Source organism: Thamnophis elegans, chromosome 14 (assembly GCF_009769535.1).
Source record: "Thamnophis elegans isolate rThaEle1 chromosome 14, rThaEle1.pri, whole genome shotgun sequence".
NCBI classification, from domain to species: Eukaryota; Metazoa; Chordata; class Lepidosauria; order Squamata; family Colubridae; genus Thamnophis; species Thamnophis elegans.
Genome location: NC_045554.1, coordinates 7,060,673 through 7,185,170, shown reverse-complemented (window position 1 = coordinate 7,185,170; position 124,498 = coordinate 7,060,673). Strand labels below are relative to the sequence as shown.

General features: G+C 45.2%; 5 protein-coding genes across 5 annotated transcripts; 3 read left to right on the top strand and 2 right to left on the bottom strand.

Annotated features, from left to right (window-relative positions):
* The first annotated feature begins 7,817 nt into the window (after positions 1-7,817).
* LOC116517294 (acyl-coenzyme A synthetase ACSM4, mitochondrial-like) lies at positions 7,818-31,896 on the top strand. Its single transcript, XM_032230150.1, is given in 20 exon segments — positions 7,818-8,018; positions 10,232-10,397; positions 10,400-10,441; positions 13,128-13,136; positions 13,139-13,212; positions 13,214-13,261; positions 13,263-13,330; positions 13,437-13,442; positions 15,933-16,076; positions 16,309-16,465; positions 18,883-18,962; positions 22,901-22,974; positions 22,977-23,023; positions 25,054-25,134; positions 26,055-26,091; positions 26,094-26,155; positions 28,119-28,246; positions 29,896-29,995; positions 30,990-31,109; positions 31,810-31,896. Coding segments are annotated over 20 exon segments (1,731 nt in total).
* Positions 31,897-34,482: 2,586 nt separating this feature from the next.
* On the bottom strand, positions 34,483-42,132 carry THUMPD1 (THUMP domain containing 1). Its single transcript, XM_032230151.1, is given in 6 exon segments — positions 34,483-34,815; positions 38,063-38,311; positions 39,877-39,957; positions 39,960-39,983; positions 39,986-40,046; positions 41,766-42,132. Coding segments are annotated over 6 exon segments (996 nt in total). The 5' UTR covers positions 42,051-42,132; the 3' UTR covers positions 34,483-34,519.
* A 379-nt stretch (positions 42,133-42,511) lies between these two features.
* On the top strand, positions 42,512-63,043 carry LOC116517296 (acyl-coenzyme A synthetase ACSM3, mitochondrial-like). Its single transcript, XM_032230152.1, is given in 18 exon segments — positions 42,512-43,398; positions 45,331-45,379; positions 47,355-47,621; positions 48,169-48,379; positions 49,874-50,081; positions 50,975-51,118; positions 52,322-52,478; positions 53,290-53,369; positions 54,885-55,012; positions 57,031-57,084; positions 57,087-57,109; positions 58,209-58,310; positions 59,768-59,798; positions 59,801-59,894; positions 60,362-60,461; positions 62,007-62,040; positions 62,043-62,125; positions 62,542-63,043. Coding segments are annotated over 16 exon segments (1,827 nt in total). The 5' UTR covers positions 42,512-43,398; positions 45,331-45,379; positions 47,355-47,399; the 3' UTR covers positions 62,698-63,043.
* A 3,598-nt stretch (positions 63,044-66,641) lies between these two features.
* Positions 66,642-75,931, bottom strand: ERI2 (ERI1 exoribonuclease family member 2). Its single transcript, XM_032230971.1, is given in 12 exon segments — positions 66,642-67,290; positions 67,292-67,471; positions 67,473-68,291; positions 68,437-68,525; positions 69,597-69,651; positions 69,653-69,679; positions 69,928-70,028; positions 71,871-72,015; positions 73,402-73,529; positions 73,898-73,975; positions 74,073-74,143; positions 75,901-75,931. Coding segments are annotated over 12 exon segments (1,950 nt in total). The 5' UTR covers positions 75,924-75,931; the 3' UTR covers positions 66,642-67,056.
* A 2,140-nt stretch (positions 75,932-78,071) lies between these two features.
* On the top strand, positions 78,072-113,910 carry REXO5 (RNA exonuclease 5). The gene is given in 20 exon segments (XM_032231009.1): positions 78,072-78,088; positions 78,762-78,983; positions 81,605-81,630; positions 81,633-81,730; positions 85,621-85,705; positions 87,227-87,334; positions 88,957-89,045; positions 90,349-90,464; positions 91,566-91,704; positions 93,167-93,261; positions 94,467-94,569; positions 96,244-96,359; positions 97,933-98,026; positions 100,400-100,510; positions 100,670-100,807; positions 101,830-101,922; positions 104,335-104,554; positions 106,060-106,238; positions 109,291-109,400; positions 113,694-113,910. Coding segments are annotated over 20 exon segments (2,223 nt in total). The 3' UTR covers positions 113,758-113,910.
* Positions 113,911-124,498: the final 10,588 nt, after the last annotated feature.

The following is a 124,498-nucleotide window of genomic DNA, read 5'->3' as shown; positions in this document are numbered from 1 at the left end:
AGGCTCTCCTCCGGGGAGCCGCCAGCCGACATTGTCTGGGATGGCATCTGAAGGAGGCCCACCCTGTGGGATCTCACCGGCTGTAGGGAGGTATGTGGCAGTAGGCGGTCCCGCAGGTTGCTGGCCCTAGCCATGTAGGGGTTTAAAGGTAATGACCAACACCTTGAATTGCATCTGGAGACCAATTGGTAGCCATGCAGCTCGCGAGGACAGTGTAACGTGGGTGTACCGTGGTGCACCCAATATCGCTCGCGCGGCTGCATTCTGGACTAGCTGCAGTCTCCGAACACTTTTCAAGGGTAGCCCCATAGAGCGCGTTGCAGTAATCCAGCCTAGAATACAGGTAGTCCCTCGGCTTATGACCACAATTGAGAGCAGAATTTAGGTTGCTAACGATGCGGGACTGCGGTTGGTCGGGCGCTGCTGCCGCAGTTCAGACCAGTTCAAGCAAATTGGAAGTTCCAACCAGAATGGGTACAAAAATTTTAGCAAGGGGGTATCTCCTGGTTGCTGGGTGGGCATTGCCATGGTGGGCATGGCGTAGTCGGCCTTCTGCGCACCACAGTGGGGATGGTGGCATGTTTTCGCTCTCCCGGGGCTCCAACTTTCCTTGAGCCTCCGGGAGGGCAAAACGGCCTCCCAGGTTCCGGAGGCCCTCTGAAGGCTGGAAACTGGCCCAGTCTTCCCGAACTTCCAGTAGCCCAGTTTTTCACCCTCCCTGAGCCTCCGGGCGCACCCTGCACTTACCGGCATCCAAAACGGGCGGTGTGAAGACCCCATAGACCGATTAGATCTCACAGGTTAGGTCTTCTCCGGATCCCATCTGCCAGCCAATGTCGGCTGGCGACTCCCCGGGGGAGAGCCTTCTCTGTTGCAGCTCCAGCCCTCTGGAACGACCTCCCGTGGAGATCCGGACCCTTACTACCCTCCTGGCCTTCCGCAAAGCCACCAAGTCCTGGCTGCTCCAGCAGGCCGGGGGCTTTCGAAATATCCAGCCCCACGGAAACTGTGACTGTTGTGTATTTTAAAGTGTTGTTTTGTTTATTTATCCCCTTCCCTTGTTTATGTAAGCCACCCGGAGTCCTTCGGGAGTGGGCGGATACAAGACCAATAAACTCAACTCAACTCCTGGGAGGGGAGGGGTGGGCATGGCCAGCCAAGAGTGGGATTTGGGGGTTCTCCAGACTGCACAGAATCTTAGCTAAAGGTTCTCCTGAATCCCTGCGAACCCCCAGCAGCCGACCCCTGGTTCTTACCACGGCTCGGCTCGCCACCTGCCCCGACGCTATCCTGTCCTATATATCTCAATCTCTGGCTCGCTCGCCCTGCCCTCGCAGCCCAGCTGATTTATGCGCCTCACCCCCTCTACTCACCGCGGCTGCCCGACAAGGTGCGCTGGAAGCTGCGCGCATGAAATCTCTGTGGGTTTGAAGCCGCACGCTCACATTTTCAGTTCACTAGGCGAAACCAATTCTTACATTATGTAAAGCTCTGAAAGGACCTGTGTTTACAACCATTTTACTGTGGTTGTTAAGTGAATCATGCAATCATTAAGTGAGCCAGAGACAATCCTGGAGTTAGGACCATAACTGAGGGCCACAATTTAAGTGACAGTAAGCGATGTGATCCTTAAAGGTCTCGTCCCATGACCGGACCCCAATTTGGTTGTTAAGCAAATCATGCAATTGTTAAAGTGAACCACGCGGCTGGGTAAGTAAACAGGTTTCCTCCGTCGATTTTGCTTGTTGCAAGCTGGCTGGGAAGTTGCAAATCAAGATCACAAGAATAACAATCTACGAGACCGTCTTTGCCACATACCTCCCAGCATCCGATAAGATCACACAGGATGGGCCTTCTCGGGTGCCGTCGACTAGACAATGTCGTCTGGCGGCTCCCCGGGGGAGGGCCTTCTCTATAGCTGCCCCGGCCCTATGGAACGATCTACCCCCAGAGATCCGGACCCTCCCCACTCTCGGCCTTCCGAAAGTCTACTAAGAACTGGCTATTCCGGCAGGCCTGGGGCTGTTGACCTCTTGAATGAGGTCCAGCCCCACTAAGGCTGAGTGCATGATGTGTCCTTTTAACTTGCTTTGTCTCTCTATTTTAAATTTTTTAGTATTCTTTAGAGTTGTTTTATGTAAGCCGCCCGGAGTCCTTCGGGATTGGGTGGCATATAAATTCATTAAACTTCGAAACTTTGAACAAAACACTACAGCTGTCATAAATGCCATCCGGTTGCCAAGTGCTCAAATCACAACCACGTGACCCAGGGGTGTTCGTGTCAGTTGTAACTTTGAGAACAGGTTCTAGGTCCCTTTTTTTTTATTTATTTATTATTTGAATTGAATTTGAATTGAATTTCCTTATTTGTATGCCGCCCTTTTCCCTGGGGGGACTCAGGGCGGCTCACAATTCAAAAAGGAGGGGGGGAAAGACAAACAGTATTCCAATATGGAAACAATACAACATATTAAAAGAGCACAACAGACACACAATTCGGGTGGGGTTGAAATCTTAACCCCAGGCCACCGGGACAGCCAGATCTTTAAAGCGGCGAAGGATTGAAGGGTGGTGAGGGTCCGAATCTCCACGGGAGTTCGTTCCAGAGGGGCGGAGCAGCCACCGAGAAGGCTCTCCTCCGGTAGTTGCCAGTTTGCACTGGCTAGTAGATGGAATTCGGAGGAGGCCTAATCGATGCGATCGTATCGTCTAGTGGAGGTAATTGGCAGTAGGCGGTCTCTCAAATACCCAGGCCCGCTACCATGAAGGGCTTTATAGGTGATAAGTAGCACCTTGAAGCGCATCCGGAGATCAACAGGCAGCCAGTGCAGCTCGCGGAGGATAGGTGTAACGTGGGTGAAGCGAGGTGCACCCACAATCGCTCGCGCGGCTGCATTCTGGACTAGCTGAAGTCGCCGAATGCTCTTCAAGGGCAGCCTCATGTAGAGCACATTTATTTATTTATTTATTTATTTATTTATTTATTATTTATTTATTTATTTATTTATTTATTTATTTGTCTTGTATGCCGCTCACTCCGGAGGACTCCGGGCGGCTCACAAAAGACAAGGGAAAGGGGGGAACGAGACAAAGACAACATATTAAAAACAAAACCAACATTCACAATTTCCGTGGAGGTAGATGCTTCTCAGCTCCCCCCAGCCTGCTGGAACAGCCAGGACTTGGTGGCTTTGCGGAAGGCCTGGAGGGTAGTAAGGGTCCAGATCTCAACAGGGAGCTCGTTCCAAGGGCCGGAGGGCCGTTCCAGAGGGCCGGAGCTGCAACAGTGTTTTTTTCCCTAGGTCCATCTCAGTGGTAACTCTGAACTCTCATTGAACAAAGGATTGTAAGTCAAGCACTATCAGTATAATAAGACCTCCCCGAAAATAAGGCCATGCGCTTATTTGGGGGGAGGTGTTTCAAAAGAAAATAAGACCCTGTCTTATTTTCGGGGAAACAGTACTTGGCTTTGCAGATTTGCTTCTTCCATCGTGTTGCAGGAAAGCGTGTAGTTCTTTGGCCACGGCAGAATTTGGAGAAAAAAGTGAGAGGCTTATAAAAGGAAACACTATTCCGAAGACCTAGTAATAATAATAAGATGCAATTTAATTTGCTGGAGGAACAAGGAGACATTATTCTGCCAGGATATGTCTACTCCGCACAAAATAGGAGCAAAAAAGGGGGGGAAAGGAGCAAGCCACCCCTTGGTGAAGGCCAATTTCATCGCAATGAGTCACCTCTAATGAGTTCCCCGGAGTGACTGCCTGTTTATCACACTTAATTGTGCTCTTTTCTGCTGAGGCTGTTTGAGAAACACACAAACATAAAGGAGATCTCAGCTGCCGCTTCGCAGCCTGCTGAGAACCAATTATTTCTCCGTCAGACACTGTTCATGACGGGGGATAGCTAAATTGAAGTTATGGGTCAATTGGAATGGTCATTTTTAGCTTCAGTGTTTTTCCCTAGGTCCGTCAAGACAAAACACCATAAAATCCAGTGAACTTCAGTGAGGGTATGACTTTTAATGGAGGATGTTAGGAGCATGTTCTTTGGTCCTCCTTATCTTACCCACAAAACAAGAGATCATCTAATCTTTAAGAACTAGAATAGAATAGAATAAATAGAATAGAATAGGAAAGAAGGAAGCAGAATAGAATAGAATAAGGAAAGAAGGAAGGAGAACAGAATAGTAGAATAGAATAGAATAGACAGAACAGAACAGAATGAAATTAGAAACAGAAATAATAGAAATAGAATGAAATTAGAATTAGAAATAATAGAAGTAGAGTAGAGTAGAATAAGGAAGGGAGAATAGAATAGAATAGGAAAGAAAGAAGGAGAATAGAATAGAATAGATAGAATAGAAATACAACAAATAGAATACAATAGAATAAAATAGAATAGAACAAAATTAGAAACAAAAATAGAAACAATAGAAATATAATAGAATGAAATTAGAAATAGAAATAAGTAGAGTAGAATAGAATGAAATTAGAAATAGAATAATAGAAGTAGAGTAGAATAGAAGAATAGAATAAGGAAAGGAAGAATACAATACAATAGAATAGAATAGAACAGAACAGAATAGAATAAAGAAAAAGGAAGGAGAATAGAATGAATTGAATGGAATGGAATGGAATGGATAGAAGAATAGAATGAAATTAGAAATAGAAAAATAGTAGAGTAGAATAGAATGAAATTAGAAATAGAAATAATAGAAGTAGAGTAGAGTAGAATAGAATAGAATAAGGAAAGGAAGAATACAATAGAATAGAAGAATAGAACAGAATAGAATAAGGAAGAAGGGGAATAGAATAGAATGGAATGGAATGGAATGAATGGAATGAATGGAATAGAATAGAATAGAATAATAGAATAGAATGAAATTAGAAATAAATAATAGAGTAGAATAGAATGAAATTAGAAATAGAATAATAGAAGTAGAGTAGAGTAGAATAGAATATAAGGAAAGGAAGAATACACAGAATAGAATAGAATAGAATAGAACAGAATAGAATAAGGAAAGAAGGAAGGGGAATAGAATAGAATGGAATGGAATAGAATAGAATGAAATTAGAAATAAAAATAATAGAAGTAGAGTAGAATAGAATAAAATAGAATAGAATGAAATTAGAAATAGAAATATAGTAGAGTAGAATAGAATGAAATTAGAAATAGAAATAATAGAAGTAGAGTAGAGTAGAATAGAATAGAATAAGGAAAGGAAGAACAATACAATAGAATAGAATAGAACAGAACAGAATAGAATAAGGAAAGAAGGAAGGAGAATAGAATGAATGGAATGGAATGGAATGGAATAGAATGAATAGAATAGAATGAATAGAAATAGAAATAATAGAATAGAGTAGAGTAGAATAGAATAGAATAAGGAAAGGAAGAATACAATACAATAGAATAGAATAGAACAGAACAGAACAGAATAGAATAAGAGAAAGAAAGGAAATAGAATGAATGGAATGGAATGGAATAGAATAGAATGAAATTAGAAATAGAAATAATAGTAGAGTAGAATAGAATGAAATTAGAAATAGAAATATAGAAGTAGAGTAGAGTAGAATAGAATAAGGAAAGGAAGAATAATAGAATAGAATAGAATAGAATAGAACAGAACAGAACAGAATAGAATAAGGAAAGAAGGAAGGGGAATAGAATGGAATGGAATGGAATAGAATAGAATGAAATTAGAAATAAAATAATAGAAGTAGAGTAGAATAGAATAAAATAGAATAGAATGAAATTAGAAATAGAAATATAGTAGAGTAGAATAGAATGAAATTAGAAATAGAAATAATAGAAGTAGTAGAGTAGAATAGAATAGAATAAGGAAAGGAAGAATACAATAGAATAGAATAGAACAGAACAGAATAGAATAAGGAAAGAAAGAAGGAGAATAGAATGAATGGAATGGAATGGAATAGAATAGAATAGAATGAAATTAGAAATAGAAATAATAGTAGAGTAGAATAGAATGAAATTAGAAATAGAAATAATAGAAGTAGAGTAGAATAGAATAAGGAAAGGAAGAATACAATAGAATAGAATAGAATAGAACAGAATAGATAAGGAAAGAAGGAAGGGGAATAGAATAGAATGGAATGGAATAGAATAGAATAGAATGAAATTAGAAATAAAATAATAGAAGTAGAGTAGAATAGAATAAAATAGAATAGAATGAAATTAGAAATAGAAATAATAGAAGTAGAATAGAGTAGAGTTGAATAGAATAGAATACCCTATACCATTTCAGACGAACTTGTCCAATCTCATCTTAATAACCCCACAACTTCTGGAGGTGAGACATGTGTCTGTGAAATGTCCCTCCGCCATGCCCCACCCCTCTTGGGGAGATTACATGACTGTCACCTGCACGGAATTAATCCTGGAGCAATGATACCCTTCTCTTCTCCTTTTCACTGTTTTGCCTTTAAAAAAAAAGAAGAAGAAACAAAGAAAAGGGAGGGGTGGAATTGGAGATTTTTTTTTTAAACCTTCCGTTCCCACAAATGCATAATTCTTTTCCATGAAAGCCACCTACTGCACAAAGATAAATCTTCTGGGCTTTTTTGAAAGCGTGTTTACAGGAGAGAAAGAGAGGTGACACTTCCATCCACCTGTAGAAGCGTCTGAATGGCAAGTTAAACAGAGCTTGTTCCCCCCGCCACCGCCCCCCTGATCACTTTCAGGTAAGGACAACTGTGTCATTTTTTACCCTTCATTGCCATTTCTAGCTGATGATTTGCCCCCCTGCTTTGCTACGGCTTCCGTAATTGCTCATCTGTCCTCGCAAGAGTGCAGTGAGGAACCTTGGAGAACATTGACTTTCTAAGGTCTCTTTCTCAGTTAGATATGAATTTGCAAGTGATGGGTGTTTTGGGAATAATTATATGGGAGAGGGATTTGAAGAGAGGCAAAGAAACAAGCAATGTTCAATGTTACTAACATGATGCTAGAACATCAGATTAACAGAGATGGAAGGAACACCTTGTAGGTCATCTAGCCCAAGCAGGAGACCTTACACCATTTCTGACAAATGGCAGTCCGGTCTCTTTTTGAAAGCCTCCAGTGATGAAGCTCCCACAACTTCCGAAGGCAACTTCTGTTCCAAGGGGGTTGCTTGTTATGACTGTCAGAAGATTTCTCCTTATTTCCCGCTTAACGCTCTCCTTGTTCAATTTCCATCAGTTATTAATTATTGATGGATTCGGTTTCCATCCATTACTGATCCCACGTTCAATCTCTTGTGTCTACTGAGGGGTACGCCAACCTCAAACTGCAAACGGGTGTAGAAAAGGCTCGACGAAGGTAGTCAACAGAACGTTTTTATTGACCCAAGATTGTGAAAGAGGTAAGGAACTGGAAGGGCTGGTTGCTGATGGAGCTTACAAATCATGACTCTGGCTTCCTTTCTCCTTACAAGAAGATACACCATGCATATTTCCTTTAAGAGATGGGGAGTCACAGTCCCACCAGATCGTGCTAAATTACAAATTTACTTGAAAACCTAAGAATAGTAGAGATTGTTACAGATTGCTAACCCAACCATACCTATGCCTTATCCCACCTCGTTCATCTCAATGGGTTTGGGCCACTAGTTTATAATTGCATTGGCCTTTTCTCTTGAGTAAAACTATTTTCTGGACCCTACCTGCTGCTAACAGACAGTTTAGAAGGAGAAGAATCAACACGCATCTCACCATCCAGCTTAGGTGTTCTTTGACCTGCTAACAATCCATGTCTAATCTCTTCCTTCCCTGAAGAACCAACTCTTAAGAAACTGCATGGTCTTCACCGCAGCCATGAAGATCTTATTCATCAACCACAAGTTGCTGAAGTCCATCTGGAGTAGCAGATTTGGTAGATCGGTGCCCCAAGCCGTGAGGCTGTTTACCTCTCTCAATCTTTCGGAGTTTGAAGCCATTAATCGCGGGGACAAAGAAGTGCCGAAGTACTTTAATTTTGCGAGTGATGTGCTGGATAAATGGTCTAAAATTGAAAAGGTAAGGTTCCTTCTGAAGAATTTTAAGGGAAGGAGGTTCCTGATTGATGTGCTTGTCCCCAAATCTCATTTTTTTCTTTAAACAGTTGAAGAGAAATGACAACATACCCGATTGAGATTTGATAATTTGTCAGTCCCAAATTTTAAGCAAACCAGGTAGTTTTTCAACAACAACAACAAAGTATTAAGAGTGGGGCACCATAAAAGAAAATATTATTTGGGACTTCACTCCCTTCTGCAGTTTACAAAGAGTGCCTGAACTTTGGCAAATGTAAATTTGGAAATTATAACCCTAATTCGCATCTCACCACTTATTAACCTCTTAACCTGCATATTTGCTTTTTATTTATTTCACTTATTTTTAATTATTAAATTGGTTTTCTGCACCTCTTCCCCCAAGGTGACTCTGTGCGGCTTACATTAAAATCAAATCATAAACATAGGTATAAAATGTATTAACATTGCGATCAATAAATACAACGTTTTCTTCTGTCCACGTGAGGTTTCTCTCCTTAGGATAGTTTATCGTAACTTTTTAAATTAAAAATGGTTTATTTGTTTTCATTTTTCTCTCTTTTGTATTCTTTTTTTTAATAGCATAAAGTAAATAAGAAATTTACAAGAATTATAAATTCAAAAATGCCAGAAGTAATATGAATATAGTTGCGTGTGTTACAATTCCATGCATCAATTTAGAACTTTAAAACATAACTAGAATAATTCGTTACTCCTTGCTCGCTATAATTTTTTTTACGTTCCTAAAATATTTATTTTATTTTAAACATTTATTAGCAGCTCATCTTCTAACGAACTGTGGGCGGCCGCCAAAATCATCAATTTAAAAAGCACATAAAGTTCTATTAAAACCAAACAGATTAAAAACATTAAACTATCCTTCCTCAATCTTCCCCAATCTTCCAGATGTGTGAATTTACAACATCCAGAACTCTGAAGCCAACGACAAGCAGATCTGGAGATGAAATCCACACATCTGGAAGACAAAAACCATTCTGATTTTTTTTATTAGGCCCAGCTTGCATTTCTCTATTTTCCTTTCTCATTCTACAAACTAAAGACATAACCCAAAAGCATTAAGAGTTGTTAACCTAATGTCGCGAAGCTTCTTCTCCGGTAACATTGTACTGCAAACTAAAGCATACAAAACCTTTGCCAGACCAATCCTCCAATACAGCTCGTCTGCCTGGAATCCACACTGTTGATCGGACATTAATACAATTGAGACAGTCCAGAGGTATTTCGTGAGAAGAGTCCTCCACTCCTCTGCTCACAATAGAATCCCTTATGCCACCAGGCTCAAAATTTTGGGCTTGGATAACCTGGAACTCGGCTGCTTACGTTCTGACCTAAGATTAGTACGCAAAATTGTCTGCTACAACATCCTACCTATCAATGACTACTTCAGCTTCAACCACAATAATATATGGGCAAACCATAGATACAAACTCAAGGTAAACCGCTCCAAATTTGATTGCAGAAATATGACTTCCATTTCCATTTCCATTTATTGAATTTATAGGCCGCCCAATCCCGGAGGACTCCGAGCGGCTTACAGAAATAAGAATAAGAAATATTAAAAAGGGTTAAAACAGATAGGACACAACAAATTAAAAAAAAAAACATAACATGCACCCAGTCTAAGCGGGGCTGGACCTCAATCAAGAGGTCAACAGCCCCAGGCCTGCCGGAAAAGCCAGGTTTTGATAGCTTTACGAAAGGCCATGAGAGTGGGAAGGGTCCAGATCTCTGGGGGTAGCTCGTTCCATAGGGCCGGAGCGGCAACAGAGAAGGCCCTACTCCGAGGCAACAGAGTGGTCAATGCCTGGAATGCTGTACCTGACTCCATTGTTACAGCCTCAAACCTCCACAACTTCAACCTTAAACTGTCTACCATGGACCTCACCCCATTCCTAAGAGGTCCGTAAAGGGGCGTGCATAAGTGCACCAGCGTGCCTTCCGTCCCTGTCCTAGTGTCCCCATTTATTCCTACCCATTTCCTTCGTTCATGTTTATACTTATATCTGTTATCTCGCACATGTTTGACAAACTAAACAAATAAATAAAATAAAATAAACTTTTGGTTGACCATCCCAATGGAGAAACCTTCTTCTATTGTCTGGTTGAACCTCCCCAGATCAGCTTCCTTAATACGGTGGAGGAAACTACGAGCATAGTCTCTTTCAATATTGTTTGCAGGACGGAGGGAGACCCTTCCACCCAGCTCTCTGGTGGATCGATGGAAAAGGAGGAGAAGTGAAATGGGACTTTGAAAAACTGGGCTTTGTCTCCAGGAAAGCGGCCAACGTACTCACGGGACCCTGTGGCCTGCAGAGAGGAGACCGAGTGATCCTCATTCTGCCTCGATCCCAGAGTGGTGGATGCTAACCGTGGCATGTATCAGAGCAGGTAAAAAAAACCAAACTCATCTATGATTGTTGTGGCCTCGGCTGGAGCCTTTAGAACAGTTATCAGACAGCGAGGGGCCCTATGAGTCATGCTTGGAAGAGGAGGAGGGCTCTGACAGGGGGTCTGACTCCGAGCAGGGCTCAGAGAGACTAGTTGGTCCCCAGGTAATGACTGAGCCTTTGGATCAGTGTGGAGGAGACAAGAGAGGCTGAGCAAGAACCCTCCTGTGAGTTATTTCGTAGGAGAAGAGCTGACCGACATAAGAAACTATTGAGGACTCATAGGAGGTGGTACACACAGCTCTTGCTCGTTAGAGTCGTCTCCTATGGATAAAAGGACTGATGTGCCACGGCCTGGTTGCAGAAGTCAACGTCGTTTGTTTGTTTGTGAGTTCAGTTCCGTTCCTGTCGAGTTAGTGTTCATGATTCAAAGAGGCACGTGATAAGTGATTTGCTTTCTGAAACCTGGTTTGCTGTAAGATTTTTGTTTTTGCATTTGCTGTGTAACTTTTTTGCCAGAGACGTTATCTATATTTATTTTGGCTCGCAGCCAGCTTGAGCCGGGACTGATAAAGACATTCTTTTGCAAGCTTCGTGTGGCTGTAGTTTTGGAATAGGCTAAGTGGGGGCCAGAACAAGGATATAGGAAGACCTGTTCAGATATCTCACAGGAATTGCTTCCATCCTTGAATAACAGAATAGTAGACCTGGAAGGGACCTTGAAGGTTTTCTAGTCCTGCCTTCTGGTGCTTTGGAAAATAGGTTGACCACCCTCCTCTTCGGGGAAGCTCCTTAGATATCGGAGCAACTGCTATCATCCCACCCATGTCCTTCTTTCAATTAAACCAGACATATCCAATTTAGGGTATGGGTTTTCCATCTCCAGAAGAAGACCATCTGTTAATACTCTTTTGCGGTAAGCAACTAGAGGGGAGAGCTGCGACCTTTGGCTTCTGGATTTTTCTAGAGAACGGATGGTCCACCACAGAGGGAAAATAGATGCACCAGATTTAGAAGCTGGGATTCTTTTTCCAAACAAAGTTGGTTTTTTATTTTATTTTATTTTGGTTGCATAATTAAAATTCTTTGCAAACAGAGTGTTGTCCGGTTTCCCCCTTTAACATGCATAATTCATTTTATATATTTCCATTCCATTCCCAATTTTAGGCGTATTTCTTTTCTTCTCATATCTTCCAACTTTTGATTTTTATTATATCCAGTACGTAAACAGTGTTCGTTTTTTTCTTCCTTTAGAGATAAACCAAATTTATCATTTCCTTCCCATCTATTGTCTATAAGTGACATGCATCTTCAAATTCAATCTTTTGTGTAAACTTTAACATCATTAATCTGCACATTAAAAGCATTAGGATAGTCCGTGTACATCTTAACTAGAGACATGCTATTCCCACGATTAATATATTTCATTTCATTTTACTATCCGCTGCTCCTAGATTATTTTCCTCTTTTCTTCTTTTTATATGTCTTAGTTCTTTTCTTCGGAATTTTTCTATCCCATTTCAATACCCTGTTTCCTGAAAATAAGACTTCCCCGGATAATAAGCCCAATCGGGCTTTTGATCGTAATGTGCTAAAATAATACCTCCCCCAAAATAAACCCTCCCCAAAATTTGCAAGACAGCAGCAGCCATGATGTGACCACACTCGCTGCCTCCTGCACCTCAAAAATAATAAGACCTCCTCCAAAATAAGCACATTTTGGGGGTCAAAAGAAAATAAGACCCTGTCCTTATTTTTGGGAACACGGTAGTTTGTTTGGATGGCTCTCCCCAAAATTTTTCTTTTCTACTCCCTATTGTTTCTCTCTTATTTTTGGCTAGTTTCATAAAGGGTAGGCTTCTTTGCATGGACAGGTGTATGACAATATCATCAAATATGTAGCCCTGTTGTACTGGGAAGGGAGGGAGGTATCCAGTGGTGGTTTCAAAAATTGGTTGAACCTATTCTGTGGGTGTGGCCTCCTTTGTGGGAGTGGCTTGCCGCCCATGTGACCGATGGGAGTGGCTTGCCGCCCATGTGACCGGATATGAAGATGCCGACGACACTTGTCAGAACCACCTTAAATGACCTCACACACAGCACTGGCATGCATAAGAATAGGATGCAAACTTGTTTTTTAAAAGGCACCTTTGGTTTGCGTTAAAACAACTTCAACACACGCAATGTTCTGATTGTACCACAAAACGCAGTAGTCATCCTTACCTTTCACAGAGGCACTCAGTTTTATAAACAGGAGCATGATAGTGTAGAATAATCATATCCAAGAACCAGTGGTGGGTTTTCAAAAAAAATTTGGAACCTCTTCTGTAGTGTGGCACTGCTTTCTGGGTCCACTGGTGGAAACTCTTCTAACCGGATTCAGTAGATTTGACAAACCGGTTCTACCGAATAGGTGCGAACTGGTAGGAACCCACTTCTGGAGGTATCCCAGTAGGATTTTAATCTGAGATGGATGAAGTTCTTCCTTACCTTAATCATTGCCTTCGGTGTTCTGAAGCCTCCAGGCTTCCCTGAAATCAAATGATGGATGCCGGAATGATGACCAGAACCTCATCTTCCATTCTTGCTTTTTGGGATGGAACAAGTTGACTTTCAAAGCGTCTTGCGAATAAGCAACGTTGTAAGGAAATCCTCAAAGTTCTTAATGCATTTATTGATCTTGCCAGGCATCGTCTTCATCCAGGGACCCCACAGCTGACAGCTAAAGATATCCAGCACAGGCTCCAGGTTTCCAAAGCGAAAGGCATCATCCACGAATGATTCGCTGGCCCCTGTGGTGGAGACCGTTTCTTCGTCTTGGTCCTTCTCTGCGAGCCAAGTTGTTGATTTCTTGAAAGCGGCGAGAAGGATGGCAGCATTTCAAGGAGTTGTTGAGTAAGGCACAATGAATACAGATGAAACAGAGTTGGAAGGGATCCTGGTAGGTCATCTAGTCAGCCCCCGCCCAAGCTGGAGACCCTACACCATTTCTGCAGGTGGCAGTCCAGTCTTTTCTTGAAAAGAATAGAATAGAATAGAATTTTATTATTTGTATGCCGCCCTTCTCCGGGAGGACTCAGGGCGGCGAACAATTCAAGGGGGAAAAAAAGGGGAACATAAAAAACGAAATACAAATAATAAAAGTAAGCAACAGTCGCACAATCATACATGTCAAGAGGGGAGGGAACTCATCACCCCCAGGCCTGCCGGCAAAGCCAGTTTTGACGGCTTTTCGGAAGGCCTGGAGAGAGGTGAGGGTCCGAATCCCTGCGGGGAGTTCATTCCAGAGGGCCGGAGCTGCCACAGAGAAGGCTCTCCTCCGGGTAGTCGCCAGTCGGCATTGGCCGGCGGATGGAATTCGGAGGAGGCCTAATCTGTGGGATCTGATCGGTCTAATGGAGGTAATTGGCAGCAGGCGGTCTCTCAAGTACCCAGATCCAATACCATGAAGGGCTTTATAAGTTACGACTAGCACCTTGAAGCGTATCCGGAGACTGATCGGTAACCAGTGCAGCTCGCGGAGGATAGGTGTAACGTGGGTGCACCTCGGTACACCCACGATCGCTCGCCGCGGCTGCATTCTGGACGAGTTGAAGTCTCCAAATACTCTTCAGGGCTGCCCCATGTAGAGCGCATTGCAGTAATGAAAGCCTCCAGTGATGAAGCTCCCACAACTTCTGAATAGCACACACACCATTGCATAGAATGGATAGGAAATATGTTAGGGTGGGAAGGCCAGTGGTAGGATTCAATTTTTTTACTACTGTTCTGTGGGCATGGCTTGGGGGATATGGCAGGGAAAGGATACTGCAAAAATCCCCAGGAAACAAAAGAGGAGTGAATGGGGAGTGGGCTTTTGCAGGAAACAATTCGTTCCTTCGGTCGTTTGAAGAGTGGAAAAGTTCTGTTTGTGACTATAAGAGACTCTGTGCCAAATGTTGCCTTGCCTTGAGTTTGGAAGTTAGTTATCTGGCAGCTCTCCAAGCGAGATAAGCTTTGTGTTGATAAATATTCCTCTGAAAAACTGTTGCTAAAGCCTGGCTGACTGTGAATGAAAGGAATTCACAGTTGTGCAACTAAAAGAGTTTTGTCGGGACCACACTCTGCTTCTTGCTTTTCAAGGAAGCCTGGGTCAAAACATGAGTTGGGTCTTCACATCATGTGTCCAAAGTAGGATCATTTGAACTTTGGGGGTATCTGAGAACCTGAGAAATGGGGAAATGGATCTGGCACGGATAGATAAGCTCTTAGAAGGGGCAGGTGAGAACGTTCCATGGGAGTCTATATCGTGCTCCAGAAATCCGTGAAGGTAACTGCTCAAAACCGTTTGGAAAGATTTGTCGTCTGCAGTTGTTGACGTCCCTTTGAGTTCAGCTTCTCCACGCAACAGCGAGCGATCGAAATGTAAATTGTGAACGAAATGCTAAAGGTAGCAATTTTGTCAAGCAATCATTCAGAAATCTACTTCCTGGAGGGGAGGAAAAAAAAGCTAGAACAGAGGTGGCTGTGCTTTTTAAATATTGTGAAAACAAAATAAGCAGGTGCTTAAACCAAATAACACAGACCCTTTGTATTTCCAAGTGCCACTTTCCATCGTCGTTGTAGGTCAGAGAGAGGTATTTAAGTCTGCAAATACAACACCTACCTGGGAATAATTCTCGGCACACTCAGAGAGCTTTCCTTTCCAGTCAACACACACGAGACCCCGCTCTGAATTTCTGGCAGATAATTACTTTATTCAGCCAGGGAAGGCAACAGGGATCCCTGAGATGATCAATACAGAAGATAAAACATCCCTCTAGGAGTGGGCAATCAGTTAACCTTGTTGATCAATTTTCAGCTTTTTAAGTGAGAAGGATGAAGTGTTCTGAGCTAGGCTTCCCCAAACCACGAAGAAGACTCCTGGTCCCGAGAAAAAAACCCTTTTTATTAAGTTACTGTGAATTCCACTCATTCATCTCCAGCAAAGTCTTTCAAGGGAGGATTTACAGTCACAGACCTTATCTGGCTTGGAGAGCTGCCAGGCCGATATCTGCAAAACTTGGCAAGGAGTCCTGGAGAGTCACGAACCAATTAAGCAAACTAATGGTCTCCTGCAAACTCCACTCCCCTTTCACTCCTCTTTTATTTCCTCTGGGAGGGCCATTCATCATCCACCTGTGGCCTTACTCCCAAGTCGACCCCTGTTCCTTAGCTGTTCCCTTTGTCGGGCCACTCTGCACATGCGCACACTGGGAACAGGTTCCAGCTGTTCTTCTGCCTCACTGCTGTCTGACTCTGAAGGCAGCTGATAACTGGCATACGGCTTTGGCCCCCTCTGCCTCCGACACAGAGCCCTCCTCAGAGCCTTCCCCAGACTCCAGCACTGGCCCAACTTCCTCCCCAACCTCCTCACTGTCCGACTCTGCTGCCAGCTCCGCTGGCCGCTGGCAGACCAGAACATGAAGTCTCTTTCTGATCCCGGCTGATGTCCTTCCTTTGGTCTCTTTCAGGGCAGCTCCTTCCAGCCACAACTGTGTTCAAACCCGGAGTGATGATCCAATGGTTACCTTCTTCACCAGTGGAACCACGGGTTCTCCAAAGATGGCTGAGCACTGTCAAACCAGCTTAACCTTGGGCTTAGCTTTAGTGGGAAGGTATCCTTCTTAATTTTCGTGTAGGTCTTGAACCTGACCCCCAATCAACCAGAATTCAGTGTATTCGACCTCTTGGGAGTTTCCTGCAAGGCCTCTGGAGAAGACAATTGCCAACGAAGAGCCGAGGACTTGTGGAACTCTGTAGAAAATTTAAGGCCACCTAAAAATGAGGTGAGATCTTGTTTGTTTGAAGGCAATCCAGCATCCCAGCTAAAATGTCCGTGTCTCGCAGGTATTGGCTGGACTTCAAACCTTCCGATGTCATATGGAACATGTCAGATACTGGTTGGGTGAAGGGCACTATGGGAAGTATCTTCGCCCCTTGGCTTCGTGGGACCAGTGTCTTCATACACAGCATGACACAGTTTGACCCAAAGGAGGTCCTAAAAGTAAGAACTATACATCCAATCATTGGGAGGGGGGGGGGAAAGGTATTATGACCTTTTGAAGCTGCAATTTCTTGATGTATCTTGTGAAATTCTTGGACATGGTACCATGTTGATGACAATGGGTACCACTGTTACATGTTTCATCCATAGCCATGTAGTTTCAATGGCCAGATTGCGGTATTTTGTGATTTTTGTTCACAAATTTTTGTTCTGGCATCTCCTGGTACAGCAATATCAATAAACTGTACTCTTTGGCCCTCGACAACCGTGATATCTGGCGTGTTGTGTTCCAAATGACGATCCATCTGTACTATTATTATTATAGACGTTATTCATTAAACATGAAACTCAGTCAACTGAACATTCAAAAACACATCAAAAATACCATTGACTGGTGCTAAGGGTTGATACGGGTTGCTGACAGCGTCCTAGGTATCAACCAAGGACCTTCTTAAAATATAAGATGTTCCAAGTAGGGCAGTTTTTTGCAGTTCCGCTGGTGTTATTGCAGGAAGCTGCAATTTCTTTATGTGTTTTGAAAAATTCTTGGATGGTGCCAAGTGCCCCAATGACAATGGGTATCGCTGTCACATATTTCACCCATAAACATGTAGTTTCGATAGCCAGGTTGCGATATTTCATATTACTATTATTATACTTTATTCATTAAACATGAAACTCAGCCAACTGAACATTCAAAAATGCATTATTATTATACAATTGTATCACAGCGGCCAGTTGTTTCGCCGAATTTGGCATTGGTTACTAGTCGGGCCCCACCCAGGGGCCTAGGACGTCGTAACGTATTTTCGTAATATACATGCGGATCCAAGCAGTGCGGCTTTTTGCATTTGACTGATGGTGATTTTGTCAATTTTTAACTGTTTTAAATGTAATTCCAGGGCTTTTGGAATAGCACCCAGTGTGCCAATTACCACTGGAATTACCACTGCTGGTTTGTGCCATAGTCGTTGAATTTCGATTTTTAAGTCCTGGTATCTTGCGATTTTTTCATGTTCCTTCTCGGCGACCCTGCTATCACCTGGTATTGCGATGTCTATGATTGTGACCTTATTTTTCTCAACCAGTGTGATGTCTGGTGTATTATGCGCCAGTATTTTGTCGGTTTGTATACGGAAATCCCACAAGATCTTGACCATCTGATTTTCGGTGACTTTTTCAGGCTGATGTTCCCACCAGTTTGTTGCTGTTTTAATATTATAATTTTTGCACAAATTCCAATGGATCATTTGTGCTACTGAATTGTGCCGCAATTTATAATCAGTCTGCGCGATTTTTTTTACAGCAGCTGAGTATGTGATCAACAGTTTCATCAGCTTCTTTGCAAAGTCTGCATTTGGCATCATCAGAGGATTTTTCGATTTTGGCCTTAATGGCATTTGTGCGGATAGCTTGTTCTTGCGCAGCCAGGATTAGTGACTCTGTTTCTTTCTTTAATGTACCTGTTGTTAACCATAACCAAGTTTGTTCACTGTCCACTTTATCTTTTATTTTTTCCAGAAATTGGCCATGCAGTGCTTTGTTCTGCCAACTCTCCATTCTTGATTTTATCACATCTTTTCTGTATTCTTGTTTCGTCTGTTGGGCCTTCAGTAGATTTTTGTTCTTTACTTCGATTAATAGATGTTCTTGACTTTCTTTTAAATAATCAACCACTGCATGTTTTTCTTCTTCAACTGTTTGCTTCACTTGTAATAATCCTCTGCCACCTGATTTTCGGGGCAGATATAGTCTATCATTATCAACACATGGATGTAAACTGTAGTGCATTGTCAGTAGTTTTCTGGTTTTTTGGTCCAAAATGTCCAAATCAGCTTGTGTCCAGTTAACTATACCAGCTGTGTATCTTATAACTGGTATTGCCCAGGTATTTATGGCCTTGATTGTATTTCCACCATTCAATTTAGATTTCAAAATTTTCCTAATTCTGTTGGTGTACTCTCGCCTGATAATAGTTTTTACTTCTCCATGCTTGATGTTATCCAACTGCAGAATGCCTAAGTATTTGTAGGCTTCATTTTCGTTGCATTTAATTAGTTGGCCATTGGGCATTTCAATTCCCTCACATGCATTGATTTTGCCCCTTTTTATGGATACAGTGGAGCATTTTTCCATGCCAAACTGCATTGAAATATCGGTGCTGAATACTCGGACTGTGTTTGTCAACAAATTTTGACTGTGTTTGTTGTTGTTGTTATTATTATTATTATTATTCATCGCCATCATTATCTTTACCATTATTAAATGTATTTGCCACTTATCTCTTCACGGGCTACGCCAGCAAAATCCAGAAGGTAATAGCTTTGCCAATCTTTAACTCAGGAAGAGCTTTAAAGAATGAGGACGATGCAACTCCATCATTTTCACATCCGTTTCTTCCTTTTTCCTCTTTTTAGACTCTTTCCACGTACCCAGTGACAACCTTGTGCACCGCTCCGACAGCCTACCGCATGCTGGTGCAGGAGGACCTCAGCAGGTAGCTGGTTATCAGTTAATCCATCTGTACGTTTGACTGATAGATTGATAGATTGGTGAGGCCAAAGGAATCTGCAAAACCAAAACCTTCAGAGAGTTGGCTGCCTACTGGAAGGGATCAACCCAGGACAGAGAGCTCAGCTTCCTCTCTTCTATGGGGCTGCTCTACATGGGGCTGCCCCTGAAAAGTGTTCAGAGACTACAGTGGGTCCAGAATGCAGCCGCGCGAGCGATATCGGGTGTACCCAGATACACCCATGTTACACCCATCCTCCACGAGCTGCACTGGCTTCCTATTGGTCTCCGAACGCGCTTCAAGGTGCTAGTCGTTACTTTTAAAGCCCTTCATGGCTTAGGACCTGGCTATCTGAGAGACCGCCTCCTGCCACATACCTCCCACCGACCAATAAAATCTCACAGGTTGGGCCTCCTCCGGGTGCCGGCGGCCACACAATGCTGGCCGGCGGCCCCTCGGGGGAGGGCCTTCTCTGTAGCTGCTCCGGCCCTGTGGAACGATCTACCCATAGAGATCCGGACCCTTCCCACCAGGGGTGGATTTCTCGCCCCGTTCCAACCGGTTCGGTTGGAACGGGGCCGGCTGCGTCCTCGTGCACGTGCGCGGTGCACGCATGCGTACTAGCATCTGCGCGATGCTCCAGCTGCTCCTGGACGATCACGCAGGTGCTGTATGCGTCCTGCGTATGCGTGGAAGCGCAGAACTCGTCAAAACCGGGTAAGGACCGCGGGCGGGCGGGCGCGCCCTTCGCCGTTCCCGGAAGTTACTTACTTCCGGGTTCGGCGACCAACCGGTTCGCAGGGACCACCGCGAACCGGTTGAAACCCACCCCTGCTTCCCACTCTCTCGGCCTTCCGAAAAGCCACTAAAACCTGGCGGTTCCGGCGGACCTGGGCTGTTGAACAAAGTCCAGCCCCACTAGACGGAATCTATGGTGTGTTGTTTTTAAAATTGTATCTTTCTTATTTTTAACTTTTAACTTTTACCTTGTTTCTGTAAGCTGCCCAGAATCCTACGGGATTGGGCAGCATACAAATTTATTAAATTACTAATTACTAATTACTATGTCAGTAGACTTTCTCAGCACGATTTTAGCCTGGAGCTCTTTATACAGGGGATCCTCAACGTTTAGTGACCGTTTGAAGTCGGCACTGATAAAAGTGAGTTAGGACTGCTTTTTACACTTACGACATTCCCCGAGTCATGAGATCAAAATTCAGATGCTTAGCAACTGATTCGTGTTCCTAGGTGATCCCCTTTCACGACCGCCTGACAAGCAAAGTCAACGGGGAAGCCAAGTTTCACTTAACAACGGTGTTGCTAACTTAACCACTACAGTGATTTGCTTAACAACTGCAGCGAGGAAGGTCATAAAACAGGGGCACAAGTCCCTTAACAAATGTCTGACTTAGCGACAGAAGCTTGGACCTCAATTGTGGTTGTAAGTCAGTGGTGGGTTTCAAAAAATTTCGAACCTACTCTGTGGGTGTGGCCTCCTTTGTAGGAGTGGCTTGCCAGCCATGTGACCTGGTAGGAGTGGCTTGCTGGCCATGTGTTTTCTTTCTCTCTCTCTCTCTCTCCTTCCTTCTGTCCCTTTTTCCTTTTTTTCTTCATCTCTCTCTTTTTCTTTCTTTTTTCTTTTTTATTTCTTTATTTCTTCCTTTCTTTCTCTTTCTGTTTGTGTGTGTGTGTGTGTGTGTGTGTGTGTGTGTGTGTGTGTGAGTGAGTGGTGGGTTTCAATAATTTTTGGAACCTCTTCAGTAGGTGTGGCCTGCTTTCCGGGTCCACTGGTGGAACCTCTTCTAACCGGTTCGGTAGATTTGAGGAACCGGTTCTACCGAACTGGTGCGAACTGGTAGGAACCCACCTCTGTTGTAAGTCGCGAACAACCTATTACAATGTTTAGGACAGCAATCTCTTGAGTCCTTTCCTTGTCTCTCTTCAGGAAAATGTTAAACTGCCATTTGTATAGTGCAGTGTTTCTCAACCTTGGCAACTTGAAGATGTCCGGACTTCAACTCCCAGAATTCTGGGAGTTGAAGTCTGGGCATCTTCAAGTTGCCAAGGTTGAGAAACACTGGTATAGTGGTTTATTTTCCCACTGCATTTTTTTTTAACTTTTATTTTTTTTAACGGAGTAAGATGAGTATCCCTTCTGGGTATAATCCAGTCTAAAAACAATCCCAAAATACTTTTTTTTTCTTTTTGTACCTCTCTTCCTCTCTCATTGACTTTCTTAATTTCTGTTTGCACTTTATTTTATAATCAACTTTAATTTTAAACAAATTAAAAGTGGAAAGTGAAATCTATCTAAACAGGCTCAGACAGAGGCAGAGGGGCCAACCAGCTAAAATTTGCAGAACAGACTCTTAGCACACACAGCTTGGACTAGCAACACCAACGCAAGGCTGTCTCTGTTGTAATTCTGATTAGAATTTGCAAGCAGCCATTACACTGTAATAAAGGAGAATCTTTGCAGCTTATCCAGTACTGATGACGTTACCTAGTTGGGTAAGGAAACGTCTTCAAGAAAACAATAGCAATAGCAGTTAGACATATATACCACTTCATAGGGCTTTCAGCCCTCTCTAAGCGGTTTACAGAGTCAGCATATTGCCCCCAACAATCCGGGTCCTCATTTTACCCACCTCGGAAGGATGGAAGACTGAGTCAACCTTGAGCCGGTGAGATTTGAACAGCCGAACTGCCGAACTAACAGTCAGCTGAAGTAGCCTGCAGTGCTGCACTCTAACCACTGCGCCACCTAGGCGCAAGCTCAAAGAACACCAAGGACCCCACAGTCCTCCTTTTCCTCCTCCTCCTCCCTCCCTCCGTCCTTCCTTCCTTCCTTCCTTCCCTCCTCCCTCCTCTGAAAACCCCACTCACTTCTAGCACTGATGATGTTACCTAGTTGGGTAATGAAACGTCTGCAAGAAAACAAGCAAGCTCAGAGAGCAGCAAGGACCCCACAGCCCTCCTTTTCCTCCTCCCTCCTCTTCCTCCTCCTCCTCCTCCCTCCTTCTTTCCTTCCCCCTCCCTCCTCTGAAAACCCACTCACTTCTAGCACTGATGATGTTACCTAGTTGGGTAATGAAACGTCTGCAAGAAAACAAGCAAGCTAAGAGAGCACTGTTCTGACCCCCCTCATCCCACACCAAAACACACTCCAAGCCAAAGATAAGTTACGGCATTTAATTAACAGACAGACAGGTCCTTGGCAGCAAACCAACACAGACAAGCTTGGGCAGCAATCCAGCACAGATAAGGCTTGGCAGCAATCCAGCCTGCCAAGCTCACAATAATGTTCATCAAACATTAGTTCCTGCGTTGACTTCTGCAAGAGGGGCGTGTGCACAAGCAGTCCTTATTATAGTCTGGAGAGGAGCCTAATGACCACCAGCTGAGTGCAATTACCTCCTGTAATTGCGCAACTGTTCTGATGCCTATTAGCTCTTCGATGGCGTGCATCCAGGAACAACTCACTGTTGGTTTCTGGATCACTCTCCCTGTCTCCTCCCCACTGGTCCAAGGTTCAGGCGCCTCCTGGTGGCCAACCAGCCTCTCTGCACCCTGCTCGGAGTCGGAACCCTGTCCAGGGTCCTCCACATCTTCCAGAGCCGACTCATAGGGCCCCTCGCTGTCGGAGTCTGGTGGCAGCTCCAACGGCTCCTGCTGGGCCACAACAGAGCGCTAAGGACCCCACAGTCCTTCTCCTCTTTCTCCTCCTCCCTCCCTCCTCTGAAAACCCCACTCCCTTCTAGCACTGATGACGTTTCCTAGTTGGGTAATGAAACATCTGCAAGAAAACCCCCACCAAGCTCAGAGAGCACAAAGCTCCCCCCAGCCATTACACCCTGCTTAATGGAAGAGGCTCTGAATAATTATAGAAAACCAATCTCTTTTCTTCTTTTCTCCACCTCAAGCTACACATTCAAGAGCCTGTCTCACTGTTTGACTGGAGGGGAGCCAATGACCCCGGAAGTGATTTCCCAATGGAAAAAGAAACCGGGATGCAAATCTACGAAGGATATGGACAAACGGAAGTGGTATGTGCATATTCCATAAAAGCTCCTTTCTCTTAACCAGGATAGTTAAGGACCCAGTAGATAAAGGAGCCGAGGTGGCGCAGTGGTTAGGGTGCAGTACTGCCAGCCACTTCAGCTGACTGTTATCTGCAGTTCGGCGGTTCAAATCTCACCGGCTCAAGGTTGACTCAGCCTTCCATCCTTCCGAGGTGGGTGAAATGAGGACCCAGACTGTGGGGGCGATATGCTGACTCTGTAAACCGCTTAGAGAGGGCTGAAAGCCCTATGAAGCGGTATATAAGTCTAACTGCTATTGCTATTGCTATTGCTAAAGGTGGTTAAATTTAGGACTGAGATTTTATTGATGTCATTGTTTTTTAACGGCTGCACGTGAATGCAACCCGTCTTTTTTTTTTAATTAAAAGTTTTAAGAAAGTTTTACAAATATATACCTCCCCCCCCCACCCGAACCCACCTGTCCCCCCAACCTTCCCTCCCCCAACCTCCCAGAGCAAATACAGGGTATAAACTTTTAACAACCATATTCTAAAATAATAACAGACTTTAGCATCATCCTTTAACTCCCCTTTTGTAAAGCTAACTTTAAACAAGTTGTATCATTCCTTGCTCATTCAGTCATAAGCTATCTGGAGTGTCTTAGTCCCATATTTATTTTGAATATAATCAATCCATCTTCTCCATTCCAGCTATATTTCTCGTCTGAATAATCCTTGAGATATGCTGATATTTTAGCCATCTCTGCTAAGTTTGTTACTTTTAACATCCATTCTTGAATAGTAGGCAAATCTTCCTTCTTCCAGTATTGCGCCACCAACAGTCTTGCTGCCATTGTTAAGTTCAGAATCAAATTAGTCTCTATAACTGTACAATCAGTAGTTTACCTAACAAGAATAACTGGGGAGTGAATGCAACCAGTCTTATTAATTCACAGTTCAGGGTATTGTCTGAACCAAGAAACTGGGTAAATTAATCAAGCAGGGACAGTGTGTGGTAAAGGTAATTCAACCACTGAATGCTGGCCTTTCTGATCGACAAGCTCAGCTTCTTAGCCCCTGAGCCACCGCGTCCCCAATTTGTGGTATGACCTCCCAACTATAGGGTAGGGGTATCAGCTGAAGGCCATGGAGCCGCGTGATAAAAAATATAATTTGGAAGCCCACTCAAGGTATCATACAAAGGATTGTGTTTTCTACCACAGAATGGTATTCAAAGACTGGGGATTGCTCATTGAAGGAACAGATAGCAATAGCAGTTACATAGGCTTATGAACCGCTTCACAGTCCTTTACAGCCCTCTCTAAGCGGTTTACAGAGGCAGCCTCCTGCCCCCCAACAATCTGGGTCCCCATTTTACCCACCTCAGAAGGATGATGTCAGCGTTCCAAGTATCATGTAGAATTAAATCAGAGTCCAAGGCAAAACGATCCTTAAAGTTCCAATTTAATAAAGCAGACATCTTAGCACATTGCTGTAGAAATCCCAATTCTGGAAATGACATCAGAATCCCACCCAGTTAAAAGTTCATGATCTTGTCCCCACACCCACAATCCATCACATGGTCCAATCGTCTTCTTCCACGCTGGCATCCACACCCAGCTGCTTCCGGTCAGGTGCAAAGGTACGGAGACAAAAGATGACCTTGAGCTTCTAGAAATGATTTTTTTATTTTCAAAACAACACCTACCCCTTGCTATTCCGCCCCCCCCCTTAATGAGAGTGTGGCAGGCCAAAGATTCTTAAAGGAACCGCTGCAGGCCTGATAGATGGAGGGCTGAGTCAACCTTGAGCCTGTTGAGAATCAAACTGCTGGCAGTTGGCAGAATTAGCCTGCAATATTGCATTCTAACCACTGTGCACTATGGATGGATGGAAGGAAGGAAGCTTCACAGAGCTTTATAACGCTCTCTAAGTGGCCTACAGAGTCAGCCTATTTGCCCCCAACCATCTGGGTCCTCATTTTACCGACCATGGAAGGATGGAAATGTCCAAAAGAAAGGCAATTCCAGGAGTCTTCAAAATTGTTTGCTGCAGGGGATGATAACAGCCAACGAGAAGGGGAAGCCAGTTAAACCAGGATCCATGGGGACCCCGGCTCCACCTTACGACGTCCAGGTAAGACCATTGACCTGGCTCAGGTGAGATCAAGATTGGAAGGTCTACTTTTTAGCAGGGGCAAACATGTGGGAGGGTGGATTTTCTTTTCAGCCTCCCCATCAACTTCAACTGATGGCAAGCAATGACAAGCAGGATCAGACTTGGATAGGACTGCGGAGCTGGCACCTGACTCAGACAATTCGGAGGTTGGGGAGGAACTTGAGCCAGTCCTGGAGTCTGGGAATGCTCTGATGAGGGCTCTGTGTCGGAGGCAGAGAGGGGGTCAGGGCCGTCTGACGGTTATCAGCTGTCTTCAGAGTCAGACATCAGTGAGGCAGAAGAACAGTGGAGCCTGTTCCCAGTGTGCATCTGTGCAGAGTTGCCAGATGAAGGGAACAGCTAAAGAACAGGGTCGACTTGGGAGTAAGGCCATAGGTGGACGATGAATGGCCCCTCCCAGAGGAAATAAAAGAGGAGCGAAAGGGGGGGAGTTTGCAGGAGACTATTAATTCATTCCTGCATTCTTGCCAAGTATTGTGGCGTCTGAAAGATATCGGCCTGGCCACTCTCCAAGCCTGATAAAGTTCGGCAATTGTGAACTACACCTTGAAAGACTGTGGGAGAGGAAAGAATTTGCTGGGGAGGAATTCACTGTCAATTAAATAAAAGGGGTTTATCGGGACGAGGACTTGGCTTCGTGCTGCTGGGGAAGCCTGGGTCAGGATAAAGGACTTGGATTTGGGAGCCCAGGAGATTCCCAGGGCCAATTTGAGATAAATAAATGAAAATATATATATACTTGCAATTAAGATGGGAAGCCTACTTCTCTCTTCTTGTCAAGAAATGACATGGACAGGCCCCCACCAACTCACCAGGAATTTTGCCCCATTGCTTTTCCTTAACCTTAACACTTCCTTCATCTTCCTCGCGTTTTCTAGATTGTCGATGAAGACGGCAAGATTTTGCCCCGTGGAGAAGAGGAGACATTGCTATCAGGATAAAACCCAAGCGTCCCTTTAGCTTCTTCTCCCACTACGTGGTAAGCAAGGAATCAGAAAGTTCAGTGGGAAGATTGTTTTGCTATTGGAGAGATACAGGTTGATAGATGGAAGAGCATAATTTAAAACTAGCTAAACTTAATTCAGTGACAATAGGTATAGTTAAATAAAATTGATAATGATAGTAATGTATACAATGTTGAGCTGTTATGATAAGTAATAATTGGATATGAATATTGAATGTTCCCCGTGAAGGGAAGGCTAGAAAATACTTTTGGACTATATATAAAGGTTATTATAACAATCGCAATAAAAAAGAACAAAATTAGACACAACTTAGTTTTAACTAATAGGAGGAAAAGGTTAGGATATAGGTATAGTTAAATAAAGAAAGGATAACGATAATGAACTATATACATGGGAGGATTAGAAAGTTTTGGTATTAAATATTATGGATGTTTAGCTAAAACAGGATATGAGGATATAATGTTAATGGAGGATTTTATAAATAAGTAAATGAAATGCCAGCAGAGGTGGGTTCCTACCAGTTCGCACCTATTCGATAGAACCGTTCGTCAAATCTACCGAACCGGTTAGAAGAGTTCCACCAGTGGACCGGAAGCAGGCCAACACCTACAGAAGAGGTTCCAAAATTTTTTTGAAACCCACCACTGGTCCTTGGATGTGATTATTCTACACTATCATGCTCCTATTTATAAAACTCAGTGCCTCTGTGAAAGGTAAGGATGACTACTGCGTTTGTGGTGCAATCAGAACATTGCGTGTGTTGAAGTTGTTTTAACGCAAACCAAGATGCCTTTTAAAAAACAAGTTTACATCCTATTCTTATGCATGCCAGTGCTGTGTGTTAGGTAATTTAAGGTGGTTCTGACAAGTGTCGTCGGCATCTTCATATCCGGTCACATGGGCGGCAAGCCACTCCCATCCGGTCACATGGGTGGTAAGCCACTCCCACAAAGGAGGCCACACCCACAGAGTAGGTTCAAACAATTTTTGAAACCCACCACTGAATGCCAGCATGTGGTTATGTATCAATTTTTGAAACCCACCTCTGTTATGTATGAAATCTTGGTATATTTTATGATGGATGTTTAAATAATTATAATCAAATAAAAGTGGAGGTATGATGATGGTAATATAATAAATATCTGAGTTAAAATATTAGAATTAATATGATTTATATTTGATGACGGTGGAAGAGATGCACAAAAGCCTTTCGTAACCAACTGATACACTTTCTACAGTATGTAAAGGAGGATTTGTATGTTTGTTTTGAAAATAAAAAATGTTTTATAAAAAAAAGAAAAAAGAAAGTTCAGTGAAGGAAGTGAGGTTGTTATGTGGGTCTTTCCACATTGCGCAGAAATGATCGGAATATCCCGGAGACCATCATAGGGAGGAGAGTTGCTGTCAACCCATGTAGCTAATGCTGCATGAAGGACCCTACTTTCCATTCATTCGTGATCAACATCTTGTGACAGGGTTCCTAAAATGCAGTGGCGTAATTTTTAGAGAGGGAGGGAAATTTTCTTTGTCAACATGAAGGTTGTAATTGAGTGGTGCAGTGGCCAATAGGTGGAGTCCTTGCCTCACAATCAGGAGGCTATGAGTTCAATCCTAGGTAGAAGCAGATATTTCTCTCTCTTGAGCACATTGAAAAAAAAGCCTCCTCGGTGGCAACAGGAAGGGCATCTGGTTCCATTCAGTTGCCCAGACTCCACCCCGCAAGGGATTATGGGTTGTTAAAAGAGGATGATGATGATGATGATGATGGTTGTAAATGGAAGGAGGAGGTCCCTGGTTAAAACTGCATTGCTTGAAGCCCCCTGGGAATTGCAGAACATAGTTTATTCTTTTTCCCTGAATTTTTAAATTGTTTTTTCCCCTCTACAACATCTTACAATCATCACATTAACATTGCAAAACTTAGTTTTAAATCGTGCCAGTAGAATCCAGCATCCGTGTCATTTCGTTAATGTCCAGGACAGCCCAGAAAAAAATGCAGCAGTTGTCCGGGGAAACTTCTACATCACTGGTGACCGAGGCTGGATGGATGAAGATGGCTACTTCTGGGTTATTGGAAGGTCCGATGATGTCATCATCTCCTCAGGGTTGGTCCATCTCAACATATGTTAGAAAAAGTCGGAGGGTGGGAAAGTGTTGTGGCCCAGCAGGAGCCGTTGGAGCTGCCACCAGCCTCTGACAGCGAGGGGCCCTCTGAGTCGGCTCTGGAGGATATGGAGGACCCTGGACAGGATTCCGACTCCAAGCAGGGCGCAGAAGGACTGGATGGCCACCAGGTGGCACCTGAGCCTTGGACCAGTGCGGAGGAGACAAGGGAGAGTCATCCAGAAGCCAGCAGTGAGTTGTTCCTGGATGCACGCCATCGAACAGCTACTAGGCATCAGAACAATTACGCAATTACAGAGGTAATTGAGCTCAGCTGGTGGTCATTAGGCTCCTCTCCAGACTATAAAAAAGACTGCTTGTGCACATGCCCCTTTTGCAGAAGTCAACTCATTGACTAAAGAGAACTGTTGTAACTAACTTGGCAGGCTGGATTGCTGCCAAGGTCCTTATCTGTTTGTTTGCTTGGCTTTCAGCCGCCAAGATTTTGGTCTTGCTATTAAAGTACATTCTAGTTAAGCTTGTCTCGGCTTTTGTTACTGGATGGAGGAGGGGGTCAGAACAGAAAGCATCCCAAAATCATTGTTAGCATCATCTGGATCAAAACCAGCTTGGTCTTGAAAGACTCTTCTGTTGATCTCTGGTTTCTTCCAGATGTCAACGTTGATCAAGTCCAACTCTAGTTGGGGTGACTGCTACACGCCACATAGCTGCTCAAAATCAGGGAACCCAGAATTAGTCAAAGATCCAGTAGAACTGAGGATAAATAAAGAATCTTGGAAAGGATACAGTAATTGCCAACCCCAAGTTATTATGGTTTCATTAAACTTCATTATTAACCTCATTATTAAACTATGGGGATGCGGTGGCTCAGTGGCTAAGATGCTGAGCATGTCGATCAGAAAGGTTGGCAGTTTGACGGTTCGAATCCCTAGCGCCGCGTAATGGAGTGAGCTCCCGTGACTCGTCCCAGCTTCTGCCAACCTAGCTGTTCGAAAGCACGTAAAAAATGCAAGTAGAAAAATAGGGACCACCTTTGATGGGAAGGTAACAGCATTCCGTGCGCCTTCGGCCATTGAGTCATGTCGGCCACATGACCACAAAGATGTCTTCGGACAGTGCTGGCTCTTCGGCTTTGAAACGGAGATGAGCACCGCCCCCTAGAGTCGGGAACGACTAGCTCATATGTGCGAGGGGAACCTTTACCTTATTAAAATATGAAAGATAGGAGAATAAATAATTAAAGTGGAGTCTTTTGGATGACGTGAAATATTTCTTTTCTGTTCCTAGTTGCCACCTAGATTGAGTTGCTAACAGCCTCCAATCTTTTGATTCTTTATTTCTAATATTCTTTCATTCCTTGTTCTTTTTTTTAATTCTTTTTTTTTCAATTTCCAATCCTGGTTGGGGGGATCTTGTTTTCCATTTAAGTAGATCCAATCTTGCTCAACTTTTTAAACTAAGGCCAGATCAGCTAAGAAGCAGCGTCCAAAAACCGGCAGTTGAATTGTAATTATATTTAAATGTAACAAATTTGGGGTTTTGTTCTGGGTCCCGTTTGCCAAATCCCACGCCTGCACCCAAAGTCCTACATTCCATTTAAGAGGTGATAATTTGGTTCCTTCTTCCCCAGATACCGCATTGGGCCTTTTGAAGTGGAAAGCGCCTTAATTGAACACCCAGCAGTGGTCGAAGCAGCTGTTGTCAGCAGTCCAGATATCGTCCGCAGGGAGGTAATGAAGCTTTTCTATAAACCTGCAAATTGGTTGCAGATTGAAGGAGGTTTTTAAGGAGGAGATGGCACTGTTTGTCTGAAATAGTATAGGGCAGTGCTTCTCAACCTTGGCAACTTGAAGATGCTCGGACTTAGCAATAGCAATAGCAGTTAGACTTATATACCGCTTCATAGGGCTTTCAGCCCTCTCTAAGCGGTTTACAGAGTCAGCATATCGCCCCCACAGTCTGGGTCCTCATTTCACCTACCTCGGAAGGATGGAAGGCTGAGTCAACCTTGAGCCGGTGAGATTAGAACCGCTGAACTGCAGATAACAGTCAGCTGTAGTGGCCTTCAGTACTGCACCCTAACCACTGCACCACCTCGGCTCCCTCGCTGGGGAATTCTGGGAGTTGAAGTCCATCCATCTTCACGTTTCCAAGGGTGAGAAACACTGGTATAGGGTTTCCTGCCTGAGCAGGGGGTTTGACTAGAAGACCTCCAAGGTCCCTTCCAACTCCGTTATTCTGTTCGGCCTGCTTAGGTGCTACTAAAAAAGGTTGGATGCAGACGTAGCCTTTCTCCTGGTTTATTGTAAAAGGTAAAAGTTAGGTTGCCCTGGCACATATGCGCTAGTCGTTCCTGACTCTAGGGGGCGGTGCTCATCTGTTTCAAAGCCGAAGAGCCAGCGCTGTCCGAAGACGTCTCCGTGGTCATGTGGCCGGCATGACTCAACACCAAAGGTGCACGGAAACACTGTTACCTTCCCACCAAAGGTGGTCCCTATTTTTCTACTTGCATTTTTTACGTGCTTTCGAACTGCTAGGTTGGCAGAAGCTGGGACAAGTCACAGGAGCTCACTCCGTTACGTGGCGGTAGGGGTACGAACCGCCAAACTGCCAACCTTTCTGATCAATAAGCTCAGCGTCTTAGCCACTGAGCCATCAACAAACTTCGCCTGCTTTTAGTCTGATCTCTTGATCAGTAGCTGCTATGGATGGTTTGTTTTCCAGGTGGTGAAAGCATTTGTGGTTTTGTCTCCTGAGTTCGCATCACACAACCCAGAGAGATTAATTCGGGAATTGCAAGATCATGTCAAGAAAGTGACAGCCCCATACAAGTATCCCAGAAAGGTGGGTGTTACAACAAGGTGCTGTTGAATCGTACAGAAGGCTGCTCTGAAGGGCGGTAACAGAATAGCAGAGCTGTAAGGGAGCTTGGAGGTCTTCTAGCCCAACCCCCTGCTCAAGCAGGAAACCCTATACCATTTCAGACAAATGGCTATCCAATATCTTCTTAAAGACTTCCAGTGTTGGGGCATTCACAACTTCTGGAGGCAAGTCCTTCCACTGAGTCATTGTTCTGTCAGGAAATTTCTCCTCAATTCTAAGTTGCTTCTCTCCTTGATTAGTTTCCACCCATTGCTTCTTGTTCTACACTCAGGTGCCTTGGAGAATATTTAGTTATTTAGTAGATTTATAGGCCACCCAATCCCGGAGGACTCCCGGGTTTGACTCCCTCTTCTTTGTGGCAGCCCCTGAGATATTGGAACATTGCTATCATGTCTCCCCTAGTCCATTGGGTGGGGGGGGTTGGACTAGATGACCTACAAGGTCCCTTCCAACTGTGTTAATCTGTATTCTAGTCCTTCTTTAGAATAGCGTTGTGGTGTTTGCGGCTTAACAAACTATGGCAAAAAAAAAAAAAGGGTGTGACTCGTTTAAAACAATGCTTAGAGGCGGAAATTCCGATCTCAGCTGGGGTCGTAATTCAGGAATTACTTCAATCTCCCCAAACTTAGGTGTTATGATTTATTTTCCTATTATTCATAAGGTGGAATTCGTTCAAGAACTGCCCAAGACCATCAGTGGCAAAATCCGAAGGAACGAACTGCGAAAACGCGAATGGGGACAAATTTAATTCCACCTTCTTTTTCTTTTTCTCTCTCCTCATCTTCTTTCTCTCATGTCTCTCTCATCTCTTTCTCATCTTTCTCTTTCATCTCTTTCTCTCATCTTTCTCACTCATCTCTTTCTCTGTCCCTCATCTTTCTCATCTTTCTCATTTCTCTCTCTCTCATCTTTCTCTCTCCTCTCCTCTTTCTCACATCTCTTCTCACTTTCTCATCTCTCTCTCTCATCTCTCTCATCTCTTTCTCTCATCTTTCTCATCTCTCTCTGTCTCATCTCTCATTCTCTCATCCCCTTGCCCCCGGGTCACCGTTTGCAGATCAACTGGCAGATCCAGATTCCATTTGCAAAGCCGAAAGCAGAGCAGCTTCCCGGGCCTGATGAAGTATGCAACTTACGGAACTTTCTGAAGAGCATTCCGCAATCAGTAAAATGGCTTCTACTGTACAGCGCAGTGGAGTTGCCATAGTAACGGCTTCACAGTACTCCACCAGGGGGCGTTAAGGGGGGAAAGCCAACATTAGAAATTATGTTTGGTCCAGACAATTTCCCCCTATACATAAATACCCGGGCAATGCCGGGTTATCGGCTAGTAGGTGAATAAATGAGCTAACGCTGAACTGGTCTGTTTGTATGCTGATTTTAAAAGGCAGAATTGCTTCCACCGGTCATTTATTTTCACACACCAAATCTGGGTGTTGTTGTTGTTGTTGTTGTTGTTTTTTAGAAAGAGAAGCGTAATTTTTTTTTTAAAGCTAAGAACGTGTGTTAGCCAATCTGTTCCAAATCAAAAGGAGGTCAATTTAATAGAAAACAACATACAAAAGAAAAGAGCACATACAAACTGGAAAATATTATACCCCTGCAAAGGCTTTCCACTGTGTGAAGGTTTTATTTTCAGACAAGAAATCCCACCCAGAGAACAGCTGGATTTTCTCCTCTCCTTTAACATCCCCGCAAGGAATTACGAGTTTGGAGGATTAACATGTCTTTCTAACAAGGTTAACTGCAAACAGAACATTTTTTTCAACAAAAGATGTATATTTTCCCCAAAGTCCCGTTCGGTTAATATCTTACAATTTGCTTAAGATAGTTAAGAAGGATCTCTACAAGCAAAGTTCCTCCAGCTGAATATTCACCTGATGAAGTGTTTACAAGAGAAACTTGAACCTGTTCCGAAATCAGAAAAAAAAAAAGAAACACACACCAAAACATTAAACTACCTATTCTTATAGACTGGGGGGAGGGTCTCCAAGTTGGCAACTTGAAGACTTGTGGACTTCAACTCCCAGAATTCATGCAGGGCTGGCTGAGGAATTCTGGGAGTTCGAAACCCAACCTGTCTCAAAGGGGCTAAGTTTCGGTCATCGACTGAATGAGAGATCTCAAGAGGTGCTGTTTTCTCCAGGGGGGAGGGGGGTGTCAGAATACGAGATGATCAGATCCACGGAGACGCCAGGCCAAGAGGTGGGGGGTGTCACTTCTGTTGACCTCCCTGCTCCCCAATAAGAAAAACTGGTCACGATAATAACAATAGCAATAGCAGTTAGACTTATATACCGCTTCATAGGGCTTTCAGCCCTCTCTAAGCGGTTTACAGAGTCAGCATATCGCCCCCAACAACAATCCGGGTCCTCATTTTACCCACCTCGGAAGGATGGAAGGCTGAGTCAACCCTGAGCCGGTGAGATTTGAACAGCCGAACTGCAGAACTGCAGTCAGCTGAAGTAGCCTGCAGTGCTGCATTTAACCACTGCGCCACCTCGGATAATAAGAAACAGAACGGGATCATTTAAAAAAACCTTTAATAAGTCCACTTTTCTAGTATCAGCTAATTCTACTTCCAACCTCAGGCATAATTTAGGAACGATCCACACCCATCCCGCACCTCCCGTTACCCAAAATCCTGGCTGCATTTTTGCAATTTTAACTTCAAAATGCCGGAACATGTCGCCATCTTTATTGGGGGGGGGGGGGAACCCAGCATGTTTGGCTGGCCAGCAGAGTGTCTTTCAGTCCTAAGGATAGGACTCATAAGTGGCTCTGGGTCAGGAAAGGGCTAGTCACGAGTTTGACCCAGCCTCTATTATCTGTTTTGCGTATGTAACACTCGGGCAGGGATGACCATCCTTAAAACCTATGGATTTCCAACTCCCAGAATGGCTGACTGGGGAATTCTGGGAGTTGGAAGTCCAGGGGTCTTGAAAGTTGCCGAGGGCTGGACGGCCATGAATTACAGGTGGTGAAAATTATGGCTTGCATCGTTCAGTTGGAAACACACCCACCCACCCACCCACCCCCAATCAGAATAACTAAACTACAACGAGGCAGGAATGGTGGGGGAGATGGTCTGAGACAAGCTGCGTCTTAACCAAGTCACCTAGAGCAGTGGTCTCCAACTTCGGCAACTTTAAGACTTGTGGACTTCAACTCCCAGAGTTCCTCAGCCAGCAAAGCTTTGCTGGCTGAGAACTCTGGGAGTTGAAGTCCACAAGTCTTAAAGTTGCCAAGGTTGGAGACCATTGACCTAGAGAACAGACATCAACCCCCAACATCATCAAACATCCTGCAGATGTCCCCCCCCCTTTTTTTCTTCTTCTTCTTCTCGGCTCTTTCGTTCAAGGTCCTAGTCCTCATGATTGTCGCTGGAGGCGGTCTCCGTCTGCCCTTGGCACTCGGTTTGGTTTTCCCTCCTGCGCTTCCGGTGTTTTCGGTCCGGGGTCGTCGTTCTCGTCGGGTGCTGTAGGAGCCTCCTCCGGCTGCTCCTCGGATTTGCTTTTCACCACCTCCTGGAGATTGTACTTCCGGAAGAGAATGTAGTCCTTCACCACACTCAAGCAGCAGACGTTCTTGATGATCTCCACCACGATGGTGTAATCGGGGTTGCTCAGGTCGACCTTGTTTTCTGGGTTGAAGTGGCCCACGACGCCTGCAAGGCAACGATGGAAAGGAGAAGGCAGGAACCGCTGCCTTAATTTCGTAACTACTGTATTTTTCAGAGTATAAGACGCCCCAAAGTATAAGACGCAACTAGCTTTTGAAGAGGAAAACGGGGAGGGGGGGAGAATTTGCCTCTGTCTCCCAACAATTTGCCTCCTTGCAGCAAACAGCACAAGCAAACAGCACAATGTACATGTCAGGCCTGCATTTATATTCCTTTTAGAATTTAGAAAGAGAGAAGGAGAGTTGAAAGGAAGGAAGAAAGGAGGGAGGAAAGGAGGGAGATTAAGAGAAAAGGAAGGAGGAGGGAAAGAGGCAGGGAAGGAGGAAAGGTATGTGAGAAGGAGGGGGGACCGAGGGAGGGAAAGGAGGGGGAAGGAAAGGAGGAAAGGAGAAAAGAAAGGAGGGAAGGCAGGGGAGAAGGAAGTAAGGGGGGGGAGGGAAGAAAAGGGTATGGAAAAGAAGAAATGAGGGAAGAAAAGAGGGAGGGAAAGATACCTAACCTTTGATGTTTATAATGATTTGATAGTATGGGAATATCTCGAAATGTAGTTGTATTGTTTTTTACAAGTTATGGATGTTGTATTTTCTTTTTACCAATAAAATCTTTTTTAAAAAATAAAAAAATAAAAAAAATAAAAAAAGAATTTTGGCCTGCCACACTTTCTCTTATTTCGTTATGCTGTTTCTTTAAGTATAGTCAATGGGAGGTTGGATTAGAAGGAGTAGGATTTTGGAATGTATTGTTTTTCATTCTTTGCTAGAAGTCAAGGTCATTCTTTGTCTCCGCACTTTCACACCTGACCGGAAGAAGCTGGGCGTGGACGCCAGCATGGAAGGAGAAGATTGGACCATGTGACGGACTGTAGGTGTGGGGACAAGATCATGAACTTTTAACTGGGTGGGATTCTTATGTAACTTCCAGAGTTGGGATCCCCACAGCTATGTGCCAACATGCCTGCTTTATTAAATTGGAACTTTAAGCATAGTTTTGCCTTCGATTCTGATTGGATTCTACATGGTATTTGGAACGCTGACAGTACACTGTTTGCGGCGTTACATTTGACTATAATTGTACAGATGCTGTTAAAATTGATGTGGCTTTCTGGAAGTGTAGTTATTCTCTGCTATTTAAAAGAAGATACAATAGCACTGGGCCTCTTCAGATCAAGCATTGATTTTAAAAGCTTCATTTTGTTAAGCTGTTTCGAACAATAATAAAGCAGTCTTTAAAAAATAAGACTAATGATTTGAACATTCTATAGGCATTGAGAGTAATTGACTTACCTCCTTGCAGCAAACAGCAAACAGCCTGATTAGCACATGGAAAAAAAAATCTGCCTCTGCCTCCCAGCAATTGGCCCCTTGCAGCAAACAGCAAAATTTCACTTTCAACTTCAGCCTGGGCCTCCCGATGATCAGTTGTTTCAGGCTGCAGGGATTGCCATAGTCTATTGCAGCCTCCGCCTGCCCCATTTTCTCTGTTTGCTGCAAGGAGGCAAATTGCTGGGAGGCAGAGGCCAAAGGGTGGGTGAGGCTACATTTGGTTTATAAGGCGCACCAAAATTTTCGGTTCCACCACAAAATCGCGGAGGACAAATCACGCTCGACGAAAGCGCGCATTTGACGTCATCACAGCGCGATGAAAACATCGCGCTGTGATCGAAAAATGTAAAAATAAAGCAAAAACCTTACCCTAACCCCCCCAAACCTAACCCTAAACCTAACCCTAAATCTAACCCTAAACGTAACCCTTAACCTAACGCTAAACCTAACGCTAACCCTTAACCTAATGCTAAACGTAACCCTAACGCTCTAAACCTAAACGTAACCCTAACGCTCTAAACCTAACCCTAACCCTTAACCTAACCCTAACCCTAACCCTTACCTTTATGTGAATCGGCTTGCTTTAATTTAATTTTAATTTGAATTTTTAATTGTTTCGTCGCGCTGTGATGACGCCAAATGCACGCTTTCGTCAAGCGCGATTTGTCCTCCGCGGTTTTGACGGGTCACGAAATTTTCACGCTCTTTGGGGGGGGGGGAGTGCATCGTATGTTCCAAAAAATGCAGTAGTTTAGTTTACTTTATTGTCATTGCACGTGGTACATCGAAATTAAATGCCGTCATCATTGTACATAAAAACACAAACATACATCCTTTGCTTTCTATAGAATTGAAAACGAAAACCCAATGTTGCACTCTACCGTAGAATTCAGTATGGTTACTGCCCTGGGATAGAAGCGAGTAACGGGAGCTCACTCTGTTACCCGACGCTAGGGATTCGAACTATTGAACTGCCAACCTCCTGATCGACAAGTCTTTTGCCCTTTTTGGAAATCCACTCGTAACACACACACAGACACACAGACACCAGTGGAAAAAAATCAAACAGAAAAAAGAAGCACCGGTATATGCTCACTTCTGGAAGTGGGGTTCCAGGCGCAACTTTTAGGGTGCCCGGTTTGAACCCCCGTTAGATTGGAGTTTGGAGTTTATTCAATTTGTAGGCCGCCCTATTCCCCGAAGGGACTCAGGGCGGCTGAACAAAAGCCAAGGGAGGGGAAATTACAAAAAGTAAGACAAAACAATCAGACAATACGAACAATTTAAAAGCACAACAGACACAGCAAATTCGAGTGGGGGGGGGGGGGGACTCAACCCCAGGTTTGCTGGGACAGCCAGGTCTTCACGGCCATCCGGAAGGCCTGAAGGGTGGAGAGGGTCCGAATCTCCACGGGGAGCTCGTTCCAAAGGGCCGGGGCAAGCCACAGAGAAGGCCCTCCTCCAAGTAGTCGCCAGCCGACATTGGCCGGCAGATGGAATACGGAGGAGGCCTAATCTGTGGGATCTAATGGGCCTTTGGGAGGTAATTGGCAGAAGGCGGTCTCTCAAGTACCCAGGTCCAATACCATGTAGGGCTTTATAAGTAATAACTAGCACCCTGAAGCGTATCCGGAGACCAATAGGTAGCCAGTGCAGCTCGCGGAGGATAGGTGTAACGTGGGTGTACCGGGGTGCACCCACAATCGCTTGCGTGGCTGCATTCTGGACCAGCTGGAGTCTCCGAACACTCTTCAAGGGCTGCCCCATGTAGAGCGCATTGCAGTAGATTGCAACATACCCACAGGAACAGAAAGCCTTAAACCCACATTCTTAAACCGCTGCAGCTCCGCCATGGATTGAGATCTACCCTAGGAGAGAAAAGCCATCATAGTTTGCCCTCGGTGTGTTACCTGCCAACTGTTTTATGACTTCTTCCCTGGTGAGGTGGTGGTTACTCCGCGCCTTGTAAACGATCTGGAAAGTGCTCCTCTGGGGGGTTTTGAACCAGGGTTCGAAAAGGGTCTCTGCATACCGCTTTATGTCCGCGATGAAGGCCTTGCAGGAGCCCGACACGGGCAGCATGCGCAGGATGACCCTGGTTTTCTTCTTCTTGGTGGCATGCATGTCCTTTAGAATGTAGTGGACCAACATCTCAGGGTCTGCAAGGACACACAAGGGTGAGGACTCGAAGCTGTTTCAAATGAGAAGCCCCGGCCTTCTTAGAAAGCACAGTCGGTTGAACATGAAAAAGAACGTCAGGTAAGTCCTCGATTCATGACCGTAATGGGAGCTACCCATCAGGGTCAGGAGTCATGGTGTTCGTAAAGCCGGGCGTCATGTTGAACGACGGACCTGATTTTACAACCTTATCTCATAGCAACAGCACTTAAGACTTATATATTGCTTTAGAGCGCTTCACAGCCCTCTCTAAGCGGTTTACAGAGTCAGCCTCTCTTGCCCCCAACAATCTTGGTCCTCAGTTGACCCATTTCGGATGGAAGGCTGAGTCAACCTTGAGACAGTGAGAAATGAACTGATAACAGTCAGCAGAGTCAGCCTGCAATACTGCATTCTAACCACTGCGCACCATGGATGGATGGATGGATGGATGGAAGGAAGGAAGGAAGGGCAACTCTTATATACCAGCTTCACAGGGCTTTCCAGCCCTCTCCAAGCGGTTTACAGAGTCAGCCTATTTGCCCCCAACAATCTTGGTCCTCAGTTTACCCACCTCAGAAGGATGGAAGGATGAGTCCAACCTTGAGCTGGTGAGAATTGAACTGCTGGCAGTCGGCAGAATTAGCCTGCAATATTGCATTCTAACCAATGTGCACCATGAAAGGATGGATGAATGGATGGAAGGAGAAAAGGAGAGCAAAAGCACTTAGATTTACAGTGTACACCACTTCACTGCTTCACAGGTCCTTTCTAAGTGGTTTACAGAGTCAGCCTCTTGCCCCCAACAATCTGGGTCCTCCTTTTACCCACCTCGGAAGGATGGAAGTCTGAGTCAACCTTGGAGGTAGGGACAGATTTTATTTTCCTGGGCTCCAAGATCACTGCAGATGGGGACTGCAGCCAAGAAACTAAAAGAGGCTTGCTCCTGGGGAGGAAAGCTATGGCAAATCGTGAGAGCATCCTAAAATGCAGAGACATCACCATGCCAATAAAAGTGGGTCTAGTCAAGGCGATGGTTTTCTCAGTTGAATGGATGGGTGTGAAGTTTGGACCATAAGGAAGGCTGAGCGCCAAAGAATGGAGGCCTTTGAACTCTGGTGCTGGAAAAGACTCCTGCATTGAGTCTCTTGGACTGCAAGGCCATCCAACCGGTCAGTCCTAGAGGAGATCAACCCTGACTGCTCTTTAGAAGGCCAGATTCCGAAGAGGAAACTCAAAGACTTTTGTCACCTAAGGAGAAGGAAGGACTCCCTAGAGAAGAGCCTCATGCTGGGAACGATGAAGGGCAGAAGAAGAAGGAGATGACAGAGAATGAGGTGGCTGGATGGAGTTACCAAAGCAGTCGGCGTGAGCTTAAATGGACTCCAGAGGACGGGAAGGCCTGGAGGAACGTTGTCCATGGGGTTGCGATGGGTCGGGCACGACTTCACAACTAACAACGACAACAGAGTCGTTTGGACTTTTTTTTAGGGAGGGTGATGTATAAATAAAATTAGGACTAAAACAAACTATAATCATTTCATTGGCAAACTCTATGCACACATACCAACACCCTGCGTTCGAATGAAAAACACATTGTTAGCTCCGCTCGGCAACGACTGGAATCGACGCCGCTTCTGTTCCGTGAGGTACGGATCTGATCCACTTCTTTTTCAAAGCTGCTTCGGCATCATCTTCCTCCTCTTCACCGAGCCTGACCACCTTTTGCTCTATAAACTTTGCACAGGCAAAAATACATAAATACAAATTACGTATTTTCGGACAGGAGCGCCCAAAATTTCCACTGCTAAGCAAGACAGTTGAGTGACATGTCAGTTTGCAGTAGAAATCACATCGCAAAAGCACCCACAGATAATCGATTCAGCAGGATTCATTAACTTCTTTATATACACAGCAACACATGAATAATATACAATCCCAACAGCAGATTCTTCCAACGTGGTAGTGGGGAGAGATTGCTTCAGATCAGAGCAGACTAGATTAGTTCTCGTGCACAGACTCAGAGCTACACAGGTAAGCCACGCCCAGGCTCTGAGCCATCTGGCATGGCTCTCAGTCACCAAATACTTCCAGTAAACACTCAGCTCCATTAGTTGCCCCAACTCCCCCCAGATGCAAGAGAATAGAATAGAATTCTTTATTGGCCAAGGGTGATTGGACACACAAGGAATTTGTCTTTGGTGCAGATGCTCTCAGTGTAGATAAGGGGAATAAAATACATTCCTCAAGAATAAAAAGATACAACACTTGGTGATAGTCAAGGTTACTAATAAGCTATGAAATTGTACTAGGAGAAAAATACAAAATATAAATTGTAAGATACAAACAACATGGTTATAATCATAAGTTGGAAGAGATAGATGCTAGTAAGGAAGAGAAGAATAATAGTAATATAGTCTTAGTAAATTATTTGACAGTGTTGAGGGAATTATTTGTTAAGCAGAGTGATGGCGTTTGGGGAAAAACTGTCCTTGTGTCTAGTTGTTCTGTGTATATGTATATGTATATGTATGTGTATGTATGTATGTATGTGTATGTATGTACAGGGTGGGGCATAACCTTTTCCTAGGGGGTCACAGCAAGATCGACAGCAGTTTACAACTTCCGCGACACCTCATTTTAAAGCCCATAAAAAACTGAATTGAATGAGCTATTAAATGTTAAATTTGCTTTAAGAATGGCTGGAAAATTCGATTCGGAAGAACAAAGGATCATTGACAGAATAAAATGCATTGCCTTTCGAGAGGCTCGCGATGCTGGAGCGACGTTTATCAATCCACCTCGTTTGAATGCTGTTCGAAGGGCTAATGGTGGTCATACTGACTATTAAATCGTGTCAATAAACTCAGTTTTTGATGGGCTTTCGAATGGTGTATGAATTATTTGTGTTGTTATTACAAGTGTTGCTGTGACCCCCTAGGAAAAGGTTATGCCCCGCCCTGTATGTATGTATATGTCTGTCTGTCTCTCTGTGTGTATGTCTCTGTGTGGCAATTGTGCTGATAAATAATTAAAGGGAGACTAGTATAGATCTATTTCAAGCTATTTAGCTCTCATCAGCTGGCCATACCCTTACTGGGATTCGAACCTGGGCTGTGTTATATATTAGGCAGTTATGTTAGCCACTAAGCCACAGGCTCTCCTCATCAGAACTCTTTATCACACAATATATGCATACACACATACACATACACACACACACACCTTTATCAGAACTCTTTATGACACAATATATGCATACACACACACACACATATTGTTATGTATATATGTAGTCGCGGGACTACATTTCCCAGCATTCCCACCGGGCACTTGCCCAGCAAGGAATCCTGGAATTGTAGTCCCGAGTCTTCCAGGCGTCCCTCCCTCCCCCCCCAGCAACACAACCAGCCAGCCAGCCCCCAGGGGCTTCTCCTCCCGCCTCCCCGGCCTCACCTCCCCGGGCCCGTAGAGCTCCTCTCCGTACTCGCTCAGCAGGTTGTAGGCTTCGGCCACGCACTTCTGCTGGCCCACGTTGGAAGTGATGAGGATGCCGCTCATGCCGGCCTCCAGCTTGCGCGGCCCGAGCACCTTAGGCCGCTTGGACAAATGCGCGTACTTCCCTTTGGGCGGCTTCCGCTTGCGGCGGACCGGGGCCGCCTTTGCCACCGGCGGCGTCTCCACGGAAGCCTCCATGGGGGAGGCGGCGGCAGCCATGGGGGGGGAGGCGGCGGCAGCCATGGGGAAGGCGGCGGGGGACGGGCGGCGCAGGCGCAGCGAGGCGCCACAACCCGGGCGGCGGGCTTTGATGGCGTCATCCGACCGCGTCCGGAACGTCTGTCTGTGGGTAGTAAAAGAGCATGGAGATAGGAAAAGGTAGAAGGCGGCGTGACCATAGAGTCGAGGCGCGGAAATTCAAGAGAGGATGGCTCTGTGGCGCCAGCTAGTGGCCCTCCCGAATTCTGCAGCCCGAATCTGACAGAAAGGCGTTGTTAAGATACAACTACTAAAACAGTGTTTCTCAACCTTGGCAACTTGAAGATGCCTGGACTTCAACTCCCAGAATTCCCCAGCCAGTTTCTCAACCTTGGCAACTTGAAGATGCCTGGACTTCAACTCCCAGAAGTCCCAGCCAGCATTCGCTGGCTGGGGAATTCTGCGAGTTGAAGTCCAGACATCTTCAAGTTGCCAAGGTTGAGAAACACTGAACTAAAAGAAAGGCCAAAAATGACACTTTGTGCAATAAGAAAACCCTAAACAAGAAAGAGAGAGAGAGCAATCACATAGATTACATGATAGACAAACAGACATAGATAACATAGATACAGACATAGAGAAAGCAGGTGGATAAAAGATCAAATTAGAATTCAATTCAATTAAAAGAGATTCAAGTCAACCCAACATCTGGAAGCATGGGGTCCCCCTTTTCTGCTCAGGAGCTCAAGCTGTGTGATCCTGTCCCCCATCAAAACCATCTTTCCAAGCAGCCTCCATGTTTCCAGTGCCTTTTCCCCCACTTGGAACTGAACTCAGAAGGACATTTCTTCCAACAGTTTAATCAATAACACGGATGTAGTAGCATAAGCAATTCATAATAAAAGCAAATAGCCACAACTGATTCATATACTCCTTCGGTCCTTTATAATAAAGGGTGTATGTAGTCTTAGCAGTGGGGCCACCTCTTTTATCCAACTTTTTCTGCAATTCCTCGTCTAGCTGGCACCGGTGGAAGGTTGCAGATTGCTTCAGAGATGCCCGACCAGTTTTTCCCCTGGAGCAAAATGCCTGCGTGACATACTGTGTCCTTCACACCTTAGGGAAAAAACCCTCCACCTCCTTCTCTGGACAGTTTCCAAGGTGGAAAGAGAGGACATTTGCATGGTGTCCGAGTCCTCGAGACGTTTGCTTCAGCTCTTGTGAGTTTTTAGCTGAGTTTTCTCATTTTACCTGAGTGGGATTAACTTCCTTGCAGCTCCTGTAAAGAGGTGGGGGCTTAAAGTCAATTGGCTTTCCATGAATCCAGAAGAGGACATTCTCTGAAAAAATAATCAACAACAGAATTCCAACTACCTGTTGAATTTTCAAGAAGGTAAGAGAATAAATCCAGCTCTTATTTCATGTTCAGAATTATGATGATGATTTCATATAGTTTTTGGGATATGCATTTGTGGTTTCGTTTATAAGGGCTCAGTGGCTAAGACGCTGAGCTTGTCGAGCAGAAAGGTCGGCAGTTCAGCGGTTCGAATCCCTATCGCCGCGTAACGGAGTGAGCTCCCGTTACTTGTCCCAGCTTCCGCCACCCTAGCAGTTCGAAAGCACGTAAAAAATGCAAGTAGAAAAATAGGGACCACCTTTGGTGGGAAGGGAACAGCGTTCCGTGCGCTTTCGGCATTGAGTCATGCCGGCCACATGACCACGGAGAGGTCTTCGGACAGCGCTGGCTCTTCGGCTTTGAAACAGAGATGAGCACCGCCCCCTAGAGTCGGGAACAACTAGCACAGATGTGCGAGGGGAACCTTTACCTTACCTTTTGCTTGTAGTTTTCTGGGGCAGATCAAGCTGAGACCTTCTGAGAAGGTAAAAAGTCCCTCAATGAACATAGGGCTGGAAAGAGATTTGATTTCAGGTCTTCTTCCCTTCCAGATACACTATATTACATGCTTTAGAAGCAGGGATCAGAGAGGTAGATCTCTCTTGCGGATTGCGTGGCTGTTAAAAGAAGAAAATTGGCTTCCGAGAGGGCATTTGACACGCTTGTCTTTTTTTTTCTCCTGGCTCCTTTTTCAGCAGATCTGACTTTTTAAATTAAAAATAACTTTGTCCATTAAGCATCGTATTCCTCAAGTGCACTGAGAACTTCTGCGATCGTCCACAGCATGTCCATTTCCAGTTAGGGTCTTCTGACATTATAAACAGTCTAATTTTCAGTTTGTTTTCCGGAATGGATTTCCAGTTGTTCCAAACACAACGGGAATAGTTCCTAATTTTCTTCAGATTTCCTTTTGGAGCTGAAGCGGAAATAGACACTTTTTTAGACCAAATGGTACTAGCAAATGTCAATCATATCAGACGCCGCACTGACAGACTTCTGGATTTCGGAGGAAAGAAATGATTCCCCCCATTCAAACAAGCAACTTGACTAGGTTGGGATATCTCCAGAACATGAGGAATTGCAGATTTATTAAAATGATAATCTGCCCTTTATAATCACGTCAATTTACAAGCAGTCCTCAACTTACGACAGTGCGTTTAGGGACCGTTCTAAATTACAACAGCGCTGAGGAAAAAAGGATTTATGACCGTTTCTCACACTTTGCATCGTCCCCATGGTCACATGATCAAAATTCAGGAGCTTGGCAACTGACTCCTATTTATGACGGTGGCAGCGTCCCCGGGGTCAGCCGATGGCTTTTGGCGACCTCCCGACAAGTAAAATCAACGGGGAAGCCAGATCCGCTTAACAACCGCCTGACCAACCGAAGTCCTGCTGCGATTCATTTAACAACCGCGGCGAGAAAAATCGCACAACGGGGGGCAAAACTCACGTAACAAACGTTCTCTCTTTAGCAACAGAAAGCTGGGACTCAAATGTGGCTGGAAGTGGAGGACTGCTCGGCTTTCTTTTTGTTAAAAGTTTTTATTATTATTTTTTAGTCTCACGCACATATTACAAGTATACACTCTCATGGTTATTATTTTAACACTTTTAAACATTCATTTTTCCATATAAAAAAAATTAAATATATGATCGGGATTGCTTTGCTTGCCATCCCATACACCTGTTTTATTTTGCTGCCACCCTAATTTCCTTTCCTTTTCTCCCTCCTTCCCTTCTCTACTTTCTTCTTTCCTCCTCTCCTTCCCCTTCCCTTCTTCCCTTCCCTCTCCTTTCCCTTCCCTTCTTCCCCTTCCTCTCCCCTACTCCTCTCTACCTCTTCCCCTTCATGCCCTCTCTCCTCCTCTTTCTATCCCTCCCAATCTTTCTCTCCTTTCCTCTCTCCTTCCCTCTCTTCTACTACAGGTAGGACTCCTGGTATTGTAGCACACCAGCTGGCTTCGCCTTCAGACAGGTTTGTAAATCCCAAATGTGGCTTACAAAGGGTTGGAGCTCTCTGCCAAGTTAGCACATATTTTACATAGCGTTGTTACTACATTCAGCCTTGGCAGCATATTCAGTTGCTGTTTGGTCTCCTATGTCACAATGCCAAGAGAACTTTGCTTGCAACGGTTTTATGCAGATCCAACTGCCAGCATTTTTTATCAGTTGATTCCCACACCATTTCTTTCATGTTGGCAGTCATGGGAGAAAAATAAGGAGCACAAAATTCAAGTCTCTTGCAGATCTGGGATTGCCCCCTGCCTTTCGTAATCCTTAGCAATAGCAATAGCACTTTGTCTTATATACCGCTTCATAGTGCTTTACAGCTCTCTCTAAGCGGTTTACAGAGTCAGCCTCTTCCCCCCCACACACACACACAATGTGGATCCTCATTTTACCCACCTCAGAAGGACGGAAGGCTGAGTCAACCTGGCGCCGGGTGAGATTCGAACTGCCAAATTGCAGGCAGTCAGCAGAAGTAGCCTGCAGTACTGCATTCTAACCACTGCGCCACCACAGCTCTAAATGTTTACGCTACTTAAACAAGCCAACAACAGCATGCATTGCAATTTCCCTTCTCCTTCCTTCTTCTGGCGATCCTTCCTCTTGTTTTTTTTAATTATCAAGTTTTTTTATTTTTTCATTTCGTAACATTTAATCACATGTATACTATTACATAGCCAACATCTATTATGTTTTATTAAATGTTTACATCAATTCATCTTACCATCAACTCCCAAAATCAATTATTGGCTCTTCTGCTCTCCATACATCATATTTGTACCTTATCCATCACTTTCTTCTCCCTCTCTCCTCCCTTCCCTACCTCCTTTCTTCCCTCTCTTCTCTACTTCCTCTCTCCTTCTCTTCTCTCCCCTTTCCACTCCTCCTTTCTCTCCTCCCCTTCCCTACCTCCTTTCTTCCCTCTCTTCTCTACTTCCTCTTCCTCTCTCCTTCTCTCTCCCCTTTTCACTCCTTTCTCTCCTCCCCTTCCCCACCTCCTTTCTTCTCTCTTCTCTACTTCCTCTTCCTCTCTCCTTCTCCTCTCTCCCCTTTCCACTCCTCCTTTCTCTCCTCCTCTTCCCTACCTCCTTTCTTCCCTCTCTTCTCTACTTCCTCTCTCCTTCTCTTCTCTCCCCTTTCCACTCCTCCTTTCTCTCCTCTTCTTCCCTACCTCCTTTCTTCCCTCTCTTCTCTACTTCCTCTTCCTCTCTCCTTCTCTCTCCCCTTTTCACTCCTTTCTCTCCTCCCCTTCCCCACCTCCTTTCTTCCCTCTCTTCTCTACTTCCTCTTCCTCTCTCCTTCTCCTCTCTCCCCTTTCCACTCCTTTCTCTCCTCCTCTTCCCTACCTCCTTTCTTCCCTCTCCTCTATTTCCTCTCTCCTTCTCTTCTCTCCCCTTTCCACTCCTCCTTTCTCTCCTCCCCTTCCCTACCTCCTTTCTTCCCTCTCTTCTCTACTTCCTCTCCCTCTCTCCTCTCTCCCCTTTCCACTCCTCCTTTCTCTCCTCCTTTTCCCTACCTCCTTTCTTCCCTCTTTCCTCTACTTCCTTTCTCCTTCTCCTCTCTCCCCTTTCCACTCCTTCTTTCTTGCCTCCTCTTCCCACCCTGCCCTCTCTCCTAACCCTCTCTTCTTCCCTTTACCTGTCTCCCCTCTTCCACATTCTTCATCTCATTTACTTGGTGTATTTCAATCTCTGAGCAAGCTCCATGTTATGTTGATGGTATTTATAATTTCAATAAACATCTTTCAATTTAACATATATCCTCCTTTTTTTATCCTTCTTCTTGTTTTGTTTCTTTTAAAACGTTGGAAATTCCCAACGAGTGACAGGTTATGCAATAAGATTAATTAAAAGCAGAGAGGCAAACCACAAGGAAGTGCAGTTTTGCTCTGCTCTAAAAAGGCTATAATAAACCAATCGGGACATTTCCATTCTGCATTTCAGATAGGCGGTGATTGACAGAAAACAGGCCAGGCAGATGAGACCAGGATGGCTTGTGTCACTTTGACAATAAGGTGCAACGTCTCAGCTGCTAGGATCCTGCGGTCCCTCTGCCTCTTTTCTTCCAGAAGCTTCAGCAAAGCCAAAATCCCTTTGGCGGCTCAGAATTTCACAGACTACAAATCCATTTGCGAACAGTATAAGCCGGAGGTGCCGGAATATTTCAATTTTGCCAAAGATGTGGTGGACAGCTGGGCCCAGGCAGAAAAGGTATGGTTTCCCCCCACCCCCACCCCCACCCCCCCATCTTTTGCACAAGGGATCATCATTAAGGGATAATGTGTTGGGCAGTGGTGGGTTTCAAAAAATTTTCCAACCTACTCTGTGGGTGTGGCCTCCTTTGTGGGAGTGGCTTGCCAGCCATGTGACCTGGTGGGAGTGGCTTGCTGGCCATGTGTTTTCTTTCTTTCTTTCTCTCTCTCTCTCTCCTTCCTTCTGTCCCTTTTTCCTTTTTTTCTTTCATCTCTCTCTTTTTCTTTCTTTTTTTCTTTTTTATTTCTTTATTTCTTCCTTTCTTTCTCTTTCTGTTTGTCTGTGTGTGTGTGTGTGTGTGAGTGGTGGGTTTCAACCTCTTTGGAACCTCTTCGGTAGGTGTGGCCTGCTTTCCGGGTCCACTGGTGGAACCTCTTCTAACCGGTTCGGTAGATTTGACGAACCGGTTCTACCGAACTGGTGCGAACTGGTAGGAACCCACCTCTGCAGTGGCAGCTCTCCAGCTCTGATCCGATTCCCCTCATGGTTGACTTCTTTCCCCCAGGAAGGAAGGCGGCCCCCCAGCCCTGCTCTTTGGTGGGTCGGTGAGCAAGGGACCCAAGTGAAGTGGAGTTTTGCGGAGCTGGCCTTGGAATCCCAAAAAGCCGCCACGGTGCTCTCCGAGCAGGGGGGCCTGCGGGAAGGAGACAGAGTGGTGGTGATTCTTCCGCGTGTTCCCGAATGGTGGCTCCTGAACCTGGCTTGTATCCGTACAGGTGAGAAGTAACAATGTCCCACCCACCAGCCTGGGTTTTGACAGAATGGAGGAGGAGGATCCTTTTGGGCAGGCAACCAGAACCAGAATCTCTTTCCTGTTGGCATCGGCTAATACATTGGACCAAGGTTTCTCAACCATGGCTACTTTAAGCTGTGTGGATTTCAACTCCTGGTTGAGAAACATTGCATTATACATATGATTCTTCCTTCCTTCCTTCCTTCCTTCCTTCCTCCCTCCCTCCCTCCCTCCCTCCTTCCCTCCCTCCCTCTCTCTCTCCCCCTCCCCTTTGATGCTCTCTGACCTTGGTTATTTTCTTCCAGATGTTTCATTACCCTGCAATGTCTGAATGCCCAAAGCGATAAGAGGCTGACATCTTTTTTTTTTAAAATTTTATTTTAAACACATAAACATATCAACAAAAACAAACACATGACTTAAAACAAAATAGGAACAAGAAGTGTATCATACAGCAGTTCCGTATCGGTTTTTTTACAGTTAGTGTTTTCCCTTCCATACATTTCTATCTTGCATTCATGGTCCCCTTAATTGTTATCCATTTTTATGTGCTATTCTATATTTATTTATACTTAGCTATTTATAACAAAATATTGTTTACCTATATTGTGCTATATATTATTACTGTCATTTATTCTCTTACATACAATTATAGATATACATTCACATGGTTATTCTTTTTCTTTGCCATTCTTATACTTTTGTTATTCCATTTAAAAGGTTATAATATAAAGCTTGGGTTGCTTTGTTTACCATCCCTGGCGCCTGTTGTAACACTAAACACTACCTTATTTTCCCTCTCTTTTCTCCCTCCCTTCCTTCTCTACTTCCTTCCTTCCTCCTCGCCTTCCCCTTCCTTCTTCCCTTACCTCTTCCCTACTCCTACCCCGTCTCTTCCCCTTCCTGCCCTCCTCTCCTTCTCTTTCTCTCCCTTCCACCCTCCTCTCCTTCTCTTTCTCTCCCTTCCACCCTCCTCTCCTTCTCTTTCTCTCCTTTCCACCCTCCTCTCCTTCTCTTTCTCTCCCTTCCACCCTCCTCTCCTTCTCTTCTCTCCCTTCCACCCTCCTCTCCTTCTCTTTCTCTCCTTTCCACCCACCTCTCCTTCTCTTTCTCTCCTTTCCACCCACCTCTCCTTCTCTTTCTCTCCTTTCCACCCACCTCTCCTTCTCTTTCTCTCCCTTCCACCCTCCTCTCCTTCTCTTTCTCTCCCTTCCACCCTCCTCTCCTTCTCTTTCTCTCCCTTCCACCCTCCTCTCCTTCTCTTTCTCTCCCTTCCACCCTCCTCTCCTTCTCTTTCTCTCCCTTCCACCCTCCTCTCCTTCTCTTTCTCTCCCTTCCATCCTCCTCTCCTTCTCTTTCTCTCCTTTCCACCCACCTCTCCTTCTCTTTCTCTCCTTTCCACCCACCTCTCCTTACCTCTTTCTTCTTCCCTTGAAGAGGCTGACATCTTAGGAGGGTCACTAATTTCTTCTCTTAGGAGCTGTGCTGATTCCTGGAACCACACAGCTGACAGCGAAAGATCTCCACCACCGCTTAGAGGCTTCCAAAGCCAAGTGTATCATCACGGACTCTTCCCTGGCTCCTGCGGTGGACATGGTGGCTTCCAAATGCCCATCCCTGGAGGTGAAGTTCACGGTGTCCAAGGAACCCAGAAAAGGCTGGATGAGCTTCAGCAATATGTTGGAGTAAGTAGTCAGATTGGTCAAATGGAAGCATTCCTTCCCATTCCAGCGTTTCTCAACCTTAGCAGCTTTCGGGCAGGTGGACTACAACGCCTACAATTCCCCAGCCAGCAGTGCATAAACTGTAATAATTGAGGAATGCAGGATGGACAGGGAGAGCCAATTTGGTCTCATGGCTAAGGCACCGGGATAGAAACTGGGAGACTGGGAGTTCTAGTACTGCCTTAGCGATGAAAGCAGGCTGGGTGACTTTGGACCAATCACCAGGGGACAGTGATTTCTAGTCCCGCCTTAGCCATGAAAGGCAGCTGGGTGACTTTGGGCCAATCACCAGGGGACAGTGAGTTCTAGTCCCGCCTTAGCCATGAAAGGCAGATGGGTGACTTTGGGCCAATCACCGGGGGTCAGTGAGTTCTAGTTCCGCCTTAGCCATGAAAGGCAGATGGGTGACTTTGGGCCAATCACCAGGCAACTGAGAGTTCTAGTCCCGCCTTAGCCATGAAAGGCAGCTGGGTGACTTTGGGCCAATCACCAGGCAACTGAGAGTTCTAGTCCCGCCTTAGCCATGAGAGGCAGCTGGGTGACTTTGGGCCAATCACCAGGAGGTGGTGAGTTCTAGTCCCGTCTTAGGCGTGAAAGTCAATTGAGTGACCTTGGGCCAGTCTTCTCTCAGCTCAACCCACCTGACACAATTGTTGTGGGGAAAACAGGGGGAGGAAAGTGTGTTGCACATGTTCATCACCTTGAGTTACTTGTAAAAATAATAAAGGCGGGATAGAAATTGAATAGATAAAACAATCCGTTGTCTGGATTTGCGTTCCTACGAAAGGTATGAGCGCCAAGAAGAGATCCGCTGTTGAAGTTAATAGTGGGCTCATGCACAATGTTCTACACAGGCTTGCGTCTCCAGAGCACACTTGTGTGGCCACGAAAAGCAGTGATCTGATGGCCATATATTTCACTAGCGGTACGACGGGAGCTCCGAAAATGACCGAGCATTCCCACGCGAGCCATGGAATTGGACTTGACTTCACTGGAAGGTAGGGAAGAGCCTGTGAGTTGCCCCAATGGATGTTGATTGGCTTGTGTCAGGCATGCCTCCCTCAATAACCAAGAAAGAAGGGTTCCACCACAAAACCGCGCCCGACTAAACCGCACCCGACTAAACCGCGTCGCTGACGTCATCAACAGGGCAACAACAGCGCGGAGACAGAAGCACGCTGTAAACCCTAAACCTAAAATTAACCCCTAAACCTAAACCTAACCCCCCTAAACCTAATCCTAAACCTAACCCTAAACCTAACCCTTAACCTAACCCTAACCCTTAACCTAACCCTAAACCTAACCCTTAACCTAACCCTAAACCTAACCCTAACCCTTAACCTAACCCTAACCCTAACCCTAACCCTAACCGTTAACCTAACCCTAAACCTAACCCTAACCCTTAACCTAACCCTAAACCTAAACCTAAACCTAAACCTAACCCTAACCCTTAACCTAACCCTAAACCTAACCCTAACCCTAACCCTAACCCTAAAGCTAACCCTAAAGCTAACCCTTACCTTAAGTTGAATCGGCTTGCTTTCAAAGCGCTATTTAAAGGGCCCTTCTTTCTCCGCGCTGGCTGTTGTCGCCCTGTTGATGACATCAGCGACGCGGTTTAATCGGGTGCGGTTTAGTCGAGCGCGGTTTTGATGGGTCACGAGAGAGAAGGCCCCTAACGCCATTGTTCGTGGAATTAAAATACTTCTACCGGTTAGGAAAAGATAGCAGCGAAAGCAAAGCAAGATCTGAGCCAGGAAGGCGCGAACAAGTACACATCAAATGATAACCCAGCCCCCTCCCTCCAACAGCCCCACCCCAGTGTCCAATCTGCAACTCCCTTAGGTGTCACGTGGGGTGATTCTCCAAAAGGCACCATTGTGTTGGTATTGACGGTTGGTATTGACGCTTGGCCTTGACCAGCGTGCGCAGAAGATGGTGAGGAAGATAACGCCCTTTTCCATATCACTCCTGTACCATTTATTCCCATCCCAAATACCGTGCCCCCACCCTCCCCGTTTCTATGGCAGCCGATAGTAAGAAAGCGAAGCGGAGGCTGACAGTTCGTCAAATTGTCCTAAGCCAGGGGGTCAGCAAACACCAAGTTCAGAGGGCACCTGGGATCCCACAGTTCAACCCTGAGCTACAGATGTTCTCTTTGATTGGCAGGTGATATTTGAATACACTTTCCTGTCATTTAGGTATTGGCTTGATTTGACTTCCTCCGACCTGATGTGGAACACTTCAGACACGGGCTGGGCGAAATCTGCATGGAGTAGCGTTTTTGCCCCCTGGAGCCAAGGGGCAGGCATATTTATCCATCACATGCCACGTTTTGATTCTAAACTTGTCCTTGAAGTAAGTGTCAAGTATATTGTTGTTAGTTGTGAAGTCGTGTCTGACCCATCGTGACCCCATCGACCATGTTCCTCCAGGCCTCCTTGCCCTCTACCTTCCTCTGGAGTCCATTGAAGCTCACGCCGGCTGCTTTGGTGACTCCATCCAGCCACCTCATTCTCTGTCTTTCCCTCCTTCTTTTGCCCTTCATCGTTCCCAGCATGAAGCTCTTCTCCAGGGAGTCCTTCTTCCTTCTCATTAGGTGGCCAAAGTATTGGAGTTTCCTCTTCAGGATCTGGCCTTCTCAAAAGCAGTCAGGGTTGATCTCCTCTAGGACTGACCGGTTGGATGGCCTTGCAGTCCTTCTTCTTTTGCCCTCCATCGTTCCCCGCATGAGGCTCTTCTCCAGGGAGTCCTTCCTTCTCATTAGGTGGCCAAAGTCTTTGAGTTTCCTCTTCAGGATCTGGCCTTCTAAAGAGCAGTCAGGGCGGATCTCCTCTAGGATTGACCGGTTGGATGGCCTTGCAGTCCAAGGGACTCGCAGGAGTCTTCTCCAGCACCAGAGTTCAAAGGCCTCCATTCTTTGGTGTCAAGTATATTGTCAGCTCAATCATAGCAACCACTCCAAAGTTTATTTAACCATTAAGAGATTCACAGTAACCAGATACAGGAGCAAAACAGTAAGTTGTGAACTCCCTTGCAATCATGGTTTGTTAGCTTCCTTAACCACGTTCGGGGCAGCTTGACCTGCGCTGGTTGCGTCTTCTTTTCAGGTTGTATTGAGACAACGGTGCATCCCATTATCTGTTTTTTATCTTTTCTAATCATTTAGATGTTGTCCAGGTTTCCCATCACTACCTTCTGTTCCGCGCCAACTGTGTATCGGATGCTCGTCCAACATAACATAAGCAGGTAAAGTGATAATTACAATTTGTAAATGTAAGGCATTTCGAGATTGGCTCCTTTAAACCATGAGTTGGGAACAAGCCCCAGGAAGCCTCAGCTGGACTCACACATCACAGTGAGGCTGCATTTTGGTGGAGGCAACACCTGTTGTGACCCACCAGTAGCCAGCAGAGCTGGCAGCGTATTCGGACAGTGAGGAGGTTGGGGAGGAAGATGGGCCAGTCCTGGAGTCTGGGGAAGGCTCTGATGAGGGCTCTGTGTCGGAGGCAGAGAGGGGGCCAGGGCTGTATGCCAGTTATCAGCTGCCTTCAGAATCAGACATCAGTGAGGCAGAAGAACAGCTGGAGCCTATTCCCAGTGTGTGCATGCGCAGAGTGGCCAGACGAAGGGAGCAGCTAAAGAACAGGAGTCAACCAGTGTGTTCTTCTTTTGTTTCCTATGGGAGGGGCCAATCACCTCCAAGGTGTGGCTTTACTCCCAAGTCGACCCTGATTTCTTAGCTGTTCTGTTTTTCTGGCAGCTCTGCGCATGCACACACTGGGAACAGGCTCCAGCTGTTCCTCTGCCTCACTGATGTCTGACTCTGAAGGCAGCTGATAACTGGCATACGGCCCTGGGCCCCCCTCTGCCTCCAACACAGAGCCCTCATCCGAGCCTTCCCCAGACTCCAGGACTGGCCCATCTTCCTCCCCAACCTCCTCACTGTCCGAATCTGCTGCCAGCTCCTCTGGCTACAACAGCTGGAAGCCTAAACATTTTAAGCATTGAGAAAGCATCTGTTAACCAAACACTTCTTTTAAAGAAAAGATTCTGGATGTGTCTTTTCATTTTGAACCAAAGCATTTGGTGGGAGGGAGATAATATGTCCTAAAATCGCAGGTCGGTGAGTCATCCTACACACACCCCAGTGGTGGGTTTCAAAAAATTTTCGAACCTACTCTGTGGGTGTGGCCTCCTTTGTGGGAGTGGCTTGCCGGCCATGTGACCTGGTGGGAGTGGCTTGCCGGCCATATGTTCTCTCTCTCTCTCTCTCTCTCTCTCTCCCCCTCTCCTTCCTTTTGTCTCTGTCCCTTTTTCCTTTTTTTCTTTCATCTCTCTCTCACTTTTTCTTTCTTTCTTTCTTTCTTTCTTCCTTTCTTTCTCTTTCTCTCTCTGTGTGAGTCTGTCTGTCTGTGTGTGTTTGTGTGTGTGTGTTTGTGTGTGAGGATTAGGATGTGAGTGGTGGGTTTCAAACATTTTTGGAACCTCTTCTGTAGGTGTGGCCTGCTTTCTGGTGGAACCTCTTCTAACCGGTTCGGTAGATTTGACGAACCGGTTCTACCGAACTGGTGCGAACTGGTAGGAACCCACCTCTGATCCACCCTCATCCAAACAAGGATGATTTTTCCAAACAAACAACCCATGCCAATTTTTGCAAAATCTAGACAGCCAACTCAAGAAGTCAATTGTTAAATCAGCCTGAGAGCTTACCTTTTAAAAACCGTCTCTTTCCTTTCTCTGCTATTCTTCATTTATTCCAAGTTATAAATTCCAGAACCTCAAACATTGCCTGAGTGCGGGAGAAGCGATCAATCCCGAAGTGATGGACCAGTGGAAAAGAGAAACCGGCCTGGACATCTACGAAGGATACGGGCAGACGGAAACGGTAAGCTATTTTGTCCATGGAGGACAGTCTACTGGTAAACATTTGAAGAGCTTTGAGTCGGGGGTGAAATCAACTTACCTTCGCTACTGATTTGCAAATGTGAGCGCATGTGTGCGCTTGCTCGCTTCATTCACACGCGCCACCTCCCCGCATGAGCAGGACCCCCCGCACATGTGTGGTGTCAAAAACTGGATGTGATGACATTCGGGTGGGTAGGCGGAGCCTTCTACTGAGCACGCCTACAAAGTGGGGGGGGAGGGAATCCGCTACACTACGCGATTTAGATTAGCAATGATTCTAGCTAATAAAAATTGCGCGTCAAAGCTGATCGTTGGAAACTACCAATTCGCCCGAAAGAGGTAGCAATTTTTACTACCGGTTCGGGCAAACTGGTCCGAACCGGTAGTGTTTCACCCCGGCTTTGAATGCTCTTTGGGGAGAAAAGATGGCGAGTTGGTTAAAATCACCATCATCTTTCACGCCTTAATCTAGTATTTTTTTTTAAATAACATCCCATGACAAATCCAATTATCTCGGATGGTTCTACAGTAGAAGGAAAGGTTTGACCCATGAATTGTTCAACAAATGGTACCAACAGAAGAGAATGTTTGAGATTAGGGTTCAGCTGTTGAACTTCCTTGGTCCTCTATTAGCTTGGTGGTTTTCTTGCAGACGTTTCATGATCCAGCTAGGTAACATCATCAGTGCTAGAAGAGAATGGGATTTGTGAGGAGCAGGGGTGGGTTCCTGCCAGTTCTAACCTCTTCTATAGAAGAGGTTCCACAAATCTACCGTGCCGTATAGAACCGGTTCCAGCTCCCTCCCTCCCCTCGCCTGTCCGCACATCATCAAGATGAAGAGCGAGAGGAGGAATTCTGGGAGTTGAAGTCCACAAGTCTTAAAGCTGTCAAGTTTGAACACTCCTGGGTTTTTTTTTTAAGGGTTAGGGGTGCAAGAGTCTTGTAACTTGACAGCTTTAAGACTTGTGTGCTTCAAATGCCAGAGTTTCTGAGCCAACATTTTGGTTGCTAAGCAAGAGCGTTGTTAAGTGAGTTTCACCACATTTTACAAGTTGGCCACGCCCACCCAGTCACATGGCCGGTAAGCCACTCCCACCCAGTCACATGGCCAGCGAGCCACTCCCACCCGGTCACATGGCTGGCAAGCCACTCCCACAAAGCAGGCCACACCTACAGAAGAGGTTCTAAAAAAATTTGAAACCCACCACTGGTGAGGAGGTGGTTATGGTTATGGTTATGGTTTTATTATTTATAGGCCGCCCTTTTCCCTGAGGGGACTCAGGGCGGCTTACAATATATAGGGAGGGGAGTACAAGACAGTAAGACATAAAACAATACATAAGTAAAAATAGTACACAACATTCATCATTCGGGTGGGGACGGATTACGATCTTTATCCCCAGGCCTGACGGGATAGCCAGGTCTTGAGAGCTGTGCGGAAGGTCTGGACGGTGGTGAGTGTACGAATCTCCACGGGGAGATCGTTCCAAAGGGTCGGAGCTACTACTGAAAAGGCTCTCCTCCGTGTAGTTGCCAGTCGACACTGACTGGCGGATGGAACTCGGAGGAGGCCTAATCTGTGCGATCTAATAGGTCGCAAGGAGGTAATTGGCAGGAAGCGGTCTCTCAAGTACAAGGTGGAGGAGGAGGAAGAGGAGGAGGAGGACTGTGGGGTCTTTGGTGTTTTCTGAACTTGGTTGTTTTCTTGCAGACCTTTCATTACCCAACTAGGTAACATCATCAGGGCTAGAAGGGAGTTTGCAGTTTATCTACTTTCTCGGTCAGTTTTGGTTGGGAGGAGTGTTGTCTTCTTGGAAGTTCCTTGAGTTGGGATTAACTAATTGAGTTCCCTGTATGTGATTGGGCTTTCTTGAGGATCTTCCTACGGCCTCCTCACTAGAGATCCTACAGCCAGTGAGCACATACTTCCCCCCATGCCACCTGAAAGGTTTCTACACAATTTGCTTCTCAGCCTGCTTCCCTTCCCATTCCTTGGAATTAGGTGCTGGTTGTGGAACTTTCAAGGGGATGAAAATCAAGCCAGGCTCCGTGGGGAAACCACACCCAACTATGATACTCAGGTATTGTTATCCATTAATACTCGAGGAAAAGGGGAGGGGAGGCGGAGAGGGAGCAACTGGTAAGGCTGAATGCACTTTCACCTGTTTCTTTAGTTTATACACTGGTTTCTTTCTGAGCCAATGGACAGGTCGTCTTTCACTTATGACCACAGTTGAAACCAAGATTTCTGTTGCTAAAGGCGACATTTCTTCAGTGGGTTTTACAACCTTTCTTGCCACAGTTGTTAAGTGAATCACTGTGGCTGTTGAGTTAGTAACACGGTTGTTAAGTGAATATGGCTTGTGTTGTGGCCCGCCAGCCGAGCTGGTGGCAGATTCAGACAGTGAGGAGGGTTGGGGAGGAAGATGGGCCAGTCCTGGAGTCTGGGGAAGGCTCTGAGGAGGGCTCTGTGTCGGAGGCAGAGAAGGGGCCAGGGCCATCTGACAGTTATCAGCTGCCTTCAGAGTCAGACATCAGTGAGGCAGAGGAATAGCTGGAGCCTGTTCCCAATGTGTGCATGCACAGAATTGCCAGATGAAGGGAACAGCTGAAGAACAGGGTCGACTTGGGAGTAAGGCCACAGGTGGACAATGAATGGCCCCTCCAGAGGGAATAAAAGAGGAGCGAAAGGGGAGTGGAGTTTGCAGGAGACAATCAGTTCGCTTCATTGGTTTGTGACTCTCCGAGATTCCTTGCCAAGTTCTGCAGATCTCGGCCTGGCAGCTCTCCAAGCCAGAGAAGGTCTGTGACCGTAAATCCTCCCTCGAAAGTCTTTGCTGGATGTGGAGTAGAATTCACAGTCAATTTATAAAGGGGTTTTTGTCGGGACCAGGAGTTTCCTTCCTGCTCTTGGGAAGCCTCGCTCAAAAGAGCTTTCCTATTGATTTTGCTTGCCAGAAGTTCGCAAAATGGGATCAGGTGAACCTCGGGACACTGCAACCGTCGTAAATATGAGTCAATTTGCCAAGCACCTGAATTTCAATCATATAACCGTGGGGATGCTACAACAGCCATAAGTATGAAAATAGTCCCTTTTTCCAGTGCCACGCAATGAACTGTTGTAAGTCGAGGTCCCACCTGCACTTGTTTAATGAATTCATTTTGCTCTTTGTGCTGAAGGTAATAGACGAAAACGGCAACGTTTTACCTCCTGGGAAAGAAGGAGACGTCGCTCTCCGCATTAAACCAACAAGACCATTCTCCCTCTTCACTCGATATACCGTAAGCGTTGATCGTCCGGGGGCAAATGGGGGTGGGGGGGGAAGGCAATTAAGTCACTTGAGTGTAACTTTTGGGAGTTATTAGACCGTGGAGGGATGCTCGCTGTTGCAGAAGGTCTGTCCCACCATGACATCCTCATTTAACGACCCCATAATCCCTTGCGGGGTGGAGTCTGGGCCTCTGAATGGAGCTAGCAGAGGGTTTAAGTTCTGTTCTATTCCATTCTGTCCTCCTTCCTTCTTTCCTTATTCTGTTCTATCCTCCTTCCTTCTTCCCTTGTTTTGTTCTGTTCTATCCTCCTTCCTTCCTTATTCTGTTCTATCCTCCTTCCTTCTTTACTTATTCTGTTCTGTTCTGTCCCTCCTTCCTTCTTTCCTTGTTCTGTCGTTCTATCCTCCTTCCTGCTTTCCTGTTCTGTTCTATCCTCCTTCCTTCTCCCTTGTTCTGTTCTATTCTGTTCTATCCTCCTTCCTTCCTTTCCTTGTTCTGTTCTGTTCTATCCTCCTTCCTTCTTTCCTTGTTCTGTCTGTTTCTATTCCATTCCATCCTCTTTCCTTCTTCTGTTCTGTTCTATCCTCCTTCCCTTCTTCCCTTGTTCTGTTCCCATTCAATCTATCCTCCTTCCTTCTTTCCTTATTCGGTTCTGTTCTATCCTCCTTCCTTCTTTCCTTGTTCTGTTCTGTTCTATTCCATTCCATCCTCTTTCCTTCTCTGTTCTGTTCTATTCTATCCTTCCTCCTTTCCCTTGTTCTGTTCTGTTCTATTCCATTCCATCCTCTTTCCTTCTTCTGTTCTGTTCTATCCTCCTTCCTTCTTCCCTTGTTCTGTTCCATTCAATTTCTATCCTCCTTCCTTCTTTCCTTATTCTGTTCTGTTCTATCCTCCTTCCTTCTTTCCTTTGTTCTGTTCTATTCCATTCCATCCTCTTTCCTTCTTCTGTTCTGTTCTATTCTATCCTTCCTCCTTTCCTTGTTCTGTTCTGTTCTATCCTATCCTCCTTCCTTCTTTCCTTATTCTGTTCTATTCTCTTCTCCTTCCTTCTTTCCTTGTTCTGTTCTATTCTATCCTCCTTCCTTCTTTCCTTGTTCTGTTCTATCCTGTCCTTCTTTCCTTGTTCTGTTCTGTTCTATTCTATCCTCCTTCCTTCTTTCCTTATTCTATCTGTTCTATTCTATCCTATCCTCCTTCCTTCTTTCCTTGTCCTGTCCTGTCCTGTCCCATCCTATTCTATTCTATCCTTAAGTGCTTGGCAGCGACTTCAAACACTTCACAAAATATTTATCCAGCCCGTGAATTTTGAAACTATCTACTCTTAGATAGGAGTAAATGCATCATATGGTTGTTTATTGAAACTCACAAAATGATCGCACCAGAAACATTTAGTGATCTCTATCCTGTCCTACACTGCCCAAAGTCGGCAGAGTCACGTCTTTCTAAAGAGATGATTGCATATACAGGATGATCAAGAAAGAACAGCTTCGACCCTCCGTGGGACTTCTACGTCACCGGGGACCGAGGATTTCAAGACGAGGACGGTTACCTCTGGCTGGTAGGGAGAAGAGACGACATCATCAATTCTGCCGGGTAAGGTTAATTCACCCGAGCCCCAATCACACAACGCTTTTCTTGTAAGAAGAGACGCGGTGGCTCAGGGGCTGAGGCGCTGAGCTTGTCGATCAGAAAGGTCGGCAGTTTGGCGGTTCGAATCCCTAGCGCCGCCTAACAGAGGGAGCTCCCGTGACTTGTCCGGCTTCTGCCAACCTAGCAGTTGGAAAGCACGTAAAAATTGCAAGTAGAAAAATAGGAACCACCTTTGGTGGGAAGGGAACAGCGTTCCGTGCGCCTTCGGCATTGAGTCATGCCGGCCACATGACCACGGAGACGTCTTCGGACAGCGCTGGCTCTTTGGCTTTGAAACAGAGATGAGCACCGCCCCCTACAGTCGGGAACGACTAGCACATATGTGCGAGGGGAACCTTTACCTTTTTCTTGTAAGAATTCTTCACAGGCCAAGGAAATTCAATTCTTCCTTTTCTCTCTCTCTCTTAAAGATACCGCATTGGACCGTTTGAAGTGGAGAATGCTTTGATAGAACACGATGCAGTGGTCGAAGCAGCCGTGGTCAGCAGCCCGGACCCCCTCCGTGGCGAGGTATAGAAGGCTGAACGTATGCAACCAAACTATAGATGGTCCCTGAGCTAAGACCACAATGGAGTCCCCAAAATTTACGTCCCTAAGGGAAATTTGAAATTTAATAGAATTTGTATGCCGCCCAATCCCATGGGACTCTGGGCGGCTTACAGAGCAAGATAAAAACATTTTAAAAAGTTAAGAATAAAAATACAGTTGTTAAAATTACACACCATCCATTCTGTCTAAGTGGGGCTGGACATTGATCAACAGCCCCAGGCCTGCCAGAACAGCCAGATTTTGGTGGCTTTTCAGGCCGGGAGAGTGGGAAGGGTCCGGATCTCTACGGGTAGATCGTTCCACAGGGCCGGCCCAGCTACAGAGAAGGCCCTCCCCCGAGGGGCCGCCAGCCGGCATTGTCCGGCCGACGGCATCCGGAGGAGGCCCAACCTGTGCGATCTTGTTGGTTGTTGGGAGGTATGTGACAGGAGGCGGTCTCTCAGGTAGCCAGGTCCTAAACCATGTAGGGCTTTAAAAGTAACGACTAGCACCTTGAAGCGCGTTCGGAGACCAATGGGGAGCCAGTGCAGCTCACGGAGGATAGGTGTAACATGGGTGTATCTAGGTACACCCAGTATCGCTCGCGCGGCTGCATTCTGGATCACCTGTAGTCTTCGAACACTCTTCAGGGACAGTCCCATTTGTTGAAGGGAGACATTTGTTGAAGGGAATTTTGCCCCATTTTACGACCTGCCTTGCCACAAGTGTCCGGTGCATCGCTCCAATTATTTGCTTAGCAACAGGGGTGTTAAATGACTCTAGCTTGGCTTGTCGGGTAGCCGAAGGTGATTTGTCAACAATTTACCTGAATGCTCTATCAGAGCAAGGAAATTGCCGTATTTTTCAGAGTATAAGATGCACCTTCCCCCCCTTAAAGAGGGTGAAAATTTGGGTGCGTCTTATACAGCGAATGTAGCCCCGCTCGCCCAATGTCCCCCACCCTTTGCCCTCTGCCTCCCAGCAATTTACCTCCTTGCAGCAAATGGGGAAAATGGGGCTTGCAGAGGCTGCAATAGGCGATAGCAATCCCTGCAGCCTGAAACAGCTGATGATCGGGAGGCCCGCTTAAACTGAAAGTGGAACTTGCAGTTTGCTCCACGAGGCAAATTGCTGGGAGGCAGAAGCAGATTTTTTTTCCTTGTGCTAATCAGGCTGTTTGCTGCAAGGAGGTAAGTTAATAACTATCAATGCCTATAGAATGTTCAAATTATTAGACTTATTTTGCTTTATTGTTGTTCTAGACAGCTTAACAAAACGAAGCTTTTTAAAATGAATGCTTGATTTGAAGAGGCCCATTGCTATTGTATCTTCCTTTAAGAGAAACCATCTCTTGAATTTTTTTTTAAGCTCAAGGTTTTAATGTTGGAAAGTAGAAGTGGCTGCGCCCCAGACACTTAATTTGTCATCTTTTAGCTACAGCGGTACAAATTCCGCATTTTTTTAATCTGCCCAGTTTGGTTTTTTTTTCAAATTGTCATCCTCTTGATCCAATTTCTTACCTTCAAGGTGGTGAAAGCCTTCGTAGTTTTAGCCCCGGAATACCTTCCCATGACCAAGAAGCCTTGATCAAGGAACTACAGGACTACGTCAAGACGGTCACTGCCCCATACAAGTATCCTAGAAAGGTAAGCCGTGATTTAGCCATGTGGCTTAGCCTTTATCTACCCTGTTTCCCACGAAATAAGACCCAACTGGAAAATTGGGTCCAAAGTTGGCAACTTTAAGACTTGTGGACTTCAACTTCCAGAATTCCTCAGCCAGTATTCTCGGAGTTGAAATACACAACTCTTAAAGTCACCATGTTTATGGACTTCTGGTATAAATCAAGGTTTTGAATACCGAGAGGCACACAAATTAGGAACACGGTGATTATTTTAACAGATGCAAGCCTTACGCCAGTTATTCCCCCCGGGAGAAAAGCTGCGTCACACATATTTGTTATTGTCGCACACTTTTGCAACTTCTGAATTCATTCCAGCTGTATGTACCAACACGTCCTCTCCTCTTTTGCCACCCTCTAATTTCTGCTCTTGCCCAACAGATGGAGTTTCGTTCCACAGTTGCCAAAGACAATCAGTGGGAAAATCCGAAGAAACGAATTGCGCAAGAAAGAATGGGGAGAAGTGTAGAATCCCTCCGCCTGTTTTACTTTCCAAGCAAAGCAGCCGTTCCGGGAATAAAGTGTGTGTGCCGTTAACTCTCCCAATTTAGAAATTGAGAGTCCTGAAAATGCACAGATGCGGTCCCTTCCGTGGGCTCTTTTGTCAAACAAGCTCTCCGCTGCTTACTTATCGCCGGTTTATACAAAACCCCAATGTAGCTGGCCAGGTTAAGCAACGATTTTTTCAGTGAAAAAGAACACCGAGTAACCTGGACAAAGATCCAAACAAATCGTATCTGTCCTAGCCCAGATGTTATTGGCATCATCAACCTACAGAGAGCTGCAATGACCAGGCCAGATATGTAACAATACATAAATCCAAACATTCTTTCCAATCCCTAAAGGACAAAACTTGATATAAGAACACCGGGACATTTTGACGAACTCAATTAGAATAGAATAACAAGAGTTGGAAGGGACCTTGGAGGTCTTCTAGTCCAAACCCCCTGCTTAGGCAGGAAACCCTGCACCACTTCAGACAAATGGCTATCCAACATCTTCTTAAAGACTTGGAGCATTCACAACTTCTGGAGGCAAGCTGTTCCACTGATTCATTGTTCTAACTGTCAGGAAATTTCTCCTTAGTTCTAAGTTGCTTCTCTCCTTGATTAATTTCCACCCATTGCTTCTTGTCCTGCCCTCAGGTGCCTTGGAGAATAGCTTGACTCCCTCTTCTTTGTTGCAGCCCCCGAGACATTAGAAGACTGCTATCATGTCTCCCCTAGTCCTTTTTTCTATTAACTAGACATACCCAATTCTGCAACCGTTCTTCATGTTTTAGCCTCCAGCCCCCAATCATCTTTGTTGCTCTTCTCTGCACTCTTTCCAGAGTCTCAACATATTTTTTACATCGTGGTGACCAAAACTGGATGCCGTATTCCAAGTGTGGCCTTACCAAGGCCTTATAAAGTGGTCTTAACACTTCACGTGATCTTTGATTCTATCCCTCTGTTATGCAGCTTAGAACTGTGTTGGCTTTTTGGCAGCTGCTGCACACGGCTGGCTCCTATTTAAATGGTTGCCCACTAGGACTTCCAAAATCCCTCTCCCAGTTACTACTATTGAGCAAGGTGCCACCTATACTGTACCTGTGCATTTCGTTTTTCTTGCCTAAATGTAGAACCTTACTTTTTTTTCCACCATCGAGTTTCATTTGGTTAGTTAGTGCCCAATGTTCAAGTCTGTCAAGATCCTTCTGTATCTTGAGCCTGTCTTCTGGAGTGTTGGCTATTCCTGCTAGCTTGGTGTCATCTGCAAATTTGATGAGTTCCCCATTTATCCCCTCGTCCAAATCATTGATGAAGATGTTCGAAGAGTACTGGGCCTAAAACAGAGCCTTGGGGTACTCCACTGCATTCTTCCCTCCATTAAGCAATGATCGTATGGATTTCCAAAGCTAGATTCCCGAAAAAGTAGAATTGACAACTTGGAAAAGGTGTGGACTTCCTGCTCCCAGAATTCAGAATCTCAGCCTTGCCCTGGAGAACAACTGCTCTCAATCTTTAAGACGTGTGGACTTCAACTCCCAGAATTCCCCAGCCAGCATGGGGAATTCTGGGAGTTGAAGTCCACACTGCTTCAAGTTCGTGACCCGTCAAAACCGCGTTCCACAAAAGCGCGGTCGACGAAATCGCGTATGTGAAATAAAATTAAATTACAGCAAGCCGATTCACATAAAGGTAAGGGTTAGGTTAAGGGTTAGGGTTAGGGTTAGAGCGTTAGCGTTACGTTAGCGTTAGGTTAAGGGTTAGCGTTACGTTTTTCGTTAGGTTAAGGGTTAGGTTTAGGGTTAGGTTTAGGGTTAGGTTAAGGGTTAGGTTTGGGGGGGTTAGAGTAAGGTTTTCGCTTTATTTTTACATTTTTCGATCTTTTTCGTCGCACTGTGATGACGTCACATACGCGCTTTCGTCAACCGCGATTTTGTCGTCCGCGGTTTTGTGGTGGAACCCTTTAAGTTACCATGGTAGAGAAACACTGCATATAGCCTGACACTTCTGCTCTGTTTCCCAAAACCAATTCAGTCACTTTAAACACAGGTAGTCCTCAACGTATGACCCCAATATTTTGGTTGCTAAGCAAGAGAGTTGTTAAGTGAGTTTGCTCCGTTTTACGACCTTTCTTGCCACAGTTATTAAGTGAATCACTGCCGTTGCCAAGTTAGTAACACGATTAAGTGAATGGCTTCCCAAGGGATGTTGCTCATCAGAAGGTCACAAAAGGAGATCCCGTCCCTCCCTATGCTCCTAAATGATAATGTGCCTCTACAAAGACTATTAAACAGGTGAAACCGGATCTTAAAACCTTCTTCAAACTTCTTTCTGCGACGATTTCCAGAATCGTGGAAATAAAGGTTAACAGATTCTTATTTATTTTTCCAACTGATTAGGAAAAAGTTAGGCAACATCAAACATGTCTCATGTTTGAATGAGGTGGGCGAATGAAACCCAATAGGTTTCAAGGCAGTTGGACTCTGCCCTTCATCACTTATTTATAGAATAAATCCATTCATCAGCTCAGATCATATCTGAGGATCTCTACAGTCAAATAGAGCCCCTTTGAAATTCAAAGGCTGCACAACTTTCAAGCTTAGCTATTAATATTGTTGGAGATATCCTTTTCACAGTTACCTAGCACGCTGTAAAAGCCAGCCCTCAATCTATCTATCTATCTATCTATCTATCTATCTATCTATCTATCTATCTATCTATCTATCTATCTATCTATATATATATATATATATATATATGACTCTGTGTATGTGTGTTCCAACATAACTCTGGAACGCCTCGAGCAATCTCAACCAAACTTGGTACACAGATGACTTAGTCCCTGGAAAGAATTATTGTGGGGGTAAGACACCCCTAAAAACCCTTGGGGGGGTGTTCTATTAACATACAGCCTGTTGTGCCTTAAAACGGCTTCTACTGTACTGCCGTAAAATGGCTTCTACTGTGCAGTGCAGTGGAGTTGCCACGGTAATGGCTTCACAGTCCGCTTCCTGTGATAAGGGGGGAAATCCAGCATTAGAAATTAAGTTTGGTCCGGACATTTTCCCCCTATAAATTAATTCCCCGGGGCAACGCCAAGTTATCAGCTAGTAGGAAAAAAAAAGGATTTAATTTTAACCTCATGCATTTCAGCTAATTACCCAATTCCAAATTAAAATAATTCCATCAATCCCTCCTTTAGCTTTTGGATGCTGAAAGCATAATCACCATTGTGAATGTTACGGTTCCCAACAAATGTGCGCTCGACAAAAACACGCCCAATGAAACCACGGCGACAAAACCACGAGTTCTAAATCGCGCCACCAAATGAGCGCAGAAGCACACTGACAACAGTGCGCCGACAGAAGCCCGCTCTAAACCTACCCTAAAACTAATGCTAACCCTAACCCTGAACCTAACCCTAACCCTGAACCTAACCCTGATCTAATCTAACCCTAAACCTAACCCTAAATCTAGCCCTGAACCTAACCCTTACCTTAACTTAAATCGCGCTTCTGTCGGTGCGCTGTTGTGGGCACGTTGATGACGTCGCAGTTTTTGCACCGCGGTTTCGTCGGCGCGCTTTTGTCGTGCGCGCATTTGTCAGGTCACGGAATGTTACAACCCAGGCAATAGCCCCCACACCATAATCCATGCCAGCTCCTTCTGAATTCCAGAAAGATTTACAGGACGTTCTGTTCACGGCATTTCTACAATTTACTCAGGGCGCAAGGCTTCAGATATCATTTGGAAAAAGTGCCTCACCATACCCAAGGAAGGTGAAAACAGCACCCTGTCTTGAGACTCATTAAAGCAGCTGCATCGTTTTATGGAATTTTACTCCTGCTGTACTATGGAAATTTGGTACCGTTAAAAAGCACACTGAACACACACTCAAAAGAAATCAGTTTTCCCTTGTGGGAAGCGCCGTATTAAAATGGACAACTTCCCTTCGTCTTTGGAGGAGGAGTTTATTTTATTTCATTTCCCAGAATCCAGAATGTTTTAAAGGATACTTTAAAAGAACATTTTAAAAGCGTGGTGTGCGAGTTTTACAAGCCAGTCTTTAAAAAGCAATTGCGCAGCAGTCCGGCTTACAGATTTAAAGTATAGACAAACATGATTATTCCTAAAAAAAAAAATAGTAGAAAAAAAGTCAAACTTAGGTAGCCAAGAAAACAGAAGAGAAAATATACACTTAAAAGACAAGACAGTTAGTTGGTGGCACTGCATTCAGACGAAACCAGATGCGAAATGCACACACAGTTTCGGCGATGCTTCTAAACACGATTACACTTTGTAGAAAAGAGAGCTAAACTTTTCAAAGGTTGAAATATTTCATTTCCCCAATAAAAGGCAAGGGGAAAAAAACCACCCTCTTCCTAGGTCCGCATGGAAGGACGGAGATTCAGGCACTTTGGTTGAACATTTCCCGGGAGGGGTCCTGAGTTTTTAACGGCTTTAAGCCCCCAGCCCCTAAAGCCGAAGTCGGAAGGGACATTTTCTCCTTTAGAAGCGAATGCTCCCATCGGAAATAGTTGCAGCCCTTCGTATTCCTTTCGCATTTTCTCACCGGGCAGCTGTAAAATGCTTTGCCCTGATTAGGGCCGCCGTTGGAAACATTCAACCTTCTAGCTCTTCGGGCCACAGCGACATAAAGGAGGAGTCACCCTCACCAGTTTCCGCTACCCGGAAAGTCGGGTTGAAATTGCCCGGAGAGTTCAAGAAGGCGGGAGAGACGATGCACGATTGGCCCCGGGAGACAGGAAGCTTCTCGAGGTTGAGCTTCCGTCCTCGTAGATGCTGAAAGGTGTTTTTTTTGCTCGGTGGCAAAGATCTGGGGCTGGAGGGCTTCCTCTTGACGGCCTCGGTCGAAGAGGCGGGAAGATTTCTGCCTGGTGGGTTGAGGGAAGAGGCCTCCGCCGTTAAAACCGGGAGCTTAAACACGGAAGCATCTGAAGGTTCCTTGGGAGTTCGGCCTGGGTTGTAAATAGTCGTATTTGGACTCTTGTAGACAACACATGTTGAGAGCTCTCTACTCGGTCGAGCGTCTGTCCTATGTTCATCTCCCCGATTCATCAATTTGCCCCTATCTTCTGTCACTAAGGCGCTCTTAATTGGGGGGTTATGGTTTGAGGGGGAGGATTCTGGATCCGAGTCGTCTTCCTTTTCAGGGATGATGGCGGCGTCCTCCCAGTCGGCCAACATGGACAGACAATCTGGAGTGGTGCTGATGTCGGTCTCGGATACGGTGACAGTGGAAAGTGTTGTGGGGACCAAAACTAGCCTTCGATTGGGCATGGAAGGGTTTGAAATGAGTTGGTCCTTGTTCCCCCAACTTTGAAGGCCTGAAGGCCTATAGCAGGGGTGCTGAAGATTACCCAGAGGCCGGCGAGGTCTTCCGATGGACAGGGTTAAGTTCTGTTTGGCGCTCTTTCTAGATGCGAGAGGGGCGTCCTCGAACAAGCCCACGCAGACCGTCTCTGGTGGTAGGTCTTCCTCTTTTCCCTCGCTTTCAGGGGGGACTTCCTTTTCGCTTTCGTCCAACGGTGGCGCTTTGACAAGGGTGTTGTTTCCCAAAGGGCCACCCTGGGTGGGTTTCCCACCCCCAAATTTGGCCAGGGAATTCTTCGCCGGAGTTGCCTAAAGATTCCATAAAGAAAGGAGGTCAGCCAATCTCCTGGCCAGCGTAGCTTCAAACAAGGTCCCAAGTCAAAAGTTCCGTCCGTAAAAATCTTGCCGGGTCAACCTTGACCAGTCAGGGGCGCCAAGGAGAGAATCCACTAACCTTATCTAATGATTTTGTGACTTTCATTACACACCCGTCACGAATCATCTTCCAAGCCAGGCGCGCCGTATTCCGAGAATCGTGCAGGCCTGGGGAAACAGGAGGTGCCATGCTAGTAGGAAGCACTACCGTATTTTTCGGAATATAAGACGCACTTCCCCCCCCAAAATAGGGTGAAAATTGAATGCGTCTTATACACTGAATGTCAGCCCGCCCACCTGCCGGCCGCCACCCTTTGGCCTCTGCCTCCCAGCAATTTGCTTCCTTGCAGCAAACAGCAAACAACTTGTTTCAACTTCAGCACAGTCTGATTCGCACAAGCAGCTGATTGTGGGTTGGATCAGCCTCCCAACCATCAGCTGTTTCAGGCTGCAGTGATTGCCATTACCTATTACCGTCTCTGCGCGCCCCATTTTCTGCCCAACTTCTATCCCCGCTGCCCAGAACGGATGGGAAATAGGGTGCGCAGAGACCGAAAACGGGACGCATGGAGGTGGCAATAGGCTATGGCAATCCCTGCAGCCTGAAACAGCTGGTTGTCTTAACCAGTAATCTGCCTTGGAGACCTGACAGGCTGATATCTGCAAAACTTGGCAAGGAGTCTCAGAGAGTCACAAACAAATTGAATGAATTAATTGTCTCCTGCAAACTCCACTCCCCTTTTGCTCCTCTTTATTTCCTCTGGGAGGGGCCATTCATCGTCCACCTGTGGCTTTACTCCCAACTCAACCCCTGTTCTTTAGCTCTTCCCGTCGTCTGGCAACTCTGTGCATGCACACACTGGAAGCAGGCTCCAGCTGTTCATCTGCCTCACTGTTTTCTGACTCCAAAGGTAGCTGATAACTGGCATAAACGGCTCTCGTCCCCTCTCTGCCTCCGACACAGAGCCCTCCTCAGAGCCTTCCCCAGACTCCAGGACTGGCCCATGTTCCTCCCCAACCTTCCTCACTGCCGAATCTGCTGCCAGCTCTGCTGGCGGGCCACAACACTATATAGACTTTAATATATGAAGTTACCTGCTGGCAATGTTATATATTAAAGTCCAATTAAATTGCACTCAGCTCCATGCTGCCAGCCCTTTCCCCGCATAAATCCAAGACTCACCTCCCTGCTTTTTTCAGAGGTCCCTTGCCCCCACCCCCCACACAAATATCACTCACCAGAATGCTCCCGTCCTTCAAAAGTGATACCCACGTCTTTCAATGCGCCATTTACAACCCTGTGGCTTCCTAGAGTAAAAGCTCTGTGAAACAAAAGGAGGAAAATAAGATCCTCATTATATCTGTTTTGTTCAATTATATATAAATTGCTGAGGGCTCTTTAGGCCTCAAGCCTTGGCCACGTTAGATAGCTGGAGTTTCTGGATTAAATTGGATGTCACCCTCCGTGAGAGAGATGGATCGTAAGAAGTATGAAATATAAACAAACAAACAAACAAACAAAAATGTCTATTTTCTTGTCATTATTATCAGCAGAGACAAATACTCTCACCTTGTAAGTGGCCCGTAGGTCAATCCACGAATTTAAAATATTAGGCTTCCGCAGCTGTTTTCTTTTACATTCATAGTGCAAGCAAATTCCCAGGTCCCAATCTGCATAAAAACAAATAAAGTTTTCCTGATCGTCCCCTCCATAGTTTTTCGTGGCACGAACAAAACCGCGCTCAACTAAGCCGCGCCCGATTAAACCGCGTCGCTGACGTCATCAACAGGGCGACAACAGCGAGCGCGGAGAAAGAAGGGCGCTTTAACTAGCGCTTTGAAAGCAAGCCGATTCAAGTTAAGGTAAGGGTTAGGTTTAGGGTTAGGTTTAGGGTTAGGTTAAGGGTTAGGATTAGGTTTAGGGTTAGGTTAAGGGTTAGGTTTAGATTAGTTTAGGGGGGTTAGGTTTAGGGGTTAATTTTAGGTTTAGCGTTTACAGCATGCTTCTGTCTCCGCGCTGTTGTCGCCCTGTTGATGACTGTCAGCTACGCGGTTTCGTCAAGCGCGCTTTAGTCGAACGTGGTTTTGTGGTGGAACCAGTTTTTCCACCCACAGTGTGAAATTTTTATTTTTGTGCAACCACCATGATTTCATGCAACAGAAACACGAAGATCAAAAGCAAGAGAAGTGGTCTATTAAGCCCTGTCTATTGGGAAGCGCAAGGGACGCGGTAGCTCAGTGGCTGAGACGCTGAGCTTGTCGATCAGAAGGTCGGCAGTTCGGCGGTTCGAATCCCTAGTGCTGCGTAACGGAGGGAGCTCCCGTTACTTATCCCAGCTTCTGCCAACCTAGCAGTTTGAAAGCACGTAAAAAATGCAAGTAGAAAATAGGGACCACCTTTGGTGGGAAGGTAACAGCGTTCCGTGCGCCTTCGGTGTTAGTCATGCTGGCCACATGACCACAGAGGCGTCTTTGGACTGCTCTGGTTTTGAAACAGACATGAGCACCGCCCCCTTGAGTCGGGAACAACTAGCACATATGAGGAGAACCTTTACCTATCGTGAATCACAATTATCCAAGTACATAGAGCAGTGTTTCTCAACCTTGGCAACTTGAAGATGTCTGGACTTCAGCTCCCAGAATTCCCCAGCCAGCGAAGTTGAAGTCCAGACAACTTCAAGTTGCCAAGGTTGAGAACCACTGACATAGAGCAATGGAAATCTAAATAAAACCTGCCAATTTTGGGTTAGAATTCTGGAATCTCATAACTCCTAAACCAACAGTGCTTAGCAGTGTAAATTATTTGTTCCCCTTTTGATGGAGCGCACTTACAGTTCTAATGTCAGATCACGCAATGCTTACAGGGCCAAAGGCTTCCCGATTCCCCAAATAGCAATAGCAATAGTTAGGCTTATATACCGCTTCATAGGGCTTTCAGCCCTCTCTAAGCGGGTTTACAGAGTCAGCATATTGCCCCCAACAACAATCTGGGTCCTCAAGCTTCTAGTCCTTATGATGATGGGAAAGCCATGAAATACACAGCAAAGATGGTAAAAGAGCCAAGGGGAATGCAGAGAGCAGTAGCAGGATTTCACAAGCACCATTTGAAAGTGGAACAATTAATCAGTGGAAACAACTTGCCCACAGATGGTGTGAATTCTCCAGCACTGGAGGTTTTTTTAGAAGAGAGTAGACAACTATTTGTCTGAAATGGTATACTGTTCCTGCCTAAGCAGGAGGTTAGACTAGAAGACCTCCAAGATCCCTTCCAATTCTGTGTAGAAAAATAGCCAATGATGGCTGGTTTCAAAAACCTAAGCAGAAGGACAGACCTGATTATTATTTGAATATTCCAAGAGTCCCAGGTGGAGCCAAAAGTTAAAAACCATCACAAACAAATAACAGTTTTGTCCATTTCCTCACCAGGGAAACCACAGTCTCTCATCTTCAGCAGGCCAGCAATGAAGAACGAGCACACTTTATCACAGTAAGATAAACATTATGAATACTGACCACGTAACAAGGCACACAATTTTTCTTCAGGAGCAGCAGCGCAAGTCGAACCAAAAACAATATTTTTCTCCTCCTGGATCTTGTGAATCCACTTCGAAAATTGGGATAGGCTTATATGCAGTGGAACGCCTTCATCGACTTGATTCTTGATTCAAAGAAAAAATATAACATTGCTGATAACATTTAAAATCTAGATTCAGATTTGGTGTTATCGACACTGATATTGATATTTCTGACTGAACCATAAAGTAAAATTCTTGAAGCATCGTATAAGAAAGGGAAAAAAAAAACAATTTCTAATACCTAAAATGGTGAAAACAACATACATATATCATACATACATACATACATACATACATACATACATACATATCTGTTCTGTCCCCCCTTCTCCGCTCGTTCAAAGACGACAGGCAGACAAACTTAAAAGGAAAGAACTTTATCAGTCCTCGGCTCAGACTGGCTGCGAGCCCAAAAATAAACATAAATAAAGTCTCTGGCAAGAAGATAACAGAATGCAAAACAAAACTCTTACAAAACAATTCACTTCTCCAAGTGTCTCCTTGAATCAGGGTTTCAGAAAGCAAATTACTTCTCCAAGTGTCTCTCATAAACAAACCATGACGATGAATGATGAACATTGACTCCTGCAACCAGGGCGTGGCACCACCCATCCTTTTATCACCAGAAGACGACACTAACGAGCCCCAGCTGCATTGTTAATCTTGCATCCCAACTCAACTCACAGCAAACTTCTGCTGAGTCACAACATATATCCATTTTTATTTTGATTTCCAAGACCGCCCACTGGCATTTAATTGATTCAATTAATATATATTAGGACTGCTTTAATGATAGAAATGAACAGCTGGAAATAGAAAGGAATTGAAATCATTTTTTAAAATGAATTAATGAAAATGAAAACTTTTTCAGTGGGCTTGGAACATCAAAGAAAAGTCATATTGTGGTGATAAAAGAAAAATGTTCAAGCCAGCAAGCAAATTCCTTCCTTTAAGAACATTCATCAGTTCACCGACAAAAGGCGAACGACAAAACCGCGCCCGTCTAAACCGTGGTGACAAAACCGCATGTTCTAAAGCGCTCGACGAATGAGCGCTGAATCGCCGACAACAGCGCGGCGACAGAAGCGCGCTGTAAAACTAAACCTAACCCCAAACCTAAACCTAACCCCTAATCCTAAACGTAACCCTAAATGTAACGCTAAACCTAACCCTAAACCTAACCCTAAACGTAACGCTAAACCTAACCCTAAACCTAACCCTTACCTTAAGTTAAATCGGCTTTCTGTTGACGCACTGTTGTAAAGCGCCCTTCTGTCTCTGTGCTGTTGTCGCTGTGCTGTTGTCACTGCGTTGATGACGTCGCGGTTTTAGCGACGCGGTTTAGTCAGGCGCGGTTTTTGTCGTTCGCCTTTTGTCGGGTCACGAATTCATCAGAAGTTAATTAAGTAAAAATGCTTCAACGCATAATGTAACTAACAAACTCTGACCCCAATCTATGGAAATTATACCTGTTTTATTCCAGTTAGCTCAATACAAAATTCAGAGAGAGTCGGATGTTCCTGGGGCTGGACGTACATATGAAATTCAGTTTCAATTTCTCCATTTGAGGTGTTCAAGAGAACTGCTGGAAATTCAACTATGCAACAAACAAAACCAACAATCAAAGGTAGTTCTTGACTTACGAGCACAGTTGAGCCCAAAGTTTCGGTTGCTAAGTGAGACATTTATTGTAAGTTTTGCTCCATTCTACAACCTTTCTTGCCGCAGTTGTTAAGTAAATCACTGCATTTTAAGTTAGCAATCTGGTTGATTTTACTTGCCAAAAGGTTGCAAAAGGGGATCACATGATCACATGCAACCGTCACAGTGGTGGGTTGCAGGCGGTACGCCCTGGCACCGGTGCCTGCCGGAAGCCGCAGCCACCGGAACGGTGCTCTCTTTGTGTCCCCCCCCCCCTCCAATTCATATGGAAGCAATTATTAAAACAATTAAAACTTGGCTTACTTATTCTTGACATCTTCGGACATCCTTCCAACAGAGTAGACTCAAAATCAATAATTATTAAGTAGTCAAACAGCTGTCCTGCAACACACACACACCCAAAAATATGATATATCTCAATGTCATAACCCGCAAATAACAACAAACACTGAATTTATGAAATAAGGGGAATACTCACGCAGCTTACGTTGGTTGCGAGTTTGGTCACCGGGAGACGGCTTGGAAACACTTCGAATAATGCCTAGCTGCCTGTCAAACCAACAGAATATTCAAGAAAAAAATAATAAAAAAATCTGCTAATAAAAAAAAGATATTCACTCCCCACTCTCTCGGCCTTCCGGAAAGCCATTAAAACCTGGCTGTTCCGGCAGGCCTGGGGCTGTTGACCCCAAAATACGGTCCAGCCCCATTCAGAACGGAGGTGAATGATGTGTTGTATTATATCTATTTTTCTTCCCTGTATCTTACTTCTTTTTGATTATTTTATACTGTAAGCCGCCCGGAGTCCTACGGGATTGGGCGGCATATAAATGTTATTAAACTTAACATTATGCAAATTTTACAGCGTTAAAATAAAAGACTAGAAGACCTCCAAGGTCCCTTCCAGCTGTGCTATTTTTTTCTGTGTGTGTCTCTCTCTCTTTCTGTGTGTAATATGTGAATTTGTGGGTTCTCCTGCGTGAGCAGGCGGTTGGGCTAGATGATCTCCAAAGGTCCCTTCCAGCTCTGTTATTCTCTCCCTCTGTGTGTAAGTGTAATATGTAAAACAAAGTCCCCATTTGGATGTAATGCAAGGCCATTCCTGTTGGTATTTTTTTCTGCAGCAACTTTAAGGCCTGTGGATTTTAACTCCCAGAATTCCCCAGTAGCTCTGCAGGGGGGAATTCTGGGAATTGAAGTCCCAGTCTTAAAAGTTGCCCACTTTGAGAAACCCTGCTCTAAAAGGCACAAGAGTTGATGGGGGAAATTCTGGGAGTCTGAAATACCCAAACCGTTTTCTTTTTTAATTGTTTAATTTTTATTAACAAACATGTAAAATACACACACAAAAACTTAGGCGTACACCACATTACACAATACAATACGAAGAGGAGCTTCCGGTTCTTTCTAATAGCAATTATCAATCGGTACCGCTCACCTTATATTATTTCCCCTTCTATTGTATTTCATTTGGATTTCACCATTCTTAACCCTCTTATTTTACTCAAATCTTAAAGGTGCCAAAGTTGGACATGCTTGATTTAAGGTTATTGCATTTTAATGAGTAGGGGGTTCATGCTGCCCAGGGGGATTCTGGGAATTGAAGTCCAGAAGTCTTACCAAGTTGGCAAGATTGGACAGCCCTGGTCTAAAGCTACAAAACCTGGCTGGGGAAATTCTGGGAGTTTGAGGTCCCCAAATGTAAAAGGTGCCAAAGTTGGACATGCCTGATTTAAGGTTATTGCATTTTAATGAGTAGGGGGTTCATGCTGCCCAGGGGGATTCTGGGAATTGAAGTCCAGAAGTCTTACCAAGTTGGCAAGAATTGGACAGCCTTGGTCTAAAGCTACAAAACCTGGCTGGGGAAATTCTGGAGTGTGGGGGTCCCCAAATGTAAAAGGTGTCAAAGTTGGACACCCCTGATTTAAGGTTATTGCATTTTAATGAGTAGGGGGTTCATGCTGCCCAGGGGGATTCTGGGAATTGGAGTCCAGAAGTCTTAAAAAGTTGGCAAGAATTGGACAGCCCTGGTCTAAAGCTACAAAACCTGGCTGGGGAAATTCTGGGAGTTTGAGGTCCCCAAAGTTGGACACCCCTGATTTAAGGTTATTGCATTTAAATGGTTTTTTTTTGGGGGGGGGGGTGTCCATGCTGCCCAGGGGATTCTGGGAATTGAAGTCCAGAAATCTTACAAGTTGCCAAGAATTGGACACTTATATGCCCTACAGCTCGGTCCAAACGGGGGTCCGCCTCTCTTGCAGCTCCTCCACCTGACCGAAAACTCGACGCTACCTGAAGCCCCTTACCTGGCCAGCTGCCTCGTCGCCATAGCAACGCCTCCCCCCGCGCGCCCAAGCCTTGGCTCGGCGGCCGCCGTTTCAAACAGCCCGCCGCCCAGCAGGCCCCCCTCCTCCTCCTCCTCCTCTCGATGCTTTCGGCCGATCGACTAAGCGGGCCTGCCACCTTTGGTATCCGCATTCTCGCTCGAGGCGCTTCCCCTCTAAGGCTGGGCTGCGATGCGAGAGTGGGGAGGGGCGGGGTGGAGGGGAAATGTCTCAGGCCCGGGCAGACGATTGCCGAGCAAGGATTCTCCTCGATTGCGGAAGGGCTTTACCCGGGAGTAATGTGCCAGGAAACAGGTCAGGCTTCTCACTGATTTTCAATTTTTTTCCTCCCTTTTGCTCTCTTTTTTCAAAAATCGGAAGCGGTGTTTGCAAGGAAAGGCGTTCCCGGTTAATTGCTGGGAAGGCCGTTGCTTGCAAGGGAGAGAAGGAAGATTGCAACTCTCCCGTACACGTGTTTGCAGGATCGCACGTGGTTGCAAAATGCAAACCCCTGGAGAGTGGCGCGGATGGAAACCCAAGGACTGGTCCACGCGGCGGTGCAGAGCGCCTTGCTTCCAGCTTTAAACCTGTGCTTTTACCCTCCCTATCTCCATAAACCCACCCCAGCTAGACTTAAAATCAAGGGGCATTTGCTGATCTCCCTCTGGTTGGGGATGATGGGAGCTGTGTTGCCCCGCAGACGAGGCTGGGTGCAAAAGAGGGTGCTGAGAGCTGCTCTTTCTTTTTCATTCTGAAGATGGGCTTCATGGCATCCTGCGATGTAATGTGCTCCAATCCGTTGTTTCCCGAATTTAGCCACTTGAAAGGATGTGTGGACTTCAAGCCCCAGAATTCCCTGCGAGCAGGGGGGGCAGGGGGATCCTGGGAGTTGGAGTCCACCCACTTTAAAGTGCCCAAGTTTGGAAAACAGCTTTAAGTCCATGTTGGTAGAACACAATGGAGCGCCTGCTGCTACTACTCTCTTTATTGTTCTCATTAAATTGGATTAGAATAAATTAAGGTAGAATCCATAATACCACAAGGGCTTGCTATTAATTATGTGAAATGCAGATTCAATTAGAACTCTTTTATGAAGGAGACTTGATGTTCTATTAGAATGAATGCTAAACATGTTGCAGAGTTATTGATTTATATTATATTATTCATTCTAAAGTTAAGTTATTCTTCTGATTTGATGAAGAAAGTCGTAAGAATGGAGGGGGAAAAATCTTATTTGCTTCTCTAATGAGATGGGCGGCAATAAAAAGATTAGCAATAGCATAGCAGTTAGACTTATATACCGCTTCATAGGGCTTGCAGCCCTCTCTAAGCAGTTTACAGAGTCAGCATATCGCCCCCACAGTCTGGGTCCTCATTTCACCCACCTCGGAAGGATGGAAGGCTGAGTCAACCCTGAGCGGTGAGATTTGAACCGCTGAACTGCAGATAACAGTCAGCTGAAGTGGCCTGCAGTACTGCACTCTACCCACTGCACCACCTCCTCTCTTGACGATTACACTAGGCTAGATATCGATGAATGATATTAGATATGGATGGATAGATGGAGAACAATAGATATAAATAGATGGTAGATAGATAAATTATCATCATCATTTAACAACCCCATAATCCTTTGCGGGATGGAGTCTTGGGCAACTGAATGGAGTGTTACTGGCCAGATGCCCTTCCTGTCGCCAATGAGGAGTTTTGTTCAGCAGATATATTCTCATTGTGCCCAGAGAGAAATATCTGCCTCTGCCCGGGATCGAACCCCCAGCCTCCTGATTGTGAAGCTACCACACCATTCTATGGTAGATAGATAAATAATTCTCCTTAATTCAAACCCTAAACAAAATTAAGTAGAATTTCAACTTATTAGTATTGCTCCAATTGTAAGAGTTAACAACATTGCTGGTTGCTTTGCTCCACAGATGTTTTTCCATTAATTTATCATTTTTTAAAAAAATCTTTTCTGTGATGCTCTTTTTTTAGCAGATAAATTCCTCCCGAAGAGGGATAAATAAAATGGTTGCACAAACTGATGGAGTTGCAAAGAAAAGGGATTATGAAGATGAGGAAACTGGAGGAGAGAAACGGAAGGCTAAAAGAAAGAGAAGAATGAGAAAAATGACATTCACTCAAATGATGAGGAAATGAAACTTCCAGTGAAGTAAGGTTTGTTTATGGATATACTATTCCAGAAGATTTGCCATTATGGCATGTTTGGTTTCATCATTCCCCATAATAATAATTTAAAAAAAAAACAATTTAAGTTTTGGGTGGAGTTTTCCAAATGTTTTTCTGACTCTGCTTTAGTTTATGTCTTTTCAAAACATGTTTTGAATTGTTTTTCCTTCTAAAGGTTTGCTGTAGGTTTTTTTTCAGTCTGTGTTATATTTTTAATGCAGTACTTCATTGTTCATATCCATGAATCATTAAGTTATAATTAGAACGATGTGCTATTCCAGTTGGCTGTTTTTGCATCTTTCTCAGCTTAAAATTATTTCCCAAGTTTAATATCAAGAATTAGACAGAAGTTTAATCATTTGAAGGCTTGCAACTAAGACACTGAGATTCTTGATCTCAGGGTAGGAAACATTTAAAAAAAATACTTACAAAGCTCCAGAAACTTTAGAAGCTGCTTGATTTTCGCCCATTGCTGAATTGGTCAATGTGGGAGGACAGTTTATATAAAATCACTGCTGGGACTAAAATTATTTGGCATTTATCATGTTTGTGTAAATAATGTCCAAGTTTCATGCATATCTCGCAGTCGGCTCTATTAACTGTGTTTCTCCTTTTGCGTGTTTGATGTGTTTTTTTAAGTGGCATCCTCTTCCCAGAAACGAACTCTCCGTTCTTGGATGTTTGTGGAACGGTGCCTTAAATCCTGACATTTTCATTGGGAATGTAAACACTCCAGAGTCAATTGTCTTGGTTTCCAAGGTGAAGACTCCCTGTTTGTCTGCTTGGAGGTTTGGAGAAGGCCAAATCACTCATGAGCAACTGCGCGAATTCCTCAAGTATGCCACGCAGGGAAAACAGCACAATGTCACTCCGCCCAGGTAAATGTGCTCTTAATGTACCTTATGGAAGGTACCGTATTTTTTGGACTATAAGACGCACCGGTGTATAAGATGCACCACGATTTCGAAGAGGTAACCCTGGCCCCAGGAGCACTCCGCAGGCTTCAGCAGGGTGAGGGAAGGCAAAATTGCCCTCTTTTTTTTTTGGCCCGTTTTCCAAACTTTTTCTGTAAAACGAGGGCATTTTTTGCCTTCCCAGCCCTGCTGAAGCCTTCAGAATGCTTCAGGGGGCTGGGGGAAGGCAAAAATGCCTCAGTTTTTGCTTCGGGAAGTCAAGAATGGCTTATTAGGTGTATAAGACGCACCAACAATTCCACAGTTTTAGGGGGAGGGAGGTGCATCTTTTTTTTAAAAAAAAAAATTATTTCCATTTTCATAACATACAATCACATGTATACTATACATAGCCAGTATCATATAGTATTAAATAATAATTACATCAGTTTCCTCTTGTCAACAATGCCCAGAAAAATAAAAACCCATTATAGCTCTTCTGCTCTCTACACCTCTTTCTTCTACCACCCTCCAACTTTCTATCTTCCCTCCATCATCCTTTCCTACTCTACTTCCCCTTCCTTTCTCCTTCTCCTCTCTCTACATTCCACTCCTCCTTATCCTCATCTTCCCCCCTTACTCTCTCTCCTATCCCTCTCTTCCCTTCTTTCTTCTCCCTTCTGTTTCCCATCCTCTCTCATTGGTGTATTTCCGCTTCATATCAATATACTTAACATATCCTAGTTTTAAAGAAAAAATAATAATAGTAATGAAAATATAAGAGAAGACAGTATACATGTGGAGTCAAATTACATTAAAATCTAACACGTCTCGTCAAACCTGATATATATCCCTCCCTCCCACCCTCCCCCCAACCCCCCCAGCCTTCCCTCCCCCAACTTTCCAGAACCCATACACGGTATAGATCTTTAACAAGAGGTGCATCTTATACTCCGAAAAATACGGTATCTATCCACCTTAAATGTTCAACCGTACAGCTAGTCCTTGACTTACAACCCTTGGTTTCGTGTCCATTTGAAGTCAAACAGTGCTGGGAAAAAGTGTTGTGAGATCGTTTTTCACACTTAACAACCATGGCAGCATTCCCATGGTCGCATGATCAAAACTCATCCGCTTAGCAACTGACTCATGTTTATGACAGTTAACAGTGTTCCCAAGGTCACAAGATCCCTTTTGGGGAACTTCTGGAGAGGCGGAATCAATGGGGGAGCAAGATTCACTTAACGTTGCATTGGCATCCTTCCGTCTCATAAGACTTTGGTATCGTGCTCTGGAAAGAGGTTAAAAGCTGGAGTGTCCTCTCCAGAGCACAAGGCCTGGGTAGATTAATAGCAATAGCAGTTAGACTTATATACCGCTTCATAGGGCTTTCAGCCCTCTCTAAGCGGTTTACAGAGTCAGCATATTGCCCCCAACAATCCGGGTCCTCATTTTACCCACCTCAGAAGGATGGAAGGCTGAGTCAATCCTGAGCTGGTGAGATTTGAACAGCCCAACTGCAGAACTGCAGTCAGTAGCCTGCAGTGCTGCATTTAACCACTGCGCCACCTCGGCTCATTAATATGGAGGATAGACTGTTGCCCAAGCAGCAGATCCCCCCTCTCCACGTGGCTGAAATAGTTCAATGGAACGGCAGAGCCGATATGATTAGTTCCAGCTGTGTCGCAGGAGTTACCAGAACGTGGTTGTACACAGTCACGAACTGCTTCCGGGACTCCGGCTCTGGATTTTGCCTCGAGATTGACTCCCGAAGCCTTTTCCAGTAGTGGATAGAGCCACAAGGCGGTGGAGGTTTGCAATCGGAGTTTCCCTTCTCCTAGAAGATGGCTCTGCCGCTTTATCTGCCGTTGGGGCATAGAGCCCTCTTCCGCCTTCAAAACCATCGACCATCTTCTCCTGTAACCCTGGAAAGGGGCCCTTACAAGGAGGGGCTACCAGCCGGGCCAGCTGGACCAAGGTTTTTTAAGGAGGTGTTACTCCTCCATCACTCACCCTTTGTTCTGGCTTGTGACAGGCAGAGCCTGGCTTCCCAAACGTTGTGCCCAGGATGGCGGGTTTCACTTAACAACCTCGTTACTAATAGAGCAATTGCAGTCGATTCACTTAACAACTGCAGCAAGGAAGGCTGTAAAATGGGTTATTGCATATTGCATTCTAACCACTGTGCACGATGGATGGATGGATGGATGGATGGATGGATGGATGGATGGAAGGAAGGAAGGAAGGAAGGGAGGGAGGGAGGGACATAGCAATAGCACTTAAACTTATATACCGCTTCACAATGGTATTACATCCCTCTCTAAGCGGTTTACAGAGTCAGCCTCTTGCCCCCAACAATCTGGGTCTCCATTTGACCTACCTGGGAAGGACGGAAGGCTGAGTCAACCTGGAGCCTGGTGGGATTTGAACTGCCAAATTGTAGGCAGCCAGCAGTCAGCAGAAAGTAGCCTGTAGTACTGCACTCTAACCGCCTGCGCCACCACGGCTCTAAATGTTTAGAAACCAGTCTAACAACCGAGAAATAGCTTTGCCCGGCGTGGCTGATGAAAGGAATGTAAGAGATAACCTGGTCCCTTGTGGTACAGTTGGTGTCGTATCCACCACCAAAGGCACGGGCTGGTGTAATGGTGGTCATTTTACATCACGTGGATCAACTCCATTTCTACCGGTACTACCTGCAGTTCAAACATCTCCGAAAGACCTTCAAACACGTAAGTCACGGACGTTTATCCATCAGGTGGGATGGCTGGTCTGGGAAATCTGTGTACGATATGGCAGTCCTCGCAGAACAAGGAGCCCGGTGTGGGGGGTAATTAACTCACCGTAGTAACCACACGGGAACATAACAAGAAAAAGTCCAATTCTGTTTCTATTTTTTAAAAACCCCAACTGTGTTTATAAAACTCAAGGCAGCAGGCATGCATACAACTCCTTCCTCTTCCTATTTTCCCCCTAACAACAACCCTGTGAGGTGGGCTGGGCTGAGAGAAAGCGCCTGGCCCAAAGTCCCCCAGCCGGCTTTCATACCTAAGGTGGGACTAGAACTCACTGTCTCCTGGCGATGGTCTCAAAGTCACTCAGCTGCCTTTCATGCCTAAGGCAGGACTAGAACTCCCTGTCGCCCAGTAATTGGCCCAAAGTCACCCAGCCGACTTTCCTGCCTAAGGCAAGACTAGAACTCACCATCTCCTGGTGATGGGTTCAAAGTCACTCAGCTGCCTTTCATGCCTAAGGCGGGACTAGAATCCCTGTTGCCCAGTAATTGGCCCAAAGTCACCCAGCCGACTTTCATACCTAAGGTGGGACTAGAACTCACTGTCTCCTGGCGATGGTCTAAAGTCACTCAGCTGCCTTTCATGCCTAAGGCAGGACTAGAACTCCCTGTCGCCCAGTAATTGGCCCAAAGTCACCCAGCCGACTTTCATACCTAAGGTGAGACTAGAACTCACTGTCTCCTGGCGATGGTCTCAAAGTCACTCAGCTGCCTTTCATGCCTAAGGCGGACTGAACTCCTGTCGCCCAGTAATGGCCCAAAGTCACCCAGCCGACTTTCATACCTAAGGTGGGACTAGAACTCACCGTCTCCTGTGATGGCCTCAAAGTCACTAGCTGCCTTTCATGCCTAAGGCGGGACTAGAACTCCCTGTTGCCCAGTGATTGGCCCAAAGTCACCCAGCCGATTTCCTGCCTAAGGCAAGACTAGAACTCACCATCTCCTGGTAATGGGTTCAAAGTCACTCAGCTGCCTTCATGCCTAAGGCGGGACTAGAATCCCTGTCTCCCGGTGATGGGCCCAACGTCACCCAGCTGGCATTCATGTCTAAAGCAGGACTAGAACTCATTGTGGCTCAGTAATCGGCCCAAGTCACCCAGCTGACTTTCCTGCCTAAGGCAGGACTAGAACTCCCTGTCTCCTGGTGATTGGCCAAAAGTCACTCAGCTGGCTTTCACACACCTAGGTGGGACTAGAACTCCCCATCTCCTAGCCCGACGCCTGAATTAAAATTAAACTCTTAATGGTTCATTTACCAGGGTGGCCTGCTTTATCAAGGCAAGCAAAGAATTCTCCTGAAAATCACTGCGTCTTTCAGCCGGAGGAAATGCACTTTTCCCAACGTCATTCCTGATTTTTTCCCCCTCCTGGCCTGCCTTTGCAGTTCTCTGCTTAACAGGCTACTTCGACCCAGCGAGGCTGGCCGAGCGATTTGGGGGTTTTTTTGAGGGGGGGGGAAGCAGCTTTGCAGCCACAAGGAAACCACATGGCTCTAATTTAAAGGCTATTCGAGACTTTCCAGGAAGAAGTCTGCCTCCATTCTCCTCAAGAATGAGCTCTTTCTTTCTTTCTTTCTTTGCTTCTCTTCCTTTTTTCCTCTGGCTGCCGCCTGGAAAGCCAACTTCATTAAACACAACTGGGTTGGCACAAAGGGGGCTTGTTTTTCTTGGGAATTTCCCCAAGAAAGGGTGATCTGTTATCTCCCTCACCTTTTCCCCTTTTTAAAAAAAGGTTGGGGGGGAAATCAAGGCCAATTGTTTTGACCGCTGGCTGAAGCTTTGCAAATGAAGTTTGGTGCTTATTGTGTGATTTAAAAGTCTGTCTCTCCTCTCGCTCTCCTCCCCCTCCTCCTCTTCTCTTCTCTCTCTCTCTGTCCCTCTCTCCCTCCCTCCCCTTCTTCTCTCTCTTTCTCTCCCTCCCTCCCCCCTCTTCTCTCTCTCCCTCCCCCTTTCTCTCTCTTTCTCTCTTTCTCTCCCTCCCCCCTCTTCTCCCTCCCTCTCTTTCTCTCACTCCCTCCCTCCCACCCCTCTTCTTCTCTCTCTCTCCCTCCCTCTTCTCTCTCTCCTTTCTCTCCCTCCCTCCTCCTTCTCTCTCCCTCCCCTCTTCTCTGTCCCTCTCTCCCCCCTCTTCTCTCTCTCTTTCTCTCTCTCTCCCTCACTCCCCCTCTTCTCTCTCTCCCTCCCTCCCCCTCCTCTCTCTCTTTCTCTCTCTCCCTCCATCTTCTTCTCTCCCCCTCTTCTCTCTCCCTCTCTTTCTCTCTCCCCTCCTCCCCCCTCTTCTCTCTACCCTCTTTCTCTCTCCCTCCCCCCTCTTCTCTCTCTCTCCCTCCCTCCACCCTCTTCTCTTTCCCCCCTCTCTCCCCCCCTCTTCTCTCTCCCTCTCTTTCTCTCTCTCTCCCTCCCTCCCCCTCTTCTCTCTCTCTCCCTCCCTCCCACCTCTTCTCTCTCCCTCCCTCTCTCTCCCCCCTCCTCTCTCTCTCCCTCTCTTTCTTTCTCTCCCTCTCGTCCCTCCCTCCCCCACCCTCTGTCTCGCACAAACACACCAGCACAGCTAGGAGTTATCAATCGGACCTGACGTGTGTTGTAATAATTTGTGTTTGACAAAGTGCTTGAGAACTTGGCTGAGGTGGAAGTGCAGCTATAAAAAGGGAAAGTGAAGGCAGAATCCATCACTGGGTTGTTAAAACGAAGGGAAAAAACAATTCCTCAGAACGTTTAAGCAAAGAAAATGTTTGCAGCCCTTCTGAACATTACATGCACGGGGATTATTCTCTATGCTATCTATGTTGTTTGCATTTGTCGTCATGGATTGCACCAGTGAGGCTAAAACCAATTTCATTGTATACATGATGTACAGTGACAATAAAGGCTAAACTATACTCTGCTCTACATTACACTACACTACACTATATACTCTAGAAAGAGTGCAGAGAAAGAGCAACAAAGAGGATAGGGGACTGGAGAATAAAACATACGAAAACAGTTGCAGGGAACTGGGTATGTCTAGTTTACTGAAAAGAAGGACTAGGAGAGACAGGATAGCATCTTCCAATATCTCAGGGGGTTGCCACAAAGAGAGGGAGTCAGCTATTCTCCAAAGCACCTGAGGGTAGAACAAGAAGCAATGGGTGGAAAATAATCAAGGAGAGAAGCAACTTAGAAACTTGGGGGAGAAATTTCCTGACAGTCAGAACAATTAATCAGTGGAACAGAAGTTCCTCCAGAAGTTGTGAATGCCCCAACACTGGAAGTCTTTAAGAAGATGTTGGATGTCCATTGTCTGAAACGGTATAGGGTTTCCTGCCTAGGCAGGGGGTTGGACTAAGAAGACCTCAAGGGTCCCTTCCAACTCTGCTATTGTATTGTACTCTGCTCTGCTCTGCTCTGCTCTACTCTACACTACTCTACATTATATACTCTACACTACATATTACACTACACTACATTATACTATACTATATGCTGTACTATATACTATACTATACTATACTATACACAATACAAATACTAATTCTAATACTATACTATACATTTGATTATCCCTGGTGCTTCTTATTCTTAAATTTATATTTATGAGATTACTGGAGAATCCACTTCTCGTCCTGGAATTATTCTTAAAACAAATGCCTGTTTGTTTGTTTGCTTCAAGGCCAGATCGTTGTTGATTGCTGTATTTGTACAGGTAGTCCTTGATATACGACCACCGTTGCTAAGCGAGGCAGCTTTCATCAGAAGGTTCCAAACGCCCCTTTCCTCTGACAGAATACGGTGTTATTTCATTTTCTTTGTCTTTTTATTTCTCTTCCCTCTGTTCTATGTCTTTTATCAGCGTTTCTCTCTGCCTGGCCTCTCTGGTGACTTCGTCAAAAAACTTGGGCTGGACACAATCACCCGTCAGCAGCTCAGCAAGGAAGGTATTGATATATTCCTTTTCAATTCCCTCGTCAGCGTTTTGAACCCCTAGCTCTGCATAACGGAGGGAGCTCCCGTGACTTGTCCCGGCTTCTGCCAACCTAGCAATTCGAAAGCAGGTAAAAATGCAAGTAGAAAAATAGGGACCCCGCCTTTGGTGGGAAAGGAACAGCGTTCCGGGCGCCTTTGGCGTTGAGTCATGCCGGCCACATGACCACGGAGACGTCTTCGGACGGCGCCGGCTCTTCAGCTTAGAAACGGAGATGAGCACCTCCCCCTAGAGTCTGGGAACGATGAGCACATCTGTGCGAGGGGAACCTTCCCTTTATCTTTAGGCATATGTGAAGAATGAAAATGTGTGTCTTTTTAAAAAATTATTACTGCCTGGTCTTCTTGCAGCTTGATTTTATTTTACGGTTATTTGTTTAACATTTTTGAAAGAGATTTGGGTGGTTGTTTTAGGATATTTTAATTTTGCTTTCATTATCCTGGCGACTGCTATGCAACTGTTGAATTGGTGCATAAGCAGCAGTTATAAATCTAACCCATAACATACCGTATTTTTCAGAGTAAAAAGACGCACCTTTCCCCTCATAAAACAGGGTGAAAATCTGGGTGCGTCTTATACACTGAATACAGCATTTTTGGCCTCCCAAAACCCCGCCCCCCTTTGCAAAAATGGCTGTGCAGCGCCTTTAGGAGGCTTCCAGAGTGCTCCTGGGGCTGGAGAGGACAAAATGAGCGAAAAAGGAGTGTTTTTGCTCATTTTTGCCCCCCCTCCAGCCGCCAGGAACACGCTACAAGCCTCCTAAAGACTATGCATGCCTTTTTTTTTTGACACAAAAATGGGCCTGTTTTCGTGAAAAACGGGCCATTTCTGGGAGATCTGCAGACTGCAAAAACTTTTTTTTTAATTTGCCTCTTGAAATTCGTTTTATATATATATATTAAAATTATATATATATATATATATAATATATATATATATATATATATATATATATATATATATATAAATTTAATTAAACAAAAACACACAAAAATCTTTCGTTACATCTTGTAGAAGCGTGTCGATCGGTTACAAATACATTTCGTGCGTTTCTTCCGCAATCGTTACCTATGCTCCATTCAAATTGAATTGTACATTTTAAAATCAAAAAAGGAAAAAAAATTATGTATTTTACTATCTCTGTACCACCATTCTCATTTAATTACAATTATTTAAACGTGCTTTATCTAAAATCATTTGTATTTAAAGACGCAACCACCTACTGGCACACATTCGCAATCTCAATAACCTCCAATAACTTTACACCTTTATAACATATTCTAAACAAGGTCAGTTAGTAGGATAGCTAAGCCTCTTGAAAATCTTGGTGCGTCTTATACTCCGAAAAATACGGTAAATCGAATGACATGGAAAGCCTCCTTCTGTCTTCTCACAACACATTGAAGAGACTGCTGACAGAAAGGGGCAAAAATGTTTATACGGATATTTAGAGCAAACATATCTTCGGTTTCAGAGAAGGATGGAGTCCCCATCATTCAGAAAACATGCAAAAAAGGAACACAGTCTCTCAAGTTATATGTTAACCCGCAAAGAGATGCGGTCTATGATTACCCTGTAGAAGGTAAGCTGACTTAGAACCCCCATTTATGATCAAATTCTAGATGTCTAGAAGAGGGACAGGCCATAACTTTAGTAGTTAGAACTAGACTACCTGTGTGGTTTTTGGGCCGTTGTTTCAGAGATATGTCCCTTACCTAACGGAGAAGCAGAATAGCAATAGCAGTCAGACTTATATACCGCTTCATAGGGCTTTCAGCCCTCTCTAAGCGGTTTACAGAGTCAGCATATCGCCCCCACAGTCTGGGGTCCTCATTTCACCCACCTCGGAAGGATGGAAGGCTGAGTCACCTTGAGCCGGTGAGATTTGAACCTCCGAACTGCAGATAGCAGTCAGCTGAAGTGGCCTGCAGTACTGCACTCTAACCACTGTGCCACCTCGGCTCCAGAATGACCGCAGGCGGGCAAAAAAGCAGCGGAAGTATTGTAGAAGCTACTTCCGACTTCCCACTGGCTTCCCCATTGCGTTTTCTCGCGGGAATCTGGCAGGGAGAATTAGAAATCTGCCCTGCCCTGTCCTGCCCCGCCCCGCAGGCAGGAAGTGGCTACTCCTGAATGGTGGAAAGAAAACGAGAGATTGCAAGAGTGCCTGGGAAACTGTCACAGAAACTGAAGATCACACGATTGCAGTAGCAGACGCAACTTCTCCGAATTTAATTCGGGAGTCACGAGTCACTGAACTTTGGATGCATTCGCCCATTTGAGATGTATTGGATCAAGAGCTGTTATCCTTTGATGCACCGTTTCACCCAGTTAAAGGCCACAAGATTGAAAGTTTTAGCAGTATATAGATAAATAAAGGTTTGTTCTCCATTCGATTGTCTGTTCCTCCCAAAAGGGTAACAGAATGATAGTCTAAGCTAGTGTTTTTTCTTCTCAGTCCACAATTGGCCCAAGAGTCTAGGTTTCTGGCATCCTTTTTATTTCTTCCTTTTTTTAATTTTTCCTTTTTTTTTACAGTTATGAATCACTTAGAGCATAGGGCAAGTCCAGGACGAGAAAGACGACAAATAAATTTAATAGCAATAGCACTTAGACTTATATACCGCTTCACAGTGCTTTTACAGCCCTCTCTAAGTGGCTTGCAGAGTCAGCCCCTTGCCCCCAAACAATCTGGGCCCTCATTTTACCCACCTTGGGAGGATGGAAGGCTGAGTCAACCTTGAGCTGGTGAGAATCGAGCTGGTGGCAGTGGGCAGAGTTGGCCTGCGATTTTGCATTCTAACCACTGCCCCACCATGGTTCTTTAATCGTAAATAACCATTTGAACACCGTTAGCATTTTGCATTCTAACCACTGCCCCACCATGGTTCTTTAATTGTAAATAACCATTTGAACACACGTTGGCATTGACAACTTCACCATCGGTCAATTGCGAAAGGTAGCTTTACTTGGAACAGGTTGCATTCTACGACGAGATTTCGTAGGCCATTAAACATCCACCTCTCCACATTCCGGGTCCTTGGGACTGGCTCAATAGGTGGATAAAAATGCCCAGAGCTAGTTTTAAGCATCCGGCTGACTGCATGACAGACCATAATAACAATCATCCGTCTCCCAAGGACTGCACTGTGTTGGCTTTCCGCAACCTTATTCAGATGTGACATTTGTTCATTGTCTCTCCAGGTTATGGCGACCGCAGCCATTTTGTCCCGACGCACTGCAATGGCCCGATTATGGATAGCAGCCCGCTCTTCGGACTGGATTGTGAAATGGTATTTATTTTGTGTTACTCTCCTTCCCATTGCAAAGGTTTGTTATTGTTGTTATTAGTTGCGAGGTCGTGTCTGACCCATCGCGACCCCATGGACAATGTTCCTCCAGGCCTTCCTGTCCCTTGGAGTCCATTGAAGCTCACGCCGGCTGCTTCAGTGACTCCATCCAGCCACCTCATTCTCTGCCATCCCCTTCTTCTTTTGCCCTCCATCGTTCCCAGCGTGAGGCTCTTCTCCAGGGAGTCCTTTCTTCCCATGGCCAAAGTCTTTGAGTTTCCTCTTCAGGATCTGGCCTTCTAAATCACAGTCAGGGTTGATCTCCTCTAGGACTGACCGGTTGGATTGCCTTGCAGTCCAAGGGACTCGCAGATGTCTTCTCCAGTACCAGAGTTCAAAGGCCTCCATTCTTTGGTGCTCAGCCTTCCTTATGGTCCAACCTTCACCGCCAAACATTGCAACGGGGAAAACCACAGCCTTGACTAGACACACTTTTGTTGGCAGGGTGATGTCTCTGCTTTTTAGTATGCTGTCTGGATTTGCCATAGTTTTCCTCCCCAGGAGCAAGCATCTTTTAATTCTTGGCTGCAGTCCCATTTGTGGTGATCTTGGAGCCTTTGAGTTTCCTCTTCAGGATCTGGCCCTTCTAAAGAGCAGCCAGGATCTCCTCTAGGACTGACCGGTTGGATGGCCTTGCAGTCCTTCTTCTTTTGCCCTCCATCGTTCCCAGCGTGAGGCTCTTCTCCAGGGAGTCCTTCTTCTTTCTCATTAGGTGGCCAAAGTCTTGAGTTTCCTCTTTAGGATCTGGCCTTCTCAAGAGCAGTCAGGGTTGATCTCTAGGACTGACCAGTTTGATGGCCTTGCAGTCCAAGGGACTCGCAGGAGTTTTCTCCAGCACCAGAGTTCAAAAGCCTCCATTCTTTGGTGCTCAACCTTCCTTAGCGTCCAACTTTCACAGCCACCCATTGCAACGGGGAAAACCAGAGCCTTGACTAGACACACCTTTGTTGGCATGGTGATGTTGGCATGGTGTCAATCTCCTTCCCATTGCATAGGTTGGATCTCGGTAAACAAGAAACAATTTCTTACGTATAAATGATTACCTTTAAGCCTTCAATTCTTGATTCCGGGTATACGTAGCTCCATGCATGCAAAACTCCCCAACTTCAGCCAGGAAGGGAAAGGATTAAATTTGAGGGGTGTTATCCTTCCGTAAACGAATCCATCAGTTCACCCTGTCACGGCGAGGGAGGAAAGGGACTGCAGAAAACATCAATCTTTCTTCCCCTTTTCTCATTTTGATCAGTGTCTCACCGATAAGGGATCAGAACTCACCCGAATTGCCGTGGTGGACACCGCCGGTCGCTGTCTTATGAATGAACTTGTCAAGCCAAAATGGCCAATCAGGAATTACCTGACCTGGTATGTCACTTAAACTTATAACCGTTGCAAAACTTGGACACTACCCAGAATTTTGAACGTTTGGGTACTGCAGATGCCCGAAATGTGAGCTCTTCAATTTGATATACCGTATTTTTAGGCGTATAAGACGCACCTTTTTCCCTCAAAAAAGAGGCTGAAAATCTGGGTGCGTCTTATACATTGAATACAGCATTTTTGGCCTCCCCAAACACCCCTGCCCCTTCACCAAAATGGCCGTGTGGAGCCTTTAGGAGGCTTTCAGAGTGCTCCTGGAGGCTGGGGAGGACAGAAATGAGTGAAAAACAGGCTGTTTTTTTCTCAATTTTGCCCCAGCCCCCAGGAGCAAGCTATAAGCCTTCTAAAGGCTAGGCATAAAAAAAATATTTCACAAAAACAGGCCCGTTTTTTGCTCATCTTTGGGGGGGGCCTCACCCCCCAGGAGCACTTTAGAAGCCTCCTAAAGGTTATTCATGCCTTAAAAAAAAAGAGGCCCGTTTTCCGTGAAAAACGGGCCGTTTTCAGGAGGTCTGCAGAGTGCCAAATTTTTTTTTTAATTTGCCTCTTCAAAACCTTGGTGCGTCTTATACTCCGGTGCATCTTATACTCCGAAAAATACGGTAGCTTTTTTTAGATGTAGCATCCTGGGAGTATATACATCCTGGGGGTGGGGTGGGGGGTATTGGGATTATGTAGTGGAATGTAGTCTGGATTCCGAGGAGGGAAGGCCTACTTCCCAGAGGGCAAAGAGGCAGCAAAGGTTTGGTCAACAGGAAGAGAGTTAAGAAGGCAGCTCCGTAGGAATTCACGGATCTAGAGTTATGCAGATAGTCCTTAACTTACAACAGTTCATTTAGTGACCATTTAGTGGCGATTCACTTAGCAACGGGAGCAAGGAAGGTTGTAAAACGGGGCAAAACCCTCTTAACACCTCTCTTGCTTAGCAATGGAAATTTTGGGGTTTCGATTGTGGTCGTAAGTTGAGGATTATCCGTACAGGTATCGTTACCTGGGCTGGAATCTGTTCCTTTCTTGAAAAAGCCAAGACATTGGAAAGTGTCATCTTGGACGCCCCTAACATGTTCTCTCTCTTGTGTTTTGAAGTTACTCGGGGATCACGGAGGAGTTGCTACGCCCCGTGGAAACCACCCTGGCAGAAATCCAGAGCCGATTAAACGATATTCTGCCTCCGGATGCCATTTTGGTGGGCCATTCCTTAGATGCTGATCTCCGAGCTCTAGAAGTGAGTATCTCTATTCCACGGTCTCAACACTTCCCCTTCCCCTATTTTTCCTACTATTTGCTGCTGCTATTATTATTATTATTATTATTATTATTATTATTATACAATTGTATCACAGCGGCCAGTTGTTTCGCCGGATTTGGCATTGGTTACTAGTCGGGCCCCACCCAGGGGCCTAGGACGTCGTAACGTATTTTCGTAATATGCGTGCAGATCCAAGCAGTGCGGCTTTTTGCATTTGACTGATGGTGATTTTGTCAATTTTTAACTGTTTTAAATGTAATTCCAGTGCTTTTGGAATAGCACCCAATGTGCCAATTACCACTGGAATTACCACTGCTGGTTTGTGCCATAGTCGTTGAATTTCGATTTTTAAGTCCTGGTATCTTGCGATTTTTTCATGTTCCTTCTCGGCGACCCTGCTATCACCTGGTATTGCGATGTCTATGATTGTGACCTTATTTTTCTCAACCAGTGTGATGTCTGGTGTATTATGCGCCAGTATTTTGTCGGTTTGTATACGGAAATCCCACAAGATCTTGACCATCTGATTTTCAGTGACTTTTTCAGGCTTATGTTCCCACCAATTATTATTGTTGTTGTTGTTGTTGTTATGGCTGTGCCCGATTTGATGGCTGTCCTTGCCCTGTTTGGTAAGCGAATTGTTTCCGTTGTTAAGTGAATCGCGTGGGTCGTTCAACAAGTCACGCTCTCCCCATTGGCTCAGCTTGATCAGCAGCCAGATCGGAAGGTCCAAACAAAAATGGCGATCATCACACACACACACACACACACACACACACACATGCCCCATAATGCTGTAACTGTCATAAGTACGTGCCAGTTGCCAAGCACCTGAATTTTAATCACATGACTGTGGAGGACACATGAGGACTGGGCGTAAGTCCATTTTTTCAGTCGCAAAAGGAATGCTCTTGTCAAAGGTTACAAATAGCATCCCAAATTAAATCAGAGTCCGAGGCAAAGTATTGCTCAAAGTTCCAATTTATGAAGAGAGCCATATTGGCGCATCTGGGAAAACCCGAATCTGAAGGCTTCCCGGTTTTCCCCACCCAGTTGAAAGTTCAAGACCTTGCCCCCACACCCACAAGTCCATCACACGGTCCAATCTCCCACTGCCATGCTGACATCTTCCACGCATCCAATTCCGGTCAGGTGCAGAGACAAAGGATGACCTTTGCTTTCTAGATAGAATGTTGTTATGTCTACATAGCATCTAACTTCGTGTAATCCCCCCTCCCATTTTCCCACTATAGAAAATGCCTAGTAGAATAATAGAAAGTGTGGCAGGCCAACGATCCCCCCCCAAAAAAGATGACTGCAGGCCTGACATGGTCGTAAGTCCAGGACCCCCTGGACAGGATCAAAATGTCTTTTTTGTTTGTTTGTTTAAAATGCCATGTTTTGAAATGCCTTTCCTTTTTCCTTCTCGTATTTCCAGATGATTCACCCGTACATTATAGACACTTCGCTTCTCTACGCCCGGAAAGGGGGCAAAAGATTCAAGCTGAAGTTTTTAGCAGCTGCTGTTTTAGGGTAAGGAGGTTTGGTCTGATTTTCCGCCTGCGGGCATGTCTCCTCACACTTTCCAATTAGGATATTTCTGAATTGCTCCTCCGTGCAAGGAGTTCCTTTCACAGGAAGGGTAGGGTTGCTGATGGATAAAGAATTGTCAAGTCCTACAAGTACCGTATTTTTGGGAGTACAAGACGTTCCAAAGTATAAGACACACCTACCGTATTTTTCAGAGTACAAGACACCGCGGAGTATAAGACGCACCAAGATTTTTAAGAGGCAATTTTTTTTAAAAAAAGGTTTTGCACTCTGCAGAGCTCCCAAAACGGCCTATTTTTCACGAAAACGGGCCCATTTTTTGTCAAAGGGCATGGATACCCTTTAGGAGGCTTATAGAGCGCTCCTAGGGGTGGGTGGGGGCAAAAATTAACAAAAAAAATGGCTCATTTTTCACTCATTTTTGTCCTCCTCAGCCCCCAGGAGCACTCAAGAAGCCTCCTAAAGGCTATGCACAGCCATTTTTTTGCAAAGGGGGCGGGGTTTCAGGAGGCAAAAAATACTGCATTCAGTGTATAAGACGCACCCAGTTTTTCACCCTCTTTTTTGAGGGAAAAAGGTGCATCTTATACTCCGAAAAATACGGTAGTTTTTTTTGGGGGGGTGGGGAAGAATCTGCCTCCCAGCAATTTGCCTCCTTGCAGCCAACAGCAAACAGCCTGTTTCAGTTTCAGCAGGGCCTGATTAGCACAAGCAGCTGATTGTCGGTTAGACAATCAGCTGTTTCAGGCTGCAGGGATTGCCCTAGCCTATTGCAGCCTCACCAACTTTCCACCCGTTGTGGGGGGGCGGGGATCAGAGTGGGCTGGAAATGGGGCGCGTAGAGGCCAAAAAAGGGGGCATGCGGAGACCGAAAATGAGACGCGCAGAGGCGGCAATAGGCTATGGCAAACCCTGCAGCCTGAAACAGCTGATGGTCAGGAGACTTGTATATATAAACTCTTGTATATAAACAGAGAACAATCCCCACTTCCTCCTAGCACTGATGAAATTACCTAGTTGGGTAATGAAACCTCTGCAAAAAAATAAAAAAAAAAAGCAGAAAAGATCCCACCCCCTGCAGTTCAACTAAGAATATTCTTATCTAATTCTGCCTGCTTCTTTGTTACACAATAGATCATATCAATGTTAATGGATGCACCGGTTACCTGTTTCCTTCTCCTTATTAGGAAAGAAATTCAGAACACGGGCGAATTGGGTCACGATCCCACCGAAGACGCCCAATGCGCCCTTGAGCTGGCCCAGTATTTCATTGAGCAAGGATCCAGGAAAGTAGGTGCCTTAGCTCTTTTTACGACTGTTGTTTTAAGGACAGGAATGGATGTGTCTTTTTACCCTGACACGGTCCTAACAGTGAGGACAATTGACCAGTGGAACAGAAGTTGCCTCCAGAAATGGTGAGCGCTCCCATCACTGGAGGTTTTTAAGTGGAGATTGGACAGTCACTTGTCTGAGGTGGTATAGGTTCTCATGCTTGAGGAGGGGGCTGGACTAGAAGACCTCCAAGATCCCTTATAGTTCTGTTCTATTCTACTCTATTCTCTATTTTCTATTATTTTCTATTTTCTATTCTATTCTATTTTCTATTCGAATTTTCTATTCTGTTCTGTTCTATTCTATTCTCTCTTCTCTTCTCTTCTCTTCTCTTCTATTCTTCTTCATTCCAATATCTAATCTATTCTATTCTTCTTCATTCCAATATCTATTCTGTTCTATTCTCTATTTTCTATTATTTTCTATTTTCTATTCTATTCTATTTTCTATTCGAATTTTCTATTCTGTTCTGTTCTATTCTATTCTCTATTCTCTTCTCTTCTCTTCTTCTTCATTCCAATATCTAATCTGTTCTATTCTATTCTTCTTCATTCCAATATCTATTCTGTTCTATTCTCTATTTTCTATTATTTTCTATTTTCTATTCTATTCTATTTTCTATTCGAATTTTCTATTCTGTTCTGTTCTATTCTATTCTCTATTCTCTTCTCTTCTTCTTCATTCCAATATCTAATCTATTCTATTCTATTCTTCTTCATTCCAATATCTATTCTGTTCTATTCTCTATTTTCTATTATTTTCTATTTTCTATTCTATTCTATTTTCTATTCGAATTTTCTATTCTGTTCTGTTCTATTCTATTCTATTCTATTCTCTATTCTCTTCTATTCTTCTTCATTCCAATATCTATTCTGTTCTATTCTCTATTTTCTATTATTTTCTATTATTTTCTATTTTCTATTCTATTCTATTTTCTATTCAAATTTTTTATTTATTCTGTTCATTTCTATTCTCTATTCTATTCTCTTCTTCATTCCAATATCTATTCTGTTCTGTTCTATTCTATTCAATAAACTATAGCAATCCCTGCAGCCTGTAACAGCTGATGATCGGGAGAAACTGAAAGTGAAACTTGCTGTTTGCTCCACGTGGCAAATTGCTGGGAGGCAGAGGTAGATTTTTTTTTCTTGTGCTAATCAGGCTGTTTGCTGCAAGGAGACAAGTCAACAACTATAAATGCCTATCGAATGTTCAAATAATTAGACTTATTTTTTAAAGACTGCTTTATTATTCTAGACAACTTAACAGAATGAAGAAGCTTTTTAAAATAAATGCTTGATCTGAAGAGGCCCAGTGCTAGTGTTTTAAAAAGTGCTATTTTTTTAACTAGCAGAGAATAACTATACTCCCAAAAAGCACATCGATTTTAACAACATCTGTACAAGTATAGTCTGAAATATAACACTACAAACAGTGTATATTGTCTGTACTGTTTGTTGCAAGGAGCCAAATTGCTGGGAGGCAGAGGCAGATGTTTTTCCCTTGTTTTCCTCCCTAAAATCTAGGTGCGTCTTATACTTCGGAGCATCTTATACTGAAGAATTGACAGGAAGCAAAACATGCAGGAGAAATATTTGTAATATTAGGGAGGGTTTTTTTTCTCCATCCTAGGTTGCAGAGTTGAATCTGGAAGCCAGATTGTCCGAGGAAAAGAAGATGGAAGAGGCAGAGAGCAGGGTCAGGGCGGAACACAATGACAGGATCCAGACAGGGGTACCAAACTCCAGGTAAGGTTAAAATAGCAATAGCAGTTCGACTTATATACCGCTTCATAGGGCTTTCAGCCCTCTCTAAGCGGTTTACAGAGTCAGCATAGTCTGCCCCCACAGTCTGGGTCCTTATTTCACCCACCTCGGAAGGATGGAAGACTGAGTCAACCTTGAGCCGGTGAGATTTGAACCGCCGAACTGCAGCTAGCAGTCAGCTGAAGTGGCCTGCAGTACTGCACCCTAACCACTGCGCCACCTCGGCTCTTAATACCACTGTCTTTGGCTTGAGAAAGTTCACACAGAGGTCTCTTCTCCAAACTGTTGAAAGATCCTGAAAGAACCTCTGGAAGAAAGATGGAGAAAAGACCCACCGCCACATGGGACTCAAAATTGTCCCTGTTGTGGCCCGCCAGCGGCCAGCGGAGGTAGCAGCAGATTCGGACAGTGAGGAGGGTTGGGGAGGAACCTGGGCCAGTCCTGGAGTCTGGGGAAGGCTCTGATGAGGGCTCTGTGTCGGAGGCAGAGAGGGGACCAGAGCTGTCTGACAGTTATCAGCTGCCTTCAGAGTCAGACATCAGTGAGGCAGATGAACACCTGGAGCCTGTTCTCAGTGCGCAGAGCTGCCAGACGAAGGGAAGAGCTAAAGAACAGGGGTCAACTTGGGAGTAAGACCACAGGTGGATGATGAATGGCCCCTCCCAGAGGAAATAAAAGAGGAGCAAAGGGGGAGTGGAGTTTGCAGGAGGCAATAGTTCACTTAATTGGTTCATGACTCTCCGAGACTCCTTGCCAAGTTCTGCAGATGTCAGCCTGGCAGCTCTCCAAGCCAGATAAGGTCGGTGACTTTAAATCCTCCCTCGAAAGATTTTGCTGGATGTGAAGGAGCAGAATTCACAGTCAATTAATAAAAGGGTTTTTTGTCAGGACAAGGAGTTCCCTCATGTTCTTGGGAAGCCTCAGCCAGAGGAAACCCAACAAGGTGGCTGTGTTTGGATGGTTGCAAAGCTTTTTTTTTTTGGTGATGAGATGAGTAAGCGTGTTAAACTGGAATGGCTGCCTTTCATTTGCTGAGAAATGTTCTGATCGAAATAGGCCCCCTCTGATGTTGGTTTGGACTTGTTTGGTCATAACCCTTTTTGCAAACAAAATAAATTAAAACTTAAACAGTAGTCCTCAGCTTATGGCCACAATCGAGTCCTAAATTCACGTTGCTAAGTGAGACGGTTGCTTGGTGAGTTTTCCCCTGTTTTAACTGCCTTTCTTGCCACATTTCCTAAGTGGATCTTTGCATTTGTTCAGTTAGTCACACGGTCGTTAAGTGAATCTGTCTTCCCCATTGATTGTCAGAAGGTCACAAAAGCGGATCACTGCAACTGTCACAGGCACATGCCAGTTGCCAAGCCTCTGAATTTTGATCTCGTGACCATGGGGATGCCGCAACGGTCATTAAGCGTTGTAAAGATGCTCATAAGTTGCTTCTTCCAGTCTCGTTTTAATTTCAAATGGTCACTGAACGAGCCGTCGTTACGTCGAGGAACAACTGTACCTGTTCAGGTTGATTTTTACGCTGGTTTTCCTTCCTCTCTTTTAGCCTTTTAGGCAACTTACAGTCGGCCAGTGGGAAAACGTTACTTCTGGGACAACAAAATAATGCTCAGAATCATACGGCTTCCTTAAATGAGCAAGTGAGTTGTGAATATTATTTGGTTGTTTTTCTCTACCATAGTTTTAATTTTACAAAGCTGATAAAACAAACGGATTTGATTCTTTCCGAGGCAAACCAGGTGATCGTAGATAATTTTTTGGGCCCCTCCCTTTTCTACCTCCACAAGCTGTTCATACATACAAATAAAGGAATATATTTGCAATCCAGGGTTGAAATGAGGAGTCCTGTATGCTCTCTGAGCTTCGTGGTTTTCTTGCAGACGTTTCGTGACCCAAATAGGGAACATCATCAGTGCTAGGAAAGAGGGGGGCTTGTGCGGAGGAGGAAGGGATGAGGAGGAAGAGAAAGAAAGGGAGGAGAAAGTGGAGAAGAATGGAGGGTCCTCGAAGCTCTCTGAGCTTCATGGTTTTCTTGCAGACGTTTCTTGACCCAAATAGGGAACATCGTCAGTGCTAGGAAAGAGGGGGGCTTGTGGGGAGGAGGAAGGGATGAGGAGGAAGAGAAAGAAAGGGAGGAGAAAGTGGAGAAGAAGAACTGAAGGTTCTCTGAGCTTCGTGGTTTTCTTGCAGACGTTTCCTGACCCAAATAGGGAACATCATCAGTGCTAGGAAAGAGGGGGGCTTGTGGGGAGGAGGAAGGGATGAGGAGGAAGAGAAAGAAAGGGAGGAGAAAGTGGAGAAGAAGAACGGAGGGTCCTCGAAGCTCTCTGAGCTTCGTGGTTTTCTTGCAGACGTTTCTTGACCCAAATAGGGAACATCATCAGTGCTAGGAAAGAGGGGGGCTTGTGGGGAGGAGGAAGGGATGAGGAGGAAGAGAAAGAAAGGGAGGAGAAAGTGGAGAAGAATGGAGGGTCCTCGAAGCTCTCTGAGCTTCATGGTTTTCTTGCAGACGTTTCTTGACCCAAATAGGGAACATCATCAGTGCTAGGAAAGAGGGGGGCTTGTGGGGAGGAGGAAGGGATGAGGAGGAAGAGAAAGAAGGGGAGGAGAAAGTGGAGAAGAACTGAGGGTCCTCGAAGCTCTGAGCTTCGTGGTTTTCTTGCAGGGGTTAGGGTTTTTTGTTCATCATAAAAAGTTTTTATTTTCCATTTTCATAGCATATAATCACATGTATACTATTACATAGTCAATATCAAGTTATATTGTTAAGTACTTACATCAATTCATCTTACCATCAACTACCAAAGGGAAAAAAAAACCAGTTATTGGCTCTTCTGCTCTCCATACACCATATTTATACCTTATCCGATACTTTCTTCCCCTTCTCTCCTCCCCCTTTCTACATCCTTTCTTCCCTCCATCATTTTCTACTCCACTTCCCCTTCCTTTCTCCTTCTCCTCTCTCCCCTTACCACTCCTCCTTATACACCTCATCTTCCCCCTTCACCCTCTCTCCTATCCCTCTCTTCCTATCTTCTTCTCTCCTCTACTTCCGACTCTTCTACATCCTGTCTTCCCTCCATCATTTTCTACTCCACTTCCCCTTCCTTTCTCCTTCTCCTCTCTCCCCTTACCACTCCTCCTTATACACCTCATCTTCCCCCTTCCCCCTCTCTCCTTTCCCCCCCTCTTCCTATCTTTCTTCTCTCCTCTGCTTCCCACTCTTCCTCTCATTCACTTGGTGTATTTCAGCTTCTGAGCAAACTCCCTTTTGTGTTGATGGTATTTATAATTCTATTTTTGTATCTTGTATTTTGTAAATCTTGCCTTTTTTTATATAACTTTCAAATAAGGAGAAAAAAAAAGAGAGAACCAGGTCATCCCCTGAAGAGGAGAATATGTAAACACAACAACGGATAGAGTGGATGGAGGGAGGAGTAGAAGGAAAGATAGGAAGGAGAGGAGAAAGGAGAGGAATAGGAGAAAGGGAAAGGCAGAGGAAACGAGGGAAGGAAAGAGTGAGGGAGTGATGAAGAAGTAGGACCGTTGTAAGATAAGATGGATCTATGGGATGTTAAGAAAGCAATCTTCAAGTATATTGTCAACTGTAGGGAAAAATTGTTATAAATACATATTATTAATAACAGTTATGAGATCATATAATTGTGAATGTATATATGAAATTGATAAAAAAAAATATAATTCCATTTCAATATACATAAGAAAGAAAAAATAGCAGTATACATGTACAATCATCCAACATCCCTCCTCCAACTTAGTAAACTCCACTCCCTCCCACCCTCCCCCCCAACCTTCCCCCACCCTGATTTCCCAGAACCAATACAAGGTATAAATCTTTAACAAAAACAGTTTAAGATATACTTAATAAAATTAAGAAAATTAATAACATCTTTGAATTGAGGGGGGGGGGGTTAGGGTTTTTCTAAGCCTCTCGCCTTTCTTCAATGGTGGATCTCCAAAATGTCTCCCAATTCCATTGTTGCCCTTTTCAGGTCCTCCGGAAAGCCCTGGAAGAGATTCCTAAATCTCCCGTTAACGTAATTCAATTGGTTTTGGATTCGAAGCACGTCACAGCTGGCCGCCTTGCCGAAGCCACTTCAAAGGTATAACGGATCTTCCCCAAAGGCCCCGAAACGGCGCAAAACTCCCTTAGCAAACGTCTCGCTTAGCAACAGACATCTTAGGCTCGGTTGTGGTCGTAAGTCGAGGACTGCTTGCCGTCTTGCTGGTTCCATTGCTGAGTTCCGTCCCCCTTTTCCTAGATGAGGGCCAAGCTTTCGGATCTGCTGACCATCTACGTGGGGCCTCTGACCAAAGACGTTTGTCTGAAGACCGTGAAAAAAGTCTTTAGGAAATGTGGCCACATTCAGACGATGCGGCTCAGTTCAGAAACGTTGAAGGCAAGTATGAAAACCATGTTGCTGTCCTGGACAGGGGGCAGTGCAAATACCAGCACCTGGCTGAATTTCTCTGTCCACCCTCCCATCTCTGGTTGATCTTCGGAGGGAGGGAGGAATTTAGCTCTAAGAAAGGAATTTAGAAGGAAGGAATTTAGCTATAAGGAAGGAAGGAAGGAATTTAGTTATAAGAAAGGAAGGAAGGAATTAATTTAGCTATAAGAAAGGAAGGAATTTAGCTATAAGAAAGGAATTTAGAAGGAAGGAATTTAGAAAGGAAGGAAGGAATTTAGCTAGAAGGAAGGAAGGAAGGAATTTAGCTCTAAGAAAGGAATTTAAAAGGAAGGAATTTAGCTATAAGGAAGGAAGGAATTTAGTTATAAGAAAGGAAGGAAGGAATTAATTTAGCTATAAGAAAGGAAGGAAGGAATTTAGCTATAAGAAAGGAATTTAGAAGGAAGGAATTTAGGAAGGAAGGAAGGAAGGAAAGGAAGGAAGGAAGGAAGGAAGGAAGAAATTTAGCTATAAAAAGGAAGGAAGGAATTTAGTTATAAGAAAGGAAGGAAGGAATTAATTTAGCTATAAGAAAGGAATTTAGAAGGAAGGAATTTAGAAAGGAAGGAAGGAATTTAGCTATAAGAAAGAAAGGAAGGAAGGAATTTAGCTATAAGGAAGGAAGGAAGGAAGGAAGGAATTTAGCTATAAGAAAGGAATTTAGAAGGAAGGAATTTAGAAAGGAAGGAAGGAATTTAACTATAAGGAAGGAATTTAGAAGGAAGGAATTTAGAAGGAAGGAAGGAAATTAGAAAGAAGAAAGGAAAGAATTTAGAAAGAAAGAAGGAAGGAATTTAGCTAGAAGAAAAAAAGGAAGGAATTTAGGAAGGAAAGGAAGGAAGGAATTTAGCTGGAAGGAAGGAAAGAATTTAGCTACAAGGAAGGGAGGGAGGAAGGAAGGGAGGATCTGAGTATTGGGAAACACCAAGCCCCTCATTTAACACCTGCGGGCCCTTTTGTTTCTCCCAAAGCCCCACCTCTGTATCCAATATGAAGTGTTGGAAGGTGCACAGCTGGCTTTGGAAGATCTGAACGGAGCAGAAATTGGAGGATGTGCCCTCAAGGTAGGATTATAGCTCACCTTTAAATCCCAGGGTGGAGAGAGAACGCCTGCATGGCGTCTGCCAAACTCTTAGGCCCTCCATTTCTCTCTTTAAAGTATTATAAACTTCCCGATGGTTTAGATCAGATTTTCCTAACGAGACACAAAGTCTTGGGCTGCAATTCGCAAAACGCCTGCTGTTATTTGGCATAATTGTACTCTTTTTAAAATATATATATATATTTGCTTCCATGAAAGGAAAGCTTATAGATTCTATTGATGATCATCTATAAATATAATCAATTATTATTTATTTTTTTCTGTTTTTTTGGTTGTTTTCTTGTAGATGTTTCATGAGTCAACTCGGTATAAGATTGTCAGTGCTCCTAGCACTGATGATGTTACCTAGTTAGGTAATGAAACGTCTGCAAGGAAACAAGCAAACTCACAGACCACCAAGGACCCCACAGTCGTCATCCTCTTCCTCCTCCCTCTCTCCCTCCTCTGAAAACTCCACTCACTTCTAGCACTGATGCTGCTGCCTGTTGTTAGTTGCAAAGCCGTGTGTAACCCATTGCAACCCCATGGACAATGTTCCTCCAGGCCTTCCTGTCCTCTACCATCCTCTGGAGTCCATTGAAGCTCATGCTGGCTGCTTTGGTGACTCCATCCAGCCACCTCCTTCTCTGTCGTCCCCTTCTTCTTCTTCTGCCCTCCATCATTCCCAGCATGAGGCTCTTCTCCAGGGAGTTCTTCTTCCTTCTCATTAGGTGGCCAAAGTCTTTGAGTTTCCTCTTCAGGATCTGGCCTTCTAAAGAGCAGCCAGGGTTGATCTCCTCTAGGACTGACCGGTTGGATGGCCTTGCAGTCCAAGGGACTAACAGGAGTCTTCTCCAGCACCAGAGTTCAAAGGCCTCCATTCTTTGGCGCTCAGCCTTTCTTATGGTCCAACCTTCACAGCCATCCATTGCAACTGGGAAAACCGTAGCCTTGCCTAGATGCACTTTTGTTGGCAGGGTGATGTCTCTGCTTCTCAGGATGCTGTCTAGATTTGCCACAGCTTTCCTCCCCAGGAGCAAGCATCTTTTGATTTCTTGACTGCAGTCCCCATCTGCGGTGATCTTGAAAAATAAGCTCATGAAAATAAAATCTGTCCCTACCTCCCTTTCTTCCCCATCTTTAAGAAGATGTTTGCTAGCCATTTGTCTGAAACGGTATAGGGTTTCCTGCCTAGGCAGGGGGTTGGACTAGAAGACCTCCAAGGTCCCTTCCAACTCTACTATTGTATGTATGTGCGTGTGTGTGTGTGTGTGTGTATGTATGTATATCTATATCTATATACATATATGTGTGTGTGTGTATGTATGTATGTATGTGTATATATATATATATGTGTGTGTGTGTGTGTGTGTGTGTGTGGTTTTTTTTTATTTGTGCTGATAAATAATTAGCTTCCTCCCATAATTGGGGCTTATATATATATATATATATATATATATATATATATATATATATATATATATATATATATATATATATATATATAAAGTTACAACCCCCGGTATGCCCAAATATGGGAGGAAGTTCACTACTTCCATTCTCTGTCCATTGGCTCGTCACAAGAGACCATCCAGACAGAAACCCAATATTTTTAACTGTTGCCTTTGTTACAATTTGTGTTGTATTTGTGCTGATATATAAAGGGAGAGTAGTATAGATCTATTTCAAGCTATTTAGCTCTCATCAGCTAGCCATACCCTTACTGGGATTCGAACCTGGGCTATATTGCATCTTAGGCAGATGTGTTAACCATTAAGCCACAGAGTTCGATTCCTTATCAGCTAAGCCAGGGTGATAGGTATGTATGTATGTATGTGTATATTCACATATTCAGCTTATAAGGAGGAGACCTGTGGCATAATGGCTAAGACGTTTGCGTAAGATGCAATATAGCACAGGTTCGAATCCCAGTAAGGGTATGGCTAGCTGATGAGAGCTAAATAGCTTGAAATAGATCTATACTAGTCTCCCTTTATTTATTTATCAGCACAAATAAAACACACACACACACAGACACACACACACACACACACACACACACACACACACACACATATATATATATATATATATATATATATATATATATATATAGTTGTATATGTATGACTAGTATAGATCTTATCAGCTAGTAAAAATATTGGGTTTCTGTCGTGATGGAATCTTGTGACGAGCCGATTGCATACATACACATACACACACACACACACATCTTCTCTTCTCTTGGTAAACTGCAGAGTTTATGCAACAAACCCAGAGGGGGAAACGGGGGAAAGGACCCCATCGGCCCAAATGCAGGAGGAAGCCTCTGTCGTATATGCCAACCAACGTTAGCAGCCTTTTGTCCTCCGTTTTGGTTTCCTGCGTCTTCTAGGTCCAAAGGCCCGTCAGTGAGGTGACCCTGGATGGGGAGATGCTCCTGCAAGGGCTGGAACGAGATCCTGAAAACGACGGGATCCTTTACTTGGCCGGATTGAGGAAGTGCCGAGGGGAGGCAGAGCTGCAGGAACAGCTGGGCCCTTTGGAAGGTTTACGGTCCATTTTTTGGCCAAGAGATCCCCAGACCGGAAGACCGAGGAGTTACTGCTTTCTGAGTAAGTGAGGCCATAAATAAGGGCTCTTTCCCCCCAAAAAACGATGTCGCTGCAAGAGATAACCTGTGGATTAGGAGTTCTCCCTTCTTGTTTTTCTCTTCCCCGTGTTTCTCTTTTTGGCGCTTAAAAATCTTTCCCATATTCGGAGCCCCGTCGCTCTTACGGATAATCCTCAACCCACACACTCCACTTTGTGACCTTTCGTGTGTTGTGGTCATAAGGAAGGGACTGGTGAATGGAGAAGGGAAGAGAAGTGAAGGAAGCAAGCGAGCAGAAGGGAAGGATGAAGGGAGGGTGGTGAATAGATCATAGAGGGAGGGGAAGGAAGGAAAGGGAAAGGATGGAGAGAGGGAGGAAAGGAAGAAAGGGAAAGGAAAGGTGGTGAATGGATAAGAAAGGGGTGGAGGGAAGGGGAAGGAAGGAAGCGGAAGAGAAGGAGGGAGGAAAGGAAAGATGAATGGATAAAAGAGGAAAGGAAAGGAGGAAAGAGAAAGGAAAGGTGAATGGATAAGAGATGGAGGGAAAGGAAGAAAGGGGGAAGGAGGAAGGAAAGGAAAAGTGGTGTATGGATAAGAGAGAGAGGGAAAGGAAGGAAGGGGAAGAGGAAGGGATGGAGAGAGAGAGGGAAGAAAGAAAGGGAAAGGAAAGGTAGTGAATGGATAAGAGAGGGGGAAGGGGAAGGAAGGAAGGAAGCAGAAGGGAAGGAGGAAGGAAAGGAAAGGGGAATGGATAAAAGAGGAAAGGAAAGGAAGAAAGGAGGGAGGAAAGGAAAGATGAATGGATCATAGAGGGAGGGAAAGGAAGGAAGGGGAAGGGATAGAGAGAGGGAGGAAAGGAAGAAAGGAAAGGTGAATGGATAAGAGGGAGGGAAAGGAAGAAAGGGGAAAGGAGGAAGGAAAGGAAAGGTGGTGAATGGATAAGAGAGGGAGCGAAGGAAGGAAGCAGAAGGGAAGGAGGAAGGAAAGGAAAGGAAAGGAAGAAAGGAGGGAGGGAAGGAGGAAGGAAGGAAAAGTGATGAATGGATAAGAGAGGGAGGGAGGGGAAAAAAGGAAGGAAGCAGAAGGGAAGGAGGAAGGAGAGGAAAGGGGAATAGATAAAAGAGGAAAGGAAAGAAAGAAAGGAGGGAGGGAGGGAAGGAGGAAGGAAAGGTAATGAATGGATAAGAGAGGGAGGGAGGGGAAAGAAGGAAGGAAGCAGAAGGGAAGGAGGAAGGAAAGGAAAGGGGAATAGATAAAAAAGGAAAGGAAGAAAGGAGGGAGGGAGGGAAGGAGGAAGAAAGGGAAAGGAGGTGAATGGATAAGGAAGGGACGGTAGGAAGGAAGCAGAAGAGAAGGAGGGAGAAAGGGAAGAGAAAGAAATTATAGGAAATGTCTTAATTTAAGCCGTTTTCATCTGGGCTGCCCCGACTTCTTCGCCAGCTTTGCCCAACACGATTCTCCAGGCCGCAGCTCTGATTTCCCAATGTATTAATTTGCATTCTTGGGGCATCGTCTCCTCCCTGCCAGGGTTCCAGAGCCCGGCGTGTGCCTGCGAGGCCCTCCAGGCCCTTCAAGGGAGCCCCTTCCGGAGCCGGAGAGCCTTCACCTCTCCCACCTTCTTCCAGTGGGCCTGCCTGGTGAACAAAGAGGGCCCAGGAGGGGCAGAAGTGCCGGAGAAGCGGCTGCCGCCATCCCCCTTCGATCCGGTGAGCCCATCTGGCCTTTAGCGAGCCAAGGGGTGGCAGAAGGGGAACGAGATTCGGAGCCTCCCGTTCAGTTCTGGGACTTCAGCTGAGCCCCGGTGGTTAAAGCACAGTACAGTAGTCCTCAACTTATGACCCTAACTGACCCCAAGATTCCCATCGCTAAGCGAGAGGGTAGTTGAGTTTTTGCAACATCATCAGCGCTAGGAGTGGGCTTGGTGGAGAGGAGGAGGAGGAGAGGAAGGAGGAGAACTGAGGGGTCCTTGGTGCCCTCTGAGCTTGGTGGTTTTCTTGCAGACATTTCATTACCCAATAAGGTAGCATCATCAGTGCTAGAGGGAGGAGGAGGAGGACTGTGGAGTCCTTGGTGCTCTCTGAGCTTGGTGGTTTTCTTGCAGACCTTTCATTACCCAACTAGGTAGCATCATCAGTGCTAGAGGGAGGAGGAGGACTGTGGTATCCTTGGTGCCTTCTGAGCTTGGTGGTTTTCTTGCAGATGTTTCATTACCCACCTAGGTAGCATCATCAGTGCTAGAGGGAGGAGGAGGAGGACTGTGGAATCCTTGGTGCTCTCTGAGCTTGGTGGTTTTCTTGCAGACCTTTCATTACCCAACTAGGTAGCATCATCAGTGATAGAGGGAGGAGGAGGAGGACTGTGGAGTCCTTGGTGCTCTCTGAGCTTGGTGGTTTTCTTGCAGACCTTTCATTACCCAACTAGGTAGCATCATCAGTGATAGAGGGAGGAGGAGGAGGACTGTGGAGTCCTTGGTGCTCTCTGAGCTTGGTGGTTTTCTTGCAGACCTTTCATTACCCAACTAGGTAGCATCATCAGTGCTAGAGGGAGGAGGAGGACTGTGGTATCCTTGGTGCCTTCTGAGCTTGGTGGTTTTCTTGCAGATGTTTCATTACCCACCTAGGTAGCATCATCAGTGCTAGAGGGAGGAGGAGGAGGACTGTGGAATGCTTGGTGCCCTCTGAGCTTGGTGGTTTTTTTGCAGACGTTTCATTACCCACCTAGGTAGCATCATCAGTGCTAGGAGTGGGGTTGGTGGAGAAGAGGAAGGAGGAGGCCCAAGTGGTGCTTGGTCCTCTCTGAACTTGGTGGTTTCTTTCAGACATTTTATTACCAGCGTTTTATTACCTTTGAACTGAAATGTTAAAGACCGAGATTCTTTTTTTTTAATTAAAATAATTTTTATTTTTTAAAGACAAACTTACACAAACAAAATATAAAACATAAAAAACATCTTCCAGTTACATCCAACGTGTCAGCTGGTTACAAAAACCTTTGTGCATCCTCTCCATAGTCCTCAATTACAATTTATATAAAACCTCATATTATCAATCTAATATATATGTATACATTATTATCACTATTAATCTTTTATTTGACTATAATTACTATTCCTTCATTTTATACGAGATCGTCTAAGGTTTGACTTAATTTATATTCTAACAATTCATTCCATCCTCCTAAATCCATCCAATAATCGTACATCTTTATATTATATTCTGCGTCATTCCATTGTCCTTGTGTTATGAAATCCTCCGTCACATTTCATTTCCATGTTTTAAGCACTGAGATTCTTTTTTTTTATTAAAAAGTTTTAATAAGTTTTACAATTGTATACCTTTCCCCCTCCCCCCCTCCCCCCAACCCCCCAGAGTAAATAAAGGGTATAAGCATTTAACAATCATACACTAAAATAAACTAACTAACTTTAGCATCATCCCTTCGCTTGTACTTTTAACTCCCCTTTTGTAAAACTAACTTAATTGTAATATTCCTTGTTCATTTATTCATAAGCTAACTGAAATTTCTTAGTCCCATATTTATTTTGAATATAATCAGTCCATCTTCTCTATTCCAACTTGTATTTCTCATCTGAATGATCCTTGAGGTATGCTGATATTTTAGCCATCTCTGCTAAGTTTACTTTTAACGTCCATTCTTGAATAGTAGACAATTCTTCTTTCTTCCAGTACTGCGCCACCAAAAATCTTGCTGCCGTTGTTAAATTCAGAATCAAATTAGTCTCTATAACTGTACAATCTGTAATTATACCTAACAAAGAATAACTGAGGAGTAAACTTTATCCTCTTTTTAAGAATATTTTGAATAATCCACCATATTTTTATCCAAAATGCTTTGGCTTTTTTACAAGTCCACCATATATGATAGCAATAGCAGTTAGACTTATATACCGCTTCATAGGGCTTTCAGCCCTCTCTAAGCGGTTTACAGAGTCAGCATATTGCCCCCAACAACAATCCGGGTCCTCATTTTACCCACCTCGGAAGGATGGAAGGCTGAGTCAACCCTGAGCTGGTGAGATTTGAACCATGGCATGACAAAACCCCGCTCCACTAAAGTGCGCCCGATTAAACCACGTCGCTGACGTCATCAGCAGGGCGACAACAGCGACCGCGGAGAAAAAAGGGCGCTTTAAATAGCGCTTTGAAAGCAAGCCGATTCAAGTTAAGGAAAGGGTTAGGGTTAGGGTTAGGTTAAGGGTTAGGGTTAGGGTTAGGGTTAGGTTAAGGGTTAGGGTTAGGGTTAGGTTAAGGGTTAGGTTTAGAGTTAGGTTTAGGCTTAGTTTTAGGGTTAGGTTTAGGGTTAGGTTTAGGGTTAGGTTTAGGGTTAGGTTTAGGATTAGGTTTAGGGGGGTTAGGTTTAGGTTTAGGGGTTAATTTTAGCTTTAGCGTTCGCAGCGTGCTTTTTTCATCGCGCTGTGATGACGTCAGCTACGCGGTTTCGTCGAGCGCGCTTTAGTCGAACGCGGTTTTGTGGTGGAACCGATTTGAACAGCCCAACTGCAGAACTGCAGTCAGCTGAAGTAGCCTGCAGTGCTGCATTTAACCACTGCGCCACCTCGGCTCATGATAATATGTAGCATCAGCACAATCACATCTCCGGCATTTAGGTTGTAAGTTCGGATACATGCAAGCTAATTTTTTAGGATAGCACCGAGATTCTTGAAGCCACGGTTTCCAGCACCCTTGCTTTCTTGCCTGGCTCTCTTTCACGAAAAGCATTTCCATCATTTCTCCGCAGGAACTTGGTTTAAAGAAAGCCATCAAGAAACTGGACCGTACAGTCAAAACACTTTATGAGCAGATTCCAGAGAAGACACTTTGCCTTGTTCTGTTGCCAGGCACGAACAGGTGAGCAAGAAATCTTATTATAGATTTAGATTTTTAGATTTAACTTTATTTGTATGCCGCCCCTTTCCCTGAGGGGACTCAGGGCGGCTCACAATTCAGGGGGAGGGAAGGACAAAACAAGTTATACACATGAAGACAATACATCATTAAAAAGCACAACAGTCGTACTATTCGGGTGGGGTTGAAGTCTTTAGCCCCAGGCCTGTCGGGACAGCCAGGTTTTAAGGGCTTTGCGGAAGGCCTGGAGGGTGGTGAGGGTACGAATCTCCACGGGGAGTTCGTTCCATAGGGTCGGAGCAGCCACCGAGAAGGCTCTCCTCCGGGTAGTCGCCAGTCGACATTGACCGGCTGATGGAATTCGGAGGAGGCCTAATCTATGGGATCTTATTGGCCTAGTGGAGGTAATTGGCAGTAGGCGGTCTCTCAAGTACCCAGGTCCAATACCATGAAGGGCTTTATAAGTGACGACTAGCGCCTTGAAGCGCACCCGGAGATCAACAGGCAGCCAGTGCAGCTCGCGGAGGATAGGTGTTACGTGGGTGAAACGAGGTGCACCCACAATCGCTCGCGCGGCTGCATTCTGGACCAGCTGAAGTCGCCGAATACTCTTCAAGGGCAGCCCCATGTAGAGCACATTGCAGTACTCCGGCCTAGAGGTCACAAGGGCACCTCAGAGGTCACAAGGGCACCTGTGAGAAGAGTTATTTCTCTTCTCTCTCTTTTTTTCCCCACGAGAAGTCCTTATTTCACCTTGGATTCTCAGTCTGAGATCTCTCCTTTCTTGGAGTGATGCTGGGAGAACCAATGCTTGTTTGTTTCTTTAAATTCCCTTCCAGATTCAGGTAGTTTTGCCACAATCCAGCAAAGTTGGAAACACAAAATAAACCAACCCCAAACAAATAAACAATAAATAAAAAAAACAAACAAATAGGTTTTACTAGTTGTTCAAGTACAGGCCATCTTCAACTTAGACCGTAATTGAGCCCCAAGCAAGACATTTAAGCGAGTTTGTGCCCATTTTATGACCTTTCTCCCTACCGTTGTTAAGCAAATCATTGCAGTTGTTAAGTTAGTAAGATGGTTGTTAAGGGAATCAGGGTGATGCGGCCCACAGATTCGGACAGAGAGGAGGTTGGGGAAGAAGAGGGGCCAGTCCTGGAGTCTGGGGAAGGCTCGGATGAGGGCTCTGTGTCGGAGGCAGAGAGGGGGCCAGGGCCGTCTGACAGTTATCAGCTGCCTTCAGAGTCAGACATCAGTGGGGCAGAAGAACAGCTGGAGCCTGTTCCCAGTGTGCGCATGCGCAGAGTGGCCAGACGAAGGGAACAGCTAAAGAACAAGGGTTGACTTGGGAGTAAGACCACAGGTGGAGGATGAATGGCCCCTCCCAGAGGAAATCAAAGAGGAGCGAAAGGGGAGTGGAGTTTGCAGGAGACCATTATTTCGCTTAATTGGTTTGTGACTCTCCAAGACTCCTTGCCAAGTTCTGCAGAGATCGGCCTGGCAGCTCTCCAAGCCAGAGAAGGTCTGTGACCTTAAATCCTCCCTTGAAAGGCTTTGCTGGATGGGAATGAGCAGAATTCACAGTCAATGAATAAAAGGGAGTTTTGTTGGGACAAGGAGTTTGCTTCCTGCTCTTGGGAAGCCTCGGTCAGAACAGCTTCCCCATTGACTTTGCTCGTCGGAAGGTCGCAAAAGGGATCAAATGACCCCAGGATGCTGTAACGGTCGTTAAGTGTGAAAAACAGTTACTTTTTTCAGTGCCGTTGTAACTGCGGTCACTAAATGAACTGTTGCAAGTCGAGGACAGCCCGTCATTCAAATAAACCTGCTCAGTTTGGGATTTTTCTGCTCCTGCAATTCACTTTATTAACGAGAAGCAACTTAGAACTAAGGAAGAATTTCCTGACAGTGAGACCAATTAATCAGTGGAACAACTTGCCTCCAGAAGTTGTGAATGCCCCAACACTGGAGGTTTTTAAGAAGATGCTGGATAACCCTTTGTTCCTATTCTATTCTATTCTGCCTAGGCAGGGGGTTGGACTAGAAGACCTCCAAGGTCCCTTCCAACTCTGCTCATCTCTGCTCAGCTATTCTATTCTATTCCATTCCATTCCACTCTCCATTCTATTCTACTCTATTCCATTCTCTATTCTATTTTATTCTATTCTATTTTATTCTATTCCATATTCTATTCCATTCCATTCCACTCTGTATTCCATTCCATTCTCTGTTCTATTCTATTCTATTTCATTCTATAACAATATAAAGGGTTGGACGAGAAGACCTCCAAGGTTCTGTTCTGTTCTATTCTATTCTAAACCATTTGTCTGAAGTGGTGTAGGGTTTCCTGCCTAAGCAGGGGGTTGGACTAGAAGACCTCCAAGTTCCCTTCCAACTCTGCTCATCTCTGCTCACCTATTCTATTCTATTCCATTCCATTCCACTCTCCATTCTATTCTACTCTATTCCATTCCATTCTCTATTCTATTCTATTTTATTCTATTCCATTCCATATTCTATTCTATTCCATTCCATTCCACTCTCTATTCCATTCCATTCCATTCTCTGTTCTATTCTATTCTATTCTATTCTATTTCATTCTATAACAATATAAGGGGTTGGACGAGAAGACCTCCAAGGTTCTATTCTAACCATTTGTCTGAAGTGGTGTAGGGTTTCCTGCCTAAGCAGGGGGTTGGACTAGAAGACCTCCAAGGTCCCTTCCAACTCTGCTCATCTCTGCTCAGCTATTCTATTCCATTCCATTTTATTCCACTCTCCATTCTATTCTACTCTATTCCACTCCATTCTCTATTCTATTCCATTCCATTCCATATTCTATTCCATTCCATTCCACTCTGTATTCCATTCCATTCTCTGTTCTATTCTATTCTATTCTATTTCATTCTATAACAATATAAAGGGTTGGACAAGAAGACCTCCAAGGTTCTATTCTATTCTATTCTAACCATTTGTCTGAAGTGGTGTGGGGTTTCCTGCCTAAGCAGGGGGTTGGACTAGAAGACCTCCAAGTTCCCTTCCAACTCTGCTCATCTCTGCTCACCTATTCTATTCTATTCCATTCCATTCCACTCTCCATTCTATTCTACTCTATTCCATTCCATTCTCTATTCTATTCTATTTTATTCTATTCCATTCCATATTCTATTCTATTCCATTCCATTCCACTCTCTATTCCATTCCATTCCATTCTCTGTTCTATTCTATTCTATTCTATTCTATAACAATATAAGGGGTTGGACGAGAAGACCTCCAAGGTTCTATTCTAACCATTTGTCTGAAGTGGTGTAGGGTTTCCTGCCTAAGCAGGGGGTTGGACTAGAAGACCTCCAAGGTCCCTTCCAACTCTGCTCATCTCTGCTCAGCTATTCTATTCCATTCCATTTTATTCCACTCTCCATTCTATTCTACTCTATTCCACTCCATTCTCTATTCTATTCCATTCCATTCCATATTCTATTCCATTCCATTCCACTCTGTATTCCATTCCATTCTCTGTTCTATTCTATTCTATTCTATTTCATTCTATAACAATATAAAGGGTTGGACAAGAAGACCTCCAAGGTTCTATTCTATTCTATTCTAACCATTTGTCTGAAGTGGTGTGGGGTTTCCTGCCTAAGCAGGGGGTTGGACTAGAAGACCTCCAAGGTCCCTTTCAACTCTGCTCATCTCTGCTCAGCTATTCTATTCCATTCCATTCCACTCTCCATTCTATTCTACTCTATTCATTCCATTCTATTCTATTCCATTCCATTCCATATTCTATTCCATTCCATTCCACTCTGTATTCCATTCCATTCTCTGTTCTGTTCTATTCTATTCCATTCTATTTCATTCTATAACAATATAAAGGGTTGGACGAGAAGACCTCCAAGGTTCTGTTCTGTTCTATTCTATTCTATTCTATTCTAACCATTTGTCTGAAGTGGTGTAGGGTTTCCTGCCTAGGCAGGGGGTTGGACTAGAAGACCTCCAAGGTCCCTTCCAACTCTGTTATTCTATTCTATTTCATTCTATAACAATATAAAGGGTTGGACGAGAAGACCTCCAAGGTTCTGTTCTATTCTATTCTATTCTATTCTAACCATTTGTCTGAAGTGGTGTGGGGTTTCCTGCCTAGGCAGGGGGTTGGACTAGAAGACCTCCAAGGTCCCTTCCAACTCTGCTATTCCATTCTATTCTAAAGAGTTTTAATAAGAAGCAGCAAGAACGTTCCTTGAAGAAATCTAACACACATTTTTCTCACTTTTCTTGCATTTTTCTCACCAGATCGCTTAACGGACTCAGCCTTTTGGGAATCAAAGGCGAAAAGAGCATTTCCTCGTCCTGCTGAAAGCTTCAAGGGCCCCAGTTTTTTATTTTTTGGGCGCGGAAAACAGCTTGTCTCTCTCTCTCATGTATCCTGAATGTCTCCAAGCTTTGCCGAGCAATCTTTTTTTTAAAAAAAGTATGACATTATTTTTTTAAAGGCATCCAACCATCTAAAGAATTCGATTCCATTGTTAATGCAGGAAACATCTTAAAAGGGGGGGGGCTCCCTGCAGACTGCCAGATGTTGGCGGAGTTTCTGGAAAGGGGTGGGGGGGAACACAGCAGAAAAGAGAGTTGGTAGTTGGCACCAAATTCAGCTTCTAAGGCTGACATTTGAAAAGTTTCCATGCCATTTCTGGACAAGCAACATTTCAAAGGTTTCGCTTTGGATTTTTTAAATTAGTATTTTGAAAAAGAAAAAAAGAAAAAAGGACAGAACGCTTCAACCCCCGCCAAATTTATTCCCTATACAGGGAGTCCTTGACTTATGACCACAGTTGAGCCCAAATGGCCAGGCGGTTCTTAAGTGAGCGACCTTCCTTGCCGCATTGGTTAAGTCAATCGCTGCAGTTGTGAAATTAGTAATCTGGTTGTTAAGTGAATCCGATTTTTTTCCCCATTGCCTTTGCTCGTCAGGAGGTCGCAAAATGGGATCGCGTGACCCCCGGGACCAAGCCAACCGTCGTAAATATGGGTCGGTGGCGAAATGTCCTAATTTTGGCACGAAGTGATCCATGGGGATGCTGCTATGGTTATAAAATGCTCATGTGGCTTTTTTCCCGGTGCCGTTGTAACTTTGGTCACTAAATAGACTGTTGTAAGTCGAGGACCAGTCAAATCAGCAACTATAGCTTCACGTCCCACAGATCAGGGGTCACCAACCTTTCGGACCTCAGGGACCACTAAATTCATAATTTGAAATCCCGTGAGCCACTAATAGGATCTGCCTAATGACCGGCTGGGTGGGCGTGGCTAGGTGGTCATGTGACTGGGTGGGCGTGGTCAACGTGATCTACCTAATGACCAGCTGGGTGGGCGTGGCTAGGTGGTCATGTGACTGGGTGGGCGTGGTCAATGTGATCTACCTAATGACTGGCTGAGTGGGCGTGGCTAGGTAGTCATGTGACTGGGTGGGCGTGGTCAACGTGATCTACCTAATGACCAGCTGGGTGGGCGTGGCTAGGTGGTCATGTGACTGGGTGGGCGTGGTCAATGTGATCTACCTAATGACTGGCTGAGTGGGCGTGGCTAGGTAGTCATGTGACTGGGTGGGCGTGGTCAACGTGATCTACCTAATGACCAGCTGGGTGGGCGTGGCTAGGTGGTCGTGTGACTGGGTGGGCGTGGTCAATGTGACCTGCCTAATGACCAACGGTGGGCGTGGCTAGGTGGTCATGTGACTGGGTGGGCGTGGTCAATGTGATCTACCTAATGACTGGCTGAGTGGGCGTGGCTAGGTAGTCATGTGACTGGGTGGGCGTGGTCAACGTGATCTACCTAATGACCAGCTGGGTGGGCGTGGCTAGGTGGTCGTGTGACTGGGTGGGCGTGGTCAATGTGACCTGCCTAATGACCAACGGTGGGCGTGGCTAGGTGGTCATGTGACTGGGTGGGCGTGGTCAACGTGATGTCACTCATTGAGAGGCGGCCTCGACGGCCTCTACTCGCCCCTCCTCGCCCGGGCTCCTTAGTGCCCCAACAGGAAGCAGTTGCTGGAGATAAGCAGCCACCAGGAGAAACAGTTGGCAAAACAGCTCAGTTCAAATTGGATCTGACCAAAAAGGAGGCTCAGCAGAAGCACCTCACTGAGGACTAGGAGCATAGGCTTTCCAAGCAGAGGGAAGACCAGCGGGAGCGCAAGGCCAGGGACCAGCACCTGGAGGCTCAGCCTGAGATGGTCAGCTAGTTCCAGGCCATGATGCAGCCCCACTGGAACGAGGCCCTCTGGCTCTTCGCCACCAGCGGTGCTTCCCTCCAGCCTTTACCCAAAGCCCCCCAGCAGGAGGCTGAAGCAGACCCCAAGTTGGAATTTCTGCCCCTTTGCGACCCACACAAAAAGACCCCCAAAGGGGGAGACTCTCTGCAGCAACACAAGCGTTCACTGCACGTATCCGTCCCAGGGGCCGTAGTTTGAGGACCCCTGATTTAGTGCAATATAAAAAATGCAAATAATTTTTCTGCAGACCACCCAAATTTTCTTGCGGGCTACCAGTGGCCACCAGTTGGTGATGGCTCCCACAGATGATTATAACAATCAAAAGAGAAAAAGCATGGTGAACTTTGGTCTGAAGGAACCCTAAATCTGGCAGATTTTTTTATTATTAAAGAGCCGGAGTTGGGGGGGGGGGGGGCGGTGAAAACATTTTGCCAGATAGTCTGCTGAAAAAGGACCGGCTCCAGGAATTCAAGAGGCGGATGAGGGATTCCCAGAAAATGTCGTGTATTCCGAGAGAGAGAAAAATTCTCCCAATTTAGTCTTGGCCTCGTCTGCGTGGGTGACTCCGGCTGTAAAAATAAGCTTGGAATCAGGGCCTTGGGTTTTGCCACCTCCGCGAAAACTCCCAGCTTATTGTCTGAAAAGCCACAACACACAAAAAAGCAGATTGTGTATTGCTAAAGGAATCCCTCGCTCCCGATTTCCCAGAATCAAGCTCTTCATAAAACCTCGATTGGCCGGCTTCTTCTTCTTCGCCGCATAACAGGCAGAGCGAGCAGCCGACCGTTGGGTCAGGAGGAAGCAGCCGGCTTGGCTCGAGTTGACCCTGGAGGAAATAGAAGCTGTGAATCACCCGTCTTGTCGCTTTCCATTTTCTTCATAAAAGGCAAACGATTTGTGCTGGATGTTGGCAGAGGAGAGAGGCTGCACTGAGAGGCAGGAATGCACCAAGATGGGAAATCCTGTCAAATGCCTTGATGGCATTCTCTCCTGTCATCCTGTTCCCTGCTTGGCACGGAGGCTCTCTCTCTCCTCCTCCCTCTATATCTATCTATCTATCTGGCTATCTCATCTCCATCTCTCTCCAGTCATCCCTTCATCTACATCTACATCTCTTCATTCATCTCTTCCATTTATCTCTACATCTCTCTTCATTCATCTCTTTAGCTGTCTGTCTATCTACATCTCTCTACAGCTCTTCATCTATCTATCTATCTCCATCTCTCCATTCCTCTGAATCTATCAATCTGTCTCCTTTCCTATCTATCTATCTTCCATCTCTCTCCATCTCATCTCTCTCCATTCATTTCTTCATCTATCTATCTACATCTCTCCATTCCTCTTCATCTATCTATCATCTATCTATCTATCTATCTATCTATCTATCTATCTATCTATCTATCTATCTCCATCTCTCTCCATTCCTCTTCATCTTATCTATCTTCCATCTCTCTCCATCTCATCTCTCTCCATTCATTTCTTCATCTATCTACCTACATCTCTCCATTCCTCTTCATCTTATCTATCTTCCATCTCTTCATCCATCTATCTAATCTATTTTATCTTCATCTCTCTCCATTCCTCTTCTATCTATCTATCTATCTATCTATCTATCTATCTATCTATCTATCTATCTATCTATCTATCTATCTATCTCCATCTCTTCATCCATCTTTCTATCTATCTATCTATCTATCTATCTATCTATCTATCTATCTATCTATCTTATCTCCATCTCTCCTTTCCTCTTCATCTATCTATCTATCTATCTATCTATCTATCTATCTATCTATCTATCTATCTATCTATCTATCTATCTATCTATCTATCTATATATATATATATATATATATATATATATATATATATATCTTCCATCTCTCTCCATCTCTTCATCCATCTATCTGTCTAGGTCAGAACACAGAGCTTTGCTGGGGAAAACAGTTCCTCCTCATTCTGAGTTGGCTGAATCTCGGGAAATCCTGAGTTTGAATCCTGCACCAGCTGTAAACAGAGGATCAAATTGTTGGGAGACCAGTTCTGAACCTACCCAGCGTTTGCTGCAGGGCTCGGACAAATGGAAAAATCTACACATACACAACACACAAGAGAATGTGTTGGACTTATGCTGGGGAGGAGATAGGCAGAAAATAAAATCCCAACACTCCATTTTTGGCGGTGTAGGGACACAGTGGTTCATGGGCTAAGACGTCTGCTTCTTGTCGATCAGAAAGGTCAGCAGTTCGAATCCCCGGCGCCGCATGACGGCGTGAGCTCCCGTGACTTGTCCCAGCTTCTGCCAACCTAGCAGTTCAGAAGCACGTAAAAAATGCAAGTAGAAAAATAGGAGCCACCTTTGGTGGGAAGGGAACAGCGTTCTGTGTACCTTCAGTGTTGAGTCATGCTGGCCACATGACCACGGAGACGTCTTCGGACAGCGCTGGCTCTTCGGCTTTGAAACTGAGATGAGCACCGCCCCCTAGAGTCGGGAACGACTGGCACATATGTGCGAGAGGAACCTTTACCTTTACCTGGTTGGCGGAGCATAAAAGCAGCTAAAAGAAAACTCAACAGCTCGATCTAGAAACCTGGAAGTGTTAAAAACATCCCACGCTCTTCGCCCAAAAAAGTGTTAATGGCTGCATCCCACTTCTTTGCCTGTGTGTTGGGGGGGGGGGGGAGGTAGTGTGCGTGTCTCTTGCACACCCTTCTTTCCCTTGGAACAAAGGCTGGAGATTTAGTCACACACACCCCCCAGCCACTCTTCCCAGAGTGTTTTAACTGATCAGAATTTAATGCGATTCCTATTAATGTCCCTCTCTCCCTTTGAGGCCTCGGAACGGCAGTGAAAATTTTATATTAAGGGATCCATTACCTGTGGCCGCCTGGGAACGCCATCGCTGCAACCGCATTGTAATTATAAGGTTATAGAAGGGAGCATTGATTACATACACCCGTCTTTTTAATTAATGTAATTTTAATTCAATTAAGCTCTTGCCTGGCCCAACAGGCCTCTTGGCGGGAGGAAGGACTCCTGGCTTCAAACGGTTGTAAACCAGGGCTTCCAGGATGGTAACATACCTGAAAATATCTCTCCCTCTTCTATCACTCCCTCTCCCTTTTCTCTCTCTCTTCTTCCTCCTTCCTCTCTCCTCTCCCCCTCTCCTCTCTCTCTCTTCTCCCTTTCTCTTCTCCCTCTCCTCTCTCTCCCTTTCTTCTCTCTTCCTTTCTCCTCTCCCCCTCCTCTCTTCCTTTCTCCTCTCTCTCCCTTTCTCCTCTCCCCCTCCTCTCTCCCTTTCTTCTCTCTTCCTTTCTCCTCTCCCTCTCCTCTCTCCCTTTCTTCTCTCTTCCTTTCTCCTCTCCCCCTCCTCTCTTCCTTTCTTCTCTTCCTTTCTCTTCTCCCTCTCCTCTCTCTTTCTTCTCTCTCCCTTTCTCCTCTCCCCCTCCTCTCTCTCCCTTTCTTCCCTCTTCCTTTCTCCTCTCCCCCTCCTCTCTTCCTTTCTCCTCTCCCTCCCTTTCTTCTTCTTCCTTTCTCCTCTCCCCCTCCTCTCTCTCCCTTTCTTCTCTCTTCCTTTCTCCTTTCCCCCTCCTCTCTTCCTTTCTTCTCTCTCCCTTTCTCCTCTCTCCCTCTTCTCTCTTCCTTTCTTCTCTCTTCCTTTCTCCTCTCCCTCTCCTCTTTCTTCTCTCTCCCTTTCTCCTCTCCTCCTCCTCTCCCTTTCTTCTCTCTTCCTTTCTCCTCTCCCCCTCCTCTCTTCCTTTCTTCTCTTCCTTTCTCTTCTCCTCCTCCTCTCTTCCTTTCTTCTCTTCCTTTCTCTTCTCCTCCTCCTCTCTTCCTTTCTTCTCTTCCTTTCTCCTCTCCTCCTCCTCTCTCTTTCTTCTCTCTTCCTTTCTCCTCTCCCCCTCCTCTCTTCCTTTCTTCTCTTCCTTTCTCTTCTCCTCCTCCTCTCTTCCTTTCTTCTCTTCCTTTCTCTTCTCCTCCTCCTCTCTTCCTTTCTTCTCTTCCTTTCTCCTCTCCCTCTCCTCTCTCTTTCTTCTCTCCCTTTCTCCTCTCCCCCTCCTCTCTCTCCCTTTCTTCTCTCTTCCTTTCTCCTCTCCCCCTCCTCTCTTCCTTTCTTCTCTTCCTTTCTCTTCTCCTCCTCCTCTCTTCCTTTCTTCTCTTCCTTTCTCTTCTCCTCCTCCTCTCTTCCTTTCTTCTCTTCCTTTCTCCTCTCCTCCTCCTCTCTCTTTCTTCTCTCTTCCTTTCTCCTCTCCCCCTCCTCTCTTCCTTTCTTCTCTTCCTTTCTCTTCTCCTCCTCCTCTCTTCCTTTCTTCTCTTCCTTTCTCTTCTCCTCCTCCTCTCTTCCTTTCTTCTCTTCCTTTCTCCTCTCCCTCTCCTCTCTCTTTCTTCTCTCCCTTTCTCCTCTCCCCCTCCTCTCTCTCCCTTTCTTCCCTCTTCCTTTCTCCTCTCCCCCTCCTCTCTTCCTTTCTCCTCTCCCTCCCTTTCTTCTTCTTCCTTTCTCCTCTCCCCCTCCTCTCTCCCTTTCTTCTCTCTTCCTTTCTCCTTTCCCCCTCCTCTCTTCCTTTCTTCTCTCTCCCTTTCTCCTCTCTCCCTCTTCTTTCTTCCTTTCTTCTCTCTTCCTTTCTCCTCTCCCTCTCCTCTTTCTTCTCTCTCCCTTTCTCCTCTCCTCCTCCTCTCCCTTTCTTCTCTCTTCCTTTCTCCTCTCCCCCTCCTCTCTTCCTTTCTTCTCTTCCTTTCTCTTCTCCTCCTCCTCTCTTCCTTTCTTCTCTTCCTTTCTCTTCTCCTCCTCCTCTCTTCCTTTCTTCTCTTCCTTTCTCCTCTCCTCCTCCTCTCTTCCTTCTCTCTTCCTTTCTCCTCTCCCCCTCCTCTCTTCCTTTCTTCTCTTCCTTTCTCTTCTCCTCCTCCTCTCTTCCTTTCTTCTCTTCCTTTCTCCTCTCCCCCTCCTCTCTTCCTTTCTTCTCTTCCTTTCTCCTCTCCTCCTCCTCTCTCTTTCTTCTCTCTCCCTTTCTCCTCTCCCCCTCCTCTCTCTCCCTTTCTTCCCTCTTCCTTTCTCCTCTCCCCTCCTCTCTCTTCCTTTCTCCTCTCCCTCCCTTTCTTCTTCTTGCTTTCTCATGTACGCATCGTCTCTCTTCCTTTCTTCTCTCTTCCTTTCTCCTCTCCCTCTCCTCTCTCTCCCTTTCTTCCCTCTTCCTTTCTCCTTTCCCCCTCCTCTCTTCCTTTCTTCTCTCTCCCTTTCTCCTCTCTCCCTCCTCTCTCTTCCTTTCTTCTCTCTTCCTTTCTCCTCTCCCTCTCCTCTTTCTTCTCTCTCCCTTTCTCCTCTCCTCCTCCTCTCTCCCTTTCTTCTCTCTTCCTTTCTCCTCTCCCCCTCCTCTCTCTTCCTTTCTTCTCTCCCTCTCCTCTCTCTGCCTCTCTGTTCTTCCTCTCTTCTCTCCCTCCCTCTCTTCTCCTTCCCACCCTTCTCTACCTTACTCCACTCACTCCTTCCCTCTCTCCCTCCCCCCTCCTCTCACACACAGTTGAGTCTCACTCCAACCAAGGAGAAAATCACACCACCATCAACACTGGCAGAGCAGGTTCCTGTATGTAAGTAAACAGGGATAACATGTAATGCTATCCTAACACGTAATGCTATTTACATGCATCCGGTATGTAAATAAACACACTCTACTAGTACTGATGAAGCTACCTAGTTGGGTAATGAAACCAACTCTACAACCAAGCTCAGAAAGCACCGAGTACTCCACAATCCTTCCTCCTCCTCCTCTCTGCAAACCTCACTCCATTCTAGCACTGATGATGCTACCTAGCTGGGTAATGAAACGTCAGCAATCAGGCAGCCGAACTCAAGAGAGCACCAAGGACCTCACTGGTTTATTTTTTAGTCTCCAGAGCCAGAACAGTCTATCGATCCTAAAACCTGTCTTGTATTTTAATTGAAAACAATTAAAACACGCTGGCCCACTTTCCCAAAACAGGAGACCTTGGTGCTCGCTGTGTTTTTTTTTTTTTTTAGAATTTCGATTATCCAATGAAGAAACATCCTTGGTGCTAGTGAGCGTAACCTGTTTGTATACGGTATAAATGCCAGAGTTCGGCAAGGCGTGGTTTTCCCCTTGGCAAGTCCTTGATTATGTCGTTCTTGACCCTTTGATTGTAACTACCGAAGAAAAAAATCAGGCCCTTACTGGCAGCGCAAGCTCCTGTATATAAACAAGGGGCAAACCCTACACTCCCTAGCACTGATGGTGTTACCCAATTGGGTAGTGAAACGCCTGCAAGCCAATAACAAAGCTCACAGCACCACAGATTCTACATCTTCCAACGGTGTGAAAAAGCAAGTGTTTAAGAGCAGACAAGTACACTTAGCAGTCTTCGGGTGAGAAAAAGTCTGCAGGGATAGTTTTTTCTCACTGACTTCTGATGACACACACACACACACACACACACACAGACAGACATACATATATTTGCTGGCTGCAATTTTCCCACACCGGCGCTTGGCTTCAGCTGCCCCTAAGTTTAAAAATTCACATTATCTCAGCATTACTTCCACTACTGCGGCCAAAATTGTTAAGACGGATCGTAGAAATCAGAAATGTCTTGCTGAAAGGCATTTGAAAGAGGAAGGAGGGGAGAAAGGGAAAAGAAGGGAAGCTGGGAGAAGAGGAGGAGGAAAAGAAAGGAAAGGGGAGGGAAGGACAGGAAGGAATGGAAAGGAGGGGAAAAGGGAAAAAGGAGTGGAAGGAAAGGAAAAGAAGGGGAAGAAAGGACAGGAAGGAAAGGGGAAAGGGAAGGAGGAAGGAAAAAAAAGGACGAAGGGAAGGGGGAATAGCAATAGCAATAGCAGTTAGACTTATATACCGCTTCATAGGGCTTTCAGCCTCTCTAAGCGGTTTACAGAGTCAGCATATTGCCCCCACAATCCGGGTTCTCATTTCACCCACCTCGGAAGGATGGAAGGCTGAGTCAACCCTGAGCCGGTGAGATTTGAACCGCTGAACTGCTGATCTAGCAGTAGCCTGCAGTGCTGCATTTAACCACTGCGCCACCTCGGCTCGGGAAAAGGAAGGAGGAAAGAAAGGAAAAAAGGAAAGAACAAGAAGGAAAGGAAAAGGAAAAAAGACTGGAAGGAAAGGGAAGGGGAAAGGGAAGGAGGAAAGAAAGGAAAAAGGGAAAGAACAAGAAGGAAAGGAAAAGGAAAAAAGACTGGAAGGAAAGGGAAGGGGAAAGGGAAGGAGGAATGAAAGGAAAAAAGGAAAGAACAGGAAGGAAAGGAAAAGGAAAAAAGACTGGAAGGAAAGGGAAGGGGAAAGGGAAGGAGGAATGAAAGGAAAAAAGGAAAGAACAGGAAGGAAAGGAAAAGGAAAAAAGACTGGAAGGAAAGGGAAGGGGAAAGGGAAGGAGGAATGAAAGGAAAAAAGGAAAGAACAGGAAGGAAAGGAAAAGGAAAAAAAGACTGGAAGGAAAGGGAAGGGGAAAGGGAAGGAGGAATGAAAGGAAAAAAGGAAAGAACAGGAAGGAAAGGAAAAGGAAAAAAAGACTGGAAGGAAAGGGAAGGGGAAAGGAAATGAGGAAAGAAAGGAAAAAAGGAAAGAACAGGAAGGAAAGGAAAAGGAAAAAAGGACGGGAAGGGAAGGGGGAAGGAAAGGGAAGGACAGAAAAAAAGGAAAGGAAGGGCAGTAAGGAATGTAGAGTGAAAGGAAGGAAAGAAAGAGGGATGGAGGAAAGAAAAAAGGAAAATGAATAAAGACCACAATGGGAAACAGAGGGAAAGATAAGGGGGGAAAAAGCAAAGGGAAGCAAAATTCTTTGAATCGGAGGGCTATTCAAGCAATGTCGCTTCTCTTCATCCTCGCTTTCTAGCGCAGTGGTTCCCAAACCTGGCAACTTTAAGACTTGTGGACTTTAACTCCTAGAATTCTCCAGCCAGCTCTGCTCCCAGAATTCTGGGAGTTGAAGTCCACAAGTCTTAAAGTTGCCAGGTTTGGGAACCACTGTTCTAGCAGAAAGGCCGGCTGCAGAAACAGTGGGAGAGGGAGAGGGAGGGACGGAGAAAGAGAGAGAGAGCGCTAAAGGGAGAGGAAAGCAAACCAGGCATGGGCCCAATTCTGTTGTGTATGTCAAAAACATTCATCTTGTCAGGGAAAACAGGCAGAGCTGGAGGAAAGCAAAGCTTCGTTCGGAAGGGAGGCTGCCAAGAGCCACTGTTTGTTTTTCCATCCCCCCCTCCCCTTTTCCTAAAAAAAAGAGGGGGGTTTTCTTTGGATGGCATCACAAGGGCGGGCCGGTATTGTTTTGCCAGGGGAATGAGAGGCAGGCTTCCTACATCGTGCGAGGCTGTAATGGGGAGAAGCATCTTGGCTAAGGGTTTAGCTTGTTTAGCAAATCAGAGGTGAGCAAAAACCTTACGCCATAAATCCAGCAAGGAGACATTCGGGGACAGCCCTGCCTTCGTTCGGTTACCAACCAACAGCTGGGAAGGATCGGGATGGCTGCATTTCGTTTTTATTTCTTGGAGAGACTCTGAAAGCTCCGGAAAGAGCGTTTTGAAAGAAGCAGGGGGGAGGGAAATGAAGAAAAGTGACAGGGAAGGAATAGGAAAGGAAAGGAAAAGGAAAAGGAAGAAAGGAATGGGGAAGGAATAGGAAAGGGAAGGAAGGAAAGAAATCAGAAATGTCTTGCTGAAAGACATTTGAAAGAGGAAGGAGGGGAGAAAGGAAAAAGGAAAGCTGGGGGAAGGAGGAGGAGGAAAAGAGAGGAAGGAGGGGAGGAAAGGACAGGAAGGAATGGAAAGGAGGGGGAAAGGAAAAAAAGGAATGGAAGGGAAGG